General features: G+C 34.4%; 1 protein-coding gene across 1 annotated transcript; it reads right to left on the reverse strand.

Annotated features, from left to right (window-relative positions):
• Positions 1–66,979: 66,979 nt before the first annotated feature.
• On the reverse strand, positions 66,980–115,942 carry LOC134853509 (uncharacterized). Its single transcript, XM_063869508.1, has 2 exons — positions 113,638–115,942; positions 66,980–67,851 (listed from the first exon to the last, which is right to left on the reverse strand). Exons 1-2 carry the CDS (start codon positions 115,940–115,942, stop codon positions 66,980–66,982), a joined length of 3,177 nt encoding a protein of 1,058 aa, XP_063725578.1.
• Between the last annotated feature and the right edge of the window lie 28,237 nt (positions 115,943–144,179).

The following is a 144,179-nucleotide window of genomic DNA, read 5'->3' on the forward strand; positions in this document are numbered from 1 at the left end:
CAGAAAAAAATCAGAGGTTTTGATCTGATATATTCTCTGGTCAGATTAATACCAGAGGTTTGGTTCTGATACTTCTGATCATAATAGAATCAAAAGTTGTAAATCCTTGTCACTTTGATCCTTTTTCTGACATGACATCAACAAGCAGTAGTACTTGCAAAAAAATAAAAACATATTTTCATACGAACAATTAAAAATTTTTAAAACGTTAAGTATCAAAAAAATTTATTAAATTTATCAGTAATTTAGAGCTACAAACTTTACACAACGAGGAAGCGCAGCTTTGCATTACTTAGGATACAGCACCAGCGTAGCTTTGCAGACTGCCGAACAAAAAAGTAGACTGAAAAACTGAACAAAAAGCATTCAAAAAATTGACAAAAAACACATGGCCTTAAAACTCTTTCAATAATATCTGGAACAATTTATAATTGAAATTTTACTTTTTTGATACAGAGACGAAACTGAGCTTTGCACCACTTACAATTAAAAAAAATGAATATCACTATTTGCAGATGAAGCGACAAATCGGAAACTTAAAAGCTCAAAAAAGTTTCCGTTGATAAAAAAATAAAAGTTTCTTAAAAAAACCCTATCGATGAAACATTTCGAGCCATTTCATTTGCCTAGCACGGTTTCTAAGCGAATATTCTTCACTTTGTTGCAATAACTGTTCATTATTGTGGGTATTTTTTTCACTTTCAGCCCCTTCTGGTTGGTTTGTCTGAACTGCAAAGGCAAATTGGTCCACTTGAATTGGCATCCTGTTCAGCCTGCTTTTTCCGGTGGACGCTAAGTTATTTTCAGCTCATGTTTAGCTGTGGAGGGTGCATCAATTTAAAAAAAAAAGAGTTCTTTCCACCTTTCATCCAAAATTTGGCGTGTTTGCAGGTACATTGAGTTTCTCAAGCCTTTCAATTACCAACGCCTACACATTTTTATTTTTTTTTGCGATTAAATTGCGTTTTTAGTTTGTTTTCAATTGATTTCTAGCTGTGAAGAGATGAATCATTTTAGATATATAAATAATTTTTTCCATAATTTTACCAAAAATTGTCGTGTTTCCAGGCAACTTTAGCTGCTCGATCCTCATTACCACTAACGCTAACCAATTCTATTTTTGTGGTTATTTCTAGCACAATTGTTACATTTGAGTTTTTTTAAATGAATTTTTCCCTTTTGTAACGACACGTAAAAAAATATCGACATCGAATCGAACCTTTGTAAAAAAAAAGTTTCCAGTCATGTTTAAAAATAAAAACAGGATAAAACAGTACTGTAACAGTAATGTTGCAGTTATAGAACAGTATTGGCAAACTTTTACTGTTCAATTTCTTGGTCAGCTGAAAATCAGATTGAAATACTGGTTTTACTCTCATACATGACTGAATTTTGTTTTACAACTGTTGTTTTACTTGAACAGTACTGGGATTCTTTCCTCTCACATTGCTGAGACACATTTTCTTTTTGTTTAAAAAACCTCTTGTTACGAACACACTGAGTGTTAATAAATTGTTCTAAGGTTTTCAAGTGCAAAAATAATGAAAAAACAATGCATTAAGCTGTTGCAAGGAAAAAGCTATGGTTTTACAACATGTTCTTCCAACTTGTTTTTTTTTCCAACGAAAATTTTTGAAAAATTTCATCACGGTTATCTCGAAGTGTGTCGAACATAGTACCATATCGAAGCCCTATCTTGAATGCAAAACGTCAAAAGCTTCGTTTTTTTCTCCCATGTTTCTTTTAACCCGCCAACAAAACTTCATGAAAGAAAATATCGAAGGTGGGATTTGAAACTTTTGAAAATCTGTTTTCATAAAACGCTAGAAACGTAACTAAACTATAACATTCTAAAAACGATAAAATGGAATTTTCAGCGTGACTGATTTGTTTTTGTCATTAATCTTTTTACCTTGTGTTTTATCAAAAAGAAAAAGTTTGAAACCCCTTTTTCTTGAAACTTGTTTTTTTTTTCTTCTAAAAGTGGGTATTCCTTGCTGTTGTGTCTGTTAAGGTGTCAGGAAACAAAATAAAGCCATTAAAACTTTGATGAAAACTTTATGAACGGAGTACCCAAAGCATAAGCCCCAAAATAAATTTCAACCTGTAGTTAAGGTTATAAACTTTTGGGACTTGAATAAAAAAGCGTTAAAGAGTAGATTGGAGTTTATTCCAGTTCTTGTCAGGAGTTATTCCAGCTCTTGTTCCAAACCTGCTATTCTTGTATCTTCCAATCCCCTCATAACGAAACTTTGATAAAGTCATAGCAAATGAAATGTGTGCAAAACGAAAATTTAATCTTCTTTCTTCTTTTTGTTTAATTCTTTTTGCAAATATTTCAAATGAAAATTTCTTTTAGTACTTCTGGTTGGCTTCCCTAGTACTAAGTTCCAATTGTTTTCGAGCAATTCGATGATTCAATTCACAAAATTTAAAATGACTTAAATATTTTTAGTCGGATTTTCAATAAAAGGTTATCAAATTTTTCAGGATTTTGTTCTGATTAGGGCAGTGGATTGATCTTCAAATAAATTCTGGCATTATCCAAAAAACGCGCGCAACAATTCTTTACTAAAAATTACGTAACAAATCATGCGCAACAACAAAGTCTGCCCATAAGCCTAAAAATTGGACTAATTAACCTCCAAGTGTTTGATTTTTCTTTGGAAAAAAATTGAATTACATTTTGAGCCAAAATTAAGTTAGAAAAACATAAATTTGGTCAAAGTAAATCAGGTTTTGAGCACAAAAAAATCAATAAAACCTCAGTGCGTCATCAATCAAAAAGAATCAGATTTTGGGCCCAATTCATGAAAAAAAAGATAATTTGTTCAAACTATATCTAATTTTGAGCAAAAAAGTATGCAATAAACCATAGAACATCATGAAACTGAATCGGATTTTGGATCAAAATGAGGTGTTAAAAAAACAAGAATTTGGTCGATTTAAATAAGACTTTGAGCACAAAAAAATGACATACAACCATATAATGCCATCAATATGTATCAGATTTCAGGCCAAAACTAAGAAGAATATTATGAATTTTGTCAAAAGAAATCAGACCGTGAGCACAAAAATGCAATAAAAACGCAGAACGCCATCATTATGAATCAGATTTTGGGCCGAAACTATGAAACAAAATCATTATTTTGATCAAAATAATTCAAGTTTTGAGCACAAAAATATGCAAAAAAAAACCCAGAAAGTCATCAATATGAATCAGATTTTCGGTCGAATTTATTTTGAAAACTCTAAAATTGGTCCAGTTAAGTCAGAAGTTGAATACAGAAAATGCAATGAAACCACAGAACGTATTCAATTTGAATCAAACTTTGGGCCAATTCTATGTTGAAAAATCATGATTTTGGTCAAAAAATATCAATTTTTGAGCTCAAAAACATGCAACAAAAAAAAACCATAGAAAACAATCGAAAGGAATCAGATTTTGGGCCAAAACGACGTTAAAAATTTATAAATTTGGTCAAAATAAAAAAAAATTGAGCTCAAAAATATGACATACAGCTATAAAACGCTATCAATATGAATCAGATTTCAGGCCAAAACTAAGATGAATAATATGAATTTTGTCAAAAGAAATCAGACTTGAGCCCAAAAAATGCAATAAAACCGCAGAAAGTTATCATTATGAATCAGATTTCGGGCCAAAACTATGAAACCAAATCATTAATTTGATAAATATAAATCAAGTTTTGAGCACAAAAGTATGCAATAAAACCACAGAAAGTCATCAATATAAATCAGGTTTTGGGTCGAATTTAGGTTAAAAAATCAAGAATTTGATCTAAGCAAATCTAATTTTGAGCTTAAAATTAGCAATAAAACCATAGAACAAAATTATATGAATCAGTTTTGAATCATGACCAAAAAACTATGAGTTTGGTCGACATAAAAAAGATTTGAGCACAAAAATATGATAAACAACCATAAAACCGCTTCAATTCGAATCAGAATTGAGGCCAAAACTAAGTTGAAATCCATAAAATTTTTCGTCATAAATCAGACTTTGAGCATGAAAATTTGCAATTGAACCACAGAAAGACATCAGTATGCATCAGATTTTGGGGAATTAATATGGTCAAATTATAAATCAAAAAGACAATAGAACATCATCAGTATTAATCAGATTTTGGGCCGAACTTACGTTGAAAAATAATGAATTTGGTCAAATCAAATCTAATTTTGAGCACACAAAAAACGCAACAGAATCATGAAACACCATCAAAATGAACCAATTTTTGGGCCAAAGCGAATTCAAAAAAATCATTAATTTGGTCGAAATAAATCAGATTTTGAGCAAAAAAAATCCGCCAATTTAATGTAAAAAATTCATGAACTTGGTCAATCTAAACCTAATTTTGAGCACAAAAATATGCAATAAAACCATCGAACGCCATCATATTGAACCAAATTTTTGGTCAAAACCGTATTGAAAAAACTTGAGTTTGGTCGAAAAAATCAGACTTTGAAAACAAAATTAAGATGCACAACCGTAGAACGCCATCAATTTGAATCAAATTTGAGGCCAAAACTATGTTGAATTCTATGAATCTTTTCAAATTAAATCAACTTTTTAGCACACAAAATTGCAATAAGACGTCAGAACGTCGTCAAAATGAATCAGATTTTGGGCCAAAATTTTGTAACAAAATCATTAACTTAGTCAAAATAAAATAAATTTTGAGCACAAAACTTTGCAATAAAACCCCAGAACGTCTTCAATATGAAACAGGATTTTGGCCAAGTTTTTGTTAAAAAATCATGAGTTTGGTCAAAATAAATCTAAATTGCAAAAATATGCAAAAGCGCAAAAATATGCAAAAAAATTATTGAACACAATCAAAATGAATCAGACTTTCGGCCATTAGGAAGTTAAAAATCATGATTTTTGTCAAAATAGTTCAGATTTTGAACACAAATATGTTATACAACCGTAGAAAACCATCAAGTGAATTATATTTGAGGAGAAAACTAAGTTGAACACTATGAATTTTGCCAAAAATAGGTTTTGAGCACAAAAAAACTCAATAAAACCTCAGTTCGTCATCAATATGCATCAGATTTGGGGCCCAAACTATGAAACAAGATCATTAATTTGGTCGAAATTAATCAAACTATGAGCACAAAATAATGCAAGAAAACCTCAGAATGTCATCAAAATGAATCAGATTTTGGGTCAAACTTATGTTGAAAAATCATGAATTTGGTCAAAACAAATCTAATTTTGAGCACAAAAAGCTGCAACAAAACCATAGAACACAATCAAAATGAATCAGACTTACGGCCATAAAAAAGCTTAAAAAATCCTGATTTTTGTGGAAATAGTTCAGATTTCGAGCACAAAAATATGTTAAACATTCGTAGAAGGTCATCAATCTGAATCAGATTTGGCGCCCTAAAAATGTAACAAAATCGTTAGTTTGGTAAAACTAAATCTAATTATAAGCCCAAAAATATGCAATGAAACCCAGAATGTTATCTATATGAATCAATTTTAGGGCCGCATTATGTTGAAAAATCATTATATTGGTCTCAATAAATCAAACTTTGAGCTCAAAAATAAAATAGACAACCGTAGAACGCCATCATTTTGAATCAAAATTGAGACCAAAAATAAAATTGATTACCATGAATTTCTTAAATTAAAATCAGGCTTTGAGCACAAAAATTTGCAATAAAACGTCAGAACGTCATCAATATGAACCAGACTTTGGGCCAGAACTATGTTAAAAAATCGTTAACATGGTTAAAAAAAGTTCAATTTTGAGCACAGAAGTATGCAAAAAACCACAGAATGTCATCATTATCAATCAAAATTTGGGCCAAATTATGTTGAAAAATCATAAATTTGAAATGAAGTTGATCAAAATAAACCTAATTTTGAGCACGAAAAAATGCAATAAAACCATTGAACACAATCAAATACAATCAGATTTTCTGCCACAAGGAAGTTCAAAAATCATGAAATTGGTCGAAATAAATTAGATTTTGAGCACAAAAATATGTTATAAAACCGTAGAACACCGTCATGTGAATCATATTTCAGGTCAAAATTAAGTTGAATACAATAAATTTTTCTTAAAAAAATTAGGCTTTGAGCAAAAAAAATCGATAAAACCTCAGTTCGTCACCAATATGCATTTAATTCGGGGCCCAAACTATATAAGAAGATCATTAATTTGATCAAATAAAATCAAACTATGAGCACAAAAATTTGCAATATAACGTCAGAATGTCAACAAAATGATTCAGATTTTGGGTTAGATTTATGTTAAAAAATCATTAAATTGGTCAATACAAACCTAATTTTGAGCACAAAAATATGCAACAAATCCATAGAGCACAATCAAAATGAATCAGACTTACGGCCATAAGGAAATTTAAAAAATCATGATTTTTTTCAAAATAGTTCAGGTTTTGAGCAAAAAATATAATAAGCAACCGTAGAAAGTCATCAATCTGAATCAGATTTGGGGCCCTAAATATGTAACAAAATCTTTAGTTTGGTCGAACTAAATCAAGTTATGAGCACAAAAGTATGCAGAGAAACCCAGATGTTATCTATATGAATCAATTTTAGGGCCGCATTATGTTGAAAAATCATTAATTTGGTCTCAGTAAAGCTAAATTTGAGCACAAAAAAAAATGCAAAAAAAAACCATCGAACGCCAACAAAATGAACCCAATTTTTGGCCGAAATGATGTCAAAATAACATGAGATTGGTTGATCGAAATCAAACTTTGAGCGCAAAAATAAAATGCACAACCGTAGAACGCCATCAATTTGAATCAAAATTGAGACGAAAAACAAATCGATTACCATGAATTTTTTAAATTAAAACCAGGCTTTGAGCACAAAAGTTTGCGATAAAACGTCAGAACGTCGAACGTCATCGAAATGAACCAGATTTTGGACAGAGAAATGTAACAAAATCATTGACATGGTTAAAATAAGTTCAATTTTGAGCATGAAAGTTTGCAAGAACACCACAGAAGGTCAATAAATTCAATCAAAATTTGGGCCAATTTTTTGTTGAAAATCATGAATTTGAAATGAAGTTGGTCAAAACAAATCTAATTTTGAGCACGAAAATATGCAATGAAATCCTTGAACACAATCGAATAGAATCAAATTTTCTGCCACAAGGAGTTTCAAATATCATGATTATTGTCGAATTAGTTCAAATTTTGAAAACAAATGTTAAACAACCGTAGAAAGTCGTCAATCTGAATCAGATTTGGGGCCCTAAATATGTAACAAAATCATTAGTTTGGTCGAAGTAAATCAAATTATGAGCACAAAAATATGCAATGAAACTCAGAATATTATCTAAATGAATCACTTTTAGGGCCGAATTTATGTTGAAAAATCATAAGTTTGGTCAAAATAAAGCTAATTTTGAGCACAAAAAAAATGCAATAAAACCATCGAACGCCAACAAAATGAACCCAATTTCTGGCCGAAACGATTTTGAAATAACATGAGTTTGATCGATCGAATTCAAACTTTGAGCACGAAAATAAGATACACAACCGTAGAACGCCATCAATTTGAATCAAAATTGAGACCAAAAACAAATTGATTACTATGAATTTTTTTAAATGAAATCAGGCTTTGAGCACAAAAAATTACAATAAAAAGTCAGAACGTCATCAATATGAACCAGATTTTGGGCCGGAAGAATATAACAAAATCTTTAATATGGTTAAAATAAGTTCAATTTTGAGCACAAAAATTTGCAAGAAAACCACAGAAGGTCATCAATATGAATCAAAATTTGGGCCGAACTTTTGTTGAAAAATCCTGAATTTGAAATGAAATTGGTCAAAATAAATCTATTTTTTGAGAACGAAAATAAGCAACAAAACCATAGAACTCAATCAAAATGAATCAGACTTTCGGCCATAAGGAAGTTCAAAAATCATAAAATTGGTCAAAGTAAATTGGATTTTCAGCACAAAAGTAGGTTATACAACCGAAAAAATCCATCATGTGAATCAGATTTGAGGTCAAAACTGAGTTGAATATTATGAATTTTGCCAAAAAAAAATAGGCTTTGAGCACAAAAAAATTCAATGAAAACTCAGTTCGTCATCAATATGCATCAAATTCGGGGCCCAAACCATGTAACAAGATCATTAATTTGGTCGAAATAAATCAAACTATAAGCAAAAAAGTATGCAAGAAAACCTCAGAATCTCATCAAATAGAATCAGATTTTGGGTCAAATTTATGTTGACAAATTTTGAACTTGGTCAAAACAAATATAATTTTGAGCACTAAATTTTGCAAGAAAACCATAGAACACAATCAAAATGAATCAGACTTTCGAAAATAAGGAAGTTGAAAAATCATGATTTTTGTCGAAATAGTTCAGATTTTGAGCACAAAAAAAATGTTAAACGACCGCAGAAAGTCATCAATTTGAATCAGATTTGGGGCCCTAAATATGTAACAAAATCATTAGTTTGATCGAACATAATCGGATTTAGAACACAAAAGTATGCAATGAAACCCAGAATGTTATCTATATGATTCAATTTTAGGGCCAAATTTATGTTAAAAAATCTTAATTTGGTCAAAATAAAGCTAATTTTGAGCACAAAAAAATGCAATAAAACCATCGAACGCCAACAAAAGGAACCCAATTTTCGGCCAAAACGATGTTGAAATAACATAAATTTGGTCGTTCGAAATCAAATTTTGAGCGCAAAAATAATATACATAACCGTAGAACTCCATCAATTTGAATCAAAATTGAGACCAAAAACAAATTGATTACTATGATTTTTTCAAATTAAAGTCAGGCTTTGAGCACAAAAACTTGCAAAAAAACATCAGAACGTCATCAATATGAACCAGATGATGGGCCAGAACTATGTAACAAAATCATTAACTTGGTTAAAATAAGTTCAATTTTGTGCACAAAAGTGTGCAAAAAAACCACAGAAAATCATCAAAATGAAGCAAAAATTGAGCCAAATTTTTGTTGAGAAATCATGAAATTGAAATAAAGTTGGTCAAAATAAATCTAATTCTGAGCACGAAAATATACAATGAAATCTTTGAACACAATCGAATAGAATCAAATTTTTTGCCACAAGGAAGTTAAAAAATCATGATTATTGTCAAAATAGTTCAGATTTTGTGCACAAAAAATATGTTAAACAACCGTAGAACGCCATGAAAATGAATCGTATTTGAGGTCAAAATTAAGTTGATTACTATGAATTTTGCCAAAAAAATTACGCTTTGAGAATAAAAAAAATCAATAAAACCGCAGTTCGTCATCAATATGCATCAGATTTGGGGCTTAAACCATGTAACATGATCATTTTTGTGGTCGAAATAAATCAAACTATGAGCACAAAAGTATGCAGGAAATCCTCAGAATGTCATCAAAATGAATCAGATTTTGTGTCAAACTTATGTTGACAAATCATGAATTTGGTCAAAACAAACCTAATTTTGAGCACAAAAAGCTGCAACAAAACCATAAAACACAATTAAAATGAATCAGACTTTCGGCAACAAGGAAGTTCAACAATCATGATTTTGTCGCAATAGTTCAGATTTTGAGCACAAAATTATGTTAAAAAACAGTAGAAAGTCATCAATCTGAATCAGATTTGGAGCCCTAAACATGTAACAAAATCATTAGTTTGGTCAAACTAAATAAAATTATGAGCAGGAAAGTATGCAATGAAACCCAGAAATTTATCTACATGAATCAATTTTAGGGCCAAACTTATGTTGAAAAATTATAATTTGGTCAAAAAAAATCTGATTTTGAGCATAAAAACTTGCAATAAAACCATTGAACACCATCAAAAAGAATTCAAACTTTGGCCGCCAAACTGATGTTAGAAAAACATGAATTCGGTCGAAATAAATCAAAATTTAAGAACAAAAATAAGACACACAACCGTAGAACGCCATCAATTTGAATAAAATTTGAGACCAAAAATAAATTGATTTCTATGAATTTTTTAAATTAAGTCAGGCTTTGAGCACAAAAATTTGCAATGAAAGGTAAGAATGTCATCAATATGAACAAAACTTTGGGCCAGAATTATGTAACAAAATCAATAATTTGGTTAAAATAAGTTCAACTTTGAGCACAAAATAATGCAAAATAACGAAAGAATGTCATCAAAATGAATTAAAATTTCGGCCGGATTTTTGTTTAAAAATCATGATTTGAAATGAATTGGGTCAAAATAAAGCTTATTTTGAGTACAAAAATATGCAATAAAACCATTGAACACAATCAAAATGAATCAGACTTTCGGCCATAAGGAAGTTCCAAAATCATAAAATTGGTCGAAATAAATTGGATTTTCAGCACAAAAGTAGGTTATACAACCGTAAAAATCCATCATGTGAATCACATTTGAGGTCCAAACTAAGTTGAATAATATGAAATTTGCCAAAAAAATAGGCTTTGAGCACAAAAAAATTCAATGAAAGCTCAGTTCGTCATCAATATGCATCAAATTCGGGGCCCAAACTATGTAACAAGATCATTAATTTGGTCGAAACAAATCAAACTATGAGCAAAAAAGTATGCAAGAAAACCTCAGAATCTCATCAAAGTGAATCAGATTTTGGGTCAAATTTATGTTGACAAATTTTGAACTTGGTCAAAACAAATATATTTTTGAGCACAAAATTTTGCAGTAAAACCATAGAACACAATCAAAATGAATCAGACTTTCGGCCATAAGGAAGTTTAAAAATCATGATTTTTGTCAAAATAGTTCAGATTTTGAGAACAAAAAAAAATTGTCAAACAACCGTAGAACGCCATGAAAATGAATCGTATTTGAGGTCAAAATTAAGTTGATTACTATGAATTCTGCAAAAAATTTACGCTTTGAGCACAAAAAAAAATCAATAAAACCTCAGTTCGTCATCAATATGCATCAGATTTGGGGCTTAAACCAGGTAACATGATCATTTTTGTGGTCGAAAAAAATCAGAATATGAGCACTTAATTATGCAAGAAAACCATAGATTGTCATAAAATGTCATCAGAATGTCATCAAAAGATGCAATATAACCATCAAACACACTCAAATAGAATCAGGTTTTCTGCCAAAACGAAGTTAAAAAGTCAGATAATTGGTTGAAATAAATTGGATTTTGAGCAAAAAAAATGTGTTATCAACCGTAGAACGCCATCAAGTGAATCATATTTGAGGTCAAAACTAAATTTATTACAATGAATTTTGCCAAAAAGATAGGTTTTGATCACAAAAAAATTCAATAAATGCTCAGTTCGTCATCAATAAGCGTCAGATTTGGGGCCCAAACCATGTAACAAGATCATTTATTTGGTCGAAATGAATCAAGCTATGAGCACAAAAATATGCTGGGAATCCTCAGAGTGTCATCAAAGTGAATCAGATTTTGGGTCAAATTTATGTTGACAAATCATGAATTTGGTCAAAACAAAAATAATTTTGATCAGAAAAACTTATAACAAAACCATACAACACAATCAAAATCAAACAGACTTTCGGCAATAAGGAAGTTCAAAACTCATGATTTTGTCGCAATTGTTCAGATTTTGAGCACAAAATTATGTTAAACAACAGAAGAAAGTCATCAATCTGAATCAGATTTGGAGCCCAAAACATGTAACAAAATCATTAGTTTGGTCGAACTAAATCAAATTATGAGCAGGAAAGTATGCAATGAAACCCAGAAATTTATCTACATGAATCAATTTTAGGGCCAAATTTATGTTGAAAAATTATAATTTGGTCAAAAAAATCTAATTTTGAGCACAAAAACTTGCAATAAAACCATCGAACGCCATCAAAAAGAATCCAAATTTTGGCCAAACTGATGTTAGAAAAACACGAATTCGGTCGAAATAAATCCAAATTTGAGCACAAAAATAAGATACACAACCGTAGAACGCCATCAATTTGAATAAAAATTGAGACCAAAAATAAATTGATTTCTATGAATTTTTTAAATTATGTCAGGCTTTGAGCACAAAAATTTGCACTAAAACGTAAGAATTTCATCATTATGAACAACACTTTGGGCCAGAATTATGTAACAAAATCAATAATTTGGTTAAAACAAGTTCAATTTTGAGCACAAAATAATGCGAAATAACGTAAGAATGTCATCAAAATGAATCAATATTTGGGCCGGATTTTTGTTTAAAAATCATGATTTGAAATGAATTGGGTCAAAATAAACTTTATTTTAAGTACAAAAATATGCAATGAAACCATTGAACACAATCAAAATGAATCAGACTTTCGGCCATAAGGAAGTTCAAAAATCATAAAATTGGTCGAAATAAATTGGATGTTCAGCACAAAAGTAGGTTATACAACCGTAAATATCCATCATGTGAATCACATTTGAGGTCAAAACTAAATTGAATTTTATGAATTTTGCCAAAAAAACATAGGCTTTGAGCACAAAAAAATTCAATGAAAGCTCAGTTTGTCATCAATATGCATCAAATTCGGGGCCCAAACTATGTAACAAGATCATTAATTTGGTCGAAATAAATCAAACTATGAGCAAAAAAGTATGCAAGAAAACCTCAGAATCTCATCAAAGTGAATCAGATTTTGGGTCAAATTTATGTTGACAAATTTTGAACTTGGTCAAAACAATTATAATTTTGAGCACAAAATTTTCCAATAAAACCATAGAACACAATCAAAATGAATCAGACTTTCGGCCGTTTAAAAATCATGATTTTTGTCAAAAAAGTTCTGATTTTGAGCACAAAAAATATGTTAAACAACCGTAGAACGCCATGAAAATGAATCGTATTTGAGGTCAAAATTAAGTTGATTATTATGAATTTTGCCAAAAAAAATTACGCTTTGAGCACAAAAAAAATCAATAAAACCTCAGTTTGTCATCAATATGCATCAGATTTGGGGCTTAAACCATGTAACATGATCATTTTTGTGGTAAAAAAAAATCAACATTATGCAAGAAAACCTTAAATTGTCATCAAAATGTCATCAGAGAGTCATCAAAATATGCAATAAAACCATCGAACACACTCAAATAGAATCAGATTTTTTGTCAAAACGAAGTTAAAAAATCAGATAATTGGTTGAAATAAATTGGATTTTGAGCAAAAAAAATGTGTTATCAACCGTAGAACGCCATCAAGTGAATCATATTTGAGGTCAAAACTAAATTTAATACAATGATCTTTGCCAAAAAGAATAGGTTTTGAGCACAAAAAAAAATTCAATAAATGCTCAGTTCGTCATCAATATGCATCAGATTTGGGGCCCAAACCATGTAACAAGATCATTTATTTGGTCGAAATGAATCAAACTATGAGCCCAAAAGTATGCAGGAAATCCTCAGAATGTCATCAGAGTGAATCAGATTTTGGGTCAAATTTATGTTGACAAATCATGAATTTGGTCAAAATAAATATTATTTTGAGCACAAAAATTTGCAACAAAACCATACAACACAATCAAAATGAATCAGACTTTTGGCAATAAGGAAGTTCAAAACTCATGATTTTGTCGCAATAGTTCAGATTTTGACCACAAAATTATGTTAAGCAACAGTAGAAAGTCATCAATCTGAATCAGATTTGGAGCCCTAAACATGTAACAAAATCATTAGTTTGGTCGAACTAAATCAAATTATGAGCAGGAAATTATGCAATGAAACCCAAAAAATTAGCTACATGATTCAATTTCAGGGCCAAATTTATGTTGAAAAATTATAATTTGGTCAAAAAAAACTGATTTTGAGCACAAAAACTTGCAATAAAACCATCGAACGCCATCAAAAAGAATCCAAATTTTGGCCAAACTGATGCTAGAAAAACATGAATTCGGTCGAAATAAATCAAAATTTGAGCACAAAAATAAGATACACAACCGAAGAAAGCCATCACTTTGAATAAAATTTGAAACCAAAAACAAATTGATTTCTATGAATTTTTTAAATTAAGTCAGGCTTTGAGCGCAAAAATTTGCAATAAAACGTAAGAATTTCATCATTATGAACAACACTTTGGGCCAGAATTTTGTAACAAAATCAATAATTTGGTTAAAATATGTTCAATTTTGAGCACAAAGTAATGCAACATAACGAAAGAATGTCATCAATATGAATCAAAGTTTGGGCCGGACTTTTGTTGAAAAATCATGATTTGAAATGAATTGGGTCAAAATAAACCTTAATTTGAGTACAAAAAAATGCAATAAAACCATTGAACACAATCAAACAGAATCAGATTTTCTGCCATAAGATAATTATAGAATTATGTAATTGGTCGAAATAAATTGACTTTCGAGCACAAAAAAATGTTATACAACCATAGAACGCCATGAAAATGAAACAGATTTGAGGAAAAACGAAGTTGAATACTTTGAATTTTGCCAAAAAAATCAGGCTTTGAGCACAAATATATTCAATGAAATCTCAAATCGTCATCTTTATAAAACAGATTCAAGGACCAAACTATGTAGCAAGATCATTAATTTCGTCAACATAAATAAAATTATGAGCACAAAAGTTTGCAATAAAACCCCAGAAAAAAAACATCAAAATAAAACATCAGTTTTACGTTGAAAAAGCATGAATTTGGTCAAAATAAAACCTTATTTTGAGCACAAAAATATGAAATAAAACCATAGAATACAATCAAATTGAATCAGACTCCCGGCAATAAGGAAGTTTAAAAATCATAAATTTTGTCGAAATATTTCAGACTTTGAGCTTAAGAATATGTTAAACAACCATAGAAAGTCATCAATGTGAATCTAACAAAATCATTAGTTTGGTCAAAATAAAGCAGATTTCGAGCAAAAAGTATGCAATACAACCCCAGAATGTTATCATTATCAATCACACTTTGGGCCAATTTTATGTTGGAAAATTATAAAATTGGTCAAAATAAATGTAATTTTGAGCAGAAAAATATTTAAAAAGCCATAGAAAACAATCAAAATGAATCAGATTTTTGGCCATAAGATAGTTGAAAATCATGAGTTTGGTCAAAATTAATCAGGTTTTGAGCACAAACATGTTCAAATAACCCTCAAAACGTCATCAATATGAATCAGTTTTGGGGCCTACGCTATGCCAAAATATATCAAACTGCGAGCTCAAACGTCTGCAATAAAACCTCAGAACATCATCAAAATTAATCAGAAATTGGGTCGAAGTTATGTTAACGAATCATAAATTTGGTCAAAACAAATCAGACTTTCAGCACAAAAACTTGATAAACAAGCATAGAACGCCATCAAAATGAATCTGATTTGAGAACAAAGCTCAGTTGAAAACTTCGAATTTTCGCAATATAAACCAGATTTTGAGCTCAAAAAATGATAAACAACCGTGGAACGTCATCAACATGAATCAGATTTGACGCCAAAAATAAGTTGAATACTATGAATTTGGCCAAGATCACTTATGCTTTAGCCCAAAGGTATGTTCTACAACCGTAGAACGCCATGAAAAAGAATCAGATTTGAGGCAAAACGAAGTTGAATACCATGAATTTTGCAAAAAAAAATATAAGGCTTTGAGCACAAAATTTTTCAATAAAATCTCAAATCGTCATCATTATAAATCAAATTCAAGGACCAAACTATGCAACAATATCATTAATTTGGTCAACATAAATCAAAATATGAGCACAAAATTTGCAATAAAACCACAGAATGTCATCAAGATGAAACATCAATTTTATGTTGAAAAAGCATGAATTTTGCCAAAAAAAATCAGGCTTTGAGCACAAATATATTCAATGAAATCTCAAATCGTCATCTTTATAAAACAGATTCAAGGACCAAACTATGTAGCAAGATCATTAATTTCGTCAACATAAATAAAATTATGAGCACAAAAGTTTGCAATAAAACCCCAGAAAAAAAACATCAAAATAAAACATCAGTTTTACGTTGAAAAAGCATGAATTTGGTCAAAATAAAACCTTATTTTGAGCACAAAAATATGAAATAAAACCATAGAATACAATCAAATTTAGTCAAACTTTCGTCCATAAAGAAGTTTAAAAATCATGAACTTTGTCGAAAGAATTCAGATTTTGAGCTTAAGAAAATGTTAAGCAACCGTAGAAAGTCATCAAAATGAATCTAACAAAATCATTAGTTTGGTCAAAATAAAGCAGATTTTGGGCAAAAAGAATGCAATAAAACCCCAGAATGTTATCATTATGAATCAAACTTTGGACCAAAATTATGTTGAAAAATCATGAATTTGGTCAAAAAAATCTAATTTCGAGCAGAAAAATATTCAAAAAACCATAGAGCACAATCAAAATGAATCAGATTTTTGGCCAGAAGGTGGTTGAAAGTCATGAATTTGGTCGAAAAAAAAAATCAGGTTTTGAGCACGCAAAAATATGATATACAACCGTAGAACTCCATCAACATGAATCAGATTTGAGGCTAAAAGTAAGTGAACACTATGAGTTTTGCCAAAATCAATCAAGCTTCTAGCACAAATTTATGCAAAAAAACGTCAGAAATTCATCAATATGAATCAGATTTTGCGCTAAAACTGTGAAGCAAAATCATTAACTTGGGCAATATAAATCAAGTTCTGAGCACAAAACTATGCAAAAAAACCCCTGATTTTCAACAAATGAATTATTTTTTGGGCCAATTTTATGTTAAAAAATCGCAGATTTGGTCAAAATAAATCAGATTTTGAGCACAAAAACTTTGATAAACAAACGTAGAACGCCATCAATATGAATCTGATTTGAGAACAAAGCTCAATTGATAACTTCGAATTTTGTCAAAATAAACCAGACTTTGAGCACAAAAATATATTATACAACCGTGGAACGCCACAAACATGAATCCAATTTGGGATCAAAACTAAGTTGAATACAATGTTTTTTGTCAAAAAAATCAGAAATTGAGCATAAAAATTTGATAAACAACCGTGGAACGCCATCAATATGAATCAGATTTGAGGCCAAAACTAAGTCGAATAATTTTAAATTTGCTAAAATTAATCAGGCTTCGAACGCGAAACTATGCAATAAAACCTCAGAACGTCATCAATATGAATCAATTGATGGGTCAAGTTTGTTTTTAAAAAATTATAAATAAGGTCAAAATAAACCTACTTTGATAATAAGTTTTGCAATGAAACCATAGAACATCAACAATATGAATCAGATATGAGGCTAAAACTAAGTTGAAAAATCATGAACTTTGTCAAAATAAAGCAATCTTTGAGCACAAAAACACGAACGTCATCAGTATAAATCAGATTTGGGGTCAAATTTATGTTGAAAAAAAAAATAAATTTAGTCAAAATGAATTTAAATTTTTGAGCACAAAAACACGCAACAGAAAACTATAGAACAACATCAAAATGAATCCGATTTAGGCCGAAACGAGGTTAAAAATCATGAATTTGGTCGAAATAAATTAGACTTTGAGCACAAAATTTTGATATACAACCATAGAACTGCATCACTGTGCATTATATTTTGGGCCAAAACTAAATTTAAAACTCATTAGTTTGGTCTAATTAATTCACATTTCGAGCACAAAATATGCAATAAAACCGCAGAACGTCATCAAAATGAATAAGATATTGGGTCAATTTTATGTTAAAAAATCATGAATTTGGTCAGAACAAATTTTATTCTGAGCGCAAAATATGCAAGGAAACCATAGAACATCATCAAAATGAATCAGATTTGGGCCAAAACGATATCGAAAAATCATGAATTTGGTCGAAATAAACCAGACTTTGAGAACAACAATATGATATACAACCATAGAACTGCATCAATATGAATCAGATTATGGGCCGAAACTATCTAGAAAAAATATTAACTTGGTCAAAATAAACTAAATTAGAGCACAAAAGTATCCAATAAAGCGCCAGAACTTCATCAATATGAATCAGATTTTGGGCCAAACTTATGTTGAAAAATCATGAGTTCGGTCAAAACACATCTAATTTTGAGCACAAAAATTTGCAGTAAAACCATAGACCACCATCAAAAGGAATCAGATTTTCGCCGTAACGATATCAAAATTTCATGAATTTGGTCGAATAAAATTAGACTTTGAGCTCAAAAATTGATAAACAACCATAAAACGCCATCATAATGAATCAGATTTGAGCCCAAAACTAACTTAGATACTATGAATTTTGTCGAAATAAATCAAACTTTGACAACAAAAATATGCAGACGACTTAGCAAAATAATCAGATTTTGCTACTTTTCTTTGATCTTCTATGCTGTTTTGGATTCCACAGACAAATACCTAAATCCTTGTACCGCTGAAAATCGCTCGAAAAATAGGCAAATTTGCGGAATCCGCTACTGTACTTGCCGAAACCAGAACAGTTTGTGGAATCCACAAACATTTGTATCGTTAAATTGAGCTGTTGCAGAATCCGCAACTGTAAGTGGAACCCGCAAATTGAAGGTGCAAATTTTTTTGCGAATTCACTTTACATATATTTATATGTGTAGTAGCTTTTAAAACTAAATCTTTTAAATACATGATTTGATTTCACTAGAAAAGAAACTTATAGAAAAGAAATTTACTAGAATTGATCAGTGTTTGGGATTAATGGAATCCCAATTACTGACCAGTATTTTAGATCGATGAAATCCTAAACACTGAACTAATTTGACGATTGGCTATGGGTTGGGTTTCTAATCACTCTCAACCTAATGACTCCAAATAAAAGATAAATTCCATTTTTATTCCACAATATTCCAGTTTTTGGTGTTTCATAAATCCCAAATACTGACCAATATTGGGGATCGATGGAATCCCAAATACTGACCTAATTTGGCGTTATGCTGTGTGTAGTGTTTCCATACACTCTCAACCCAATGAAAAATTACTGCATTGATTCGGCTTTATGCTTCCAAATCAGTATTTGGGATTGACGCAATCCCAAATACTGACCCAATTTATCGATATGTTGTGTGTTCCATACACTCTCAACTCAGTGACTCCAAATATTGAAATATTTCGGTGTTGTGTTTCCAAAATACTAAATGATGACATCCACCGATTTAGGTAACCAATGTTTTAAGACTTGTTCGTGGATTCCGCTGACAATGGTTAAGTCTTTGCTTTTAAATTCCGCATTGCTAGAGGTATTTGCGCTAGTAGGTGAACGTGTCCCCGGCCCTCAAGCAAAGTTACAAGTTGATCGCACGGCTAAACTCCAAGGGGATGTGAATTTATGTTAGTTCCTCAGAGACCTAATTTCGATATAAACACAAAAATACACATAACTTGGGAATAAAACTTATAATAGAAAAAATGGTATTTGCGCTAGTAGGTCAACATGTCTCCAGCCCTCAAGCAAAGGTACAACTTGATCGCACGGCTAAACTTCAAGGAGATGTAATTTTATTTTTGTTCCTAAGAGACCTTTTTTCGATATAAACACAAAAATACAAATAACTTGGGATCAAAACTTATAATTGAAAAAATGGTATTTGCGCTAGTAGGTGAACATATCCCGAGCACTTAAGCAAAGTTACAACTTGATCGTACCGCTAAACTCTAAGGGGATGTAAATTTGTTTTCCTTCCTCAGAGACCTATACTTGATATAAACACAAAAATACAATTAATTTGGGAACAAAAGTAGTAGTAGTAGTAGTAGTAGTAGTAGTAGTAGTAGAAGTAGTAGTAGTAGTAGTAGTAGTAGTAGTAGTAGTAGTAGTAGTAGTAGTAGTAATAGTAGTAGTAGTAGTAGTAGTAGTAGTAGTAGTAGTAGTAGTAGTAGTAGTAGTAGTAGTAGTAGTAGTAGTAGTAGTAGTACTAGTAGTAGTAGTAGTAGTAGTAAAAGTCTCAATTGACCAATTTGCTTCCAATGTCATATCCGACAAGCTTAAAGCTCCGTTTTGTCCAAACTACCAACATAAAAGTGGAAAAGCTTAGAGCCCAGTTTGATAAAAGCAACGCATATAGCAAAATTTCAAATTGTACAAAATTGCTAACCCTGCTCTTTTATGGACATCGCCAACAAATCAGTGGTAAACGAGGACGAGGCGATTATAAGGTCTGTTGTTCCTTTAACAAACGAGAGAGCAGAAACAGACTCCGTGGAAGAATTGTGGGTATCTGTTGGGACGTCAGAAGTGTTGTCCACAGGAGCGTCTATGCAGTCTTCTGAACACCCGATTGCTTCGCTTCGGGCTACCTTCCACTCCAGACTTGTGACGCAGTCTCTAATATCTAGGGATATATTCTTTTCGAAGATTTATAGATAAAAAATCATTAACAGTCATGTGTCATTGTATTTAATATAATGGGAGAAAACGCCAAGGCATGCTTGTTATGCCAAAGCAACGATGGAATCCCAAATACTGAACTAAATTGACGATTTGCTATGGGTTGCGTTTCTAATCACTCTCAACCTAATGACTCCAAATTATGGTTATATTCCATGTTTATCCTACATTATTCCACTATTTGGGATTTCATAAATCCCAAATACTGACCAGTATTGGAGATCGATGGAATCCCAAATACTGACCTAATTTGGCGTTATGCTGTGTGTTGTGTTTCCATACACTCTCAACCCAATGAAAAATTACTGCATTGATTCGGCGTTTGCTTCCAAATCAGTATTTGGGATTGACGCAATCCCAAATAATGACCCAATTTGTCGATATGCTGTGTGTTCCATGCACTCTCAACTCAATGACTCCTAATATTGAAATTGTTCGGTGTTTTGTTTCCAAAAAACTAAAAGATGACATCACCGATTTAGGTAACCAATGTTTTAAGACTTGTTGGTGGATTCCGCTGGCAATGGTTAAGTCTTTGCTTTTAAATTCCGCATCGCTAGAGATAAGAACTTCAGCTCAGCTTTTAATTGTTCATATGCAAGTTCAGTATTGAAAAAATTTCGGAATCCATTTACAGTTTGGGGAATCCACTTTCATTTGCGGATTCCGCTTACATTTTGCAGAATCCACTTACAGTTGCGGAATTCAGAACAACTAGCTATATTTGCTTATTGCGGAATCCGCAACAAAACAATTTTGTCGACAAATTTTACGTTACTGGTATATGTCAGCGGAATCTACTGAAATTCTGTTTGTTGAATCCACTTACGTTTCGGAACATATTTTAAGACTTGTCTCTGGAATCCAGGAACACAGGCACAAAATTGTGTCCCTATCCACTGCACAGTTTGGCCTCGTAATGTAATTTCATTCTTTTTGTGTATTTTTGACAAAAACCAATCGGAAAAAAATAGCGAGAGAGGATGATTCTGTAAACAATTTTGCTAATAATTAAATTGCGTTTTTTTGTTTTTACTTGTGGCCAAAAAATCTCAAGTTGTCTTCTAATTTTTGTTGTTCTGTGGAAGCAAAAAAAGTCATGTTTGGAGTATTGTTTAAGATGTGGGGTCAAATTTATGTTGAAAAATAATAAACTTCGTCAAAATGATATTAAATTTTTGAGCACAAAAACACGCAACAGAAACCCATAGAACACCATCAAAATGAATCAGATTTGGGCCAAAACGATGTTAAAAATCATGAATTTGGTCAAAATAAATTAGACTTTGAGGCATGCTTGTTATGCCAAAGAAACGATGGAATCCCAAATATTGAACTAAATCGACGATTTGCTTTGGGTTGCGTTTCTAATCACTCTCAACCTAATGACTCCAAATTATGGTTATTTTCCATATTTATCCCACATTATTCCACACTTTTTGGGATTTCATAAATCCCAAATACTGACCAGTATTGGAGATCGATGGAATCCCAAATACTGACCTAATTTGGCGTTATGCTGTGTGTTGTGTTTCCATACACTCTCAACCCAATGAAAAATTACTGCATTGATTCGGCGTTTGCTTCCAAATCAGTATTTGGGATTGACGCAATCCCAAATAATGACCCAATTTGTCGATATGCTGTGCGTTCCATGCACTCTCAACTCAATGACTCCTAATATTGAAATTGTTCGGTGTTTTGTTTCCAAAAAACTAAAAGATGACATCACCGATTTAGGTAACCAATGTTTTAAGACTTGTTGGTGGATTCCGCTGGCAATGGTTAAGTCTTTGCTTTTAAATTCCGCATCGCTAGAGATAAGAACTTCAGCTCAGCTTTTAATTGTTCATATGCAAGTTCAGTATTGAAAAAATTTCGGAATCCATTTACAGTTTGGGGAATCCACTTTCATTTGCGGATTCCGCTTACATTTTGCAGAATCCACTTACAGTTGCGGAATTCAGAACAACTAGCTATATTTGCTTATTGCGGAATCCGCAACAAAACAATTTTGTCGACAAATTTTACGTTACTGGTATATGTCAGCGGAATCTACTGAAATTCTGTTTGTTGAATCCACTTACGTTTCGGAACATATTTTAAGACTTGTCTCTGGAATCCAGGAACACAGGCACAAAATTGTGTCCCTATCCACTGCACAGTTTGGCCTCGTAATGTAATTTCATTCTTTTTGTGTATTTTTGACAAAAACCAATCGGAAAAAAATAGCGAGAGAGGATGATTCTGTAAACAATTTTGCTAATAATTAAATTGCGTTTTTTTGTTTTTACTTGTGGCCAAAAAATCTCAAGTTGTCTTCTAATTTTTGTTGTTCTGTGGAAACAAAAAAAGTCATGTTTGGAGTATTGTTTAAGATGTGGGGTCAAATTTATGTTGAAAAATAATAAACTTCGTCAAAATGATATTAAATTTTTGAGCACAAAAACACGCAACAGAAACCCATAGAACACCATCAAAATGAATCAGATTTGGGCCAAAACGATGTTAAAAGTCATGAATTTGGTCAAAATAAATTAGACTTTGAGGCATGCTTGTTATGCCAAAGAAACGATGGAATCCCAAATATTGAACTAAATCGACGATTTGCTTTGGGTTGCGTTTCTAATCACTCTCAACCTAATGACTCCAAATTATGGCTATTTTCCATATTTATCCCACATTATTCCACACTTTTTGGGATTTCATAAATCCCAAATACTGACCAGTATTGGAGATCGATGGAATCCCAAATACTGACCTAATTTGGCGTTATGCTGTGTGTTGTGTTTCCATACACTCTCAACCCAATGAAAAATTACTGCATTGATTCGGCGTTTGCTTCCAAATCAGTATTTGGGATTGACGCAATCCCAAATACTGACCCAATTTGTCGATATGCTGTGTGTTCCATGCACTCTCAACTCAATGACTCCTAATATTGAAATTTTTCGGTGTTGTGTTTCCAAAAAACTAAAAGATGACATCACCGATTTAGGTAACCAATGTTTTAAGACTTGTTCGTGGATTCCGCTGGCAATGTTTAAGTCTTTGCTTTTAAATTCCGCATCGCTAGAGATAAGAACTTCAGCTCAGCGTTTAATTGTTCATATGCAAGTTCAGTATTGAAAAAAATTGGTAATCCATTTACAGTTTGGGGAATCTACCTAGGTTTGCGGATTCCGCTTACATTTTGCGGAATCCACTTTCAGTTGCGGAATTCAGAACAACTAGCTATATTTGCTTATTGCGGAATCCGCAACAGAACAATATTGCCGACAAATTTTACGTTACTGGTATATGTCAGCGGAATCTACTGAAATTCTGTTTGTTGATTCCACTTACGTTTTGGAACATATTTTAAGACTTGTCTCTGGAATCCAGGAACACAGGCACAAAATTGTGTCCCTATCCACTGCACACTTTGGCCTCGTACTGTAATTTCATTCTTTTTGTGTATTTTTGACAAAACCAATCGGAAAAAAAATAGCGAGAGAGGATGATTCTGTAAACAATTTTGCTAATAATTAAATTGCGTTTTTTTGTTTTTACTTGTGGCCAAAAAATCTCAAGTTGTCTTCTAATTTTTGTTGTTCAGTGGAAGCAAAAAAAGTCATGTTTGGAGTATTGTTTAAGATGTGGGGTCAAATTTATGTTGAAAAATAATAAACTTCGTCAAAATGATATTAAATTTTTGAGCACCAAAACACGCAACAGAAACCCATAGAACACCATCAAAATGAATCAGATTTGGGCCAAAACGATGTTAAAAATCATGAATTTGGTCAAAATAAATTAGACTTTGAGGCATGCTTGTTATGCCAAAGAAACGATGGAATCCCAAATACTGAACTAAATCGACGATTTGCTTTGGGTTGCGTTTCTAATCACTCTCAACCTAATGACTCCAAATTATGGTTATTTTCCATATTTATCCCACATTATTCCACTTTTTGGGATTTCATAAATCCCAAATACTGACCAGTATTGGAGATCGATGGAATCCCAAATACTGACCTAATTTGGCGTTATGCTGTGTGTAGTGTTTCCATACACTCTCAACCCAATGAAAAATTACTGCATTGACTCGGCGTTTGCTTCCAAATCAGTATTTGGGATTGACGCAATCCCAAATACTGACCCAATTTGTCGATATGCTGTGTGTTCCGTGCACTCTCAACTCAATGACTCCTAATATTGAAATTTTTCGGTGTTGTGTTTCCAAAAAACTAAAAGATGACATCACCGATTTAGGTAACCAATGTTTTAAGACTTGTTCGTGGATTCCGCTGGCAATGTTTAAGTCTTTGCTTTTAAATTCCGCATCGCTAGAGATAAGAACTTCAGCTCAGCGTTTAATTGTTCATATGCAAGTTCAGTATTGAAAAAAATTGGTAATCCATTTACAGTTTGGGGAATCTACCTAGGTTTGCGGATTCCGCTTACATTTTGCGGAATCCAATTTCAGTTGCGGAATTCAGAACAACTAGCTATATTTGCTTATTGCGGAATCCGCAACAGAACAATATTGCCGACAAATTTTACGTTACTGGTATATGTCAGCGGAATCTACTGAAATTCTGTTTGTTGATTCCACTTACGTTTTGGAACATATTTTAAGACTTGTCTCTGGAATCCAGGAACACAGGCACAAAATTGTGTCCCTATCCACTGCACACTTTGGCCTCGTAATGTAATTTCATTCTTTTTGTGTATTTTTGACAAAACCAATCGGAAAAAAAATAGCGAGAGAGGATGATTCTGTAAACAATTTTGCTAATAATTAAATTGCGTTTTTTTGTTTTTACTTGTGGCCAAAAAATCTCAAGTTGTCTTCTAATTTTTGTTGTTCTGTGGAAGCAAAAAAAGTCATGTTTGGAGTATTGTTTAAGATGTGGGGTCAAATTTATGTTGAAAAATAATAAACTTCGTCAAAATGATATTAAATTTTTGAGCACCAAAACACGCAACAGAAACCCATAGAACACCATCAAAATGAATCAGATTTGGGCCAAAACGATGTTAAAAATCATGAATTTGGTCAAAATAAATTAGACTTTGAGGCATGCTTGTTATGCCAAAGAAACGATGGAATCCCAAATACTGAACTAAATCGACGATTTGCTTTGGGTTGCGTTTCTAATCACTCTCAACCTAATGACTCCAAATTATGGTTATTTTCCATATTTATCCCACATTATTCCACTTTTTGGGATTTCATAAATCCCAAATACTGACCAGTATTGGAGATCGATGGAATCCCAAATACTGACCTAATTTGGCGTTATGCTGTGTGTAATGTTTCCATACACTCTCAACCCAATGAAAAATTACTCTATTGATTCCGCGTTTGCTTCCAAATCAGTATTTGGGATTGACGCAATCCCAAATACTGACCCAATTTGTCGATATGCTGTGTGTTCCATGCACTCTCAACTCAATGACTCCTAATATTGAAATTTTTCGGTGTTGTGTTTCCAAAAAACTAAAAGATAACATCACCGATTTAGGTAACCAATGTTTTAAGACTTGTTCGTGGATTCCGCTGGCAATGGTTAAGTCTTTGCTTTTAAATTCCGCATCGCTAGAGATAAGAACTTCAGCTCAGCGTTTAATTGTTCATATGCAAGTTCAGTATTGAAAAAAATTGGTAATCCATTTACAGTTTGGGGAATCTACCTAGATTTGCGGATTCCGCTTACATTTTGCGGAATCCACTTTCAGTTGCGGAATTCAGAACAACTAGCTATATTTGCTTATTGCGGACTCCGCAACAGAACAATATTGCCGACAAATTTTACGTTACTGGTATATGTCAGCGGAATCTACTGAAATTCTGTTTGTTGATTCCACTTACGTTTTGGAACATATTTTAAGACTTGTCTCTGGAATCCAGGAACACAGGCACAAAATTGTGTCCCTATCCACTGCACACTTTGGCCTCGTAATGTAATTTCATTCTTTTTGTGTATTTTTGACAAAACCAATCGGAAAAAAAATAGCGAGAGAGGATGATTCTGTAAACAATTTTGCTAATAATTAAATTGCGTTTTTTTGTTTTTACTTGTGGCCAAAAAATCTCAAGTTGTCTTATAATTTTTGTTGTTCTGTGGTAGCAAAAAAAGTCATGTTTGGAGTATTGTTTAAGATGTGGGGTCAAATTTAAGTTGAAAAATCATAAACTTCGTCAAAATGATATTAAATTTTTGAGCACAAAAACACGCAACAGAAACCCATAGAACACCATCAAAATGAATCAGATTTGGGCCAAAACGATGTTAAAAATCATGAATTTGGTCAAAATAAATTAGACTTTGAGGCATGCTTGTTATGCCAAAGCAACGATGGAATCCCAAATACTGAACTAAATCGACGATTTGCTATGGGTTGCGTTTCTAATCACTCTCAACCTAATGACTCCAAATTATGGTTATTTTCCTTATTTATCCCACATTATTCCACTTTTTAGGATTTCATAAATCCCAAATACTGACCAGTATTGGGGATCGATGGAATCCCAAATAATGACCTAATTTGGCGTTATGCTGTGTGTAGTGTTTCCATACACTCTCAACCCAATGAAAAATTACTGCATTGATTCGGCGTTTGCTTCCAAATCAGTATTTGGGATTGACGCAATCCCAAATACTGACCCAATTTGTGGATATGCTGTGTGTTCCATGCACTCTCAACTCAATGACTCCTAATATTGAAATTTTTCGGTGTTGTGTTTCCAAAAAACTAAAAGATGACATCACCGATTTAGGTAACCAATGTTTTAAGACTTGTTCGTGGATTCCGCTGGCAATTGTTAAGTCTTTGCTTTTAATTTCCGCATTGCTAGAGGTATTTGCGCTAGTAGGTGAACATGTCTCCAGCCCTCAAGCAAAATTACAACTTGATAGCACGGCTAAACTTCAAGGAGATGTAATTTTATTTTTGTTCCTAAGAGACCTTTTTGATAACTTCGAATTTTGTCAAAATAAACCAGAGTTTGAGCACAAAAATATATTATACAACCGTGGAACGCCACAAACATTAATCTAATTTGGGATCAAAACTAAGTTGAATACAATGTATTTTGTCAAAAAAATCAGAAATTAAGCATAAAAATTTGATAAACAACCGTGGAACGCCATCAATATGAATCAGATTTGAGGCCAAAACTAAGTCGAATAATTATAAATTTGCTAAAATTAATCAGGCTTCGAACGCGAAACTATGCAATAAAACCTCAGAACGTCATCAATATGAATCAATTGATGGGTTAAGTTTGTTTTTAAAAAATTATAAATAAGGTCAAAATAAACCTACTTTGATAATAAGTTTTGCAATGAAACCATAGAACACCGACAATATGAATCAGATATGAGGCTAAAACTAAGTTGAAAAATCGTGAACTTTGTCAAAATAAATCAATCTTTGAGCACAAAAACACGAACGTCATCAGTATAAATGAGATGTGGGGTCAAATTTATGTTGAAAAATAATAAACTTCGTCAAAATGATATTAAATTTTTGAGCACAAAAACACGCAACAGAAACCCATAGAACACCATCAAAATGAATCAGATTTGGGCCAAAACGATGTTAAAAATCATAGATTTGGTCGAAATAAATTAAACTTTGAGGCATGCTTGTTATGCCAAAGCAACGATGGAATCCCAAATACTGAACTAAATCGACTATTTGCTTTGGGTTGCGTTTCTAATCACTCTCAGCCTAATGACTCCAAATTATGGTTATTTTCCATATTTATCCCACATTATTCCACTTTTTGGGATTTCATAAATCCCAAATACTGACCAGTATTGGAGATCGATGGAATCCCAAATACTGACCTAATTTGGCGTTATGCTGTGTGTAGTGTTTCCATACACTCTCAACCCAATGAAAAATTACTGCATTGATTCGGCGTTTGCTTCCAAATCAGTATTTGGGATTGACGCAATCCCAAATACTGACCCAATTTGTCGATATGCTGTGTGTTCCATGCACATCTCAACTCAATGACTCCTAATATTGAAATTTTTCGGTGTTGTGTTTCCAAAAAACTAAAAGATGACATCACCGATTTAGGTAACCAATGTTTTAAGACTTGTTCGTGGATTCCGCTGGCAATGGTTAAGTCTTTGCTTTTAAGTTCCGCATCGCTAGAGATAAGAACTTCAGCTCAGCTTTTAATTGTTCATATGCAAGTTCAGTATTGAAAAAAATTCGGAATCCATTTACAGTTTGGGGAATCTACCTAGATTTGCGGATTCCGCTTACATTTTGCGGAATCCACTTTCAGCTGCGGAATTCAGAACAACTAGCTATATTTGCTTGTTGCGGAATCCGCAACAAAACAATTTTGCCGACAAATTTTACGTTACTGGTATATGTCAGCGGAATCTACTGAAATTCTGTTTGTTGATTCCACTTACGTTTTGGAACATATTTTAAGACTTGTCTCTGGAATCCAGGAACACAGGCACAAAATTGTGTCCCTATCCACTGCACAGTTTGGCCTCGTAATGTAATTTCATTCTTTTTGTGTATTTTTGACAAAACCAATCGGAAAAAAAATAGCGAGAGAGGATGATTCTGTAAACAATTTTGCTAATAATTAAATTGCGTTTTTTTGTTTTTACTTGTGGCCAAAAAATCTCAAGTTGTCTTATAATTTTTGTTGTTCTGTGGTAGCAAAAAAAGTCATGTTTGGAATATTGTTTAAGATTTGGGGTCAAATTTAAGTTGAAAAATCATAAACTTCGTCAAAATGATATTAAATTTTTGAGCACAAAAACACGCAACAGAAACCCATAGAACACCATCAAAATGAATCAGATTTTGGCCAAAACGATGTTAAAAATCATGAATTTGGTCAAAATAAATTAGACTTTGAGGCATGCTTGTTATGCCAAAGCAACGATGGAATCCCAAATACTGAACTAAATCGACGATTTGCTATGGGTTGCGTTTCTAATCACTCTCAACCTAATGACTCCAAATTATGGTTATTTTCCATATTTATCCCACATTATTCCACTTTTTGGGATTTCATAAATCCCAAATACTGACCAGTATTGGGGATCGATGGAATCCCAAATACTGACCTAATTTGGCGTTATGCTGTGTGTAGTGTTTCCATACACTCTCAACCCAATGAAAAATTACTGCATTGATTCGGCGTTTGCTTCCAAATCAGTATTTGGGATTGACGCAATCCCAAATACTGACCCAATTTGTGGATATGCTGTGTGTTCCATGCACTCTCAACTCAATGACTCCTAATATTGAAATTGTTCGGTGTTGTGTTTCCAAAAAACTAAAAGATGACATCACCGATTTAGGTAACCAATGTTTTAAGACTTGTTCGTGGATTCCGCTGGCAATTGTTAAGTCTTTGCTTTTAATTTCCGCATTGCTAGAGGTATTTGCGCTAGTAGGTGAACATGTCTCCAGCCCTCAAGCAAAGGTACAACTTGATAGCACGGCTAAACTTCAAGGAGATGTAATTTTATTTTTGTTCCTAAGAGACCTTTTTGATAACTTCGAATTTTGTCAAAATAAACCAGAGTTTGAGCACAAAAATATATTATACAACCGTGGAACGCCACAAACATGAATCTAATTTGGGATCAAAACTAAGTTGAATACAAGGTATTTTGTCAAAAAAATCAGAAATTAAGCATAAAAATTTGATAAACAACCGTGGAACGCCATCAATATGAATCAGATTTGAGGCCAAAACTAAGTCGAATAATTATAAATTTGCTAAAATTAATCAGGCTTCGAACGCAAAACTATGCAATAAAACCTCAGAACGTCATCAATATTAATCAATTGATGGGTTAAGTTTGTTTTTAAAAAATTATAAATAAGGTCAAAATAAACCTACTTTGATAATAAGTTTTGCAATGAAACCATAGAACACCAACAATATGAATCAGATATGAGGCTAAAACTAAGTTGAAAAATCGTGAACTTTGTCAAAATAAATCAATCTTTGAGCACAAAAACACGAACGTCATCAGTATAAATGAGATGTGGGGTCAAATTTTTGTTGAAAAATAATAAACTTCGTCAAAATGATATTAAATTTTTGAGCACAAAAACACGCAACAGAAAACTATAGAACAACATCAAAATGAATCCGATTTAGGCCGAAACGAGGTTAAAAATCATGAATTTGGTCGAAATAAATCAGACTGTGAGCACAAAATTTTGATATACAACCATAGAACTGCATCACTGTGCATTACATTTTGGGCCAAAACTAAATATAAAACTCATTAGTTTGGTCTAATTAAATCACATTTCGAGCACAAAAATATGCAATAAAACCGCAGAACGTCATCAAAATGAATAAGATATTGGGTCAATTTTATGTTAAAAAATCATGAATTTGGTCAGAACAAATTTTATTCTGAGCGCAAAATATGCAAGGAAACCATAGAACATCATCAAAATGAATCAGATTTGGGCCGAAACTATATTGAAAAATCATGAATTTGGTCAAAATAAACCAGACTTATAGAACAAAAATATGATATACAACCATAGAGCATCATCAATATGAATCAGATTTTGGGCCGAATATATGTTGAAAAATCGTGAGCTCGGTCAAAGCACATCTAATTTTGAGCACAAAATTTTGCAAAAAACCATATACAACCATCAAAAGGAATCAGATTTGGGCCATAACGGTATCAAAAAATCATGAATTTGATCGAATAAAATTTGATTTTGAGCACAAAAAAATGATAAGCAAACATTGAACTCCATCAATATGAATCAGACTTGAAGACAAAACTTATTTGACTAATATGAATTTAGTCAAAATAAGCCAGACTTTGAGCTCAAAAAAATGATAAACAACCATAGAACGCCATCAGTATGAATCAGATTTGAGGCCAAAACTAACTTAGATACTATGAATTTTGTCAAAATAAATCAAACTTTGAGCACAAAAATATGCAGAAGACTTAGCAAAATAATCAGATTTCAATTCTACTGAACTGGGGGATCAATTAAGGCGTGAAATCAAATGCATTATTCAGTTTGATTGCAATAAAAATGTCTATTTGCAAGAACTTAAATTTACTGCATTAGGTTAGCGCCATTTGAGTGACTGAAAAAAAATTATTTTCTATTTTTTTATTTTACGTTTTAGAAGCTATTGAAAAAATGTAGCAGAAAATTGATGCAACATTTGAATATAAAATGAAGACAATTTTTTTTAATTAGTTAATTTGTAAAGTGGTTAATTGCGAGGCCAAACTGTGCATTCTCAGCATTGTAAGCGAACTCCGCAACAGGCCAAAATCAGATTTGTTGCGGAATCCGCAACATTGCTACTTTTCTTTGATCTTCTATGCTGTTTTTTTGGATTCCACAGACAAATACCTAAATCATTGTACCGCTGAAAATCGCTCGAAAAATAGGCAAACTTGCGGAATCCGCAACTGTACTTGCGGAAACCAGAACAGTTTGTGGAATCCACAAACAAATGATAAAACATTTGTATCGTTAAATTGAGCTGTTGCAGAATCCGCAACTGTAAGTGGAATCCGCAAATTGTAAGTGGAATCCGCAAATTGTAAGTGGAATCCGCATTTTTTGCGGATTCATTTTACATATATTTATATGTGTAATAGCCTTTAAAATTATATCTTTTAAATACATGATTTGATTTCACTAGAAAAGAAACTGATAGAAAAGAAATTTACTAGAATTGATCAGTGTTTGGGATTAATCGAATCCCAGTTACTGACCAGTAATTTAGATCGATGAAATCCTAAACACTGAACTAATTTGACGATTTACTATGGGTTGGGTTTCTAATCACTCTCAACCTAATGACTCCAAATAAAAGATATATTCCACATTTATCCCACATTATTCCACTTTTTGGGATTTCATAAATCCCAAATACTGACTAATATTGGGGATCGATGGAATCCCAAATACTGACCTAATTTGGCGTTATGCTGTGTGTAGTGTTTCCATACACTCTCAACCCAATGAAAAATTACTGCATTGATTCGGCCTTATGCTTCCAAATCAGTATTTGGGATTGACGCAATCCCAAATACTGACCCAATTTATCGATATGTTGTGTGTTCCATACACTCTCAACTCAGTGACTCCAAATATTGAAATATTTCGGTGTTGTGTTTCCAAAATACTAAATGATGACATCCACCGATTTAGGTAACCAATATTTTAAGACTTGTTCGTGGATTCCGCTGACAATGGTTAAGTCTTTGCTTTTAAATTCCGCATTGCTAGAGGTATTTGCGCTAGTAGGTGAACGCGTCCCCGGCCCTCAAGCAAAGTTACAAGTTGATCGCACGGCTAAACTCCAAGGGGATGTGAATTTATGTTAGTTCCTCAGAGACCTATTTTCGATATAAACACAAAAATACACATAACTTGGGAATAAAACTTATAATAGAAAACATGGTATTTGCGCTAGTAGGTCACCATGTCTCCAGCCCTCAAGCAAAGGTACAACTTGATCGCACGGCTAAACTCTTAGGGGATGTAAATTTGTTTTCCTTCTTCAGAGACCTATTCTTGATTTAAACACAAAAAAAAACAATTAATTTGGGAACAAAAGTAGCGGTAGTAGAAGTAGTAGTACTTGTAGTAGTAGTAGTAGTAAATGTCTCAATTCACCAATTTGCTTCCAATGTCATATCCGACAAGCTTAAAGCTCCATTTCGTCCAAACTACCAACATAATAGTGGAAAAGTTTAGAGCCCATCTTGATGAAAGCAACGCATATAGCAAAATTTGAAATTGTACAGAACTGCTAACCCTGCTCTTTTATTGACTTCGTCAACAAATCAGTGGTAAATGAGGACGAGGCGATTATTAGGTCCGTTGTCCCTTTAACAAATGAGAGAGCAGAAACAGACTCCGTGGAAAAAATGTGGGTATCTGTTGGGTCGTCAGAAGTGCTGTCAACAGAAGCGTCTATGGAGTCTTCTGAACACCCGATTGCTTCGTTTCGGGCTACCTTCCGCTCCAGACATCTGACGCAGTCTCTAACATCTAGGGATATAATCTTTTCGAAGATTTATAGATAACAAATCAATAACAGTCATGTGTCATTGTATTTAATATAATGGGAGAAAACGCCAAGGCATGCTTGTTATGCTAAGGCATCGATGGAATCCCAAATACTGAACTAACTCGACGATTTGCTATTGGTTGGGTTTCTAATCACTCGCAACCTAATGACTCCAAATAATGTTTATATTCCATATTTATACCACATTATTCCTTTTTTTGGAATTTCATAAATCCCAAATACTGACCAGTATTGGGGATCGATGGAATCCCAAATACTGACCTAATTTGGCGTTATGCTGTGTGTAGTGTTTCCATACACTCTCAACCCAATGAACATTTACTGCATTGATTCTGCGTTATGCTTCCAAATCAGTACTTGGGATTGACGCAATCCCAAATACTGACCCAATTTGTCGATATGCTGTGTGTTCCATACACTCTCAACTCAATGACTCCTAATATTGAAATTGTTCGGTGTTGTGTTTCCAAAATACTAAAAGATGACATCACCGCTTTAGGTAACCAATGTTTTAAGACTTGTTCGTGGATTCCGCTGGCAATGGTTAAGTCTTTCCTTTTAAACTCCGCATCGCTAGAGATAAGAATTCCAGCTCAGCTTTTAATTGTTCATATGCAAGTTCAGTATTGAAAAAAATTCGGAATCCACCTTCAGTTTGTGGAATCCACTTACATTTGCGGATTCCGCTTACATTTTGCGGAATCCACTCACAGTTGTGGAATCCAGAACAATTAGCTATAATCGCTTAATGCGGAATCCACGGACAACAAATGTGCCGACGATATTAACGTTACATGTATTTGTACGCGAAATCCGCGGAAGTTTTGTAAGTAATAAGCAAAATGCGGAATCCACTTACAATTTGCCAAATCTACTTACAATTTGCGGAGTCCGCTTATATTTGCGGATTCCGCGTACAAATTCTGCGGCTTCCACTTACATTTGCGAATTCCACTTACAGTTTGCGGAATCCACTTACAGTTGCGGAATCCAGAACAACTAGCTATAATTGCTTATTGTGGAATCTGCAACAAAACAATTTTGCCGACAAATTTTCAAATTTTACGTTACTGGTATATGTAAGCGGAATCTACTGAAATTTTGTTTGTGGAATCCACTTACGTTTTGGAACATATTTTAAGACTTGTCTCTGGAATCCAGGAACACACAGGCACAAAATTGTGTCCCTATCCACTGCACAGTTTGGCCTCGTAATGTAATTTTATTTTTACTGTGTATCTTTGACAAAACCAATCGGAAAAAAATAGCGAGAGAGGATGATTCTGTAAGCAATTTTGCTAATAATTAAATTGCGTTTTTTTGTGTTTACTTTTGGCCAAAAAACCTCAAGTGGTCTTATAATTTTTGTTGTTCTGTGGAAGCAAAAAAAGTCATGTTTGGAGTATTGCTTAAGATTATATAATTTATGATCGAATTTTTTTGCCACGAATAAGTTCTAAGAGTGCAATTTCTATAGGTTTGAATAATTGTTGTGGGATGATCAATGGTCGCGATTTGTTGGGCTGAAATTTGTAGAAGGGGCTGAAAATTTTTATTTGGCCACATAAACATTTTCTATAGGTTCGATTAATTCGTGTGGGATGATTAATGATCGGGACTCGTTGGGCTGAAGTTTGTAGAAAAGGCTAATAAAGTTTACCGATGAATTAATTTTCAATAATTTATGTGTTCTGATCGGCTATTATTTAAGTTTTGGAGATTGGAGCGAGCATAAACTCTAAATTTGAAAACATAAGTGGGAACCAATTTCAATTCTTAATGAGGTTAAAGACCCCAAGGAAACCACAAAAAAGAGTGAAAAGATACAAAAAATTGCTGAAAGGAGCATATCGTATTTTTCTTGAAGAGTTGCAGAAAAAAGACAATTTTGAGCGTAAGTGGGTGTGATTACTATGTTTCAAGTTCAACAACCTGTTGAAGCACCCGTCATTGTTATTTTCACCCAAAATCACTTACTTTCAGGTTTCGAAAACTATAACTGTTTAGAGAAGAGCTTAATGTCGTCGACTCTGGAACCCAAATATCAAGCATGAAAATCAAAAAACTTGAATTGTTCCTTCAACTGAAAACTATGCTAGACATCAAATCCAAAAAGCTAAGCTTGAGGTGTGACAACTACGCTAATGTATATCGCTTGTCATTGTTCCACGGATTAGAACATGTTAAGGGAAAATTGATGCGCTGGTACTGTTTTTATTGAAATCCAATTATATCTAAGAGAGGAATTCAGAGTCGTGAAAACAAAATCAAGCACTTAGTTCTAAAAGCAAGCTAGGCAACTTATTACGGATTTGATATGACTGGTTGATTAATGAGCACGAATAAATAGGTAGCATGCTTTTCAAGTCATCTGTTGTTTTCTCGCCAATATTAAGTTATGAAGAAAGAATTGATTTTTTTTCAGTTCATCATCTATAGTCATCGGGCAACTTTCCCAATCTTTTCTCTAACTGTTCTTACCATGCATGCTTCCGTTAAAAGTTTTCTTCAAGAATCGATTTTGCCAACTGTAATTTTTCTCGTGCTTCATTTGAAGGCAAGCAATCGGTCCACTCTTTCAAAAGAATGACTTGCTGAATTTCTATTTCTGGGCCAAACAATTGGTACATCTTGAAAGCTCTGGAATAGTAATCTATAGCGTCATCAGGTCTACCGTTAAACTTCAATTGATCAGCCGTCTTTTTCACAGCAAAGGCAACTTCTTCGTGGTTTCCCAGAGCCCCGTGTAACTTATTAAAGCAAATATCGAGGAATTGAAAAGGTTTGTCCTTTTCCAACTCATTTTCTATTTTCGGAAGAATGTCCCTATACTGGTACAAAATCACATGAATTTGCTCTGATATATACATTGTAGAAAAAACTGACTGCCCGGGTTGACCAAAACTTCTAATCATACAATTTCCATATATGAGAAACTTCTTGTCATACAATTCCATACAATTCCATACGTACAGAAAATTGTATGAAATCTCTATGATAAACATTTTCCCATATATGGAAATTGTAAAATTAGAAGTTTCCCATATATGAAAATTGTATGACTAAAAGTTTGTCATTTATGAAAATTGTATGATTACCACTTTTTTAAAATGAAGTCAGGCAAAAATTACGTCAAAGCCCATCCCATAAAACGTGCAATCTCTGAACAGAGAAGAAAACTTGAGAAAAATTGCAGTACTTTAGAGGTTTGAAGCTCAAATTGTACATTTTCTGCAAGAAAATCTTCTCAACTCTTGAGAGAGCAACAAGTTCCTTAACCTTATCCTATGGGAACCAGTAACTGGGCGAGGGGCTCAAACAAAAAACAAACCTGTACGTGAGCTGGACGACCCAAAACACAGAAACTTACAAAAAATGATGTTTCAGCCATTCCAGTGATCTGCATCAAACTGTCATCTAACACCAGTTCTTTCATTTGCATCCAGTTGACGTATTTATATTCAATCATAACTAACACCTACAAAGACATTTTTATCGTGCATGAAATTTAAAAAAATTAGAAAGATGAAAAAATTTTAGCTAAGGAAAAAAATTCCAATAAATTAAGGATTTAAAATATTTCGCACCACCTGCTATAGATCACAAACGAAACACGGCAAGCTAGTGGGCAAAAACTAAGCCAGAAGCCACAAGGCATCGAATCGAATTTGAATCGGAAAAAACTAAATAAAAAGAAACAGATTTTTGAAAACTGAAATAACAGGCAGAGCGAAGTTTTGCAGCACTTTCGGTACAACGGAGAAAAGCATAAATAGCTTATTTCTTCAACTTATTTCTTATTTTAATTAGAGACATTGGGGGAAGGGGCGTTGAAAGATGGAGGTGGACCACGTTTTTTTGTCTAAGTAAATATGCGTGTATTTACTAATTTGAGAAAGGACACGTGATGAAAAATCGTCTTATCTTGTTAACTTAAATGATTCGGGCATTCAAAATTGGAGGCCAACTTTGCAACCGCTAATTCGATATTGGGCTGCTTAATTTAAACTCGGTAAAATAACCACTAAAATCAAATTGGAAAATCGAAAAAAAAAATTCTTAACCATTGCAATATACGATAGCTTAAACATGCAAAAATAATACGTTGAAAAAGCTTAAACATGGAGAGATAGTGAAGCCCGCATTTAAATATATAATAGATTTGAAATTTTTTGTAAAAACTATACTCCACGCGCCATATAATGTACAAAGGGATGGAGTGCGTTCCTAGTAACAAATCAATTATGGTAAATAAGCTTTCTTCAACCAATTTGGAATCATTTATAAGACGGGTTAAATGGTTTTAAGCTTTCGGTTTTCAGAAAAAAATAGAATAGATGATCTTTAATCTCTTTGAATTTCTAGAACAATTTATGATTGGCATTACTTCGACAGCAAGAAACCAACTAGAGAAAACTAGATCAAGAGATAAAGTTTTTATTCCGCAAAATTAAATTCCATTTTCGAAACAAGGAATCGTTCACGTTTTTTGCCCCAATTCCACGTTCGTATTTGGAGGTGGTTATGTACGTCACTTGCAGCAGATTAATTTCAATTGAAGTGCATAAACACTTAAGTGCATTCATAAATGTATCAATATGTACGAAAGCGCATTTGTATTTATTAGAGGCTTTTAAAACTTTTCCTGAAAAAACACAAAAAATTAGCGAGACTTATATAAGAGTCTTCACTACGTTCATTACTCTTCATCAAACAAAAATTCTCAGTGTTTCAAAAACATGAAAAATGTTTACACAAAAGGATACGCTTCTGAACACATTGGCCACATAATGCAAAAACTTTCAGGTAAAACATTGGCAAATGAGTCGAAGCATTTCTGAAAAGTAGAGGAAGACATTGCCAAACAGTTCACACATTATCAAAATAAAAGAGGGCTCTCTGCAATTACACCAGCAAAAATCCAGTGGGAAAATTTAGGAAGACTTTAAAAAATGAAATTCAAAAATGGTTCGACTAAATAAACTATTCCAGAACAATATAATCTTTTTCCTTATATTCATTTTCATTAATATGAATAAAACCGAGAACAACTCGAGGTCTATTGTGACACAACTGTTCGAAATCTGTGCTAAATTAATGGTGTGGACAAAGAAAAACTTAACTACGCGGCATGCCCGATTGGCTCACTTATCTCAGATACCACTGTAACAGCATTCACGCCTAGTTGATTTATCATTTCCAATAAACACTGAAGTTTTAGAAACTAACTTCGTTCGAAGTTGAGTCAGAATCCCCACAACACTTAAATAATCCAGTTTATCGTTCTCTGTTATATCGGAGAGGTGACAAAAAAGATTCTCTGAACGAAGTTAGTTACGTGAAAAAAAACCGAAACAGAAAACAATTGCAATTTTTTCGAAAAAACCTGAACCGTCGAAGTTCGGAGAAAATGAGATGGCGTTTTTAAATACTGGAACAATTTATTATTGATAACTCTTTCGCGAAATTGATCGAATTTCAGGAAACTGGATCAATGGGTAAACATTTTATTTCGCTGGGAAAACTGATTGTTATTTTCCTTTTTCGAAACCAGAGGTTGATCACGTTTTTCGTGACTTTTGCAATTTTGCTGTTCGATAATGGAGTTTGCCTTCCTTTTAACAATAGAAATGCACTGAACTTTAAAAGAAGTCACAAGTCAGACCGCGAAAAATCAAAAATGAGCTCGAACAAAACTGCAACAACAATAACAACACAAAAAACAATCAGCAAAACCTAAATAAGAATACTCACTACGTTCATTACTCTTAATAAACTAACCTTCGAAATAAAAAAAATGAGGTAGAACGTTTTCAATATCTTTTCGTCAAACAAAAAACAGGTGACCAAGATAATGTCTTTACCGTGTTCACACTATAATAGTTCCTCACAGTATTTATGTAGATGAAACGGATGTTTTCAATAAAATGCTGAGAGAAGTTTCATAGAACTCGGATCTACTTAACAATTACCTCCGATCAATCAAAATTTTCGACCATTAAGCTCTTTGAATTTGTAGAACAATTTATGAAAGAAACTTTTTGTTAAAATTAACCCTAGTTAAGAAAACTGAATAACAGGCAAAACTTTCATTTTGCTGGGAAATCTGATAATTATTTTCCATTTTCAAAATTAGAAGTCGATCACGTTTTTCGTGACCTTTACAATCTTGATGATCAATAATGGAGTTTGCCTTCCTTTTAACAATAGAAATGCACTGAATTTTAAAAGAAATCACAAGTCAAACCGCGAAAAATCAAAATTGAGCGTGGACAAATTTTAAGACTTTTTCCTGAAACAAAAAAAAATCAGCAAGACCTAAGAGTCTTTCTTCACTACGTTCATTTCTCTTAATTAGGCAGCTTCGGAGAAATTGCTGTTTTTGATACGAAAGGTTCCTTGATTATTCTATTATTGCTCCTGCTACATATATTTGTTTTTAGATAAATGAGCAGCTGTCGCCTGTTATTAAGCGTTGCTTTGTTGCGAACTTTCGCAACACCGAGAATCGTTTTAATTGATGGAAACGGAGAGCAGTTTTTTATCAACGACCATAACTATTGAAATGAACACTCTACTCTCACTTCAGAAGTTGACATCGAAAGTCAACATAGGTAACAAGAAACCGAGTCACGTATAGATAGAAAATGTTGAGATAGTTAAATTTAGTAGTGGTATTTGCAAATTTCAAGATCTTAAGCCCCACCTTAACTTCATGCACTAAAAATTACATGGGCGCGGTATCATATTAAAGCGGTAATAAAAATCTTTGCATCGCAAATGATCCTGAGCAAATCTAGGGAGTAGTCGACCCATCGTGGCCCCCTGCGCTTTAACTCAGAAGCATTCACAGGGTGGGTAATATCTTTACATTACATCATCAGAGCAAATTACTCCGCAAAACTCACCCTTGAAGGTAGCATTCTTGACAGCTGTCAATTATCAAATTTTATTCTAAGGCTAAAGGCCAACATTTGTATCTGACCAATGGATATATGTAACAGCTCTGGAATAGCATAGGGGAGAGCATAAAATGTTTTCAATAAGAATTATTATTAGGGAAGCTATATGATTGGATGTTGTTGGAATGAATTTGGGATAAAATAAATAATTTTACTGAGGCACAGCACAATTCAAAAGGGATCCCATAAAGAAACGTTTGTGGTTTATGAAAAAGATTGATGATTACACTGTCGAAATGACAATTGTGGAAACACTGTAAGCAAATAGTATAGCATGAACTAACCTGAAAAAAAACGAAGGCAACATAAAAAGAAACAGCAAAATATAACTGACTTGCTATTAAGTCCCTGCAATTGCAACAACAAAAAAACTAAGGTTACTAAAAAAACGTAGTATCCTTCATACTTACTAAAAAGTAGTAAAAAAGGTCAGTATCCTTGATCTGCATTATAATTACTACTGAAACAAATCTTCATTTCGTAGAAGAACCTGAATGCAGTACATGAAATGGGCTTTTCAATTCTTGAAATTTTTTGGTTAGGCTTTTCTAAACTGTATCACAGATCTACAAGGTTTCTTGTTGTAGCATTTTTGTATCTCTGATTAGGTTTTTCTAGGCAGTATCATTGATTTACAATACAACTATTGCTAATATAAGCCTTCCTTTTCTGAAAGAACGTGAAGGTAGCACAACAAAAATGGGCTTTTTCTTTCTTGTGTATAGCGATTTTGTATTTTGAAAAAGCAGCGTGTTTTTCTTTTCATAAGACAGGGGATCTTTTGAAAGAAATCTTAATTCACACAGAGGGGAAGCTGAGCTTCGCACCATTTGCGATACAAAACAAGGAAGCGGCTACGTCCGAAAAAATTCAAAAATTTCGAACTAGATCTATCGATAAAACTAGGTTTGAAACAACAACGGGCCAAGACAAAAAAAAAACAATTAGAAACTGGAATAAAAAAATCATGCGGTAACAATGCCGAAAAAACATAAGCAGTTACTAAAAAGTAGTAAAAAAGGTCAGTATCCTTGATCTGCATTATAATTACTACTGAAACAAATCTTCATTTCGTAGAAGAACCTGAATGCAGTACATGAAATGGGCTTTTCAATTCTTGAAATTTTTTGGTTAGGCTTTTCTAAACTGTATCACAGATCTACAAGGTTTCTTGTTGTAGCATTTTTGTATCTCTGATTAGGTTTTTCTAGGCAGTATCATTGATTTACAATACAACTATTGCTAATATAAGCCTTCCTTTTCTGAAAGAACGTGAAGGTAGCACAACAAAAATGGGCTTTTTCTTTCTTGTGTATAGCGATTTTGTATTTTGAAAAAGCAGCGTGTTTTTCTTTTCATAAGACAGGGGATCTTTTGAAAGAAATCTTAATTCACACAGAGGGGAAGCTGAGCTTCGCACCATTTGCGATAAAAAACAAGGAAGCGGCTACGTCCGAAAAAATTCAAAAATTTCGAACTAGATCTATCGATAAAACTAGGTTTGAAACAACAACGGGCCAAGACAAAAAAAACAATTAGAAACTGGAATAAAAAAATCATGCGGTAACAATGCCGAAAAAACATAAGCAGAAACTCTCAAGACCGAAAAAAAATTTTAAAAAATTTCAAAACCACCACACCCTCAAACAAATAAAGGCACACAAAAGCTTTATTCGCGCGTCAAATGGAGCAAAATTCGGCATTATGCTGATATAAATTTGACCTATTGATATAAACCTATAAGGCCAAAAAGGAAAACAAAAAAAGCCAAGAAAAAAAAACAAAAAAACTTCGGACTAGTAAAAAACTTTTAAGTCCCCCACACATTCGAACTTCACGCACAAACAAAATTATTCGCTCGTCGAATGGTGCAAAATGAGGCCAATATGTCGAAGAAACATAGGCCAAAACAAAATGAGCAAATAAAAAAATTCAAACTAATTCAAGACTCCAAAAAATTCATCAAGTCCCCTCACACTCAAAACACATACAAACACAAGGAAATTTCTCGTCGATTGATATAGCATGATATCAGGCCACAAAGCCGATTTAATATACGCCGTAACTCAACAAGCCGAAAAATAAACAAAAAAGGAAACTTTAACATGAAGCAGAGACATCGCGAATTACAGACCAATAAGTATTTTGCTTAATCTATCACTTCGATTTGAGCGTGTTTTATTTGATTTCATATAGCATAAAATTATTTTATTGATGAAGGAAGAATAACAGGGCTTCGTGGAAATCAGAAGCACGACTACTCAATTACTGGCTTATTTAGATGCAAAATACAACTGTAGAGATGAAAACATTCCCTATTTATCTGTTTTTTTTTTATATTCAAAAGATATTCGATTATGTTCCCTGCTATGTATTTCCGTTCCTTACCAATTTTTTACCGTCTACTCAATTTTGATACCAAATTAATTTACATGTCGGATACAGTAGATTCAAATCAATTCAGCAAAAGTAAAGGAACAAGTGATGCGATTGTTTTGAAGATAGAAAGAGACATCAATAAGGAGTTGTTGGCTATGAGGAAAAAAAGATGAAATAAGTGAGAGTCTCTACACAAGGATGAGGTCTACTGGGGGCAGCCCGCCAGGCTTTATGGGTTGGCGAAAGAGCATAATGTGAATACCCCATTAAGACCGGTCCTCTCCTTGCCTGGTAGCTCTTATTATAACTTGAACAAGGTTCTTGCAAAATTTTTTGAGAAAATTGAGGGCGCAAACGTCGAGACCAACTCACTAGATGCGAGAGAAATCTTAGGGAGCACTAATTTTGAGCCCAATGAAAACTTATTATCTCTAGATGTGAAGAGTTTGTACACAAATGTTCCACTGAAAAAAACGATAGACATAGCTCTGAGAAAACTGTATGAGCAAGATGAACCACCATCAATTGCTAGGAAAACCATGAAGAGAGTGTTGAACATGGCAGTTAGTCAAGTCCATTTCAAGTGCAATGAAACATGGTACGTTAAGAAAGATGGTTTGGCAATGGGGGCATCTCTTGCCGTTATTTTAGCAAATCTTTGGCTGAAGCAGTACGAAACTGCACTATCGAGGGATATTCCCGAAATGTTTTTGCCCGAGAAAGATCTTCACGGAATTTGTCCCGAGTGCAAAATGAAAGTCACGTACAGGTCAAAAGGTGTAGAATGTGAATGCTGTTTGAACTGGTATCAGGTAAAATGCTGTGATATATCAGATGATGAGTATCGAAATATAAGTGAAACCGTCTGGTACTGCAGAAAATGCATCGCAATAAGAGAGAAAAACAAGTCAGGGCAACTAGCTAAGTTGTTTCTCCGTTATGTTGATAATATAGTGAGAACAGTGAAGGGTGATCCCGAAAAAATGCTACGGGCTGCAAACTTACTACATCCAAATTTACAGTTACCAATAGAGACACCAAACACAAACGAAGTTTTGGCATTTTTGGATTTACAAATTAGAATTCACAAAAACAGGAAAATTAGCTGTGGGTGGTATCAAAAACCTGCGGCCCCCTTCAGTGCAAGAGAAGTGTGACTGAAGGAACTGTTCACCGTGTTTTTAGAAGCTGCGCCCCCTTCAGTACAAGAGAAGTGTGACTGAAGGAACTGTTCACCGGGTTTTTGGGTTTTCCGCTGTGACTCAACATGGGAAGAATATGATAAAGCCATGAAAATCAACCGTGAGCAGTGGTTGGATAACCAATATCCGGAAAGTTGGTCGTCGCGGGTGGCATCCCATGTCCTTGAAAAAATCATCAGCGAGGGCAAAAACAAAAAGAACATGGCTGAGAAAAAGAAGCCCTGTGATTATAGCAGTGATTCACCACCCATCTTGATGGTCTCTAAAATCCTCCTGTTCCAGTGAACTGAAATCAAAAGTGGTGTACAGATTTGAATGTTGTGGGTGCAAATCCATCTAGGTTGGCCAGACGGTCCGACATCTCACCACAAGGATTGAGGAACACCGAAAAGAGGATACCCCAGTTGGACAGCATATAAGGCAGTGTGGTAGTGAGAGTGGTAAGTCTGAGTTTAATTGGAAAATAATCGACCAGGCGTCCAGCAGCATCAGCATTAAAATTAGCCACAAAACGAAAATGTGAAAATAAAAATGAAGAAAACTCTCAAAAATTTGTGACAAAATGTTTTAAAATGTTACATAATAGTTGTTACATAATTTCAGTGATATTTGTAAAGTTTTGATTGGTTGAATTTTTACAATTTTGAAATAATGATGTGTGTGACACTTTTTATGATCTTTGATCATTTTGTACAGATAGTTTAGAATTTTTAAAACCTGAAGATGCACAAATTGTAGGAAAACGTTTGTTTGAATTTACAATTTTAACGCATTCTCAAATTAATTATGTTAATATCCGATTAATACCTTTATTATCTCTCATACCATTATCAATTTGTTAGAAGGAACTATGATTTTTTGAGCACTATCAAGGTAAATTCAGGTGTTCCTGAAGGAAGTGTTTTCGGGCCTCTTTTTTCATATTATTTATAAATGATTTTCCCGACTGCGTGATTAACGGTATAATTTTTGCATACAGCGACGAAAGAAAATTTTTACCAAAAACTACAAATTCCATTTTAATCCAGAACGACATTGATAGTCTTTTAACTTTTACACAATTAATTGGTCTTAAATTTCACCCTTCAAAGTCGAAGATGCTATGTTTGAATCAATTCAAGATACATCATTTCATTTGATTGAATCAGTTCTTGAGCAAATTAATGATATCAAAGATCTTGGTAAGTTAATATCCATTAACTTGAACTGGTCAAATCACATTGATAGAACAAGTTGCGAAATGTTCATAATTATTTAATTTCATTCACAGAACTGTACCAACATTCTGTTAGTCGCAAAAAACTTCGACAATCATTGATTTTTTCTGTTTTACTTTACTGTTCCCATGTTTAGTTGCCTCTTATTTCTAGTTTACGCAAAATGGAAAGTTTTCAGATGAAGTAGTCCGTTGGATTTACCATTGTGATGATTACAACACCACTTTACATATACTATTTTGCTACCAATTTGTTTTCAAGTTGCTCGAGCAGATCTCGATTTCCTATGGAAAATTGTAAATAAGAAAAGAGAAACATCCAAAAATTCTCAACCCAAATCCTGGTCTCTTACAACACGATCAAGTGGAAACAATTTTTTCGACAACCAAAATTTTCACAAATTCAAGTCAGACATTAATTTTTTTGTTCGCGCACCAAGACTAACCAACTACTTTGTTATCTCTTAATGTGATCAGCTTTGAACGCCCTCTTTCCTTATTTATATATTCATTGGACTTTTTCGAAAAAACTCAATTTTTTACTTTATAAACTCATGCTCTTTTTTTTGCAAATTGTGAGTGTTCTATCTGCCGATCCTAAGTCATTCTTTATATTGTAAGAAAATTTATAATTATTTTTCTATTTCAATTATTCAAACCAAGTGTTATGCTTAATGTTGTTTTTACTCTTTTTAAAGAAGTCGTTTTTTGAGTTTTTTACTTCAAGGGTTACTTATATTACCAAATCAAGTTGGTAAAATTACAACCAACAAAAAAAATTGCATAATGAGCTAAGATGAAAAAAAATAAGTGGTAATTCTCTTGCTAACAGAGCCTTGCCGGGAATGAGACGAGATGAAATAAAGTGTCCTGTGCCTAATTTTTTTTGACTGGAAAAGCCCTAGTTTCCGATTACAATACACTAGCTTACCGCAAGGGTAACAAAAAAATCTTGTTGTTAATCACGTTTACGTCGGAGGGGGACTTGACAACTTTTTAATAGTCTTGATTTTTTGTATCTTTTTTTGGCTTTTTTAATTTAATTTTTGTTTAGTATTATTGGTTTCGGTCTGAATTTCATCGGTATAAGAAATTGATTTTGCTCCGTTTATGAAACCGAATTTTTTTATTTGAGTGTAATTTATGCGTGAGACGGATTTAATATTTTTTTTAGTTGTCTTAGTTTCTTTTTGTTTTTATTTCGGCTTTTTCTTTTGTCTTGTTTTTTTTCGACTGAATAGGTTTTCGGCCAATAATCTATTGCGTTAGATGCATCATGTGTTTTTTTTCACCTATGGATGAAAAGTGCATCTGTGTTGAGGTCCATTAAGCCAAAAATTATGGTTGATCCGAAAACAAAAGTTGACGTCAATTGATCCGAAAACAAAAGTACCAAAAAAATTGGTTGTCAAAAAAAATCAGCTTTTTCCTTTAAATGCCAAAATTTCAATTTTGAAAACAAACGAGAAATAAAATCACTACAAAAAACACGCTTTTAGCATTTTAAAGCATTCACCAAAACGACATCACATGGTTAGGTTTAAATTAATATGATCAAAATCTGAAATTGTGGCATAAAAGTTTTGAGCGGTTAAAAAATTTGAACTTTTAACTTTTATACTACTAGCCGACCTTATTTAAATAAAATAAATTGTATCCTTATGCTAAAGCAGAATAATTTTGGTGAGCAGACAAAGTAAGAGCCCGAATCATTTAGGCCGAATAAAAAAAAACGAAAAAAAGAACGGAAAGTATACAAGTCAGTTTGGTAATTTAAAAAACTACAGGAATTAATCAGCGACGCCTGAGAATACCTTGAAAAGTGGATACGCCGCAAAACAATTTCGGGTGCCAGTTAAGTCGACAAAACATAGGCCGTCAAACTAAAAGCCGACTAACCAATTTTTCCCCCGAAAAAAATTTCAATGTCAGACACCAAAAAAAAGAAAGGACAGGCCGGGAATCGACCGCTGACCAAAATTATTAAAGACAACTGCCTTACGTCCAGCCTAAAGATGCAGTTGTTTCATAAATTTTTTTAGGAAGCTTTAAAAAAAGTTTGCTCTTATGGAAAAAATGATTATCATACAAATTTCATATATGAGAATTGTATTATGAGCATTTTTTTCATTCCAAAATGACATCTTATTTTTGACGTCCAAAGCACTTCTATTGAACAATGAACGCTATTATTTCATTTGAACATTGTTTTCAGAGCATTTCCGAATTTTTTTTGAATAGAAAAATTGTTAACATTCAATTTTACAATTTCCATATTGCATGATAAGTATTTTTTTCATTCCAAATTGAATTGCTGTTTTCGACGAAAAAAAAACTTACATTGAGAAAAAAACGCTTTTGACACATATACAGCTTCTTAGCAAACCTTTTCAAAAGATTTCTGTAAACTTTATCAATGATGAAAAAATTGCTTATCATACAATTTTCATATATGGGAATTGTATGATAAGCGTTTTTTTCATTCCAAACTGAAATGCTGTTTTCGCTGAAAGAAAAACTTACATTGAGCCAAAAACGCTTTTGACACATATACAGTCACTCAATAAACCTTTTAAAAAGATTTCTGAAAACTTTATCAATGATGAAAAAAATGCTTATCATACAATTTCCATATATGGGAATTGTATGATAAGCATTTTTTTCATTCCAAACTGAAATGCTGTTTTCGCAGAAAAAACAACCTACCTTGAGCCAAAGCCGCTTTTCTATTTTATACAGCTTCTTAAAAAACCTTTTCAAAAGATTTCTGAAAACTTTATCAATAATGAAAAAAATGCTTATCATACAATTTCCATATATGGGAATTGTATGATAAAGGTTTTTTTCAAAAAACAAAAACCTCAATTTTTTCATCACACGACTGTTTTATTAGAATCAAACAGCCGCAGAAATTAGTTTAAACCTTTCTTCTATCATTTTTCAAAATTGTATGAAAATTGTATGACAAGCATTTTTTCCATACACTTGATGTATGGAATTGTATGATAAGCATTTTCGGTGTATGGAGGTCAACCCGGGTGTTCCAAGTTGTCCGGAATAACTTTTGACCATTTTTCGTAACAAAGCAACGATATATCGAACAAATTTTGATCTCTCTCCGAAGGAGGAATTTGCTCAAAGTTGCGGTATTTTACCAAATTTGACACATGTTGATTGAAACGAGCCTTTGTAAAGGCTAGATAATCCTGGCAGAAGGACCCACTGATGCGGGTTCTTGTTCAGCTAATTTATCAGCTTCGTCTATTTTGGCTCTAGAATCGTGCACATTGGTTATCCCAGGTAAAAAACGCATTCAATGGGAAATGTAGCATTTACAAGCTATAGCAAGAGCGTTGCATTTTCTTCCAATGAAAATTCTTTCAAGTTTCGTTGCCAGCTCAAAACTCATTTTTTTAAATCGTCCGATTTTGTTGAGTAACTAGAAAGAATTAAACAACCAATAGGAGGATGTGTCATCATCGGAAACAAGCATGGGTGCTCCAACAACAGATAGCATTTCGTTGAACTTTAAAATATTGTGAGAATCTGCTGCCAAATAAACTATCACATAGTAGAAAGAGTCTCTTTTTTCTAAAAGCTGGCGGGCTTTTAAAATTATTTTTTCAAAATAAAGCTGCACAAAAAGCGAATCAACTGCTTTTTCTCTTACGTGCATCTTGTATGTGTCGCGAATGCATTATTTTATATAAGGGTGCGAAAAATATTTGCCATTATCCGTGTCATATTCGCACAAACTTAAATCTCTGCATTCGCGTATCAAAAGTTTCTTTTTTTCTGATATCTGATGGATTTATTTTGATGTACAATTCAGCCATGGTATCGCTGCAAAGTTGCCATTGAAAACGCTGGCACAGATCATTGTCAATAACTGTTCATTTTCAAGCCTATTGAAAGAAAGCTTGAGGCTGGATCTCAGCTTGTCCCACACCTGGCTATTTTTAATTTCATCAAACTCTTCTATTGTGAAGTCTTCATGTAATTTCACGTAGTTGAACAATAAATTGAGAATTAGAGGGATTCCTCCGCTACATGTTGAAATTTCTTTCAGAAACTCTATTTTCATTTCTGATTGTTTTTCAGAAATCCAAAATTGAAGATCTTTTTCCGATAAAGGATCAAGTTTAATTACTTCGCAATCGTACGGATCCGCAAGAAAAAGGGTCTTATATCTCGCAGTGTATATTATTTGCAATCCTTTTCCTGTTTTCAAAAGCTCGCCTGTAACTGTTTGCAAGTCTCTGTTTCCTTCTTCTGAAATGAGAAGTAAATCTATGTTGTCGAAAATCAGAAGCAGGTGTTTGCTTTTTAAAACATATCTAACATGGTGTGCTAAAAGCGACAATGGATCTTCCGTTTCCTCTAAGCCTCCGGGGATTCCCGGGATTCCGCGTCCAATTTTTCTAGCAATATGCTGATCAAAATAACCAACGCTGGGAATCACGAAGTTTTCAAACCTTATCTCTATACAAACTTGATTCTCTGACTTGTTGGTTTGTCCATAGTAGTTTGCGAGAGCTGTTTTACCAATTCCTGGAGGTCCGTGAATTAGGGCGAGCTGTGAGTTAGCTAACGAGGTTTTTAAAGCCTCCAGCTCTAACTCGCGACCCGAAATGCAGTAAGGTCTAAGACTGCTTGAGCAAAGCTGCAAACTCTCTTTCGGATTCAACGTCAATTTATCCAACTTGGCTTCTAAAACATCATGTCCCTTTTCTACGGAGTCGAGTCTATCGCCAAATGAATTCCTGGAGCTCTCAAAACCAGTCTGCAATTCTTCTACCTCTGTGGTCAGCTGATTCAGTTGTTTTTCGTGTTCGCTAACTAATCTTGTCAGGCTTGGAATGTTTTCAGCAATTTTTTTCAAATTTGGTTCCAGAGATTGAACGAAAGCTGTAATTTCGCTTGGATAAAAGGCACAGAATTGTTCAAAAGACATGTTCTTGTTTTGGCTCAAAAATTCAAGACACGATTGAAGACTGGGAAAAATTGGCCGACTTAGGGATTCATTTAATAATTGGAGCATAAACTTGTTGAGTTTTTCCAACTCTTTTTGAAATTCGCATGGAAATACACCTATTTCTAAGTTATTGTGGCTGAATTTGTTTCGAAACATTCTCAGATTTTCGATATACGGATTAAACATTTCGACTCCCCCATGAATAATCTCATTGGAAAGCAAGTCTGCAAGTAGGGTTGTGTCGCACTCTTCTATCGGCGGAACTTTTTCCTCAAAATGTTTTTTGAAGTACTTTTTCTTGTATTTTTTCAGATCGTCCGGGTCTTCGGTTAACCAGTCATTCCAGTTTGAGTCGTACAACTTGTCGATAACGTATTTGGTGAGGTCTCGAGATAACTGATCACATGTACGACGAGTGAGATAAATAAGACGCATATGAAGATCGTCCTCCTTCCTCATAATTTCGCTGCCAGAACTGCTACTATGAGCAGGATCGCTTAAGGCAAGAAAACCGCCTGTTGCCATTTTAGTTTAATCAAAAGGAGGTAACGACACAAAAGTTGAAGAAATATTAACACTAAACAGAGACAAGACTGCTCATAACAGGGCAATGCCTTGATTATTCCGACTGCCTTTTAAGATTTTTGGAGAAGTAATAACATAAAAAACATAAAAAAATGAAATGAAATGAAATAAAATGAACAATTTTTTTTCTAAAGTTTGAAATTTTTTTGAAAATCATCCCCCCACACGCCATATAAAGCACAAAAGAATAGATTCCGCTCCTTGTAACAAATAAATTGTGGCAAATAAGCTTCTTTCCACCAATTTGGAACGATTTCTAAATTGGAACTAAATATGTCGCGCGTTAATTGTCACAAATTGGCCATAATGGCAATCTTTAAACCCTCATAAATTTACGAAAAATGATCACAGTGAAACATTTTTTTGAAATTTAAGCTCAGAACAACAATATCTTTCGAATGATTTTTTTTAAAAAATGGTCAAAACTGGCTAGTTAAAAAGTCGAGGTCTGTCTGACGAAAAAAAACCACCCCGAGCACAAATATTCCGTTACTTGCGTGTCGAAAGTCGGAACAAAAAGGAATTATTAACAAATATTGCTTTATAAACTAATGTCAGTCAGTTTTAAACACAACTCAGTTGAAGGCAACACGTGTTAAATAAGGTCAAAAAAATTTCTAATAAAACACAATCTTTTATTTTTTTAATAAAATAGAAATCTTTATTTCTATTTTACATACATATTGCCATCAAGCTGTGAAACGATGGATTTTAAATAGGTTCCGCCATATACCTCATTCATCAAAAAGTACAAAACGCGTACCATGTGGACGTCCAAATATACCTACTTTTGCTCTGTTTGCAAATAAAATGAAACAAACATAGCTGTAGTCTCATGGTTTGATGTTGTGTATGGTTTATTCTAGCTTGAAGTTTTCGTGTTGTCAATTTTGTCGCTTCCGTAAAAAATTAGCTAAAGTTTGCCATTGATAAATAAATTGACTGATCTAGCGAACTGCATATTAAAACACATTTTAACTTGACTTCTTTTCCTTGCAGGTTATAGTCTTGCACGCAACTAAAATACGATAAAACGTTTTCCTTTTTTTTTTGTTAATTCGGCTCATGTTTCGACCCCTTTTGACAAATGATTTGACTGTTCGACCAACAATTGGACGCATTCGATCTATGAATCCATCACGTTCGACACAAAACAGATCCTTAATCGACCCATAATTCGACACGATTCGATCCACAAATTGACCCTCGTCGACTCATGATTCGACCCTGTGAGACCCATAAATCGACTCTGTTTGACCAAAAATTCGACTCTGCTAATTTTTATTGACCCCGTTCTGCTCATCAATTGACACTAGATGACCCTGTGTTCGAGTCTGTTTGAACCATGATTCAATTTTTTTTGGCCCCTAAATCGATCATGTTTGACTCCATCGACCCTATTCGAATCCTGGTTGGACCCTGTTTGTACCCTGATTCGACTGTGTCTGATTGAATATTTCGTTTGAAAGATTCGACAAATATCGGACAAAAGTTGCGCCAAATATTGAACATCGATCGTCAGCCCGGGCAATGTATCTGTCAAATTTCTAAATTTTGGTTTTAGTTTTAGTTTAAAATTGCCCGACAAGCAACTTTTTTTTCCAACTGTTTGGAAAAAAAAACTCGGGATCTGATAGCACCAAAAATCTTGTTTTTGTTGATTCATGTTTTATCTTGTTGAATTTTGAATTAAGTGACTGATCATTTAGCTTTTAGTGTCTAAGAGTGCTAATTTTTAGTCATGTTTTCTGAACATTTGCTCATTAGCTTAAATGAGAATTAATGTTTAAATTCGATATCTCTAAATCTGCAAGAGCAGCATTTGATTTTTCAAATCTTAATAAAAAAAAACGTTGAATTGTCAAAATATCAACAATTAACTTTTGTATGAACAACTTTGAGATTGCTCTATGGGATGGAAATTACAGATCGTCGCAAAAAATGACTCAAACTAAAACTACGCTTTAACTATCTAATAACAAAATTCATCAAAATTGAATCACATGTTTATTAGCCCTCCTAGATACAACAAAAAAGCAGCTTACAATTAACCATCGAATCTTTATTGTTCAGACTTTCGATACGAAAGTAACGGAATATTTGTGCTCGGGGTGGGTTTTTTTCTTCAGACAAATTTCGACTTCTTAACTAGGAATTTTTTTTATCATTCGAAAGCTATTGTTATCCTGAGCTCATATTTGAAAAGATTTTTTACCTGTGATCATTGTTGAAAAGTAATGGGGGTTTAATGGTTGTCATTTTGGCCAATTTGGGACAATTATCGCGCAATATATTTTGCGCTATTAACCCGTAAGCGGAGAGTGAATCCGTCTTAAAATCGTTCCCAATTGGTTGAAAGAAGCTTAATTGCCATAATTAATTTGTTACAAGGAGCGAAATTTATCTTTTTGTACTTAATATGGCGTGTGGGGATTAATGTTTAAATTCGATATCTCTGAAAATTTTCATTAAAAATTTCAAATTTTAGAATTTTTTTTCATTTATTTTATTATATTTATTTTTTTGATGTTATTACTGCTCCATAAAACCTTAAAAGGCAGTCGGAACATTCAGGACTTCGCCTTAATACGAGCAGTCTTGTTGTCTTAATGATTGCGAAACCAAACAATTGAGACTATTTGCTTTCAAGTTTCCCAGTCGACCCCTTCCCCAAACAGATCTCGATTGAATAACATTAACAAAAAGTGTCAAGATAAAAGCACCAGTCAAAACCTGAAAAGAGGCAGCTCTGATAGAAGAAAAACGAATAGAACTTTTGCAAACATTCTTGTCGTTCGAAAAGCTGCTGACTTTTACGCAGATATCTTTGCGAGGAAAAATTTTCTGTAAAATTCTTCTTTGTTGAGTAAAAAAACGCGAAAGTTCTTTCAGAAGTTGGACAAAAGTTCAGAGGATACTTCACAACGTGTGTCTTAAGTTCCTACCCGCACCGAGCGCCCATATATCATAATCGATTTTAATGTCATTATATGGTCAGCATCTATAAAATGGATTATAATCCCAATGTTTTTAGGCCAATAAAATCCATTATAATAGATTATTATCGACTAAAATGGAATTTTTTGGGGGATTATTCATGAGTTTTACAATTTTTTTGTTCAAAATTATCTCTTTTTCTGTTTAGTGCAGTTGCTACGCATTGCATTTCATAAAATGTTATATTTCGAAACAAAACTTATATTTCTTTGTCTCTACTTCTTCAATTCATCGCAGTTTAACGCTTCATTTTACTGCTTTTTCTTACCACAACGGCCCACCCCAGTTTAAACCATATATTTTGCACCATACAAAAACATGGCATACATTTCGCAAATTTCTCGCATCAAATTTAGTTTTAAAAATGAAATGTATTATAATCAATTATAGTTGAATATTATGGAGTTTATTTCAAAAACAATGGATTATAATGGATTTTTTTTTTTCAAAAATAATCGATTATAATGGCAGTATAATCAATTTTTTGGTCTAAATTTTACATCTGTAATGGATTATAATGGATTATTTCTGTCTCGGTAACCCATTACAATTGATTAGAGTCCATGGGCGCTCGGCGCTCGGAGCGCGTAGGTATGTGCGCAACAGTTTAGGAGAATCGACCAAGTAGTCCTGCAAAACGATTCATTTCATTACCAAATTTGCCAGTGCGTATTTTGACAGACCATTCATTCATGTTTCATATAATTTGTGCTAATTGTAACTGCAAAAATTGAAAAGTTGTTTTGATGGCATCGCTTGAGCTTTGAGTCTGGGATTGCTGGTGTTCGATTGCAGCAGTATGGAGTCGTCAAAACTTGTGAAATCTTAAATTGGGAACTCACTCCGATTTATAACACGTCCAATGTTTGCAGGGTATAAAAAAACTAGTACACCATGTGGTTCGAAACATTTCTGCTGCAAAACGTGTTCACTGTAACCATCCGTTGCGCATCTTCAAGAGCAATGTTTTGTTGTGAATTTTGCTCTATCTGGAATTTTTATTCCGACTTTCGATGCGAAAGTAACGGAATATTTGTGCTCGGGGTGGGTTTTTTTCTTTTCTTCTTCAGACAAATTTCGACTTTTTAACTAGCCATTTTGACGGAATTTTTTAAAATATCATTTGAAAGCTATTGTTGTCCTGAGCTTGAATTTGGAAAAATATTTCACCTTGAGCATTTTTCGTAAAGTAATGAGGGTTTGAAAATTGCCATTTTGGCCATTTTGACCAACTTGGGACCAATTTGACCAGCTACAATTAACGCGCGATATAATTCGCGCTATTAACGCTTTAGCGGAGTTTTAATCCGTCTTAGAAATCGTTCCAAACTGGTTGAAAGAAGCTTATTTGCCATAATTGATTTGTTACAAGGAGCAAATTCTATTGTTTTGTACTTTATATGGCGTGTGGGGGATGATTTTCATAGAAAAGTTTTCAAATTTCAGAAAAAAAGTTCATTACGAGGCGAAACTGCGCATTTTGTGCGCTGTAAACGGATTCCACAACAAGGGCACTGCCTGTGTTCTTCTTTTGTTCTTTCATTTACTTTGATCGTTTAGACAAAATTTTAACATGTTTAAAGACTTGTCTCTGGAATCCAGGAAGATACAGACACAAAATTGTGCGCCTATCCAGTGCACAGTTTGGCCTCGTAATGTTTTTCATTTTATTTTATTTCATCTAATTTTTTATGTTGTTTATGTTTTTACTGCTCCATAAGCGTTAAAAGGCAGTCGGACAAAATTTTATTAGTTTTTGTTCCGACTATCGATACGAAAGTAACGGAATATTTGTGCTCGGGGTGGGTTTTTTTTTCTTCAGACAAATTTCGACTTTTTAACTAGCAATTTTGACGGATTTTTTTTATACCATTCGAAAGGTATTGTTGTCCTGAGCTCAAATTTGAAAAGATATTTCACCTGTGATCTTTTTTCGTAAAGTTATGGGGGTTTAAAAAGTGCCATTTTGGCCAATTTGGGACAATTAACGCGGGATATATTTCGCGCAATTAACGCGTAAGCGAAGAGTTAATCCGCCTTAGAAATTGTTCCAAATTGGTTGAAAGAAGCTTGATCACCATAATTGATTTGTTACAAGGAGCAAAATCTTTTCTTTTGTACTTTATATGGCGTGTGGGGGGATAATTTTCATATTAATTTTTTTTGTTATTACTGCTCCATAAACCTTAAAATGCAGTCGGAACATTCAGGGCTTCGACCTGATACGAGCAGTCTTGTATTATTTTAAATTTTATTCACACAAAATTTCGATGTTCATTAAATTTTCACTGCATTTTGAACTAAACAAGCTTGTTTAGATATAAACTAACCTAACATATAAATCTTAAAAAATTTTCACGCCCGATTCTCTTAATTTGGTTAAGTTTGAACTAAATTTTTATGGTGCAAAAACGTTGCAAATTTTTGAGTCAAACCGTACTTTTAAAACAGGTCAATTCGATTGGTTTATAACCCATGGGCATATTGTGGTCAATTGTTACTTTTCTTACAGTTGATAAAACTTTGAAAAAAGATTTGTCCTGAATATTTTTAGTTGAAAGTTGATCGAAATTGAGAGAAATGAGTTTGAAAAATTTGTTTTAGATTTCTATTTTCGGTTATTTTAAATCAGCGCAAAAGATGCTAGTTCAACTCATCTTTAAAATGCAGTGAAAACCCAATAGGCATCGAAAATATGCGTGAAAAAAAATTTCATTGAATAATGGAAACCATCATCAGAATTTGATACAATTTTGCTGCCTACTTCAAAAAGAATCACTTCGTTAACTATGAGACAAACGAATGAAAAAAAAATAGTCAGAGATCAAATTTTTTGTTTTTCATGGACGTTTTATTTTGTCTTAAAAAATTTGAGACTTGTCCTAAAAACTTTGTTTTGGATGGAGCGGATTTTCAAAAATTTTGTCGATCTTTTTTTGAGGTCATCCGAATTGATTTTCCGAGCTCTCCTAACGCACGAAAAAGACCCTGTTTTGGGTCGTTGTCGATGATTTTTTTGAGTTAACGTCTTCCTCGGTTGCCTCCAGTAGCTACGATTTGGTTCAGCTCGTCCCATCTCCATACCATCCCCGGTCACAAAATCGTTTTGATGTAACGCTTATACCCGCTGACCGATAGAAGGTACTCTTTGGATTGTAGATTACCATCATACTTAAACACAGACAAGTCATTATTCAAAAATTGCCTTCACCTGACAATTTATTTTCTCTCAAATCATGGTCGAACAATTTTGATCAGCAAATCCACATTGCCACTTCATGAACTGTTAAATTCATTAGCTTTTATGAACCACACTAGCACTCCTGTTAAACTAATGGCTCGGTTTTGTTTGAAGGAATAAGAGTATTTTGAGATTTTTCTTTCTGATCTTGTGGTATAACTTGATTTTGTAATTTCCTAAAGAGTAAAGAAAAACGTTTAAAAGGAATCCACTCTTTATCAAAATACTCTCGTTCGATTTTTGAACCTTGAGTGATTTTCGACCGAATTTTTCAAACACATTTTGAACTCAACTCTATTGCTGCTTAGTTTCGTCATTTTTTTTGTCAAAAAAAAAACATTTCACAAAGTGGGCGGAAGGAACGTAACGGTTTAGTGTCGCAATGATAAGATTAAAATCTGCTGTTCACGAGAGCAGGGCATCTTTCCTCGAATACATTTGTTTTCTAATGTATTTTGGCTGATCTAGACCCCACAAACTTCTAGTGATTGTATGTGAAAAGCTGAAGCGGGCAGACGACAGATATTCCTTAGAGTATACTGATTGCAGGTATACCAGCCGCACATACGCTAATAAGTCAAGACTAAAACTATACGGAAGCTTGTTCACAATTGTTGGTTTGGTCGCATACTTCCCACCACCCAATTTCAATTTTGAACAACTGTTAAAATAGTGTCATATTTCAATGAACCTTGGCAAACTATCTACGGTGGGTGAACTATCATCGTAACATCACACGAGTGGCCATAAAAACATGTAAAATGTATTTAAAAACGGAGATAAGTGTAGACAGACTTAGTTTTTCCCCCGGCATGCCAAGCTTCATTGCGGTGTGGCTACGTTAAAAAAAAGTTTTTCGAAATTGAAATTGATATGTAGGGCTGAAAATGGAAAAGATTTTTCGTTCAAACCCTTGAAAGTGGGAAAGAATGTTCTGAAAAACCTCTCTTCTTTATCGTCTTGATCAATGAAATTTACGTGATGAACTTTTGAATTACACTAAATACATTTGTTTTTCAGGCTCTTTTCCTTTCCCCTACCTATCAATTTCAATTTTTGAAATGTATTTTAACGTCAAAATATTGCTATGAAACTTGCGTGGCGAACGTACTAATAATCCTAAAAAGATTCGCTCAGAAGCACTTACATCGTAACTTCATGCATTAAGGCATAAAAACACGCAAAACAATTGAAAACAAAAAACCGAAAAATGCGGTGGAAAGTGAAAAAGGCTTATTTTCATTTCATGCACTTAAAAATGCTGCATTTAGCCATAAAAGTACACAAAAAAGTTTGGAAAACGGAAAAATTACCATAGTTTGGGGAGATGATGGTCAGATTTTTGAAAAAGAAAAGTAGTTTTGGGGATCAAAAAGCTCTTCTAACGTTTCTTCTTAAACGCACTATTTGGTATATATAACTTTACAAAATTGAGAAGATTCCATCTTTTTATGTACTATTTTCACTACCATCGGAATAGTATATGTGGGTGGATAGACATAGATTAAATCAATTACTACCAGGGTGAAGTTTGATTGGGGATTCAAAAACCTCAAATTGTAGACCACACGAACACTGAAAAAAATATGTTAGACCTATGAGGAAGCCAAAACAGCTAGATATGGCTTACAGGATCTGAAGTAGCCAAAAAAAATGAAAAAACGGATCTAATCAAATGTCTTCAGTTTTTATTCAAAAGGCGGTAGCTCGACATTCATCACGATATGCGCTGATTACCTGCGGATGAGACAATAATTCTCAACGCAGTGCATTAACAAAAAGTTTTCGAAAGACACAATTTGAAAAAACACACAACCCACTTATAGCTCTCCTTCTTTCTCGCCTTCAAAATTTGTTAGGATTTTAGTGGCGAACATGCTTACAGAGTGGAACCAGCTGAACATAAATTTAAAGCTTTATTTAATTTAAAAGTTTATTTTCTTTCTCAACATCAGACTCCATCCCCTTAAAATGTGAGAGATTTTGGAGCTTCGAGGAATTGGAGATGACAATCGAGTTGAGGAAGAAGAGCTGGGGAGACTGGTTGTTTTTTGGGATAAAAAACGAGGGTTGGTAAAAACTGGGGTTTGGTTATCCGGTTCTTCTCTGGTCGTAAAAGAAAATTTGGTGAAAGAAAATTGCATGCTGATTTTGAGCGCCATATAAATTTTGGTTTTGCTTTTAATTTTTTTAGTTTTAATTCCTAATTTAATTTTAAAAAAAAACATGTAATACTTCAAAAAATTCTTCTATCTAAACAGAAAAACAACAATAATCATCATGCGTTTATGCATCATAAAACAAGTTATCTGGAACGAAAAAATAATAAAATATTACGACGTCCAGAACAATGACATCCTACTGGAGTTTGCGATCTCCTCTGAGAAAATCGCCATCTAAAAACAGAAAAATATGCACGACAGTCTCTTCAGCTTGGCGCAAAAATCGACCTAAGAGTTCCTCAGACGCCTTTCTATTGCAATGGCTGCAGCTGTTTTGTTTTCAGCAACAGCAACAGCGATTCCAATAAGCACTGCTTTCACTATACTACATATTCAAGTTTCGATAACAATTACACTTTGACAATGACGACACAACAAACTTTCAACAAACTTTAATTGATTAAGACCCTCAAGCAATAACTATGTGAGCGCGATTAGTTGAAAGAATCAAACTTAAAAAAACCCATCGAGTTGAAGTTTACTGAATTGGAATCTTTTAAATCACACTCACTAGGGTTACATTTATCAGAAAAACTCAACCCAGCCATTGGCAGAGCACGAAGAATAACCTTCTGGGAATGCCTATACAAGTTGAGAACGTTAACATGGCCGGAACTATTAGTTTAAATGAAGAGCCGTTTTCCACTATTATAACCATTTCAACCTAATCAATAGAGAGCAGAAGGGCACTTATGAGCATCACCTTAAAATATTGTAAAAAAAAAACACCAAAAAAACGCAATCGGTGTTTCAACTACTGATGGCAGCAACTCACGAGTAATAACGTCAAAAAGTCTACACAAAAGTCATCTTAACGAAATCGACTCGAGAATCAAAGACCAAACATGATTTGTTTATTACCATTTTTTAATGCATTCGAATGACCGAATGACCATTTTTATCGTAGATTGTAGATTTGCATTGTAGATTTGTCGAGCTGCAGCATGATACAAAAACATAGATTCATCTACTGCTTCTGACAATTGGTAGATTTTAAGTGAACAATTTTATAAATAAAACTAAGATCAGCCAATTCACTCTAAGCTGGGGTTACTTTTTTAAAATTTCCAAAGGTCAGTCGGTCGATTGAAAACTAAAATTTCTACAATATGAGATGTAGGTTGTCATTGTACGATTTTTCTGCTATGCTTAAGTAGAACCAACTGTAGGCAATTTTTTTGAAAAATGTTTTGTTTTTGTTATATTTGTTAATTTTATGGCTAGCGAAAAGATTGCCTTCAAAAAAACTTTAATTAGGACCTCAAAAACTGATATCAGAGAACACGTTTTAAAGTTCACCGAGAGATTAATTAGTATTCATACCCGGGTTAACCACAAATGCTAATCATACAATTTTCATGATTGGAACAAAAGCTAATCATTGACTTTTCATGCAACTGCAGAGGAACAAAAAATGATGAAAGGTCCATGATTAGTGATTTTTCATATATGAAAATTGTATTACTAGAAGTTTTTCATGAATCAAAAAGTGTTCTTTTTTTATGTTCAATTTCTCAAACAACCCTCCTCTGTATCCTTACACTCTATCAGCATATGGCGACAATTCAATCCTTTTCTACGGGGACACAATCATCCTCTCCGAAGAAGGTGCCCAGCAAGGAGACCCGGAAGGTCCTCCTCTATTCTATCACTCCATCAACGAACTAATCCACTCCTTGGTGTCAAAGCTGAATTTCTGGTACTTAGATGATGGTAACATCGGGGATCACTATCAGAAAGTGCTGTGCGACCTCCTCGGTCTCAAAGTCCACCCATCCAAGTGCGAGTTGATCTTCCTTGGAAATCCAGACCAAGAAACACGAGGGAAGATTCATGCGGCTTTCGACGACATTTGCCCCGGCATCGAGATTATCCCGAAATCCGAGTTGTGTATCCTCAGTGCGGGCATCGGCGAGGACGCGATTCGGACTACCCTGACACAAAAGTCTGAAAATCTACAGAAGCTGCAAGGGACTCTCTAATCTCTAGACTCACATGTAGCTCTGTTCCTCCTCAGAAACTGCTTCAGTATCCCTAAACTCACATATTTCCTCAGGTGTTCACCTACTTTCACTCAGCCCGATCTCTTGAAGAGCTATGAGGATTTTATCGCAAGCATGTTGGGCGACATTTCCAATCTACAGTTTAACGAGTTATTATTACATCAGGCCAGTCTTCCAGCCCACCTCGGAGGCATCGGCATCTCAAAACCAACTACCTTGGCATTCCCCGCGTTTCTCGCTTCGGCTAGTAGTTGCCAAAATCTGTCTTCTCAGATTCTTTGGGACACCGACATCGACGAGGAGCCCTTCAACGTGGCGTTTGCATTGTGGTCTGAATCAACTGCTATCGTGGCTGCCCCAGAAAACCCCTGCTACCAGAAAAGCTGGTCGTTGCCCCTCTACGAAGCATCACGCGACGCGCTCATCAGCAAACTCGACGACCCCGGGAAGCAAACAATACCATCGTTCCAGGGAAAAACAGCGGCTGCATGGCTATCCGCTCTCCCTTCTATGAACCTCGGCCTCAAGTTGACAGACGCCCAACTTAAAAACTCAATCGGCAGTAGACTGGGTCTGCAACTCTGCGAACCCCACACTTGTGTGTGCGGATCCCTCGTGGACAAATCCGGACAACACGGCCTCTCCTGCCGCAGAAGCGCAGGCAGGTTCTCGCGACATACAGCACTCAACGAAATAGTCAAGTGTGCCCTAGGCTCCGTCCACATTCCAGCAATCCTGGAGCTCCCCGGCCTCCTAAGATCCGACAACAAACGCCCAGATGGCATGTCACTTCTCAGCTGGACCCGAGGTCAGTCAGTTGTATGGGACGTAACCGTCGTGGACGCCTTGGCAAACAGCAGAATATCCAATTTTGCACCCGGAAAAGCCGCCGAAGAAGCCGAATCGAGAAAACGATCAAAATACACCGAGGTAATCCAGGCAGGGTACAATTTCATTCCCCTCGCTTTCGAAGCTCAAGGTCAACCAGGGCCCGACTGTAATAATTTCATCAAAGACCTGGGAAAACGGCTCATCGTTGCCACAAAAGAGCCACGCGCGGCTATGTTTTTAAAACAACGGATAGCTAATGCTATTCAAACTGCCAATTCCGCCTGTATTCTGGGCACAATCCGAGAAGTTGACTCCCAAGAAGAACTTTTCTATACTATATAACTCCTTCATTTACATGACTTTATATGACCGCGTATTTAATTTACATTTTTGTAGATTTCACTGATTTCAGGAATGGGATCTGAAACTGAAGCAGACAGACAAAAGTGTCCAAAAGTGGAGAATGGAACTGGAAAAACTCAATAAAGAACGAGTGGCAATCGCTGGCAAATTGAACAAACTGGAACTAGAACATTCTAGAATGCGCGAGCAGTTCAACTCAGATTTCTCCCAGAAAATGGAAGGGCTAGATTTCTCAAAAAATTTTGTGTTTTGTTCGTAACCGATCACATGCGGCAAATACCCTTGTTACTCAATATTTGAGTCTGTTTTGAAATGTTTCACGGTTTTGCATGAACTTTTGTTAGCCACAACCTGAATATTGATGTCTTAAACAAACATATTATCAAAACATTTGGCAAAAGTTTTCACAGATGCTAATTTTTTGAAGTTAAAAAATTACTTGATCATGCATTGCCCAAAGCATGCAAAAATATGCAATGTGAAATAGATAGACTCATTGGTTGCTTTGAAAAACGTTATCTAGAGAAACCGAAAAATCGTCCAATTTTTTGCATTCAGGACTACTTTATGCACACGTAAAGTTAGAAATTGCAAGCAAAACTATTTTTTTTTCTGAAATGCTTCAGTTTAAAATTCGTGTTGTAGTTGAAAATAATTGTTTATGGCAATTGCGAAACTTATTTATAAAGTTGTTGGTAACGCCTTAAACAATTTTATGGAAATTGTATGAAATTGTATTATGGAAATTGTACTTTTTTTGAAAATGAACTTTTTAAATTTATTTTTGATGATGCGCCAAATTTTATGTCAAAACAGGAAAAAATTTCTTTTGAATTTCAATTACACCATTTCAGCAGAAATCTATGAAATATTTCCGACTAGTAATTTTTCATAGACTCACTGTATGGAAATGTATGACAAGCAATTTTTGTTGTATTTAGGGTCAACCGGGTCTATGTTTCGGCAACCGTGTGCAGCTACAACGTTATTTTGTGTGTATTACGAGGTGTATTTTTCCCGAAACTGGACCCCCCCCCCCCTCAAGGATTCGACCCCTCACCAACCAGCTGGTCCCCCTTTGGTAATATGTTATGACATCCGTTTTTGACGACCAACCGTACAATTTTTCAGAAAGAGCTTTCGGCTGCAATATATACTAATTTTGAAGGGTAGCGAGCGCCGATGACATGCAATTTCTCAATCAAAAGTTCCAAAAACTGCACAAACACGGCGTTTTGACCTGTTTTCTTATAAACTTGTTTGCGGCGCAGAAAACTGTGTTAAAATAGAGATCTTTTAAGTGTTCTGGGAGCGCTCAGAAAATCAATTTAGCCGACCTAGAAGAAGGTCGACAAATTTTTCGAAGTGTCTTCTTAAATCCAACCTCCCCGAGAAAATCCTAGATTCCTCACTGACTGTAATGTAGTGTAGCTTTTTCAATAGCAGAACAAATTGGTGTTCCGCTCTGTATGGTGTAAAAAACAAAATCTTGAATGATTATTTAAATTCTATACAGTACAGGATAGATATATGGGAATGAGAGTATTAATCTCTTCAATTGTTAAAATGTTTTCATGTGCATCAACTTCTGTTCCCTCTTCAATCACTGAATTTTAAATGTATGGCCAAAAGATTTAGGTCTGATAAACTTATGGCCTGCAATGAGAAGAGCAAATGAAGATAGCATAAATTGTACAGCAAAAATGATTTGCGTTTCTTGTTGTCCTCACTTATCACAAAACCAATGCTTCAAAAAGTACATAAAGAACTATCGCTTGACGGACAACAATATTTCACTAGTTATTGGAAATTTTTATTTGAAAAAATCATTAATTATTGTTACTAAATCACATTGGTATGAGTTATAAGAATATTATCCATGTAATTTTTAGGTCAAGCAGGATGTTAAACGTGGCCGTTTGGTGCAGAATGTTTTGCAAACATCTGAAACAGTTACAAACGCATATTCATTTTACCCAGCCGTATCCCAACACACTTCCGTAAATTTTTTGGCAATTTCAGATTAACCGGCTGAATCCAATGGAACTTTTGGTGAATGACGGTTAGCCCGGGTTGACTATTAATTCAGTGGATTAATCAAGATATTTAGAGAAACATGACGCAAAAGCAAGTTTTTTAATTTTCATTATAGATTACGTTGAATAATATAAAGCGATTGTTCACTTGGTTTGGTTATGGGTAAAACTTTTCAGTTAATCAAATTTGAGCATAGTAGATCTCAGGGCTTACGGCTTGAATTTGCCATTTAATTTCAGGGTGGGAGATTGTTCACTTAATCTTATAAAGGGAAGATTGTGAGATTGTTCACTTGGCCAACCATTTTTTCTCGTTACATCAAGATTTCTTTTGCCTTTAAGTTGAAATTATTTTAACCCATTTCACAACTTTTTTCTAGAATCAAAAGCAAGAGATCACAACCAACCAATGGGTTTTACTCACAGCAACTAACTTATTTGATAGAACATTAGCAATCAAACTGTTATGTCGAAATTGTCAATTGCAACGACAGAAAGCAACGTGATTCAGGCAACGATATCAGCGGAGACGTCTCAAATAGTATAAAAAGTTTTATGCTTATTCTATTTAAAAACATCTTTGGTAATGGAACTAACAAAAAATATATGCCTAATGAGATGTATACTATGTGATACGCCACCCAGTAGAGCCTTTGAAAATTATTTTAAAACATTATGTGAAATTATGGGGTTAAATTATTCAAATGTTTTATTAACAAAAAAAATCAATCGATAAAAGTTATTTAGTTAATCAATATAATTTGGAAGCAAACATAGCAAAAAATAAGATGAATTCTGGATAAGAGAAAGGAATGGATTTATGTTTTTTTTGTGATTTATCGTAGCAATTTAGATCACCATCAACAAATCGGCGTTTTTTTTAATCAAAAGTGGATATTTTTGACATGACATCAATTACAGTAATCAAGACTTCTTTTGCATTTGCAGCACTTGACTTCAATCACAATTAGGTTGAAATTATTTTAATCTTTTTCAGGACTTTTTTGGAAATCAAAAGCAAAATATCACAACCAATGGATGAGCTTTACTCAAAACAACTAATTTAATCGACGATAAATTTTCAACAATTATATTGCTATGTCAAAATTATCAATTTAAAAGGCAACGACAGAAAGCAACGTGATTTAGGCAAATATATAAGCGGACACGTCTCAAATAGTAAACAAATCTTGGTCACGTAGCAGTATTTAGACAACCGCGTATTCAGACACGTCAGTATTTAGACAAATACTGTTTTAACCAATCAGAGTCGAGACAAGACAGAACATAATAAATAACAATTATTAATTTTGGATCATTTATGTCTTATCTCGATTCTGATTGGTTCATACAGTAGTTGTCTAAATACTGACGAGTATGAATACGCGGTTGTCTGAATACAGACAGCACTCCACAAATCTGTATGCTTACTCTCTTTAGATACAGTTTCGGTGGAGTGCGGTGAAAAAGTAGACATGTCATAGAGTAGATAAATTGTAAGCCAATCACAATCTAGTGTCGTCAAATAGACAAATCGTTTGCCAATCACAATCGAGGTAAGTAAAAGTACAAAATTTTTGCGTTTCTCTATTCTGATTGGCTTACGACGTATCTACTTTATGAGATATACACTTTTTGCTACCTAACCAGTTTTGGTGATTAAAATGAAAAAATGAAAACTATTTTTAGTGAGATTGTAAACATTGTGATACGCCACCGAGCAGAGCTTTGAATTAGATAGAAATACAGCATGTGTAATTAAAAGGGTTAAATTATCCAAAACATTTGTTAATAAGTCTATCATTCAATAGGATTATTTATTAAATCAGTATATTTTGCAAACGAATTTAGCAAATATAGAAAAGATGAATTCTGATTAAGAGAAAGAAATGATTTTTTTTTTGGTTTTTTAAAATTTGTTTTAGCAGGTTAGATCACCATCAACAAAAAAGATTATTGTTTCCATTTTAAGTGCAGTGTTTTGACATCACATCAAGGAGAGAATCATGATAAGCTTGGATAGCAGAGCTTTGAAAGTTATAAAAATAGAGCACTTGTAAATATAGGGTTCAAGCGTCCAACAGTTTTTGTAATACATTTATCATTCAATTGGGTTATCTAATTTATCATAAATCATTTTTTTTGGAAGCAAACTTATCAAATATTTAAAAAATGAATTCAGTGTAAGGGAAAGAAATGATTGTTTTTTGGTTTTTATGCAATATATTGTAGCAAGTTCGATCATCATCAACAAAATGGATTATTTTTTTCGTCTTAAGTGGAGTGATTTGAGATCACATTAAGCAAAGAATCATAATGTCAAATCAAACAATGAATGAAACAAGCGAGTAGTATTGACATTTTATCATCTTTGGCGAGGCAAGTTTTTTCATGATTTCAAATCAACAGAAGCCAACATGATAGGGAGTTATCTGATTAAATTTTTTTTAGGCGAATGAAAGTTTCAGCGATTTGTTTTTCATATGAATTTAGGCAAAAAAAATGTACATGTCAACTAATCGGGAAATTGAATGAATGATGTCAGCGAAAGGAAGTCGACGAACTGAAAGCGACAGAATTAGCTAATGATTTTTTTCTCCATCATTTTTCCATACAACCAAAACAAGCTCTCGGCGTATGGGCACATGTACTCGTCGCTCGTCAGTTTGGCTTGTGGTTTCCATGGAAACAGTGAGCGGTAGAGAATCAGGGGACGCAAGGATATGTCGCCAAGTGTTTGCGGGGAGAGGTTCAATCCCAGCAGTCGACTCTTCTTTGGGTCCATCTGTGCATAACAACTGAACAGTACTCCGTCGACGAACAGATTCCCACAACGAGTCAGCGGTGCAGCAAACCCCTCCTTTGTAACTTCTGCAGTGTCGGTTACCTTCACAGAGTGTCCGGAATCCGAGAGAAGGCTCAATCCGGCATTTAGACTACTGACTAGTTCAATGCTCATGGCTCCCCCTGTCATAATCAAGTGGTCATTGGATGCAAATGCTTCAGAGCCATCACTGCATACGATATGCTTAAAATCACAGGGTCCAGTCCCATAATGAAGCCAGGTCACAAAATCAGAATACTGAAATCTCTGTTTTTTAACATTGTAGCCCAGTATTTTATCGCCCTGCTTAAGTTCACGAATTGGCAACCGGAATTCAGCGCGATTCCTCTGAACACTGACGTAAGAATCTAGAGGAAAGCATTTCCTGTTCGGTTTTGGAGGGTCCTTTGCAGTTAGCTCACGAGTATTTTCTTCGACTTCTGCTTGTATATCTGAGTTTGCTCCTCTCCAGCTGACTTCTTGTTCTCTCCGATCTATATCTTCTTGTTCTTTTTGTCTTTGCATCGAGCTTATTTCCATTTCCAGCATCGCTTTACTTGCCGCTAACTGTCTAAGACCTTCTTCTTCGGCCGCTCGTCTTCTCTGTTTCTCTTGATTTTCCCTCTCTGTAATATATGGTTCATATTTTGATTTCTTAATTCATATTAAGTGAATCAAATATTGATTTGTCCGAGCAGAGCGGGTTTGACCAAGTTAAAATTGTCGTTGAGCTTAGCTGAAAATATTTAAAAAACACCCAATCTGAACGTATTCAATCTGAACATGATCCAAAATGAAAACTAATTTTTATGCGCCTTTGACCGCACTCCACCGAAACTGTATCTAAAAATAGTAAGCATAAAAAATTGTATATTACTTGAGACGTGTCAGCTGATTTGTTAGCATGAATTTGACAAATAGAACGGCAATTGGTTTGCGAAGAAGATGATTTTAAAAAAATTGTCAAAAATCAAACAACGGAACAGTTTTGGCATAATTATTTTTGATTAATTCGAAAACTATTGGCTGTCCAGTCTGTTTTGTACTTTGAGCTTGAAATTGAAAGCCCAGGAATGAGCGAGGTCATTTATGTTCAAGTTTTGCAGTAACAGTTTACTGTTTGTTTATTTTCAATTGACGCTTTCTTATAGATTTTATCAGTTGATCGCTTTTTATTTCAATTCCTTTAGTCCTTTTTCTTATTGAATTAAAAAGCATTTTATTTTCTATTGAATCTTATGTCTGGGGTGAGTTTGGCAAGAGTTATGTTTATTTGTAAAGTAAAGTTGCTCGTCTCGGTTGACTTCATGTATGTTTCATCTTTTTCGATCAACTAAAAACAAATGCTCGACTTTAATCGACGCAAACGAGCTTTGTTTGAACTACCTCGACGGAGTTGGGATTTGTTTTTCGTTTAACATGTGGTATCCAAAAGTAAAAACTATATGGCTCAAAATATATATACTAGTGTAAAATTTCAGTTTGATGATTGTAAGATTTTTTCATAAATTGGCTTTGCTTAACCACGGGACGACCATGTTCAAGGTGTGATTAGACATTGCTGGACGTATAGCTCGAGGGTTCTCGCTCGAGGTATATTTCGACCGTTCGCGAGATTTTTTTACTCTAATATGTTCCAAATGTACTCAAATGAGGTATGCTTTGTTTGTGCAGAGCAAAAGCTCGAGATGTTTCCACCCTACACGAAAGATGTAACGACCGTTCTAATTGATATTTTTTCCACCGTCATTACGAGGCCAACCAGTGCACTGGATAGGCGCATGATTTTGTGACTTGATGTTCCTGGATTCCAGAGACAAGCCTTTAAACAGGTTGAAATTTTTTCGGAACGATCCAAGAAATTGGAAGAACAAATAACGAACAAGGGGAGCGTCTTCGTAAAATTTGTAAGCCAATAGTGTTTAGAGCAAATACATCAAAAAATCATTAGGATTTTGGAGACTATTGCAATTTTCAGTATGTTACAACTTATAACCTCGTGCACACGATGACGATCATTTTCAAAAAAATTTTAAAACGGCTTCTGGTACTCCAACTGAATGAATTTTAAACAGAAACAAAAACAAAAAGAAATTGACCAAAAATTAACAAAGAAATTATTACCAAGAAAAAACATCCAATCACAAATCAACTCCCGCTTCACACCAGCTTCCGACTCAAAATATGGAAAGTTGGTACTGATACCGAGTTTCTCAACAGAAAAATTGCAACCATTCGGAAAAAGACCCTACCAAATTATTGTAAAATCAACTGATGTTAGATATAATTTTTTAACAAAAACATAACAACAGAGAAATAGTCGCTTACACCATCATCACAATTAATACAATTATAAGACACACTTATAATACACAATTATACTACTTTACTGGTCTTCCCAACAATGAATCACCAAAGGCAACAAAAAAAAACCTTCTAGAAATCTCCACATTACTAGAACAAAATACAAACTTATCCACACAGAACTATCAAACATTCATCCCACAAACAAAACCTTTGAAAAAATCAGAGTTAACAATACATCTGAATGAAAATGGTAGAAAGTATGTATCATGCAATTGCTTTACTAAACAGAAAATGAAACCTCAGTAAGATTCTATTGGCTCCATACATTTCCTTTTTGATTACATAACACAGTTCATTTTTCTGACTTGATATACCTGAACAAATCCAGTGACAGAAACTGTCCAATCACTGCGTAGCTTTCTTCAAAAATTTTTCATTCGCCACCACCTTTCACGCAAAGAGTTCTATCTTATTTTAATTTAGTACTCTAACTCTAACTTTTGGACCTCTAGGTCAAAAATCAGCACAACTTTCTTTTTTGATAGCGAAAGTTTTATCACGTCGAAACCTAAATCGCTCCCGACAAGCCTCAGTGAAAGTCAGCAAATCAATATAAACTATTAATCCCGATAATCTCAATATATAAATATATATATACATTTAATTTAACATAAAGCAAATTAAAACAGAAGCCATTTAGCCCAAAAAAAATATCACGCAGTAAATCTCTGTTTTAAAAAAAGAAACAAGAAAACAGTTTACTACCGAAACCTAAGGATTACCTGTCATCAATACTTATCAATTTCCAACCCCCTTATAGAGATCAAATAATCAAAATCAACCTTGCGCTAGAGAAAACTAGTGTTGTAAAGATCTCTCGGATAAGTGAAATCATAATCTGAATGATCACTCTGAAACAAGATGCATCCACTCCTGAAAATTTTTTCTTGTTTTCTAGAAGTTTTTCACAGCTTTTCTAGAGTTATTCGTTTTCATTTTTTTTAAACTAAAAAAAAAACATTTCTAAATTATTGTAAGCAATTTTTCAATTTTCAACACCTTTTTAAGTTATATTAACCTTTTCACAAACCCTTGATCACCTTACCAGGTAAGAATGACCCTTATCTTAATACGTTTTATTTTTCTCTGTAATATTAAGAATCCTTTGCAATAAAAAACTTTTTGGTTGTTTCTACAATTTTTCTAATTCTGATAACAGCTCCAATTCTAATTTTTTTTGTCTCAAATGTCTTATCCAAGCAAAAGTTGTAATTTTAATAGCCATCATCATGTTAGTTATAGTTTTCGAAACATTTTTTCTCCGATAAAACGTTAGAAAAAAAAATCAAAAAACAAAATTGTTGATCACACTTCAAACCTAAGCCCCTCTTTCAAATCCAACCTGTAATCCCAATTGAAATCCCCAATTAACAAACAACCATTGTACTCTCGAAGAACCACATAAACTATTTTCAGAGCCGCTAACTCCGCACGTCAAAACGTACCATTAAACCAACAGCAACACGATTCGAACTATAATATATATTCCTCAGTTTCACAGGATTTTTACAAAAAGTAGACAAATATTTCACCCAAGGCGAAACAGAAGTTTTATAACATCAAGAATTCATTTCAATTTAAGTTCACCATCATAACCATCTTCCTCAACATCACATTCAGAGAATTACTAGAAAACTGTACACATTAAAATGAAGGTTATCCAATATATACACCACTTTTAATATCTTATATAGATTCAACTTCAACTTCTTCAGAATTAGAAGACAGTCCATTTTATCGTCCAACACCTTCACAACGTCTTCCATATTGGTTGATCAAACTTATCCGCAAGTGACGCAAATTTAATTATTTACTAAGTTGAAACTCCACAAGAAACATCATCATTTTCTCTACCAACAACATTTCGCTAACTATAAACCTTTTATTTCAAGCATATCTCTTTTTATTAGATTCCCAACTTAATTACAACAACTTTTAAATAATAAAAATCAAGAAAACAATAACACAATCGAACCAACAAGACTGGATTGTAAGTATGACGACACAATTTGGATAGCCGACAACTTAAAAATTGGCTATAAATTGTTCACACTCTACGCACGATATTTATCAAGACATGAAAGACCATAGCTAGCGATTATTGGCACAACAAAAACTAGTTTTCATATTTTAATTTCCTATTAAATTAAAAAACATACGAGAATATTCAATACCACTCTCTCTCTCAGCCAGATACAACCTTCCAAACATTGCCTCCTCCTTTTTTTACGACGAAACAAAATACAAAAACGATAGATACACCAAGAAAAAACAATCGGTTAAGCTTCTTTTTGTAAGACTTTTGTACAAAAGTAACTTTTAGTTGTCATCGTGAAAAAAAACTTTTTTTAAATGACAAAGTCCACGCCAAAAATTAATGACAATTGGTTATCACGAACACTAACACAAGCAAGACATTTTAGTGAAACATAATAATTGCGAAGGCAACCAGCAAGAAACATTGCATATATACGCCATAAACAATTTCAATCTTTTTCAACCAGAAGCAAAAAAAAATGCAAAACTTGAAAGACATATCTTTACTTGAAAGACATTTTAGTTGAAAGACATATCTACAACGTTTGCGGGTTGAAGTTTCACAGGAAAGTGTTCTGCAAAGAATATATATTTATTCAAGTATCAAACGGAAAAAAAAATTGAAATATAATTAAAAATATCAGATTATCAATGCAGTATTGAATGAGTCTAAAACTAATATTTAATGAAAACAAATAGAATTCACAATTTTTGGTAAATTTTTACAATTTTTCCAGATTCATATTGTCAACAAAAACTATTAAATAACAACGTTTAAAACAACTCGATAATAAATATCCCTTCTATGGCAAATGTGGAAGGTTAGTCTATACTTTTCACGATAAAAAAACAAATATCGCACATTAGTATTAAGAAATCTTTAAAATGTGAAGCTAGTGTAAAATAATACTTTTGATTGGAAAATACAATAAGACCGAATTCAATTCAGACAAAAATTAAAAGAAGACTCATTTTTCTATTAAGGAATCATTTTACTATGGTAAAACAATTAAGGACACTGACATTCAACAAATCGCACACTAGCAATCGTGGATGGGTTCTCTAAAGACTCTTACATCAACTTTCAAGTAGCTAATGATAAATTTCCATCCCAAAATTTTTAAAAAAAAATCAATATTAATTGATACTGTAAATCCTCTTGGCAAACGAACAACGCAACTGCAATCCTTATCGAAGCGCTCCCTGACATTGAATACACTGTGACGTTTTCAAAGCCACCCAGAAACAGAATATGCTTGTAAATATGAAATCCTTCATTTATAACACAAAACTCAGAAAGTTTAGTCGAATACGAAACTGGATTTGAGGTGAACACAGGACAACTCATTATTTGCGACACATCAACTAAAATCAGTGACGATGAACATTTTGTTATAACTGTCTCACTATATAAATCAAAGAAAACATAGGTGAACGACATCTACCAGAAAACCTACTTTGCAGACGTCCCCAAGAAATATCACTGATGAATTATACAATTTTTGGAGCAATTCAACATGCTTTTACTTAGATATGAAACTTGGCTACTTAATTAGTAGAACCTTTCAAGAAATGTCATTTCCAGAAATGGAAACGTTTCATCGCTGTTGTGAATCAGAATGAACACAAATCCTTCAATCACTATCAGTAGCAGCAATGCGGGATTCGAGTGTTCAGGCAATCGCTCAAACTTTACTGATTTTATGAGGAAACACCCTTGCAAATAAACGAAGCTACCAATACGATCCAATTTTTTTTAGAAAAGAAAGGTCACTTCCTAAATAGCCTTTCACAGTAAACTTACTTTCGGGATACCGCTTTTTTCTATGGATCGGAATATAGCCACAATGTACTAAAATCCAACCCCGAAGAAGATTAACTGTTTTTACTTACAGCATACCCTACACGATGGCCACCGCTACGCTAATTTTCACCCGAAAGCGTTCGCGCAATAACTCAATAAACCTAGCGAAATACAATCAGTAGGTTAATACTCAAACAGACCTCGCATATCACTTTCGAACACAATAATTTTTAAAACAGTTTACAAAAAAGGATACAATCCGACGCCAATTCATAGATCAAATTTTCTAATTTATTAGAAAAAGTAGGATTTTCAGACATCTATACTAAAGACTACAGCTACTTTTTAAGTAAATCAAAGATTATAAATGTCTAGTACGGTCTAAGTACATTTTTAAAGAATAACTATCACATATGCAATGCTTAACTCCTTCTGATAAAAACAGAAGCCGAACTAATCAGATCAATTGTCTAGCGCGAAATATGGATGATTTTACGAGTAACTATTTGAGCAAGCTCATAGCATTAAATTTCGTTCCCACAATGACAATGGGATCGCCGAGATGGTCAGAGTCAACAATGTTTATCAATTCATGATACAAGTCGCTTTCTTAAAAATTTATTTAATGTTGAAGGCACTAGCCTGCACGGCACACTCAGCAATTATGATCCCGTTTGCCAGTACTTCACTCCATTTACCCTATCACATCCCAACTCCCGGTCATTAATCTTTCTTCAAACACTAGTTCCAATACAGATGCTACCCTACTTCTCTCACAACTATCCGACAACCTAGAAGATACTCTCAGCCCTATTACGAATGGCCAACTCGAGCATGACTTAGATTTTTTTGTCCAACCGCAACGATTATTTCCATAATGAATGTTAAGAAACCAATAACAATTTACCGATTAACTCAATCTGCTTATCCATCCGATAACACTTCTAGCAGTGATACTCCAACCAGAGCAGCCTCAACTAACAAACAACCCCATTAAATATCACCAGACAATTACGAAACCGTCAATCTACGTCACGACTCGGACGAAGCAATCAATCAAACCTCACTAACACTAACCATGAGTTTTCCTTCCCTCACGAAGAACTAGAAACCATTAAGGCACTTGGGATATCTTGGCTACTTTTAAAAACAGCTTTCAAATACTAGCTAAACTCCTTTCAGAATCAACTTCCTTCGTTAATTAATGTTCATGTAGTTTCTTCCCAAAACCAACATAAATATAAATTAAGTATTCAAAAAACTCATCAAATTATATTGAATTAATTTCTTCATCAACTCGAAAAATACAAAATCAAATAAAACTTAGAAATAATTTTTTTATCAATAAACCAAATTACACTAGCTAATGCAGTATTAGAAACTATGGATAATAAAAATGGTTAATTAGGCGGTGTTTTACTTTTTTTAGAGCAAAAAAATTGTAATGCAACGCTCTAAAATTTGCGAATGAGCATTATTTACAACGAAAAAACCTTTTACTTACATTTTTTTTGAAAGTTTCCTCAATCATGTACCGAACACGTCAGAACAAAAGAATTGCCCCAGTCTCACTCATGCAGTTAACACAAAAAGTGGTCATAATGATGGAGTGTCCCTGGACTCTGTTGTCAAGTACCCTGTGCTATATCTCAGTTTGGCAGTGCAAGCAGTGCTATACCTCAGTTTGGCAGTGCAAGCAGTTTGGCACTGCAAGCAGTGTAAGCAACAGGCAACTACAACTCCAATCGTCACGAACGTTTAATGTTGTAATGCTGGAAACATTGTTTTCTAATGTGACAATTGTTGTCCTACCATCAGTTAACCATGAACATCCAAAAAACTGAAACTGGTTATCATTCAGTCAACAAAAACTACGCAATGTCTTCTGCCAACCCAAGCAAAGTTGTTCAACAGATCGACCTCTCTCAGCTCGTGAATCGGTGGAACTAATAAAGCACAGCCGTAAAAAATCATCATCCTGAGTGGAATTTAGCCCAGTTCATGGGCTGCCTTTTGAACTGGCACGAAGAGTTTTGTCAGTTTGTTCGATCCACCATTGATTCTGCTGCTCTCACAGAAAATACAAAAATAACATAAAAACAATCGTCATACTGAAAGCAAAACTCGCAGTGACGGAGTGTAGTTACAGTGGCGTTGTATACAAAGAAAGGTGTACAGGCGACCCTGAAACAGAAATTTGGGCTACCACAAATTATAAAACGAAGGTGTTGGTGAAGGAAGGTGAAGGTACAGAGAAACCAAATAAGCCAAAAACAACCGAAATTGTTGCAGCAAACACCAAGGTATCTAGTGAAATATAGTAAAAAATCTTTGTTTTCACCGAGTATTATTTGGAAGCGCACTGATGCATTATGGAGCTGTGCTGTTTTTTAAAAAAAATTTGCTACTTGCTACTCAGCGATCAAAATGCGTAGCTGAACTCAAGCTTTGCTTCGCTTGTCTCAATTGCAATCGTAGTTTCCGGCGATGTACTAGAGCTAAAGAGTTCTATGTACTAAAGCAAAAAAAGTCCAAGGAGAATAACTAATTTTCCACCAAAGAGGCTGTTAGTGACGTTCGTGTCATTGAATCGTCTGAACGTTTTTGTCGGGGGCAACTATGGTATGTCTTTGGACATAAGCAATCTGCTGACGTTGATTCTTTTTGATGGTTCATCGACAAACTCCTGCGTGTCTTCGTCTCTCGTTAACCATCTCAGGTTAGTAGGTGAACCTGTTAATTTGACAATTAGTGGTTTTAAATTGACCGCCCTTGTTGAGACTCAGAGGGTTAAGTATTTTGTTTACTCTAGAAGCCGAAGTATTCACTATGTGTGCGTACGTTAGAGACAATATTCAGATTAGTTCCAAACTGCTCAAGTTTGATGAGCTACAGAAAAAGTTTCTACCACTAAAACCTATTAAGCCCAATCAATGAACCTGTGAGGACGTTGAAGTTGATATTGGACACGACTACTACTGATATTAAGACCCATTGAGTTTGTCTTGGCAGAGGATAACAACTGACCGTGTTTTGCTCGCCTATCTATAGGTTGGGTTGTAAGTGCTCCGCTGCCGCTAACCGCAGGATCTATTTCTTCGTGTTCATTTTTGCTGGCAAAGATTCCTCTTCAACTGAAAAGATAAAATTATGGCACGAGTTGGAATTCCTTGGGGCTTTCAAACAAGTCGATGCCTGTTCCGCCGATGATAAATATGCTTTTTCCATTCCTAATTCTGAGACCGTTACGGTGGCAAGGCAAAAGATACATCGTGCCTATGCTCTGGATTGATTGCAGTATCAGTCTACCACTCGGAATTTTTACTCTTCACTCGCCCAATTTGAAACAAAGGAGCGTTGGTTAAGTAAAGACCCCAAACTGCGCGACAGATACGCAGAATTAATTAGAGCGGACCGTGGTTAAGCCTTCGTAGTTACTGTCCAACCTCATTGTCCGTGTAAGCAATCCGATCGCAAACCCGAACAAGAAAATATGTCTAACGTGCACCGATCACCTAATGGGGCATGTAAGTTCCACGGCATATCATTAAACAAGTCTTTAACTAAATGGTGGGTTCAGACCTGCTCCTAAAATTTATTTTTGTTCTGCAATTTCGTCAACCGAAGTACACCCACTACGCGTGTATAGAGCGTATGTTCCTCCAGGTAGAAGTCCTAGACCACGACCAAAATTTGCTCTATTTCTTATGGCCAGAGAATATCCAGATCGATGTGATAGTTCACCCGTGTACTCGTCATATATTTGGCGCACGGATTTCACCTAGGTGCGCTAATTTTGCGTTGCGATAAACAGCAAATCAAAATGTGTCCACATACCCTGAGGCTGCTTCAGTTATAAAGAAAAAGGTTTTTATGAACATTACCTGGATTAGTTGGGGGACATGAGTTTGAAAAAGTTTGTCAGTAGTGCTGATGGAATTACTTTACAAACGAACCCCGAGGTCCTCTCGATAAGGCAATTTGAGCTTCACTTGTTCGGTGATGGCTCGCAGGACGTTTTTTGCGCTGGTGGTTTTTTGTTTGCGCGACTCACGAATTCGCACAAGACTAAATCATCCTTTATTTCTGCAAGCGCGTACGTTTAAGCTTATTCGCCTCTCTATGCCGACGGATAGTACTTCGGTTTTCCAGCTAAACTCCAATGACGACTTACCCATGTTCGGAGCGGTGATAATCCAGCTGATACCCTTCTAGAAGGTATATTTCGAAAGCCCTCAAAAAAGCAGCTGAGTTTTTAGTCCGAGATTTCTCAGGATACTGATTGATGGTTCATACTCGATCAACGGGCGAACAATAAAATTTGTTTGAAGGGTCCTTCTTGTCATTTGGTAAATTGGTGGGAGACATCATCCTTCTTCAACACCGATTTCATGTCCATCAAACATTTGGAACACGGTTTTATTTTGGAAAACTTTTGTTTATTACGAGGTATACGAGAATCGTCGAGTTTATGTTCAGGGTGCTGCATTCACATGAGCACCTTCGCTGTGCGGATATAAGGTTCAATGACCCTTCTGAACCTCATAAGGCAGAAATTAAACTAACTACTCTTGCTCGGATGCAATCATTTCCCGTTGAGGTGAAAAAAAAACCGCTGGTAAACCCTTTGAGAATACTAGTAAGGTTGCCACATCTCTCCATTTCTCGGTATCATTCGCAGGTATCATTCGCTCCACGGCCGGGTTGTTCGCTGGCTGAGTGAATATCGAGCTTGATAATAAGCAACCAGTGTTACTCAAGGCCCGCAAACTTTAGTACCCTAATGAGCCGAAGCCTGCTGATGCACTGAGACAAAATGGAGATTTCATTTCAGCGCCCCACCTTGAGGTTGTTCCATGTCGGGTTACTGGTTCTTGTGTGATGTGAAATGAACGATTCATGGCAGTTTGTGGTACGCCAATCACAATCTGGTCGGATAACTGCACGAATTGTGTTTGCGCAAAAAAAAATTACTTGCCTGAATCAAAAACTTAAACGAAATGGCTCCGAAAGTTTTTGCACACAAAGGTTTTTGCTTGGAAATTTGTTTCACCACGCACACAACACATTAACGGCTCCTGGGAGCGCCTCGTCGGAAGCGTAAAGTGCGTGCCGTGCTCTACGATATACTAGTGAGTAGCCGAGTTACTGAGGAGATTTTTGGAACAACAAACTGCTTACTAGAACAGGATTTGAGTTGTAGGCCAATCACTCCCGTTAGTAACGAATAATATAAGTTAAAAGCAATGATCCCAAACCAATTCTCACTTGAGCATCATAATACCCCTTAGTTCTAAGTTTATGCTGAAGAAAGATTTTTTAAATAGTTTTTTAAATTGTAGATTCGTAAAGGATTAATAAATCATGTACTGTTTTCTTGATATTATGTCTCCATTTTTACCTTGGAAATGAAAGTAATGCAACGCAGGAAAAGAGTTTTTGTGTCACCTACTTTATTATATTCTGTGATATCACTATAAATAATCATGGAAAATTTTCTTGTAACTTTGTAACAATACTGAGGATAATGTGGTCTTTCTCCTTCCATTATAAGCCCTGTCTGATTTTGTTCTAATTCACAACCAAAAAAGTGGCTCAGACCAGCGCTTTGAAGTATAAACACTGATTGATTCTCAGGTAAACGAATGGCCAAAGTTTATGTAATCTTATCTACTGACACATCAGTTCTGTTATTTTCAAACGTTTGTGCACCTTTACGCATACTAACTTTGTCATTCATGGCCACAACTATACCAACAATACTTGGATACAATCCAGGGTCGAAATGCATCGATTCAATTTTCCGTTTTTCTTCAGCACTTTCTCGCCTATCTAGGAAAGTAATTGTCACCTCAGTATCGTTTTGGTAGAAGGAAGTGTGAAATTTTTCTGAAATAGCCACCTCCCATTCTCCTTTAAGATGTATTTGTTCCTGTAGAAAGTTGGTAAAAGAATTAACACAAGAATTCGGATAACAATTCAAAGAGGCTTAAGAAATTAGCTCAATAGTAAGAGAAAACAGGAAAACTGACCAAAAGAAATTTAATTAAAAAAGCGATGATGTGTGTAGGAGTTTTTTTTGTAGATATTGCCGAAATACCGTTCTTTGATAATGTATGTAGGAAGTTTTCTTGTATTTGCCTGTATTGGCCTGTCTGTATCTGTAAACTGTAGCTTGTATTCTTTTGGGAACCGAATATCCTTTTTCGAATTTCTGACTCCATCCCCACTTTTGATTTTTGGTTCAGTGTATTTCATGAACGATTTGTTATACAAAATTAAAAAAAAAACTTTAATTTTCACAAGTCCTGGAAAATTTTCATTCGATCGATTTTTACGACAGCTCAAGGAAGAAACAAAATTTCCACCATGGTCTTCCTTGTAACAATATATTATATGTTTTAAAGACTAAACTGCTCTCTCTGCAATTGCAGCTTTTGTTTCACTCAATTTTGTTTCACTTCAAACTTTTCTAAAATTTCCCCTTTATCCGGTTTTTTTAGTTCTTAATAAAAAAAACGTTGAATTGTCAAAATATCAACAATTAACTTTTGTATGAACAACTTTGAGATTGCTCTATGGGATGGAAATTACAGATCGTCGCAAAAAATGACTCAAACTAAAACTACGCTTTAACTATCTAATAACAAAATTCATCAAAATTGAATCACATGTTTATTAGCCCTCCTAGATACAACAAAAAAGCAGCTTACAATTAACCATCGAATCTTTATTGTTCAGACTTTCGATACGAAAGTAACGGAATATTTGTGCTCGGGGTGGGTTTTTTTCTTCAGACAAATTTCGACTTCTTAACTAGGAATTTTTTTTATCATTCGAAAGCTATTGTTATCCTGAGCTCATATTTGAAAAGATTTTTTACCTGTGATCATTGTTGAAAAGTAATGGGGGTTTAATGGTTGTCATTTTGGCCAATTTGGGACAATTATCGCGCAATATATTTTGCGCTATTAACCCGTAAGCGGAGAGTGAATCCGTCTTAAAATCGTTCCCAATTGGTTGAAAGAAGCTTAATTGCCATAATTAATTTGTTACAAGGAGCGAAATTTATCTTTTTGTACTTAATGTGGCGTGTGGGGATTAATGTTTAAATTCGATATCTCTGAAAATTTTCATTAAAAATTTCAAATTTTAGAATTTTTTTTCATTTATTTTATTATATTTATTTTTTTGATGTTATTACTGCTCCATAAAACCTTAAAAGGCAGTCGGAACATTCAGGACTTCGCCTTAATACGAGCAGTCTTGTTGTCTTAATGATTGCGAAACCAAACAATTGAGGCTATTTGCTTTCAAGTTTCCCAGTCGACCCCTTCCCCAAACAGATCTCGATTGAATAACATTAACAAAAAGTGTCAAGATAAAAGCACCAGTCAAAACCTGAAAAGAGGCAGCTCTGATAGAAGAAAAACGAATAGAACTTTTGCAAACATTCTTGTCGTTCGAAAAGCTGCTGACTTTTACGCAGATATCTTTGCGAGGAAAAATTTTCTGTAAAATTCTTCTTTGTTGAGTAAAAAAACGCGAAAGTTCTTTCAGAAGTTGGACAAAAGTTCAGAGGATACTTCACAACGTGTGTCTTAAGTTCCTACCCGCACCGAGCGCCCATATATCATAATCGATTTTAATGTCATTATATGGTCAGCATCTATAAAATGGATTATAATCCCAATGTTTTTAGGCCAATAAAATCCATTATAATAGATTATTATCGACTAAAATGGAATTTTTTGGGGGATTATTCATGAGTTTTACAATTTTTTTGTTCAAAATTATCTCTTTTTCTGTTTAGTGCAGTTGCTACGCATTGCATTTCATAAAATGTTATATTTCGAAACAAAACTTATATTTCTTTGTCTCTACTTCTTCAATTCATCGCAGTTTAACGCTTCATTTTACTGCTTTTTCTTACCACAACGGCCCACCCCAGTTTAAACCATATATTTTGCACCATACAAAAACATGGCATACATTTCGCAAATTTCTCGCATCAAATTTAGTTTTAAAAATGAAATGTATTATAATCAATTATAGTTGAATATTATGGAGTTTATTTCAAAAACAATGGATTATAATGGATTTTTTTTTTCAAAAATAATCGATTATAATGGCAGTATAATCAATTTTTTGGTCTAAATTTTACATCTGTAATGGATTATAATGGATTATTTCTGTCTCGGTAACCCATTACAATTGATTAGAGTCCATGGGCGCTCGGCGCTCGGAGCGCGTAGGTATGTGCGCAACAGTTTAGGAGAATCGACCAAGTAGTCCTGCAAAACGATTCATTTCATTACCAAATTTGCCAGTGCGTATTTTGACAGACCATTCATTCATGTTTCATATAATTTGTGCTAATTGTAACTGCAAAAATTGAAAAGTTGTTTTGATGGCATCGCTTGCGCTTTGAGTCTGGGATTGCTGGTGTTCGATTGCAGCAGTATGGAGTCGTCAAAACTTGTGAAATCTTAAATTGGGAACTCACTCCGATTTATAACACGTCCAATGTTTGCAGGGTATAAAAAAACTAGTACACCATGTGGTTCGAAACATTTCTGCTGCAAAACGTGTTCACTGTAACCATCCGTTGCGCATCTTCAAGAGCAATGTTTTGTTGTGAATTTTGCTCTATCTGGAATTTTTATTCCGACTTTCGATGCGAAAGTAACGGAATATTTGTGCTCGGGGTGGGTTTTTTTCTTTTCTTCTTCAGACAAATTTCGACTTTTTAACTAGCCATTTTGACGGAATTTTTTAAAATATCATTTGAAAGCTATTGTTGTCCTGAGCTTGAATTTGGAAAAATATTTCACCTGTGAGCATTTTTTGTAAAGTAATGAGGGTTTGAAAATTGCCATTTTGGCCATTTTGACCAACTTGGGACCAATTTGACCAGCTACAATTAACGCGCGATATAATTCGCGCTATTAACGCTTTAGCTGAGTTTTAATCCGTCTTAGAAATCGTTCCAAACTGGTTGAAAGAAGCTTATTTGCCATAATTGATTTGTTACAAGGAGCAAATTCTATTGTTTTGTACTTTATATGGCGTGTGGGGGATGATTTTCATAGAAAAGTTTTCAAATTTCAGAAAAAAATTCATTACGAGGCGAAACTGCGCATTTTGTGCGCTGTAAACGGATTCCACAATAAGGGCACTGCCTGTGTTCTTCTTTTGTTCTTTCATTTACTTTGATCGTTTAGACAAAATTTTAACATGTTTAAAGACTTGTCTCTGGAATCCAGGAAGATACAGACACAAAATTGTGCGCCCATCCAGTGCACAGTTTGGCCTCGTAATGTTTTTCATTTTATTTTATTTCATCTAATTTTTTATGTTGTTTATGTTTTTACTGCTCCATAAGCGTTAAAAGGCAGTCGGACAAAATTTTATTAGTTTTTGTTCCGACTATCGATACGAAAGTAACGGAATATTTGTGCTCGGGATGGGTTTTTTTTTCTTCAGACAAATTTCGACTTTTTAACTAGCAATTTTGACGAATTTTTTTTATACCATTCGAAAGGTATTGTTGTCCTGAGCTCAAATTTGAAAAGATATTTCACCTGTGATCTTTTTTCGTAAAGTTATGGGGGTTTAAAAAGTGCCATTTTGGCCAATTTGGGACAATTAACGCGGGATATATTTCGCGCAATTAACGCGTAAGCGAAGAGTTAATCCGCCTTAGAAATTGTTCCAAATTGGTTGAAAGAAGCTTGATCACCATAATTGATTTGTTACAAGGAGCAAAATCTTTTCTTTTGTACTTTATATGGCGTGTGGGGGGATAATTTTCATATTAATTTTTTTTGTTATTACTGCTCCATAAACCTTAAAATGCAGTCGGAACATTCAGGGCTTCGACCTGATACGAGCAGTCTTGTATTATTTTAAATTTTATTCACACAAAATTTCGATGTTCATTAAATTTTCACTGCATTTTGAACTAATCAAGCTTGTTTAGATATAAACTAACCTAACATATACTGCTCTCTCTGCAATTGCAGCTTTTGTTTCACTCAATTTTGTTTCACTTCAAACTTTTCTAAAATTTCCCCTTTATCCGGTTTTTTTATATCAACCCAAAATCTTCAGGATTATTTTTTCGAGAAATCAATTTTTTTGAAAGCCTGTAAAATGTCGTTGACAAATTTTGTTTTCATTGTTTGAACTTGGAAAAATCTAGGAAAATTATCTACAGCAATTATCAAAAGCTTGACTTCAATGATTTGACTAATTAACTTATCTAAAAAAGCCAAGTTCATGAACCAGATTTCCTTGATATACTTCGAATAAGCTTGAAGTCTTCGGAAACGCCTGATTAAGGTTGCAAGTTTTGTAATGGACGTCTTGGTTTGTAAGAATTATTTTATCTTCTTTTTTGAAAAACCGCTTGCTTTACTCAAAATGTGAAGAGATCCGTACGCATCTCTACCCCTATAATATAATCTGTTAAGTCCTGAATTTTCAGGTTTTGAAGGGATCAATAATCCTCTGTCTTTAGTTCTTCATTTTTGTTCTGGCATTCTTTTTGATAACAAACTTAAGTGGAGTTTGAGTTGCTTCCAATATGGTAAAGTTAATGTCTGAAAAATCGTATTTTTTGCTTTAGTGCACACACAAGTTCTACAATGGATTCCTTCGTATCTCGATTATCTAATATCATGTTGTCTGGTTGACTCAGTTTAATTCTTGAAGAAATCAAAATTAAATTGAAAATTTGCTTGTTTTTACTTGTTTTCAACCTCGCATTTACCGCACTGTAAAAAAAATGAAAAAATTTTGAGACAATTTCTTCTTTTTTTGCATTTGTTTCATTTTTTTCTTGAAACTAAACTTTGTGATTGATAAACTGAGTATTGAATTAAAACAAACTTTTCCATACTATGGCTATTTTTTAATGACAAAAAGGTCATGATAGATATCACTTGTTACCCTTTGGTTGTACTTCAAATTGTTCTTCTTTTAAGTAAAGGCGTTCTTTTTTGTATTAGTTCTGAATTTCTTTAACGATATTTTACTACGTCTTCTTTCCGAAGGCCTTGATGCTGTATTTTTAATAGTTTGACTAAGCACTCGCTCAAAAACTGAATGAAATTTTTTGGACAATTGAGAACGAACTGTTTTCGAAGTCTTAGGGCAAAATTTTGAAATATTAGGAGATTAGAGACATATTGTTTACTCATCGTGTGACATTCGACCAGAATGCACGAAAATGAAATTTCGAATTCGTGGCCGCTGACCTGGACGATTAACGATTTTAGCAGATTAGCGACGTTATTTGAGCGATTAGACGAATCTTGAAGGTCAGAATGTTCTGTAAATTTTAATTTTCAAAAATTCGAATTGTGACGTCAAATTTCTGAGAAATGATTGAAACGGCCATTTTGGAGAAAAACGAGAAGAGAACAGACCAAAAATAGTTGCAGTAGAAACAACTACGAAAGAAATATTGACAGATAACTGGAAATTGTCAGAAACCGCTCCGAGTTGTAACGATTCTGTCGCTACAATCGTTACAGAGCAATTCACGCGAACGGGGAAAGGTATTGGGACAGCGTGTCTAGCCTTCCGGAAGGAAAAAAGAGCGTTATTTCCCCGGATTCCAGAATCCGGAGGGGTCTCGGGCAGAGAACTCAAACTGCTTTATATAAGCTTTTAGCTTCCTGGATATGTTCTGAATTGAATTTAATTAACATCCAGATTCATTTTCAGATAATGAGAAGCTAGGAGTTGAGGAAAAGGGTTGATCCATCTTCGATGGAGATGATGATTTTTATCTACTGAAGAAAAACAATAGTAGTATAATAAATAGTAGCAGCCCTGTTTTTAGGAGTGACCTCGTGGTCTGGGGATACTGAGACCCAGCCATGAGCTCACTATTGTTGTATATATTTAAGTTAACTTGACTGTTTTGACGAAGCCAGAAGCAGTAACGTTTTTGTCGACCCGATGTAAGAAAGACCACCAAAAGAACTGGCTTTGGCAGAGACGGTGAAAAGCATGTAGAGCTGTGTTTAGACGCTAGCCAGTCGTTTTAGAACCTAGCTTTATTTTCCGTCGATACGTACTTCAGGGCAAAGGTTACATCGTTTAAAAAATTTGTGTGTATTCCAGCTTGTAGGTAAAAATTGTTGGAACTGATTCACTATTAGAGCAATACCTAATTGAATCAACTCTTTTTGGGGTTAAATCAATAAACAAATGACCATAATGAACGGATGTTGCAATTTGATTCCAATCCTTCGATTGAGATCGTAGACCTAGTTGTTGACCTATAGTGTTGATTTTTCAAACATCTCTCGGTGACTTGAACAAGACTAGGTGGGTATGTTGTAACTCTACACCTCTTCCATTTTGCATTGACGAAACAAATTGTGTTCGAAGTATGTTGTATTCAGACATCTGTGTCTTCCGGCAGTGGCAATTTTCAATAACAGTTGCAATTTGAAAATTCTTCACAATAATCAGCAAATAAAAGCAGATACTCAATTCCGTTATTCGAAAATTTTTGATCGTGATAAACACTACTCCTTGGACAACTTTTAGGTGTCTTCTCAGCATTTGATTATAAAAAGTTGATATTGTTAACAAAAATAAAAAAATTTGTCGATTTTTGATTGAAAAGTACCAATTTTCAGCGAATCAAAAATAAAATGAGGTTTTTCAGATCCACTTGGTCCAGCAGGGAGAATAATGATTCGTTCTTTGGTAGTTATTTTTTATTCAAAGCTTTGGAGAATATAGAATATAACCGACTGTACTTGATAAAATTGCCACCCACACTATCTTTTCTTCAAAAATTGTGAATAACATTATTCGAACGATTGCACATACTAGCATCAAATCTATAACAAAAAAAGGCGACAGAAAAATTAAAAGAGATCTATTACATGTACGTCCAAAGAACTTCCTTGATTTTTGTTCAAGATTTATTTTCTCAAATCAATTTTTCCCACTTTTACAGGCTTGTAACATTGACCGACCATCTTAACTCTAGAAAGAAAAAGTTGACAATGAAAATTAAATAAAGGTTCAAAAAATCTAGAATTATTCTTCAATATAGGTACGTTCATTTTCTACAGCGCATTTGTCAATAATGTTACAAAACTTTTGAATGTCTCCATATAACCTAGTAATGAGGGATGTATACCGAGTAGTTTATCATATTCTTCTCTTTGTAGTTGTAGAGATTAATTAGTTTTCCATTGATTTTCATTTCTACGATATTCTGTAGGTTCTGTTTTCTTGGCATCGGTTTGTTCTCTTTTGTAATTTTTTCCTCTACCTTTATGCAGAGTCCACTCAAAATGGGTTAATTGTAATGCTATGTCCAAAATCTGCATTTTGCAATTCTATAACAGTTAGCGAACTTTTTTGGGACTTTTCTTTTAGAGCAATATGAAAAAACCTCAATTTAGCGTGAAGTTGTAAGATTAAATTTCTTGAAAAACCAACTTTTTAACTAATAATGTTTAGCTCGAATACTAATTATAAATGATTATAGAGGAAAACTAATTAAATTACAAGACAATAAAACAAAAACAACGCAATTTATTGCACTTTACCTTTCTCAACAAACGTACCGTCTCCAAAAATTTGGAATAGTCCTTTCAACTCGCTCAAAGCATAGTTCACATAGACAACTTGTTTCATTGCTTCATTCTCTTTTGCTTTGGAGAGTCGAATCTGCGTGAAGGTAGGCTTGTTAACTTTGCATTTCTTGATCGTGGCACAAACTTGTCTTCTATTGTAAGTTGCTATGTCATACACTTTGTTGCAGTTTGCAAGCTCCTGATCCATAGTTGACTCTTCGTCCATTTCTTTCAAACTTATCTCCGGGTCTAAAAGAATACAGGTACACAGAAATAAACAGAAATATGCGTGAAGGGAGGTTTGTTAACTTTGTACTTCTTGATCGTGGCACAAAATTGTCTTCTTTTGTAAGTTGCTATGTCATACACTTTGTTGCTGTTTGCAAGCTCCTGATCCATAGTTGACTCTTCGTCCATTTCTTTCAAACTTATGTCCGGGTCTAAAACAAAACAGGTACACAGAAACAAACAAGAATATGCGTGAAGGGAGGCTTGTTAACTTTGTACTTCTTGATCGTGGCGCAAACTTGTCTTCTATTGTAAGTTGCTATGTCATACGATTTCTTGCAGTTTGCAAGCTCCTGATCCATTATTGACTCTTCGTCCATTTCTTTAAAACTTATCTCAGGGTCTAAAACAATACAGGTACACAGAAATAAACAGAAAAATGCGTGAAGGGAGGCTTGTTAACTTTGTACTTCTTGATCGTGGCTTAAACTTGTCTTCTATTGTAAGTTGCTATGTCATACACTTTGTTGCTGTTTGCGAGCTCCTGATCCATAGTTGACTCTTCGTCCATTTCTTTCAAACTTATGTCCGGGTCTAAAACAAAACATGTACACAGAAATAAACAGAAATATGCGTGAAGGGAGGCGTGTTAACTTTGTACTTCTTGATCGTGGTGCAAACTTGTCTTCTATTGTAAGTTGCTATGTCATACACTTATGACATGTAAGTTGCTATGTCATACACTTTGTTGCTGTTTGCGAGCTCCTGATCCATAGTTGACTCTTCGTCCATTTCTTTCAAACTTTTGTCCGGGTCTAAAACAAAACATGTACACAGAAATAAACAGAAATATGCGTGAAGGGAGGCGTGTTAACTTTGTACTTCTTGATCGTGGTGCAAACTTGTCTTCTATTGTAAGTTGCTATGTCATACACTTTCTTGCAGTTTGCAAGCTTCTGGTCCATGGTTGACTCTTCGTCCATTTCTTTCAAACTTATCTCCGGGTCTAAAACAATACAGGTACAAAGAAATAAACAGAAATATGCGTGAAGGGAGGCTCGTTAAATTTGTACTTCTTGATCGTGGCGCAAACTTGTATTCTATAGTAAGTTGCTATGTCATACTTTTTGTTGCAGTTTGCAAGCTCCTGATCCATAGTTGTTTCTTCGTCAGAAGTGAATTCCAATATAGGAACGAGTTCAGGAGTTTCAGCGTCGTGAATAACAGTAATTCTGTTTCCTGCGATTGCGTCTCCTTCTTTTTCACCAAGGTAGACTTGATGTATTTTTATTTTATTGAAAAGTTGACACCAGGATTCAAAGTTGTTTTTTTTTCCCCTTGTAGGATTTCTGGGACCAAGTAAATCTCTGTCACTCTGTTTGATCATGTTAAATCTAGAAAGAAAAAGATGACAATGACAATCAAGCAATTTTTCTAAAAAAAGTAGTACAAAAAGATAATAAAAGAATTACAATTCGTTAAAAAATTTCAAGTCCCTATTCCGTATGCGAATGGTTTTCATTACGCACAGTGAAAATTTTTTGCATGTCGGAATCGGTAGTTGCTAGACCTTCATTCATATTCGTCATCTTTGAAAATCAAAAAATGTAGTTTTGGGCCAGCGTAGTCATCCAAATTTAAAATTTTTGTTCCCAAAAATTCTAACAGACTTTTAGGTTTTTCATAAGTTTTCGAAAAAAAATTCCGTTTCTGATGCTACAAGCTTTTTCAAAATTTTTTCATGTTCAGTATATTTTCCGTAAACGCTGTTCCAAATGATTCCATGAAGATGCTTTGTACACCAAGAAGATTTTATTTGGGTTTGAATAATTTTCTGGGAGAAAGAAAAGATTATCGTACAGTTTGCGTATCCGTATAAACTCCTAATTCTTTCACAATTTTGTTTTGAAAACTTTCAGTATCGAAAACAAACAGGCTTGTTTTTTTTTAGTTTTTTATTCTGCAGAATGTTGGGTGAAATGATTAACAATCAAATAATGCATACAAGGACGAAGCAAATATTTGAACAATTAAAATTGAAAATTAATCCAGTCACAGGACCAAGAAAACTTGAACTGGGGAGACTAGGCGCAAAGTAACAAAACTCAGGTATTTTTTTGTAGTAGATTTCAAAGATCCAGCAGATTCATGTTGAATTGCATGCAGTGTAAAGATTTTGGAGTTTGCAAAAAAATAAATACTACCAGGGATTTCCGTAATCAAGCAGACATCCAAAAGTAAAAGTTTGGCCCATTTCTTTCAAACTTATGTCCGGGTCTAAAACAATACAGGTACAGGGAAATAACTTTTTTGTATTAGAGAAAAAACCTTGCTTTCTAATCTCAAAAATTCTAAGAATTTCATTCATTTTCTGTACGTTCGTTTTCTACAATGGATTCGTCAATAATCTTACAATTTTTTGGAAGGTCTCTGGATAAACTAGTAGCGAGGGAAGAATTCCGAGCTTTTTTTAATTTTCTTCTCATTCTAATTAAAAAGATCAATTATTTTTCCTTTGGTTTCCGTTTCTACGACATTCTATAAATTCTATTTTTTTGGTATTGGATCGGTATCCTACATAATTTTTTCTTGTATCTTTATATGGAATAATTGTGAGTCTACGTCCATCTTTGGTTATTTTTGCAATTCTATAACGGTTAGAGATTTTGTCTGGGACTTTTCTTTTAGAGCAATGTAAAAAAAATTCCAAAATTTTGTGAAGTTATATTGTTAAATTTCTTTTAAAATCAGTATTCCAATTCATACAGTGTTTGAGTCAGTTTTTTGATTTTGTTCAAAGTATACTTTACATAGGCAACTTGTTTTATTGCTTCATTCTATTATCGGCGAAGAGTCGAAACTGAATTTTGGGAGGCTTGTTAACATTGTACTTCTTGATCGTGACACAAAACTTGCCTTCGTTTTCTATTGTAAGTTGCTATGTCATACACTTTGTTGCAGTTTGCAAGCTCCTGATCCATAATTGACTCTTCGTCAGAAAAGAATTCCGATATAGGGACGAGTCTAAGGTTTTTTTTTTCACCGCTGCAATTTCTTCTTTTTTCACCGAGATAGATGTATTGTCTGTTTTCGAGTTGTTCCAACTCAATTCTCTTGAATAGTTGAAAGCAGGAGCAAAGTAGTTTTCCCCTTGTAGGGTTACTGGGACCAAGCAAATCTCTCGTTCTTGTTTGGTTTCTGAGAAAACAATATAATTGGGACTAGTGAATTTTCTTGAAATAATATTGAGAAGCAAACTGATCAGATGAGGAGAAATGTGAGAAATGATATCGAGATTAATTGAAAAGGGAAGTAGAGAGAATGATTCATTCAATTAACCAAAAAAAATGAACCTGTAAACGTTTCCTAGAGTGGAATTGTGTAGGTGTTAGTGTTCCGATATAATTCTACAGTTCTCAGCTAAAGTCATTGTTCCAGATGGCTGCTGCAATAGGTCAAGCTCTTCCCAGCTTTCAGTTAGGTATTTAGATTATTGTAAAAAATCGCTCTTTATATCTGTTTCCCTTGACTTTTACGAAAAATATAGAGTAACCCATGATTATTGTGTCTCTACCCACATTTTTTACTATTAGTTGAAAAATTGTAAGTTACACATACCTCTGATTGATACATTTTTTAATCAAACTTTAAAAAGATTGGATAAATTTTAATTGAACCACCAAATTATCAATTGTCTTTATACTCTGTATGAAAACAGATTTTATTCGATTATTATTCCATCAATTGCCGAAGTTTTCAAAAAACTTGATTGCGCTGTTCATCACATTTTGAAAATGAAAGAAGCCGAGAAATTGTCAAGTGAAAAGAGTGTTACGCAAAAAATTTAAATATCATGGTTCAACGTTTCTCGAAACAGTTCGTTCAAAATTAAAATTATTAACATCATTCACACTGATTCTCCGTGGTTGGTACTTGCACTATATGATATTCCCTAAAGTCCCTACGCATCACTTCCACCATGTGCCAGACTTAGATTGGGATGGCCATTCGAGCCAAAAAACTTCAGAGACTGTTTTTTCTTAAACTATTACTAGATGAGGCGAGTACATAAGGTTTTGCACTGAGAAGATCATTTTGAACAATAAGTTAAGAAAAAATACAAGAATAAGACGGATGTAGTGCTAAGAGAGGAGGTAGTTGACAGTAGTTGAGATGAAATTAAAATGTTAAGAGCTGAGAGAGGAGGTAATTAAAAGTAGTTGTGTTGAAATTAAATTGCTTAGAGCTGAGAGATGAGGTAGTTGACGGTAGTATGTAGACATAAAGGGGGGTTTGTCGCAATTCTTGAGCAAACTGATAATATTTACGTCAAACTTTCATCCTGAAACTATTGTCGCTAAACATTCTAATTTTAATGCTTTCTATAGAAGAATAACTCTTTTGTTGGAATTCACCGGCGCTATTTACCCAGACATAAAGGAATGTTAATTAACTTGTGTACTTATACAATTTTGTTTACAACTTATTTAGTTAGTGTCTAGTCGAAGATTGAGTAGGCCGCTCTCTTTTGTCTGTCGAATTCACCCCCCGCGGCGTCGGTGCTTCTCTTTTGTAGTTGCATATTCGGTGCATTTAGTACTGTTATCTTGCTGTTAGACGGTTCGTTTATTGGACTCTTCATTTTTACATAACTTGTTACTTTTATATCGTAGAGATCAATTAGATCTTTGGCGCATTCTAGAGCTATCCCGTAGAAGGCCTGACTTGATGAGGTAGGTAACCACCTTGTTTTTGAGATATACATATTTCCGGCGGAATCGTTCCAGTTGAATTTTGGGTAACGGATAATCCACTTTTTATATCCCTTAAGTACAGATTTTCGGCAATCCTGATATTGTTCAATCGAATTAGTTGTAGATAGCGGCCGGTCACAGTAACGGGACCACATATGAGGTAGATCGATCGCCGCACCGGATTCTAGTATTTTTGGGAAGGCCGCCGATTGTCTAGGTAACATCTCGATTTTGTAGCAGGTTAATTTATATTCCATATATCGATTCTTTAAGTTTCCCCATCCACTCCAATCTGATGGTGAGGTAGTGATAACGGTTGGTTTATCCACGTACGCGCTATCCCAAGAGCCGTTACTAATGAATCTTTCGCTGTGATACCTGTACTTAAGCGAACGACGTTTGATACTACGTTTCCTACGGTATATAGTAGGTCGGCGACGATATTGGCGGCGACGAGCGAACCTATGAGTTAAGAGTTAAGGGTATCTTCATATCAAATTTGTGGGTTTAGCCAATTAGAATTGATTTTCCATATTTGATCTTTAGTCGTATCCAATCAGATATCAGCTTCCTTTTACTGAGTTTGTATATAACAGTCGAGTACAATCGGAAAAAATGTCAAATTTAGGATCTTTATACACATTTTTGTTTCCAATCACAATAATATTCATTTATGTTATGATGGTGTATCCAACAAGAGAACCTTTTTAAAAACTGAATTCTTCTAAAAAAGTAAAAATTTACACAAAAGCAATCGCAAAAAAAAACATGACCAAATTTTGTTCGCTGTCAAACTAAAAACCATTGCTGATTTAAATAACAGAAGAAAGAAAGTTATCACAATCAGCTTTTTCCACACTTTTTTTCATCATTTTATTTAAATTTTTTGTGTCTAATGAAAAACAATTTGCTGATTTTTGGGTAGATAGTCAAGTTTTTTGGTTTCAATTTAAATTTGAAAAGATAGCTCAAAGCTGATAAAATTTTCAAAACAAATCTCCGGAAATCTGATTCCAAACCTGATCACGCAGGGTTTCGAACTTTATAAATCTTTAGAGAACTGAAAGAATGAAAAAAAATAGCTGTGGAATTCTTAAAAATTTGGGTATCGGGTAGGGGATAAAATAAGTCTTTGATATTTTACAGTGCGACTTTCTGATTAATTTCAAACTTTCGAGAATAACAAATTTCTTTCCTAGTCAGGTGTAATCAAGCGGTAAAATTAGGGCTTTAATACGCAATACGTGGATCAAAAGTGAACTCTTTGATTCAGTAAGTTTCCCTAAATAAACTTTTACTTAGTCGGAGAAATCCCTGTCGGAGAACCAAATGGAGTTTTTTTTGTAGAGTAACTCAAGACATTTTTCAAATAATGAAAGAAACCAATTTTTAAATCAATTTTAAAATTGGTCAAATCTGATTGGTTGAAATCGAAAATGTTTGGTTACTTTCCTTTAAGCGACTGCAAATAAATTAAATTAATATAAATTTTTGTACGCTAAGAACAATCGTTCTATGCATTGTATAACTACTTGAAAAATATCACTTTTCCCCGAAAAATTCAAAGTAAATATAAATCACTGAATAATTTTTTGGGACATTTCAAATTCTTCACTTTGGTGAGTACAAAATAATATTTTTTTTGGTACCTTGTTATGCTTCCAGATTTAGATGGCGGTGCTTTACAGAAACGAAAAAGTGAAATGTGGGGACTGTGGCAAAGATAGCAGGCAAGCTGATAAAACACGACATGAAAAAAGATGCGCGAAAGGTGTTATTTTTTGTCCCGACTATAATTATTGCACTTACAATCAACAAAAAATGACTTATCACATGGCCAAGAAGCATGCTCCACCAACTTCCAAGCAATCAACGGTTAGCTCGTTTTGCGAAAAAGTGTTTCCGAGTTACTACTTCCTCCGTCAACATCAGAGAACAAGGAGTGAAACAACGGAAACCAAGCGATTTTGTATTGGACTTGGATAATGTTGTGGAGGAGGAAGGGGAAGATGGAGAGAAACTCAAAGAGGAGTTGAGTGCTTTCAACATTTTCTGGTGGATACAGAAGTGGAAAACGGAAGACAGAAGGTAATTAACTCAAATGCTAAAGTTAGATACCAAAATTGTCATCGAGAATGACAAGTTTGCTTCAGCCACAAAAATCAAAATTGATTTTGAATTTAATTTTCGTAATGTCGAAACGCGAGACTATCGGTATTACTACGCACACGAAAACAATACTTTGTATGAAAATTTGAATTTCACTATACAAAAACGGATTTGATTACAATCCAGTGAAAAGACGGAAAAAATGAGCAATGCAGCCAGGAACGCCAGACCACAAAGTGGATATTCAAATTGATCACTAACTTTACAATTTTTGCCGCTTTGCTCAAAAGCAATCCAATGAGATGACCGATTTTGTAGTACCTGAACCTTTACTACAATATTCGCACTTTGTCCCGACTATAATTATTGCACTTACAATCAACAAAAAATGACTTATCACATGGCCAAGAAGCATGCTCCACCAACTTCCAAGCAATCAACGGTTAGCTCGTTTTGCGAAAAAGTGTTTCCGAGTTACTACTTCCTCCGTCAACATCAGAGAACAAGGAGTGAAACAACGGAAACCAAGCGATTTTGTATTGGACTTGGATAATGTTGTGGAGGAGGAAGGGGAAGATGGAGAGAAACTCAAAGAGGAGTTGAGTGCTTTCAACATTTTCTGGTGGATACAGAAGTGGAAAACGGAAGACAGAAGGTAATTAACTCAAATGCTAAAGTTAGATACCAAAATTGTCATCGAGAATGACAAGTTTGCTTCAGCCACAAAAATCAAAATTGATTTTGAATTTAATTTTCGTAATGTCGAAACGCGAGACTATCGGTATTACTACGCACACGAAAACAATACTTTGTATGAAAATTTGAATTTCACTATACAAAAACGGATTTGATTACAATCCAGTGAAAAGACGGAAAAAATGAGCAATGCAGCCAGGAACGCCAGACCACAAAGTGGATATTCAAATTGATCACTAACTTTACAATTTTTGCCGCTTTGCTCAAAAGCAATCCAATGAGATGACCGATTTTGTAGTACCTGAACTTTTACTACAATATTCGCACTTGAACTGACTTTTATATAACAAAGTCAACGAACCATTCAAAGATCATCTGTGTCTTTTCCGAGCCTTGGCCATGTACATGAAGGGACACAGTGATCTCGACTCTCACACCTTCAGATACTTTACGGAATTTATAACATTATAACCTTGCACCTCTTGATTGTGGCAAAAATTTGTCTTCTATTGTAAGTTGCTATGTCATACATTTTGTTGCAGTTTGCAAGCTTCTGATCCATAGTTGACTCTTCGTCCGGAGTGAATATCAATATAGGAACGAGTCTAAAGTTTTCAGCATCGTGATTAGCAGTTTATCTTATTGCTGCGATTGCTTCTTCCTTTTCACCCATAAGACATGCTGTTTTTTTTCGATTTTTTCCAACTCATTTTTCTTGAATATTTGAAAGGAGGATTCAATGATATTTTTCCCCTTGTAGGCTACTGGGACCAAGCAAGTCTCCCAATTGTTGTTAGATTTTTTGAGAATTCAATATTATTGGGACTAGTTTCTTTTCTTGAGTATACTTTTGATAAGCAAACTGATCAGATGAGGAGAAATGAGAGAAATGATTTCGAGATAAATTGAAAATGGAAATAGACAGATTGAGTCACTCAGTTAACCATTAAAAGAATGAACCTGTAAGCGGAATTTTTGTAAGAAGTTTCTCAGTGTGGAATTGTGTAGATGTTGGTGTTCCTATATAAATCCACAATTCTCAGCAAAAACCATTGTTCCAGATGGCTGCTGCGATATGTCAAGCTTTTCCCAGGTTTCATTTCGATTATTGTAAGAAATCGCTTCTGATTTCCGTTCTGTTGTCTTTTATGAAAAATATATATTAACCCATGATTATTATGTCTCTACCCACCTTTTTTACTATTATTTGAAAAATTGTAGATTTCACATACCTCTGATTGGTACATCTTTTGATCAAATTTTACAATGATTGGATAAATTTCAATTGACATACCAAATTATCGATGGTCTTTAGACTCTGAATGAAAACAGATCTTATTCAAATGTTTTTTCATCAACTTGATTGCGCTGTTTATCTCATTTTGAAAAGGAAAGATGTAGAAAATGCATTGTAATGCAAAGAAAATACTACGCAAAAAATTCAAGCGTCATGGTTCAACATTTCTGGAAAGAATTCTTTTAAAACTCGAAATATTAACATGATTTCTTAAAAAACTGACTGTTTCAATAATGGTTACGGTTTAATTTTTTTTGACCAGATGCAAAAAATCAAGTTCCCTAAAATGTGTGCAAATTTGAAGCACTAAATTAATGTATATTCTAAATGTTTTTCAATGGTGTACATTGAACTTCTCATGTCCTCTCCTAATTAAAAGGAAACTGAAGAAATTAATTAAATAAACAATATTTATTTACAAAACATGATCAAATTGCTGTCGAGTAGCAGTAGAGTTCTGGATGTTCTCTATAGAACGCAAAGCTGGACAAGGTTCCATCGCTGGTAGTTGTTGTGGAGCTCGAGGCGTAATTGTTGTGAAGCCCTCATCTTATTCTATTGTGATGGGGTTTTCGGCTGATCCCATCTCCTCCTCCCGAGGAAAGAGGAAATTGTTGACTGGTTGAGCAATATATCTTGAGTCAGGAACATCGTGATAGTCCATCTCATTTTGTTTTGCAATCTGTGACATCATTCACATCATTCACACTGATTCTCCGTGATTGGTACTTGCACTGTCTGATGTTCGTTGAAGTCCCTTCGCATTACTTCCATCATGTGCCAGACTTTGATTGGGATGTCCATTTGAGCCAAAAAACTCCAGATACGGATTCTTGCAACTTAAATCAGGACTAGATCAGTAAGGTTTTGCACTGAGAAGATTGTTTTGAACAATAAAATAAGAAAAAAATACAAGAATAAGACTGATGTAGTGCTAAGAGAGGAGGTAGTTGACGGTAGTTAAGATGAACTCAAAATGTTTAGAGCTGAGAAAGGAGTTAGTTGACAGTAGTTAGGTTGAAATTAAATTGTTTAGAGCTGAGAGAGGAGGTAGTTGACAGTAGTTAAGTTGAAAACAAAATGATTTTGAGTTAGGAGTGAGGAGTACCTTCAAATCAAATGTGTGGACTTAACCAAATAGAATTGATTTTCCATATATGATTCCGTAGTCGTATCCAATCAGATATCCGCTTCCTTTTTTATTGAAATTGTATATAAAAGTCGTGTACAATCAGAAAAAATTCAAATTTAGGATCTTTATACACAATTTTGTTTCCAAACACAATAATATTCATTTAAGTTATGGTAGTGTAACCAACAAAAGAACCTTTTTAATGACTTAAAAGCAAAAATACATGACGAAGTTGTGTTAGCTGTAAAAGTAAAAAATATTGCTGATTAAAAAAACACAAAAAAAATCATGCAATCAGCTTTTCCACAATTTTTTTCTTCGAATTATTTGAATTTTTTGTGTCATATCAATGAGACATTGCTGATTAATGAGTAGACAGTCAAGCTTTTGATTTTGAATTAAATTTGAAAAAATAGCTCAAAGGGGATGAGTTTTTCAAAACAAATCTCTGAAAAGCTGATTCCAAACCTGATCATGCAGGGTTTTGAACTTTATAAATCTTTGAAGAACTGAAAGAATTAAAAACTTTGCTGTAAAATTTTTATTTTTTTTTGCGTATCGGGTAGGGGATAGAAAGAAACTTTGATATTTTATCGTGCGACTTTCTCAATAATTTCAAACTTTCTAGAATATAAAAATTCTTTCCTAGTCAGCTGCAATCCAGCGGTAAGTAAGTTTAAGGCTTTAACAAACAATATGTTGATCAAAAGTAAACATTTTTTTTAATTCAGTAAGTTTCTCTAAAAAACTTTTCTTAGTCGAAGAACTCTCTTTCGGACAGGGTAAATTTCCAAAAAACTGTGAAAAAATTAACAGTCAATGTCTATTTCATCAATTAGAAGATCAAATGTATTTTTTTCTTTGTCGTTGTAGAGTAACTCAAGGAAATTCAAGTGTTTTTTATAGACATTTTTCAAACAATGAAAGAAACCAAATATTAAATCAATTGTAAATTTGGTCATTTTTGAATAATTGAAATTGAAATTGTTTGGTTACTTTCCTTAGGGACTGCAAATAAATTAAACGTATACTGATTTTTTATGCTAACAAAAATTGTTCTACTCATTGTATAACTACTTGAAAAAAATCACTTTTTCCCCAAAAATTCAAAGTAATTATAAATCACTGGTAAATTTTTTGGGACATTTCAAATTCTTCACTTTGGTAAGTACAAAATAATATATTTTTTTGGTACCTTTGTTATGCTTCCAGATTTAGATGCCGGTGCTTCACAGAAACGAAAAAGTGAATTGTGGGGACTGTGGCAAAAATAGCAGGCAAGCTGATAAAGCACGACATGAAAAAAGATGCGCGAAAGGTGTTATTTCTTGTCCCGACTATAATTAATTCACTTACAATCAACAAAAAATGTTTTATCACATGGCCAAGAAGCATGCTCCACCAACTTCCAAGCAATCAACGGTTTGCTCGTTTTGCGAAAAAGTGTTTCCGAGTTACTACTTCCTCCGTCAACATCAGAAAAAAGAACAAGGAGTGAAACAACGGAAACCAAGCGATCTTGTATTGGACTTGGATAATGTTGTGGAGGAGGAAGGAGAAGATGGAGAGAAACTCAAAGAGAAGTTGAGTGCTTGTCATAATTTTCTGGTGAAAACAGAAATGGAAAATGGGAGACATAAGGTAATTATTTTTCAAATGTCAAAGTTAGATAACAAAATTGTCATGGAAAAGCTTGCAGAAGTCTTCAACAAGTTCGCTTCAGCCGCAAAAATCAATATTGCTCTTGGATTTGTTTTTTGTAATGTCGAAACGAATGATTATTGGTATTACTACGCACACGAAATCAATATTTTGTATGAAAAAAATGAATTTACTGTGTACGAAAACGGATTCGATTACAATCCAGGGAAAAGACAAAAAAATTGACCTTATGGAGCAATGCAGCCAGGAACGCCAGAATACAAAGTGGATTATCAAGTTGATCACTAACGTTACAGTTTTTGCTGCTTTGCTCAAAAGCATTCCATTGAGATGACCGACTCTAATGTACCTGAACCTTTTCTACGACATTTGCAATTGAGTTGTCTTCTATCTAACAAAGACAACGAACCATTCAAAGATCATCTTTGTCTTTTCAACGCATTGGTCATGTACATGAACGGACACAGTGATCTCGACTTTCACACCTTTAGATATTTTACAGAATTTATAATAAAGTTTGGTTATAATCCTAAAAACTTCTATGGAGCTTCCAATGAAGACGAACCTGTTGTCGAAAAAAGTGTTCAAAGAAACCATTTTAGTTACGTTTTTGATGTACAAGAGGGAGATTACGTGGTAGAATTGGCTCGTCGACTTATTTGAAGTTTTGACAAAACAGTCAAAACTTTGCGATTCAACAATTATGTCATTCATACGAATGATATAAATAGTTTTTTCGATGCCCTAGCTGTCATGGCTTTTTCAACAGGTTGATCAATTTCGATTGACAGATATCTTATGATTTGTAAAGATCGAGTGCAACACACTTATCTGAAGAAAGTATATACACTTCGAAAAACGCTATTTGAAAAGTTGGAAGGTTTCAAAATCATAGGTTCGAAAGATAACTTTTTATTCAACAACCTAGCCATTTTCGATCTTGACTCGATAAGAATTCCAACAGATGAACTAAAAGCTACCCAAACCTCATCCTGTATTGGAAAATACGTTATAATTTCAGTATCAAAATCGTCGAATCTGGTCATTGAACCGATTTTTCTTTATACCAAGGATCCGCAAGGTTTTATTAATGACTTTGTAAACAATCTTGATATTTTGGCTGAAGAAAAAATAAACCTCGAAATGAGAACTAAGTTGAATGGAAGATGTCGAAATCATCTAACTGAAATTTTTGAACAATGAGAAGAAAAAATAGATGACACAGAGGAGCTAATATGTCAACCCAGTTTTCAAGAATGCTAAAAAGTCAGGTGATTGATTTGAAAGAAATTCTAGAGAGGTATGTTAACACATTACCTGTATTTGGGTTTAACTGTGGAAGATATGATCTGAACTTGATCCAACGCTATCTTAATCAAGGATAAAGAAGTTGAACCAAAGAATCAATTTTATATCCTTCAAGTATGGAGACATACAGATTATAGATATCATAAAGTTTTTGGGTGGAGCAACATCTTTAGACTCCATTCTAAAAGCCTATAAAGCAAGTGATTCAAAAAATTTTTTTTCCCTATGAAAGGCTTGACAGTGCCGACAAACTCGAGAATGAAGAATTACCTCAAAACTAAGCATTTTTTCACTAAACTAAGAAGCAACAACCTTCTTGATAAAGACTTTAAGGATTATCAGAACTTGAGATGAAGTGGACTTGATGAGCAACGAGCACTGGAAAAAAATCAAATCAAGACAGTACCAGCATCCGAATGGGACCTGTACAAATATTTACAAGAGATATGACAGAACAAGGGAATGATACATGTAAAAGTTTATTGCATTGGTACAACTACAAAGGTGTTGTTCCAACCCTTGAAGCAGCGCAAAAAATTGTTCAGTTTACCATCAGAAAGAAACTGATGTGTTAAAACTTGGATGTACTCTTCCAAATCTGGCAGATATTTGTCTGCACAAATCAACAAATGAAATTTTCTAGCCATTTCGTGAAAGTGATAGATATTTGTTCGAGAAAATTTCATTTACCCGAAAAGCTGCAGTGAGCAAAATCATTATCAGAGATTTCTATGATATCTGCAAATTAATCGTTGGAATTGATGCGAGCCAGTTTTAACCCTGGTCAGTTTGTCAAGATATGCCATCAGGATTGTAAGCATGATGGGAATTTGATTTCGATAAGCAAAAATCAAGGCTAGACATAAGCGATCTTTCACTTTTGAGACTATGGTCATGTCGTGTTATCAAGAAACAAGACCAGAATGCAGAACTGAGAGCTTCAACACATCCGGAAACCGAAAACAAATTGACTATCTTATTGTAGATGGACATTCCGATCACTGCAAAAAAGTGTTTGAAGCTATGGGTCATTTTTACCAATTCTGTCTCGGCAGGAGACTCGTCTCTTTGTGAGGGATGAGGATTTTGAGCGAGGAAACAAAAGGAGACAGATGGATGACTTGAGATGGAGTAAATTCTCGCAAAAAAGAGGTGCAAAATCAGAGAGATGTGGTATATTGAGTGGTGGCAAAACTTCAAATCGATCGAAAAAATTAAGAATCATTTCCGACCCAATTTTCCCTAAAAATGACCTCTCTCTCCTAAATCTTCATAGAAAAAAAAAGGAGGGATTCCTTTATGGCTATATTCATTGTGAAATTGTTGTTCTAGACAAGCTGAAAGCAAAATTTTCCTTATGAGTGGCTCGACGGTGCCGACAAACTCGAGAACAAAGAATTACCTCAAAACGAAACTTTTTTTCACTAAACTTTGAGGATTATCAGAACTTGAAATGAAGTGGACTTGAGGAGCAACGAGCACTGAAAAAAAATCAAATCAAGACAGTACCAGCATCCGAATGGGACATGTACAAATATTTACAAGAGATATGGCAGAAAAATGGAATGATATGTGTAAAAGTTTTTTGCATTGGTACAACTACAAAGGTGTTGTTCCAACCCTTGAAGCAGCGCAAAAAATGTTCAGTTTAACATCAGAAAGAAATTGATATGTTAAAACTTGAATGTACTCTTCCAAATCTGGCAAATATTTGTCTGCACAAATCAGCAAATGAAATTTTCTAGCCATTTTGTGAAAGTGATAGATATTTGTTCGAGAAAATTTCATTTACCCGAAAAGCTGCAGTGAGCAAAATCATTATCAGAGGTTTCTATGATATCTGCAAATTAATCGTTGGAATTGATGCGAGCCAGCTTTAACCCTGGTCAATTTGTCAAGATATGCCATCAGGATTGTAAGCATGATGGTAATTTGATTACGATAAGCAAAAATCAAGGCTAGACATAAGCGATCTGTCTCGGCAGGAGACTCGTCTCTATGTGAGGGATGAGGATTTTGAGCGAGAAAACAAAAGAAGACAGATGGATGACTTGAGATGGAGTAAATTCTCGCAAAAAAGAGGTGCAAAATCAGAGAGATGTGGTATATTGAGTGGTGGCAAAACTTCAAATCGATCGAAAAAATTAAGAATCATTTCCGACCCAATTTTCCCTAAAAATGACCTCTCTCTCCTAAATCTTCATAGGAAAAAAGAAAGGAGGGATTCCTTTATGGCTATATTCATTGTGAAATTGTTGTTCCAGACGAGCTGAAAGCAAAATTTTCCTTATGAGTGGCTTGACGGTGCCGACAAACTCGAGAACAAAGAATTACCTCAAAACGAAACTTTTTTTCACTAAACTTTAAGGATTATCAGAACTTGAAATGAAGTGGACTTGAGGAGCAACGAGCACTGAAAAAAAATCAAATCAAGACAGTACCAGCATCCGAATGGGACATGTACAAATATTTACAAGAGATATGGCAGAAAAATGGAATGATATGTGTAAAAGTTTTTTGCATTGGTACAACTACAAAGTTGTTGTTCCAACCCTTGAAGCAGCGCAAAAAAATGTTCAGTTTAACATCAGAAAGAAATTGATATGTTAAAACTTGAATGTACTCTTCCAAATCTGGCAAATATTTGTCTGCACAAATCAGCAAATGAAATTTTCTAGCCATTTTGTGAAAGTGATAGATATTTGTTCGAGAAAATTTCATTTACCCGAAAAGCTGCAGTGAGCAAAATCATTATCAGAGATTTCTATGATATCTGCAAATTAATCGTTGGAATTGATGCGAGCCAGCTTTAACCCTGGTCAATTTTTCAAGATATGCCATCAGGATTGTAAGCATGATGGTAATTTGATTACGATAAGCAACAATCAAGGCTAGACATAAGCGATCTTGCACTTTTGAGACTATGGTCATGTCGTGTTATCAGGAAACAAGACCAGAATGCAGAATTGAGAGCTTCAACACATCCGGAAACCGAAAACAAATCGACTATCTCATTGTAGATGGACATTCCGATCACTGCAAAAAGTGTTTGAAGCTATGGGTCGTTTTTACCAATTCTGTCTCGGCAGGAGACTCGTCTCTATGTGAGGGATGAGGATTTTGAGCGCGGAAACAAAAGGAGACAGATGGATGAAGAGGTACAAAATCAGAGAGATGTGGGATATTGAGTGGTGGCAAAACTTCAAATCGATCGAAAAAATTAAGAATCATATCCGACCCAACTTTAACTAAAAATGACCTCCCTCTCCTAAATCTTCATTGGAAAAAACAAAGGAGAGATCCCTTTATGGCTATATTCATTGTGAATTTGTTGTTCCAGACGAGCTGAAAGCAAAAATTTCGTTATGAGTGGCTTGACAGTGCCGACAAACTCGAGAACAAAGAATTACCTCAAAACGTAATTTTTTTTCACTAAACTATGAAGCAAAAACCTTCTTGATAAAGACTTTAAGGATTATCAGAACTTGAGATGAAGTGGACTTGATGAGCAACGAGCACTGAAATAAAATCAAATCAAGACAGTACCAGCATCTGGATGGGACATGTACAAATATTTACAAGAGATATGGCAGAAAAATGGAATGATACCTGTAAAAGTTTTTTGCATTGGTACAACTACAACGGTGTTCTTCCAAACCTTGAAGCAACGCAAAAAGTTGTTTAGTTTACCATCAGAAAGAAACTGATATGTTAAAACTTGGATGTACTCTTCCAAATCTGGCAAGTATTTGTCTGCACAAATCAACAAATGAAAGCTTCTAAACATTTTGTGAAAGTGATAGATATTTGTGCGAGAAAATTTTTTTTACCTGAAAAGCTGCAGTGGACAAAATCATTATCAGGGATTTATATTATATCTGCAATTTAATCGTTGGAATTGATGCGAGCCAGATTTATCCCTTGTCAACGTGTCAAGATGTGCCATCAGGATTGTAAGCAAGATGGGAATTTGATTCCGATAAGCAAAAATCAAGGCTAGACATAACCGAACTTGCAATTTTGAGAACATGGTCAAGTCGTGTTACCAAGAAACAAGACCAGAATGCAGAAATGAGAGCTTCAACACATCCGGAAACCAAAAACAAATTGACTATTTCAATGTATATGGACGTTCCAATCCTTGCAATAAAGTGTTTCAAGCTATGGGTCTTTTTTACCAACTCTGTCGCGGCAGGAGACTTGTCTCTATGTGAGGGATGAAGATTTTGAGCGAGGAAACAAAAGGAGTTAGATGGATGACTTGAGACGGAGTGTATTCGCGCAAAAAAGAGGTACAAAATCAGAAAGATATGGGATATTGAGTGGTGGCAAAACTTCAAATCGATCGAAAAAACTAAGAATCATATCCAACCCAACTTTTCCTCCAAATGACTTCTCTCTTCTGAATCTTCATTGGAAAAAATAAAGGAGGGATCTGTTTATGGCCATATTCATTGTGAATTAGTTGTTCCAGACGAACTGAAAGCAAACTTTGCTACTTTTCCTCCAATTTTGAAAAAAACACTGAAAATGGAAGAAATAATATAGGGGAAGGTTTGCAAAATTAAGCCATTGAAAAGGAATATTTAGGTATCCCGAGCGAAAATTAATATCTATTTGCAAACTCAAAAATGATTCTATCATTACTCCTCTCTTCAGTTTATAGATCGAAGTTGGCTTACAGTTTACAAAAGCTTACCGCTTTGTACAATATTCCCCTCGAAAACGCCTCAACAAGTTTGTCCAGTCAGTTGTTGATGCTCAAAGGGAAGGAGATGAGAAACTTTTATCATGAGTTGTTGCAGATACTCTGAAACTTTTAGGTAATTCATCCTACGGTTGTCAGATTATAAAGAGAGCGAAACATACGATAACAAAGTATTTAAATGATGAGAAACACACAAAAAAACTAATGAACACTATACAAACGATTGGACAACGATCAGAAAGATTTGCAAGAGATTGAGTTACTAAAGTCAACAATTGAGCACAGAGAACCGATAATTGTCGGTTTTTTCTTTCTGCAGTATGCACAGCTGAGAATGCTTGAGCTTTTTTTCAAATTTTTGACAAGTTTTTATGATGTTATTAAGTTTGAGGAATTAGAACTGGACACGGATTCGTTGTATTTAGCTCTTGCTGAGAAAAACTTGTGTGATTGTGTTTGTCCGGAGAAACAAGATCACTGGGTAAAATTGAGAGAAAATGATTGCAAGATTCAGTTAGAGCAGATTGAAAACAAACTTTAATCACGAAGATCTTGTAGCGTTCGCAAAAAACACAATAAACGGGAGCCTGGACTGTTTAAAGAAGAGTTTAGGTGTTCAGAGAAGCTATGTTTGTATAGCAAGACTTAATGTTGCTACGGTAACATATCAGACAAGATGAAATTTAGCAGCAAAATATCAAATAAAAGAGTTCTAGAGGAATGCGGCGATGGATCTATGGCAAAACACAGGAAAGTATTCGGCGAAACATTAAATTTTTTATCCAAAAACAAAGGATTTACACTCATACGAGCAAACAAAGAAGGGATTAGGTTACTTTTTCCCTAACCGGACGACGGAATTTACGACGACGGAATACACGACGACGGAATACACATAGAACCTCTAAACTTGTCATAAAATGATAGTGTAGCTGCTTTTAATTCGCTATTTATTGATTAACTGTTATTTTGTGGTAAAATGATTATAGCAAGCAGTAATTTATATACTCCATCTTTTGAAATTAATTATTTTTCTCAAAAAAGATTTTTTTTCTTGAAGTTTCACTAGGTTTCAGCAAAGTTCCAGGTAGATAGAGCACTGTTTTAAAAATTAACATCATCAAACATAGTAGATAATAAGTCCCATTACATCAAATCTTATCGTGCTTCGAATTTTTCGAAAAAATTTCATTCTTTTTCCTAAAAAAAATCTAACTTTTTGCGCATCTTACCAGTTAACATGATGCCAAAAAACCACCTTTTTTCATAATCTAAATGTAATACACCAATCATACTCACCAATTACAGATGTTTGCGAAAAAAACTTAAAACCAACAAATACCCTTTCTCTTACCTTTCTCTTATCATCACACTGAAACCTTATCATTCCCTATCTTAACAGACTGGGAAATCTATAGCCTATCCTAATACACTAGATAACCATTTCACTATCCTAATACATAGGCGGCTGTATTATGTGAGTAATTCCTATTGTGATTGTTTGAACAATTTTTTTTGCAGTTGTTTCATGAGTGTCTTGAGCGATCGATTGAGCAATATCAATTTCAGTTATTGGAATATGATCGTTTTCTTTATTACTTCTGTAAGAGTTATATCTTGATTAATTGTTTTTGCAGTGGTCGTTTTGACTATTTGATCAACTATATTTATTTTGTCAAAAAAGTTGTGAGTTTTGGCTATCTGAGGATCTTCCGCAAAAATTGTTCGAGAATGGTGATTTCAACCTGCTGTTACTGTAGCCCGGTGGGAGTGGTCGTTCTGAACTGTTGTTGCATTGAATTTTTTCGTTTGGTAAAATTTGATCCATCCTTTTTATTTTTAAAAAGACTTTTTGTTTTGGTTCGTTTTGTTTTGATGGCTGATTTGATTTTTTTTGTCTGCACTCAGCAAAACTGTCCGTATTTGTTTTTAATTGAGGGTTTTTCTGAAATCTGGGATTTTTCATATATATTTAGAGTTTGTGCGATAATTTCTGCTTATTCATTTTCGAAGTCTTGATTGTTTTTTATGTGTGACGTAGTTGTCTACATGTTTTTGATAGTTTTTTTTTAGTTTTTCCAGTATCATAGTGATTTATATTTGTTGTAAATTGTCTACGAGTTTGTGGAAACCTATGTACTATTCGCAAAATGGTGATTCACATCTGATGCTCTCTTTTTTATTGCTATTCTCCTAATTGTGGGGCTAAAATCATCATTAGAATTTCTGTCAATTTTGTTTAATTTCATCATAGTGTTTGCTTAGAGAATATGCCTTTCCCACCAAAGTTTCTAGTCTTACAGCGAGTTATTTTTAGTTTCATTTGGAAGTCTGCAAATTTCATTGCATAGAACTCTTTGATGTTGTTTGTTTTTTCCAGCGGCAAAAATGTTTGAAAAATCTCGTGTTTCCAATCGGATATATTTTGTTTGAGTAAAAATGAAAAAATTTTGGCTGAACCGTCGAGTGTGGTTTGCATCAGTGATGTACGTCTATGAATCCAATTTTTGTGAAGTGGTTTGTTTATAGGTTTGGGCCTATATTTATTATAAGGTTAGCTGTGGCAGCTTTTAATTAAATTTCTACTGAATATTCAGGATCTCGTTCTGCGAAAATCTTATAGATGATCCACCCATGAGGTATGTATTCATTGTCATTTTAAGAAACTCTGCTGTGTTTGGTGTTTGTTTAAAGTGTGTTAGTTTAATTTTGGTACTTTCACTATTGAATGTCGAGATGTTTCTGGTTGAGATACATAAATTTGTCCATTCGTTTCTAGTATTGAAATTTAATTGTATACGATGAAGAAGAACATCATTTGTAAAGATTGAGTTTGCTCTTTGCGGTTTTAGACTTTTCGGGATGTTGGACATTTTGAATTCATTCCGTAAATTTGTTGGAGAAATCTAACTAAAAATCATCATCTGCCTGTATTCTATTTGGTGGTTGATTACTCTGATTTCTTGGTCTAAAAACATAGATTGTTGGTTATAGTGAATATGCCACAATGTGAGGTTATTTTGCTTTTATCAGGTAAATAGTGATCCAGTACTTGTCTTTTTATTTTAATTTCAAGAAACTCTTTTTTGCATGGAGTGTTTTTTGAAACAATTTACAACCAACTTGTGGAGAAAATGAACCTGTCCTCTTGACGGGTCTCTTGTTGGTCCGATGAATATTGGGAACATAGAGTCATCGTAGATGTTTTCGTCTCATCGAATCTTTTTCATGTGGTATTGTGGCTATTGCTTAAGTTTGAATGTTTCTTTTTGGTTGATTCCAGTTATATAATCGTATGTTTTGTGTTTTGAAAACTTTTTATTTGATAACTTGTTTTTTGTTTAGAAATTATAATTGTTTTTTTAATGTTTAATTCATCTGATGTTGCCTACTTTTTGTTTGTGTGGCGTATTAACGAGATCAAACCTTCAATCTTTAAATTTTTGTTCGTTTGTTTCCCAAGTTATCTCTTGATATAAGTGTTAGAATAATTGGTGCAAAGTCCAGGTGGCAGTTTCTAATTACTAAACAGCTAGTTCCTACAATTTTTGTGAGGTTATTTTAACCATCGAGGTACATTGTCGCGGCACGACGGGTTTTGGGGAGAGAGTACATTATTTTGTAGAAGGATTTTTTCCTGCTCGCAAAACTGTGCCATTTTAAAGATCTAAGTAAACTCGATCTTTCTTAATTTGTGTTTGATATGAAATTGAGGGTTTGAGAAAAGTACGTGAGTCTACAAGGTTCAGGTATAATTAGAACTCCAGTCGATCATTAGATACTATTTTTGTTTCTATTAGATCTAAAGTCTGATCTAGGCCTGAATCAATCAAGAATTAGGGTTCAAGTGAAGAATGAGTAATCGAAGTTCTTCACTGTTTAGCTTAATTTAAATGGTTAGTTTTTGGAAAAAATTTAGTTAATCATGGATTGTAAATAAGGGTTGAAAAAGAATCGACGTTCGGAGTCGTTGAAAACTAGTTCAGGAGATGGGGTAATTTTAGAAAAAGAGACAGCAAAGACCATGTTGATCTGGATGTTTCAATTTTAATTACGAGTTGAAAATTAAAGTTTAATTTTAAGGATAATGCACAAAAATCCAAAGATAACCTTATTGATCTGAATTTTTAAAAATTAATTACGATTTGTAGACTTGATGATCCGGTTTTAATTAATAATATTTAAAACGTTTGCTAAGTTGAGCAAGACTATGCCTTGATAAAATTAAAGTAGAAGGTTTAAGGATTTAAATCGGTTGATTATCCAAGAAAAACTTTGATAATTCTGATTTTAAACAAGGTTAGTTGTTTTAAATAATGTTTTGTTCGTTTAGAAGACTAACAACAACGACAGAAAGAATTCTCTGAAAGGGCAGTGAACTTTTTTTGTATAACTAATCATAAATGCTTTCAAATAACTAATGTTTTTAATATTTTCTTTGTTCAAAAAATAGAAACCTTTAAAGGTTTTAACAAAATTACTGCAGATTTTATAATTTTGAGGTAGATCGAGATTTTATAGTCGACTAGGTATTTGTAGTGAACTGGTTTCAGCGTTAATTTTGAATTGATTGTCAATTTGGTTTATCTTTTGTTGAGCGTTTCTTATCTAATTTGTCAAATTTTTTCAGTTTTTTTCTTTCTGTCTGTTTTTGTCAGTTTTTGTTTAGCTAAGTCTAAATTCGTAGAGGTCCTCTTCGAAATGGAGTTGTTCCCACCGGGTTGGCTTTTTCATAAGGTAATTTTAGATAAGCATCACCGACTACTCGTCACTTTTTTCGGCCGAATTGATTTAGTAGTAGTAGTAGTAGAATAGGCTTCAGAGCATTAGATCTAGGGAATTTCACCCCTTTTACAGTCCATGTTTTATCTCAGCTTGTTGTAAACATTGCAGTTTCCACATCTGCATAAGAGTTTCCATGTACATTTGTTGACTTCACTGTACATTTTTTTGAAGTGTTTCTGGTATATGTAGGTCAGAGTCGCTTTGCTTGGTCTAAGGCTGAAAGTTGGGCAGGCTCGGATAAGACAGTTGTATAGATGTTTCACTCGTCTGAAAAAGTTGTCGTCCGTTTTTTGCAAGCGGCTTTTTGGGATTTGGAATTCGCCTCTTGATGACTGTCGGGTGATTTCGCATGATTCAGATGGTTTTTGTTCTATTTCTACATCGTAACGATTTTCAAGCAGGGCTATTAGTATTAAAATGTCGTGCATTTCCATGTATAGGTTCAAAGGAAGAAGTTTCAGGTCCTTCAGTCTTTCAGTATAAGTTTTGCTTGTCACCAAAATCCATTTTGTTGCTAACTTTTGAACTCGTTCGAGTTGTTCCATGTTCGATCTGCTAGGAGTCCATGCTTGGGATGCGTATGTTACTATGGGTACTACATACCCAGTACATGCGTTAAGCCTGGTGGTCACACTGTTTTTCATAGTCAGACTTCGTTTAATCTGGAAGAGAGCACTTATTGCTTTGGATGTCCGACGAGAGTAATTTTCGTTCCATGTGAGCTTGTTGGACACAATCAGTCCTAGGTCACGCTGTGAGTTTACTGAGGAAAGATTTTGGTTCAGGAGACTAGCTTTTAACTCACCTTTGATGCTGAGGAGCGTTGATTTTTCGATGTTGGGTTGCATTTTGTTTTCATGTAGCCATTTCTCTATTTTCAGAGTTGCAGTGTCAAGGGAAGTTTGATTTAGTAGAATGGCCTTAAAGTCATCTGCGTACCCAAAACTGTTTGTGTCATTCATGGTTTCAGGTAGATCGTTTATGAAAAGTAAGAACAGCAGCGGTCCCAGAATTGAACCTTGCGGAACTCCACTGGTGACTTCTTTTAGGGTTGAGCTACAGTCTTCAATCTTAACGCATTGCTTTCTGTTGTTGAGGTATGAATATATCAGTGACAGCAATTTCCCGCCAATTCCAAAAATTTTGATCTTCGTAAGCAGAATATCATGAGGTACAGTGTCGAATGCCTTGGCAAAATCCAAGTACAGAACTGCAAGTTCTTGTACATCCTGTTGATCGTTCAATTCGGATATTCGGTCAAAAAATAGAAGAAGTTGAATTGTGGCGGATCTACGCTACCGAAATCCATGTTGACTTTCATGTAATCTGTATTTCACTTTAGTATAGAGTTTGTCAAATATTATTTTTTCAAGCAATTTTGAGCAGCAGCAGAGTAGGCTGATTGGTCTATAGCAACTGACATCGGTTTTACTTCCTTCCTTGGAAACAGGGTTTACTTCACTAATTTTCCATATTTCAGGAAAAATTCCTTTGTTAAGGCAGGTTTGAAATATAAGGGTAAGTGATTTGCTTAGAGTTTTGTGACATGATTTTAAAATGAGATTGCCAATGTTGTCGTGTCCCATTGATTTATTGACATTAAGTTGCCTCATTATTTCACTAACTTGACTTTGGTCAACAATAAATCTATTCAGCTCACTTTTTGGAAAGAGGATACCGGTTGATGTTCTTTTGTGCCAAACACGCTAACGAAATAGTCATTGAATAATTCACATTTTTCTCTTTCATTTGATGATTCAGTGTTTCCGTATTTGACCATCGAAGGAATTGTTGGGGTCCTGCGTATGCATTTAAGGTATTTTTGAATTTTGCTGAAAGTTCTTCCTTCTAGGACGGTTTTTTCATATTCCGCTAGGTCATCTTCGGAAGACCTTTGAATATCTTTTTCAAGTTTTTTGATCTTTAATAGTCTTTCGAGACCTTGTTTTGGTTTTCTTTTCATTGTTTGAAGTTTTTTGATGAGGTGGGAGGTGGCTGGCGTGATCCAGGGTTGTGACCTTGATCGATGCTCAGTTATTCTAGGTACAAACTTTTCTATTTTTTCCCACAGCCATTCGTACCATTGTCGGATAATTTCGTTCACGTTACTGTAGCAGTACGGGATAAACGGTTCAGTTTCTATTGAAGAATTTAAGCTGTCCCAGTCTGCTCGTATGAAAGCGTATCGATGATTTGTTATTTTTGGAAGGTTAATTCAGCTAAAGGCGGCAATTGTGGTGTAGAGTGGTTTGTGGTCAGAGAACTGACTAGTTAGTTTATCTCGAATATTCCTGTCGATTTGACATTGTGAAATTAATTCTGGATTGTCGCAAAGCAGCACGTCTAGTTGAGTTGGTGCATGTTGTGAAAGATTTAGTTCAACTAATTTGTCCAGTAGTTGTTTCTCGTATATGTCAGATGAGGAGAGTGCTTCCCAGTATGTTTGTCAGAAGTTGATGTCACCGGTGAGTATTAAGTCACAGAGGTCATTTTTGTTGGCTAGTTTGAGATTTGCCATTTCATTCATCAAAGTTAAGAAACTTTCAGTCGACCATTGGTATGTGCTAGGAGTGGGTGCTTTATAAACACAGCTTTTTGATTTGTCTTACCCAGATTTGACTTGTCTTACCCAGATTTGTCTTTTGATTTTGTCTTACACAGCTTTCAATTGTCTTACCCTCATTGGAGTTCAATGAACAAAAGTCGATTAAACTTGGGTTTTACTGTCAATGTCCACAAAAGTCTACAAAATTGGATTAAAAGTAATTAAAAATGGTTTATGATATAAGTATTTTTTGAGGAAACAAAATCCATTCTTATTCCACTATAGTCTTTTTTCTATTTTGTGGACACTAAACTGATTTAAAATCGATTTTTCTCACTTTGTTTAGATGCGAATTTCAACGCCCAATAAGTCTTTTCTTCGTTTTAAGCTAAAGTTGATTAGTTTCAATTATTCAAAAAAGTTTGATAGCTTCGTTTCTTTTTTATGTTACTCAAAAGCTGAAATTTGGTAATTGCATCAATTGCCCGCTTCTATTCCCTCCAATGTTTGCCCCTTTGTACCCTTACACCCGCCATCCCCCACCCGAACCAATCCCAACCCTACCCCCACCTGAACCAACCCCTCCTCCACCAAATGAATCCCAACTGAACCAACCCCCTCCCACACACATACATACACACGCTCACCTGAACCAGATCAGAGGGTGGGGTGATGCTCAAGTGGATGGGGGGACTGTTGGTATAAGTGCGGGGATAGGGTGATTCAGGTGTGGGCAAAGAGGCAAACGTTGGAATGGGAGTTGTAAGGGAGTAAAGGGCCAAATATTAGGAGGGAGAGGTCAGCAAAATCTTTTTGCAGTTTGAATTTAGGTTTAGAAAAGGAGTAGGATGTGTACTCACTTTGCAAAAGTTTTGCATTACTCATTTCAAATTGACTTTGTACTTGTTTTATAATCCACTAGAATGCATTTCAAATGAATTATGATGCATTTTGTTTTTGCCAGAAAAATTGGATTTATACTCGTTTGTCAATCCAATTTTGTTGTTGAAACCTAACATGGGAGTCGATTGTTGTGACAATGTTCAGACCACAAAATCCATTATGATCAATTTTTTTTTTTCATTTTTCTTAGATGCGGGTAGTCTAATACTGATCCTAATCTTACTCTAGTCACAATATATCTATTATTTGGTATTCTTGCTATTTTAGAAGCGAGGAAGGGCAATGGTTTGCTAAGTTAATTTTATTCTTCTCTGGCTGGAACTACTAATAGTTTCAGCCTTACAAACTATTATAAGTTTTAGTCAAGGATCATGTTGTTTAATTCTAAGCGTTTTACAGTGATAGTTATCAAGAAAGTAATTGGATATATTAAATTTGTGTTGTTAACTGGTTCCAATACTAACCTAATCTGTCTGCAGTGTCTCTTTTCTCTGCCTCCTTTCTTCTCTGTCTCTCTCTTTCTGCAGTTTCTTCTGCCGCCTTTTCTTGTCTTATTTGCCTCTCATTTTCGGCAGCTTCTCTTCTTCTCTGCCTCTCTTCATCTTCTACCTCTTTTCTCTCTCGAGCTTCTTTATGTGCGACAACCGTAAAGACCCCCCCTAGGAAGTTGGTCAGAGCGTCGTAAGTGCAATCGCGTTTGCGCGCATCTGCGATGTCGACAAGGGTTGAAATGGGTTCCAGGTGCATTTCTGTGGTCAGCATGCAAGGCTTAATCGTGAGGGAGTTGCGCCATTGGTCCATAGCATGACCATCCTTTACAGTGTCCTTTTTGTGAAGTTCACGAGCTCCACCGTTCCAGATTACAGTGCTAGATGCCAAGACTGAAGTTGCGCTGAAGTTTGTGAAGTTATCATCTCCGACCTCTATGGAAGAATTTACGTCAAAAAAACCAGGGCTGAAGAATGCCACTAGGGCTGCTTGAATGGAGCTGATATCCGTGGTCTGACCAGCCACAGCTGTGGACCTAACTTTCATTTCCAATGAACCTCCACCGTACGCTTTGCTTACCACAAAGTGGCCCCATCGATTGAAAAATCGCTCAAACTTGCTGCGACAGACTTCATTGTTTATATCAAATACACTGGGAAGTTTTTGTACTTCTTCTTTGAAGGCTGCCGTTAGTTTTACATCAGGGTGTCGGAAGTTTCCTATACTCGCTTCAAAAAGACGCTCCTCGATCAAGTATGACATTTCGTGACTAGAACTCAGACTAAACCCTGCTTTACTCGCGAACGAGAAAACATTAAAGTCAACGTCCAAAGAAATGTTCAGATGAGACAAGCGATTCTGGACTAATTCGATCTTAGATCTGTATTGGTCCATGTACGTCTCTGTTGCGCTCAGTGCTTTTACTTCGACTATTTTTGGAACAGTCAGTCCAAACTTGTTGGACTTGGATCCCGAATCAAAGATTTTAGCGGGAACGCACGAGTCGGTCAAAATGTTGTAACCTTGTCCCACAATAAGTGTCGAATCTGCTGTTAGGTCGAAGCAGTCGTTCTTGACACCTAGCTCCGTCAGAAATTGTTCACCAGTCGGAGTAACATCGGTATCTATTTTGAGGTTCAGTCCCTTTATGGACAAGAACTTCAAGTCATCCAGCCTTTCAACTCCTAATTTTTTAATCTGACCGGCAATATTTTGCACTTCAACGGCGGCTTCCGCGCTTGGAGCCTTACCGTCAGTGATGAAATCCTGCGCTCTTTGTATGATGGGATCCGCAATACCACCTTCTTGAGCATTTGTGAAGAACTCAAGAAAACTTTGTTCATCTTTAGAAAGTGTCTCTGCGCTTGAATTTTTTGCTAAAACTTCATTTCCAATTTTGACCTCTTTGTTGCCTTGTCGAAAGGCTGCGTTGAATATGATGAGACCGTATTCGTCTCCGTTTTTCTTGAACACTTCTTCGCAAGCTTTGTACAAGTTGCGCACTTGTCGCGTTCCATCAGGGAGCACCGTGTAATCTCCATTAATCTTGAGGTCTTCAAGGTCATTCTCAATTGCAACCACGGGTGCGTTTACCTCAAGAAACTGAAAAATTGTTTCTCTGACGACCTGTTTTTTGCTCTCGATGTTTCTAGAAAACTTATGTTCGCTCTCTCCCAGTGCAGTACACCAAGTGATGATCGCCACAACATTTGGTTGCTTGGTGTCAATCAGTTTGAGTTCCCTCAAACATCTTAGGGATTTAGCGAGATTACTATTTGGGCCCTGTATGCGAGGGTCTGTTGCCTGGATCAAAACAAAAACCAGGTTAGGTTTTTTCATTTGCATATGTGTCTCGTAGAACTTCTTGATGGAGTAGAAATTACATGCATCCTGTTTGCTACCGTCAGTATCATTGAATCCAGGAGTATCAACCAATCCTAGACGTAGTCTAGTGACATCATAGTTCTGGGAATCCGCTTCCAATATGTACTCAGTTGTAGTTCGTGTTTCAGACGCGCATGCGCTTGTTTTCGCAAATGCTACTGACTGCGATTCTTTCAAGTTGAACAAATGATTCAAGGTACTCGATTTACCAACCCCAGAAGTCCCGACTAGAAGAATTGAGGCCCTGTCGATGTTTCGATTTATCTTGAAGCTTTTATATATGTGTTTGATAAGATCAGCTCTGGGCGATGAGTTATCTTGTTGACCCGGAGATAAGAGGCCTAGTTTGAGTGCCTCTTGTTTCAACTCGCCCTGGGTCCTCGGCGGAGGAGTCATGGACTTTGCTTTGCTTCAAAAAGGAAAAAAATTAGAACCAAATGAGCAGAAAGTTTTAGAGTACGAAGTGTGGTATAATACTGAAACTGATTCAGTCTTTTTGAAATCTATAAAAATGTTTTAGAAAAAGCTTATGGCGTCGAAATAAATTGGTACTGTTTTTGCTATTCACATCCAAAAGAGCAAACAAATAATTTTAAAGGATTGTTTCAATATAATTTCCTTGCGAATCAGTATGAATTTTTTACTGAATACTTGCAAGGCAGTATAATAAATCTTACAATATTTTTGAAGCTACAAGCTCGAAACATTGCTCTGTGCCTTATGATCTTTACCATCGGGTATGAAAGGTGCAGAAACATGTCTTTTAATACAATAGATGTATTTTTAAAATAAAACAAACAAATTTAATTCCACTTTAAAATGTGAAGATTGGTATTGAAGTCCGCTTAACTTGAAATATATATTTTTTGAAATGTAAAAGAAAGCTCAAAATAGTCAAAATTGTAAAAATTAATTTTGATTGTAGTGTAATTTGTTTCACTCCCGTCACATGCCTCGTAGAATAAAAACAAGAAACGCTAAAGTGGGTTAATTATCCTCTAAAGTGAGAAGTCCAGAGTGTCCTACTCATAGAGTATTTTCGAATGAGTTATACCGCCTTTTAGTCACGCTATCTTATTTTTGGCCGGGTAGATTCGATCAACCTCTTAGTCTTATACCGATCCTTATATTACTCTTATTTTTCCTGGTCTCAAGAGATCTAGTTTATACTGATATTTTTACGAGGTTAGAGGAGAAAAAGAGGCAACTGATTTGTAAGTTAAATTGTATTTTCTCTGACTTAAACTATGAATAGTTTCAGCTTTACATTTTATCACAAGTTTTAGCAAGGGATCATGATTGGTTACTTCTAATCAATTTACAGTGATAAATATCAATGTATATGAAAACAATTTAAATACTTGTTTCAAAAGTGAGGGATATATGGAGTATCTTCTATTTTCTTCTAGGAGAGAGTTTTGGATGCTTAGGTCAATGAAGAACTTAGTATTCATCGTGAAGAACTTGCTGTTGAGAGAAATGGAGACTAAGAGATTTGTTGTGAACAAAAAGATCGTATTGAATTTGCAGATTTGTGTCAATGCGGTGTCGGTTTAATAAGTTAGAGTAAGACTATTTGCATTCTCAAATATTCGTTCGTATTTAGTGATCGAGTAGCGGGACAAGTATTGACTTCTCTGAGTAAAGCGCCAAGTGACAAGGATCAATACGTGTGAGTTCAATACCGATTTGGCCAATGTTCTTTTTCAATGAATAACTTTGCTGCGATATTGATTTCATAATTTATATCGTGCAATTGTTGTGAATGTTATTCCATAGTCGGATTTTTCTTGAGTTTTTATCTCCCTTTTGCTGCTCGTTTTTGCTCTGTGATGTTTTTTTCAGTATAAATCTGCACTTTTAGAGATTCAATTTTAGTTATCATTCTGACTTGTTATTTTCGCTGAAGCATTTTTAGCTGGTGATTTTAAAGAGTTGCTCACACATGAGGTTTGGCAAAAGAAATAGTGAGCTGTGTGTCATAAGCTTAGTTGTAGCGCGGTGGGTACAACTAAATATTGTCAAAAACCTTAATCGGAGAGAGATATGTAGGGCGATATTTTTCTCCATTGAGTTGAATGTAACACTTGATGTCTTTTAAATGACCACTACAAGCCTGTGCGTAAAAAACGGGAAAAAAATTGATGTTTTGCTGAGTTTTCTGAGAATTTTCTTTGATGAGTTTCGTTGGGTCGTGTCCTTTACAGAGAGTATTTCTTGAGTTTGTTTTGTTCTGAAGTGATGTTGTGTTTCAGATATAGAGTATGTTTCTATAGGTTGTAAATGAATTTGGAGTTTATGGCTAATGCGCGTATGCTTTCTGATAAAAACTTTTTCAGAGATGGCATCAGTGCGGGATGTGGTGTGAGGAGACATAATTTGTGGCAATAATTTGATTCAAATGGGACTGCGGTATTTCAACCGTATTAAAGGAAAGTTTGAATTGAGTGAAAGCTGTTCAAAGATTTGTTATCAGTTAGTCAGCCAAGCTTGAAACTCAATTAGTCACTATCATCATCTTGCAAAGCTTGCTCAAAAGTATAAAAGCGTGCTTGAAACCCGGGCAATTCAGGGGGCGAGTAGGATATTTTACAAATTTAAGCACACACAAGAAGGTTAGTTCAACTTTTAATCTAATACCCATTTTTACATTCAAAACATTGTATGGCAATTTTACTGCAAGAATACGATTTTTTTTCTTTATTAAAAAAAAAAATTATTTTACAAAAACAAATAGCTGCAATTGATTAGCATCATTGATTAAAAAACTTTTACAGACTTCTTTTCCTTTTGATATTTTGATTTTAAATTTATTGTTGAATTCTGAAAGAAAGGTTGTAATGTAAACTTATATAAACGGTTTGAAAAAATTAATATAATAATTAGTAAATATTAAAGTCGCAGTTACCTAGAATCTTGATCGGAGAAAAATCCATTTGGAAAAGTAAGTTCTAGAATAGCTGATTGCTTTATCAGTTCATAAGCGTTGCCAACATGTTGTTTTTTTTTCTAGTGCGTAAAAATAGTCAAAGAATATATAATTTCTTGAAAGTCTGAACTTGCTCTGGCAAAACAGAGATTTCATGTGAGAGTTTTTAACTAATTTTTTAAGTCTTTGTGCCGTAGACAACTTCTATGAGTGGTCATTGATTAGGTGTATAATATCATGCGTAATGGGGCGAAAATCTTCAGTGAGGAAAGTGTTGGCGAGGTTGGAAAAAAAAACATCTGTCTGACAGTATCGTAGTTACGAAGGTTTCCGTGCATGTTAGCACTTTTTATGCAATATGAGAAGCGTAAGAAATAGGGTGATATGTGTTCAGAGTTTATAAACAACTATCGTTGCAATAGGCTATCTGAAGGTAAGCAATGTAGGAATTGTCTTTGTAAAAAATCATAATTAGTGTGCAAGCGGGTTCTTTTTGTTTTTAACATGAATTTACATGAGCAGATAAAATCACGATAATTTGGGGTGAGGAAGCTGAATGTTAATTGAAAACTATCAAATCGACTAAATTAAGATTCATAGGTTTTTATCTTTTAACCGAATGCTCAATGACATGGTAAAGATCTTTGTTAGTTATGTGCAAACAAAAAATCTTGTCAGTTTTATTTTTAAAAAGTTTCCAGTGAGCTGTGAATTGAATGCAGGATTTATGTCGTAAGTTGAGTCTTCCATGTAGCGGATGACAGTGTAATCGTAGTGTGTGATTGGTAAAACATTAGTGCCATGATTTGAAACTCTTGGGAACTTTAATTCTTAAAAAAATGTTATGATTGTATAGCGTTAGTGCGTTAGATAAAGCTCATCGTCTTCCAATTCTCGGAGTAGTACATCTAGTGGGTTAGTAGAACAGTGGAAACAAAAACAAGAGAGTGCAGGGATAAAAGAGTGTTAGCCAACGTAAGAATTGCGTTGACTTTGAGGTCGGTATTATTATAGCAGTATTAGAGGGGAAATGGGAGGTTGGCAATTAGGAGATCGGGAAGGATAGTATGTTGAGTGTGATTAGTGTGGAAGAGCCGTGATGATGAAGGTCAATTGGTTTACAATCGGGGTGTGTTTTTGGAATTTTTCTTTTCATGGGTATAGGCTGTGCAGGGTGGGGATGTTGCAAATGGGTGTTGTTGAGGCTTCTTATGGTGAGGTGTAATTAGTTAATTGATGGATTGTAACTGGTCGATTAGTGTTAATGATTCGACGTTCGTGATAAAAAAATCTCTGAATCATGCTCTAATTGGTTATCGGTCATTGAGCCTGAGTGTCGGGAAGAGTGCTGGAAAGAGGTAAAGAACATGGCTAGCGTAGAACCTGAGTTAGGAGGAACCTGAACTCGGACGACAGGGTGATTAGGGGAACTGAGGGAATTATTGGATTGAAGTTTGGTTGTGAGAATTTGGTAGCGGGACTCAGTTCAAGCTCTTTAAATTTTTCAAGAGTGTCATTACCGAGTTATCGAAAACTTCTAGTGTATTAAATTTGTCTGGGTAGAATCATCAGAGTATGTGTAGAATGAGTTGCGTGAAAACCTGGAGAAAATGGAAGTGAAAAGGTAGAGAAATTGTAAGTGAAATCAGGCAAGGGAGAGAAGGTGAGGTCAGAGATGAAATGAGAAAGTTTTTTACGTTGCAGATTAGAAAGATAAGAGAGATAGAGAGAGAGAGAGAGAGAGAGAGAGAGAGAGAGAGAGAGGGTGAGAGAGGGAGTGATATAGAGGTCCGGGATAGCGGTTCATTGTGGGATAAAATCAGTGTTGTTTTGATAACGAAAGTTAATTGTACTCGTTGTTCGATAAATGTTTGTGTAATCGGAATTTTGTAGTTGATAGGAACTATGAGATTTTGGGCTCTGTGTGTTTAATTGTTTTGGTGGAGACTTGATGCTAATGGAAAGGCTGTTTTTATTTCTGTGAAGAATATGATTTATTTGAAAATGTTTTGTAAATGGGGAATTGATATTTTATGTGAAAATGATGGTGCGTATGTTATGGCTTGCGTATGTTTTGACCATGTGTTGTATTTGAAAAAAAACCCTATAGTTTTAATCATTGCGCATAAAACATCCAATCTCTTTAGGATGTGATGGGGCAGTCCTAAAAGGCTAAGATTTAATTTTTTTTATGTGTAAATAACTAAATATTGTCAAAAACCTTAATCGGAGAGAGATATGTAGGGCGATATTTTTCTCCATTGAGTTGAATGTAACACTTGATGTCTTTTAAATGACCACTACAAGCCTGTGCGTAAAAAACGGGAAAAAAATTGATGTTTTGCTGAGTTTTCTGAGAATTTTCTTTGATGAGTTTCGTTGGGTCGTGTCCTTTACAGAGAGTATTTCTTGAGTTTGTTTTGTTCTGAAGTGATGTTGTGTTTCAGATATAGAGTATGTTTCTATAGGTTGTAAATGAATTTGGAGTTTATGGCTAATGCGCGTATGCTTTCTGATAAAAACTTTTTCAGAGATGGCATCAGTGCGGGATGTGGTGTGAGGAGACATAATTTGTGGCAATAATTTGATTCAAATGGGACTGCGGTATTTCAACCGTATTAAAGGAAAGTTTGAATTGAGTGAAAGCTGTTCAAAGATTTGTTATCAGTTAGTCAGCCAAGCTTGAAACTCAATTAGTCACTATCATCATCTTGCAAAGCTTGCTCAAAAGTATAAAAGCGTGCTTGAAACCCGGGCAATTCAGGGGGCGAGTAGGATATTTTACAAATTTAAGCACACACAAGAAGGTTAGTTCAACTTTTAATCTAATACCCATTTTTACATTCAAAACATTGTATGGCAATTTTACTGCAAGAATACGATTTTTTTTCTTTATTAAAAAAAAAAATTATTTTACAAAAACAAATAGCTGCAATTGATTAGCATCATTGATTAAAAAACTTTTACAGACTTCTTTTCCTTTTGATATTTTGATTTTAAATTTATTGTTGAATTCTGAAAGAAAGGTTGTAATGTAAACTTATATAAACGGTTTGAAAAAATTAATATAATAATTAGTAAATATTAAAGTCGCAGTTACCTAGAATCTTGATCGGAGAAAAATCCATTTGGAAAAGTAAGTTCTAGAATAGCTGATTGCTTTATCAGTTCATAAGCGTTGCCAACATGTTGTTTTTTTTTCTAGTGCGTAAAAATAGTCAAAGAATATATAATTTCTTGAAAGTCTGAACTTGCTCAGGCAAAACAGAGATTTCATGTGAGAGTTTTCAACTAATTTTTTAAGTCTTTGTGCCGTAGACAACTTCTATGAGTGGTCATTGATTAGGTGTATAATATCATGCGTAATGGGGCGAAAATCTTCAGTGAGGAAAGTGTTGGCGAGGTTGGAAAAAAAAACATCTGTCTGACAGTATCGTAGTTACGAAGGTTTCCGTGCATGTTAGCACTTTTTATGCAATATGAGAAGCGTAAGAAATAGGGTGATATGTGTTCAGAGTTTATAAACAACTATCGTTGCAATAGGCTATCTGAAGGTAATCAATGTAGGAATTGTCTTTGTAAAAAATCATAATTAGTGTGCAAGCGGGTTCTTTTTGTTTTTAACATGAATTTACATGAGCACATAAAATCACGATAATTTGGGGTGAGGAAGCTGAATGTTAATTGAAAACTATCAAATCGACAAAATTAAGATTCATAAGTTTTGATTTTTTAAGCGAGTGCTCAATGACATGGTAAAGATCTTTGTTAGTTATGTGCAAACAAAAAATCTTGTCAGTTTTATTTTTAAAAAGTTTTCAGTGAGCTGTGAATTGAATGCAGGATTTATGTCGTAAGTTGAGTCTTCCATGTAGCGGGTGACAGTGTAATCGTAGTGTGTGATCGGTAAAACATTAGTGCCATGATTTGAAACTCTTGGGAACTTTAATTCTTAAAAAACTGTTATGATTGTATAGCGTTAGTGCGTTAGATAAAGATCATCGTCTTCCAATTTTCGGAGTAGTACATCTAGTGGGTTAGTAGAACAGTGGAAACAAAAACAAGAGAGTGCAGGGATAAAAGAGTGTTAGCCAACGTAAGAATTGCGTTGATTTTGAGGTCGGTATTATTATAGCAGTATTAGAGGGGAAATGGGAGGTTGGCAATTAGGAGATCGGGAAGGATAGTATGTTGAGTGTGATTAGTGTGGAAGAGCCGTGATGATGAAGGTCAATTGGTTTACAATCGGGGCGTGTTTTTGGAATTTTTCTTTTCATGGGTATAGGCTGTGCAGGGTGGGGATGTTGCAAATGGGTGTTGTTGAGGCTTCTTATGGTGAGGTGTAATTAGTTAATTGGTGGATTGTATCTGGTCGATTAGTGTTAATGATTCGACGTTCGTGATAAAAAAAATCTCTGAATCATGCTCTAATTGGTTATCGGTCATTGAGCCTGAGTGTCGGCAAGAGTGCTGGAAAGAGGTAAAAAACATGGCTAGCGTAGAACCTGAGTTAGGAGGAACCTGAACTCGGACGACAGGGTGATTAGGGGATCTGAGGGAATTATTGGATTGAAGTTTGGTTGTGAGAATTTGGTAGCGGGACTCAGTTCAAGCTCTATAAATTTTTCAAGAGTTTCATTACGGAGTTATCAAAAACTTCTAGTGTATTAAATTTGTCTGGGTAGAATCATCAGAGTATGTGTGGAATGAGTTGCGTGAAAACCTGGAGAAAATGGAAGTGAAAAGGTAGAGAAATTGTAAGTGAAATCAGGCAAGGGAGAAAAGGTGAGGTCAGGGATGAAATGAGAAAGTTTTTTACGTTGCAGATTAGAAAGATAAGAGAGATAGAGACAGAGAGAGAGAGAGAGAGAGTGAGAGAGGGAGTGATATGGAGGTCCGGGATAGCGGTTCATTGTGGGATAAAATCAGTGTTGTTTTGATAACGAAAGTTAATTGTGCTCGTTGTTCGATAAATGTTTGTGTAATCGGAATTTTGTAGTTGATAGGAAAAATGAGATTTTAGGCTATGTGTGTTTAATTGTTTTGGTGGAGATTTGATGCTAATGGAAAGGTTGTTTTTATTTCGGTGAATAATATTATTTATTTGAACATTTTTGTAAATGGGGAATTTATATTTTATGTGAAAATGATGGTGCGTATGTTATGGCTTGCGTATGTTTTGACCATGTGTTGTATTTGAAAAAAAAACCCTATAGTTTTAATCATTGCGCATAAAATATCCAGTCTCTTTAGGATGTGATGGGGCAGTCCTAAAAGGCTAAGATTTAATTTTTTTTATGTGTAAATAATTAAATATTGTCAAAAACCTTAATCAGAGAGAAAAATGGAGGGGGATATTTTTCTCCACTGAGTTGAATGTATTACTTGATGTCTTTTAAGTGACCACTACAAGCCTGTGCGTAAAAAATGGGAAAAAAATTGATTTTTTGCTGGTTTTCTGAGAATTTTCTTTGATGAGTTTCGTTGTGTCGTGTCCTTTACAGAGAGTATTTCTTGAGTTTGTTTTGTTCCGAAGTGATGTTGTGTTTCAGATATAGAGTATGTTCCTATAGGTTGTAAATGAATTTGGGGTTTATGGCTATTGCGCGTATGCTTTCTGATAAAAACTTTTTCAGAGATGGCATCAGTGCGGGATGTGGTGTGAGCAGACATAATTTGTAGCAATAATTTGATTCAGATGGGACTGCGGTATCCTAAAAATATGAGCGTTTTAAGAGTGAATCTATAAAACACTTTTTAATTTTTATGGAAAATTGGTGTTCGCTGAAATAATCGTTTGACAGCAACGACATTTATGGTTAAAACTTTTTTAGAATATGTACAGTAACGATGGACATTTTAATCGTAGACAAGGTAAATTGAGCTGTTACCTGAGAATAGAAATCCTGCATAGGGTTTTTTTTTACTGCTAGTGATAACGATTGTAATAACTGTTTTATTTCTAACTCACATAGATGGTGTAGTGAAGTAGTGTTTAGTTCTGAGAGTCACATTTTCGAAAAAAGTCTGCTAATGGTGTAATCAAATTTCATATCTAGGTGTATGTCATAATGGATTGCCCCAAAATTGGTATGGTTCATGAATGAAAGTTTTTGAAGACGTGTACTATTACGTATATGACCATTGTTTTTATGGAGTGAACATGGTACGTAACATTTTGCATCGTCTCGTTTCTGATTTGTGTCGTATTCATGAACTATGAGTTATTTGTTTTCAAATCAAACCCTTTTTCGCATTCAACTAGGATTTTAGAATATTGGATTTTAAATAAGAGTTTTGCAATATTTGCTTGCTAAATCTGTTTCTGGGTACAATTGGAGGCGTGTTAATTTAGTTTCACTTCCTGCTTCGTTTTGATGGGGAGTCATTGCTTGTTCTGTTCTATAAGAATGTAGTGGATCAAAAAATATAGATTCTATAAATTGTGCTTGAATGTTAGCAACTGGGAAGGTAGTGCAGTTGTTTTCAGAAGAACCAAGCAGTGGTTTCTTGTGTACGTGTTTTGCAATCATAGTATTCTTGATACTTCTTACAAGCTAAGCGATTTCCTTGTTCAATTCATTGTTCAAAACTCGTTCAAACTTGTTCAAAAAAATTCAGTGCCAAGGAGTGGAATAGGTAGAAACTGTACTGTAAAGTCTGGCTGAGATCTTGGTTGTAAATGATTGGTTTATTTGATGTCTAGATATTGGGTTGTTGATTCGACGTTCGTGATTAAAAAAAATCTCTGAATCATGCTCTAATTGGTTATCGGTCAATGAGCCTGAGTGTCGGGAAGAGTGCTAGAAAGAGGTAAAGAACAGGGCTAGCGTAGAACCTGAGTTAGGAGGAACCTGAACTCGGACGACAGTTTCATTAGGGGAACTAAGGGAATTATTGGATTGAAGTTTGGTTGTGAAAATTTGGTAGCGGGACTCAGTTCAAGCTCTATAAATTTTTCAAGAGTGTCAGTTACGGAGTTATCAAAAACATTTAGTGAATTAATAATTGTCTGGGTAGAATCAACAGAGTGCGTGTGGAATCAGTTGCGTGAAAACCTGGAGAAATAGTAAGTGAAAATGTAGAGAAATTGTAAGTGAAATCGGGAAAGGGAGAGAAGGTGAGGTTAGAGATGAAATGAGAAAGTTTTTTACGTTGCAGATTAGAAAGATAAGAGAGATAGATAGAGAGAGAGAGAGAGAGAGAGAGAGAGAGAGAGAGAGTGAGTGATATAGAGGTCCGGGATAGTGGTTCATTGTGAGCTAAAATCAGTGTTGTTTTGATAACGAAAGTTAATTGTGCTCGTTGTTCGATAAAGGTTTATGTATCATCGGAATTTTGTAGTCGATAGGAACTATGAGATTTTGGGCTCTGTGTGTTTAATTGTTTTGGTGGAGACTTGATGCTAATGGAAAGGCTGTTTTTATTTCTGTGAAGAATATGATTTATTTGAAAATGTTTTGTAGATGGGGAATTGATATTTTATGTGAAAATAATGGTGCGTATGTTATGGCTTGCGTATGTTTTGACCAAGTGTTGTATTTGAAAAAAAACTCTATAATTTTAATCATTGCGCATAAAACATCCAATCTTTTTAGGATGTGATGGGGCAGTCCGAAAAAGCTAAGATTTTATTTGTTTTGTGTAAATAATTAAATATGGTCAAAAACTTTAGTTGGAGATAAATATGCGGGGCGATATTTTTCTCCATTGAGTTAAATGTAATATTTGATGTCTTTCAAATAACCACTACAATCCTGTGTGTAAAAATTGGAAAAAAATGATGTTTTGCTGAGTTTTCTGAGAATTTTCTTAGATGAGTTTCGTTGTGTCGTGTCCTTTACAGAGATTACTTCTTGAGTTTGTTTTGTTTTGAAGTGATGTTGTGTGTAGAGTATATTCCTATAGGTTGTAAATGAATTTGAGATTTATGGCTATTGCGCGTATGCTTTCTGATGAAAACTTTTTCAGAGATGGCATCAGTGCGGGATGTGGTGTGAGGAGACATAATTTATGACAATATCTGATTCAGATGGGACTGCGGTGTTCTACAATATGAGCGTTTTAAGAGTGAATCTATAAAACACTTTTTCTTTTTTTTATGGAAAATTGGTGTTCGCTGAAATAATCGTTTGACAGCAACGACATTTAAGGTTAAAACTTTTTTAGAATATATACAGTAACGATGGACATTTTAATTGTAGACAAAGAAATTTGAGCTGCTACTTGAGAAGAGAAACTCTGCATGGGGTTTTTTTATACTGCTAGTGCTTATGATTGTAATAACTGTTTTATTTCTAATTCACATAGATGGTGTAGTGATGTAGTGTTTAGAGTTCTGAGAGTCACATTTTCGGAAAAAGTCTGCTAATGGTGTAATCAAATTTCATATCTAGTTGTATGTCATAATGGATTGCTCCAAAATTGGTATGGTTCATGAATGAAAATTTTTGAAGACGTGTACTATTACGTATATGACCATTGTTTTTTATGGAGTGAACATGGTACGTAACGTTTTGCATCGTCTCGTTTCTGATTTTTGTCCTATTCAAATTTAACTATGAGTTATCTGTTTTCAAATCAAACCCTTTTTCGCATTCAACTAGGATTTCGGAAAATTAGATTTTAAATAAGGGTTTTGCAACATTTGCTTGCGAAAACTGTTTCTGGGTACAATTGCAGGCGTGTTAATTTAGTTTCACTTCCTGCTTCGTTTTGATGGGGATTTATTGCTTGTTCTGTTCTATAAGAATGAAGTTGATCAAAAATATAGATTCTATAAATTGTGCTTGAATGTTAGCAACTGGGAAGGCGATGCAGTTGTTTTCAGAAAAACCAAGCAGTGGTTTCCTGTGTACGTGTTTTGTAATCACAAAATTCTTGATACTTCTTGATACTTCTTACAAGCTAAGCGATTTCTTTGTTCAATTCATTGTTCAAATCTCGTATGAAATGAATGTCAAGTTGTAATTTCCAATCAACGAAAACTGTTTCTTGGTAACCTGTGTTTAGTTTCGTGCTTTTTTTACAATTAGATGGGTCCTTCATGAAAGTGAGAGCTATCCAAACATTATTTTCGGAGGTAATAAGTTAATCGTCCATGTGCGCCATGATATTTATGGTGAAGTCGTACCCTTCCTGCAAATTTTATTCTTGAGCTTTCCAACCTACAAAGGTTGTAGCGCGGGTTTTAAATTGTGTTGTATTGAGATATATTTTACATTGCTGTTTCAGTGTATTTGTGGTATTTGTGAAAAAAGTTCAGTGCCAAGGAGTGGAATACGTAAAAACTGTACCGTAAAGTCTGGCTGAGACATTGGTAGTAAATGATTTGTTTATTTGATGTCTAGATAATTTGGTGTTTTTTGTTCCGAATTTTAAAACTGGATTTTGTTAGGATATTATTTTGGTTTTGTAGACTTGCTTATCTTTGTGAATGTCGTGTGCTTTTTGTCTTCAATGTAGTGCCCGGCTGTGAAGTCGTGTACTCTCTAATTGTTAACCAAGTATGGGAGCTGGTGCCACAAAATAATACAATCAGATCGTAATTGCTTACTGTGTTTTCTGAGTCTGGATATCTACTACTCAAGTGTTATTGTAAATTTATTGTGACGGTGTTTGATAGACATGTTACCACTGGTGTTGGTCGTACGAAAAATACTTTTGCCACAGTCGACGATTTTCTACCGGAAGAATTGTCTTTTTAGTCTTTGGGAAGATATTGGGGATATGAACGGTTTTTCTCCTTTTGGATGAAGTTGAAGTTTTGTCGAACTTTCATTTCGCTGTGGCTGAATTATTTGTCTTTCGATTGAGATCATTTGGGATTGGTTTTGAATATAATGTTTTGTTCTGTTTTTATCTTGTGACAATAATCGGTGGATGTTATAGGTTGCTTCGATGTTATAGGTGCTTGTCGGTCTTCAAAGGAATAGGAGTTTTTGACAAAAGAAATCGGAGTAGATGGTTGAGAGTGCATTTTTTGTATAGTTGAACTCACAGTTGTGCACGGACTTTGGTTAAAACTTTGGGATAGATTGGTAGATGGGGAATCTGTTGTTGGGGTTCAATCAGGAATTTTCGTCTTATTTTGACTCATGGTCTTCTTGTTCTCGACAAAATGATTATCAGTTTCATAGCTTGTACAAATGTGATTTTGGCTCCTATAAGACATATATAAAGTGCCAAAATTAGGGAAGATATGGAAAGCATCAGAAATTTTGTTTGGTTGAAAAGGTTTTAGTCATAGAAAAGAAAGCATATTGGGTGTTATTGCACAAGATTAGATGGTAGATGCTATGGGAAAATGAGTATAGGTTTGAAAGACGACATAGAAAATGGCAAATTGAACGCAAAAAATTACGAAATTTATATGATTTTGAATTCTAAAATGTCAGTTAATTGAGGAAGCAAGAAATTAGAAATGTTGGGGAAAAATGAGTGAAAATTGAAATAAGTTTCGGGAAATTCTTAGGAATTGGTTGAAAAATGGGCATTCAGGAAAATATTTCAATCAACTGAGAGGTTGTTTGTTTTTTGAGTTCTTGTCGGGTCAGATTGGATTTGTTTATTGGTTTTTCCCAAGTGTGTTGGATGTGAAGAGGTATTAATGAAGTTACCCTGAAGATATTCAAATTAATTTGCTCATTCATGTTTTTTCTTATTTGATTAAACAGATGTTTTTGTGAGGTACATTAGCTTTACGCTCTGTTACTTTGTAATTTTTTCTCCTTTAGGCTAACTTTATTTTTTTTGGGATTTTGGAGGTATCATTTTCAAACTTGTTCTTGTTCTCAATGATTCAGAGGGATTGAAAATGTGACATGGCATTTATTTGAGTTGTCAAATTCAAGGTGTTGCTTATTTTCGAGCTAATGTTTCTGAGAAAAAAAATGGACAGGGGCTTCAGTTCATTAAAGTGTTGATGAGACTTAGGTATTGGTACTGAAGAATTATCGAGTCAAATTGATGTGTTAAGATATGTTTTTAATTCTTTCAGATGTTTCATGAAATTTTACCTTTTTCAATATTTTAGAATGTGAGATAAAATCTTTAAGTCTTTTCTTGATTGGCTTTAGAGCCATGAAGATTAACGTTTTTGCGGTTTTTGAGTTTCTCTTCAGTGATTAATGTTTTTTTTTTGTAAATTACGATTTGTTATTGGTAATAGATTTCATCTCAGGATGTTTCTCTTCAGTTTTTTTTGTGTAGTTTTATTTGTTGGTTGTCTTATGAATTTGAGCTGATTAATGATCTTCTAAATTGTATATGATGTGATGATTCAACAGTATGGTTTCCAGTGAAAAAAAAAATGTTTTTGTAACTTCGTGAAGAGCGTAACATTTTGGGTTATATGGCAAGAGGTTTTTTCGATGTTGCTTAAAAATTTTTTTCGTTTAAATCAGTTTTTATGTTTTTTCTGTGCGTTTTTCAAAGATTTGGGAAAATTTTTTTCTATGTCGTTGAATTCTTTGATTTTCTTTCGTGTATTGCAAAACTTGGGATAAGAACAATTGTTCCAGTTTTTATATCTGGAGCTGGTGTAAAACGTGAATTGATTTGAGATTGAAACTTTTGCCTTTGCAGTAGTTTCTTTGCTACATTTTTCTTGTATCTTTTGAAGATCCCTTCGGTGTGAGCACCGGAAGCTAAAATTATGATTTTTGGGCCATTAAAGTGATCTCCTTTGTGAGCTTAAAAAGTCAGATTATAACAGAGTTGAATATTTTGATGGTTTAAAATGGCCCTGAAACTTTTTTGATGCGTTGCTGTAAATATTTTTGTTTTCCCTGATTTGTGGTTAAAATTTTTTTCATAGCCAAAAGTTGTGGTTTTTTAAACATCATTTCCGTTAATTATACATCTTAAGTATTGTTGTAATGAACGGTTAGTGTCATCGACTAGTCGAATAATTCATGGGGCATATGAAGCTCTCGGTTTGTGTTTTACATTATACAAAAGACCAAAAATGATGATTTCTTTTTATTATTATTTTCAGTGCCCTTATCGGTGTCCGATTTTTGATATCCAGTGTTCAGAAAAAATACTAAACAAGGAATAAGCACTTTAGTGTGGACTCTGGGCTCAGCGCTATACAATCTAATGCGTCTTCTTTTACCAATAATTTTGAACTTCCTTCGGAAGAGGATGATATGGGGTCTTTGGTGTCAAATGGCTTTGACCTGGAAAAAGCCTCTGGCCTCTTTGGGGTCTTTGGCCTGGAAAAAGTTTTTTTTTTGTTGACATGTGAAACGGATTGAACAAAAACAAACTACGGGATGAAAAAAGTTCAGATTGAAAAGAAAACTTTTGAACAAAATTATCAAAGGTTTTCCGAAACCAAGGTGTACTTTTGATGTTTGAGGAGTCTACTGTATAAAATGCTACTAAATTTAAGATTAGTGGTAAACAGGGTACTCTAGTATCTGTAGATAGATATTCCATGATGTCTTCGTTTTCATTTTTGAGGAATTGGTCGTTTCTCGAAAATTTCGAAGTAGGGTTTCGTTTTCTAGAATGGTGATATCTGCTTTTGCAGGTTAGTTTTGTTTTTCTTCCATGACTTCATTTGGCGAAATACGGGATCCAAACTTTGATATTTTTGAAGTATTTCGATTGTGAGTTGCGCTGTGTATGGTAAAAATGTTTTTTTTTTTTTGGAATATTATCAACAATGTCTTTTAGATTAAAGACTTTTTCATTGCGTTTTTCTTGTTTGTATCCAGTGTTCTTGCATAAAATTTTGTGTCCAATAAAAATTGTTTTTTTTTCACGTGGGAAGGTCTTATCTCTTTGTGGATTCTGCTTCTTTGTTTTCGAATGTCTTTTGTTTCATGAAACTTTATGAAAGAGTCTAAAATTTTTTTTTTGGTTTCCAAATACAAATTGAACTAAATGTTGTGATTTTTTTACATCCATGGGCTGGACATTTGATTGTATGCGCTATTCAAATCTGCCGTTGTGTAATATATTCTATTTTGTGAGTTTTACTTGTATTAGTTCTGTTGGTCCTTTGCATTTTGGTTCATCTATTAGAGATGTGAAGTATCTTGAGTCGAGTACTGCTTTTAAAGATTCTCGTCTCCTAAGATGATAACTGGGTTTATGAAATGTTCTTTTTTGTTATTGTTCTTCACTTACTGGTGAGATAATTTCATTTTGTTCAAATGTGTCTGATAGTCTATTTACTGTGTCCTGTATGTGTATTGGTACTTTACGTGCTCGTTGTTTTTTTTTTAAAAAAACGTCTGGATTTCAATGGAAGATATAATGGTGAATGAAAAAGTTTTTGATGAAGCGTTTAAACTTGGGAGTTTCACTTTTTCTTGATTTTTGAGAGTTTCGAAAATTGAACATGGTTAAAAAATTTTTGGTGTGTAATTTGATTGTTGAAAATTAGGTTGAAAATATGGTGTTTTATGAAATTTTCTATTTCTTGTTTTGGTTCTTTAACAGTAATACTTTGAGACAATTCTTCATTGAGAAGAGTAGAATAATAAATTTGTGATTGCTTAAGTATTATTTTTACTCAAATGCTTTTTCCTGAACTGAGTGTATTGTTACTTCTAGTTTGAAATCTCATAGTAATCCTAAGACAAGGCTTATTTGTAACGGTGAGTTATTGCGAATGTGTTGTTCAACATTATCTGTGTTTGGTTTTTAAGCATATTAGAGTGACGATGTTGTTACTCAAGTGATATTGTTACTCCGTTTTGTAACTTAGGGTAAGGTAAGATTAAGGTAAGATTTGTATAACTTTTGCATGTTTTAATTAAAGTTGTGTTGATTAAGTTAAGCAACGGGGAAGTTAAATGCATAACCAATTATTGCTTTTTAGATTTTCTTGGTCGTTGTAAAACTGATAATTTTTTGGAAACAGCGGGGATTGTTTGTTTGATAATTGAAAGTAATTTAATGTGCAATTAGTTTTTCAGGTGTACGTATTTTTAGCTCTTTGCGTAGTTTTTGAGATATTAAATGTTGTTATTTATTTTTTAAGAAATGTTTGTTTATCATATTATGTTTAATATATGTGATATGCAACACTTGTTTGAAAAAATTTATTAACAGTTTTGTTTGTTCCATATTTTCTGTTGGTTGGAGATTTTATTGAAGTTTTCATATTTTTTTTCTTGTACTGTAGCCAACTTACTTAATGTACTTTGGAGTATGATCTTTGGATGTAGTGGGTAAGTTTTACTCAAAATGATGTTTGATTCTTCGCCTAAGTCGATTAAAACCTCTATGTCTATGCCTATGGGTTAAAATTTTTGATTTTCTGGACTTTCTAGAAGAAATGGTATTGTCCAAAATTTTCTGTCGGTAGAGACTTTTCTAGAATAGTTTTTTGATAAAAATGGCTTGTATTTCCTTTGTTTTTCAGGCTAGTTTTAAAGGGATATTACTTAAATCTGTTAATTGATTTGTGATCGATTCATTGAGGTTACCATCGGGATTTTTGTTTTGATTGTGGTTGAAAAGAGCGGGATTTCAGATTCTTGCTCAATTCCTAACTTCTTAATCATTATTGTGCTTTCGGTTGCACTTTTGTCGGCTGAGCTTTCCCAACGTATATGGTTTAATTTAGGTCATGTGGTTAAGTTGTTTTGATAAGTCATGTGGTTAAGTTGTTCTGTTGGGTCAAGGGTTGTTTCTGTGTAGAATTTCCCCGTTTTATCTGATTTTGTTGTTTCAGTGTTTTACGTTTACGAATTTGAGGCTCTCTATTTGAGTTTTGTGATTTTTTTATATGTCGTGATTGAATGATAAAATTTTCCTTATGATGTATTTCGATAGTTATTGTTTCCATTTGTATAATTATTAGAACTTTCACGCGATCTGTAAATATAATTTCTAATAATCAAAATTAATATTTGAGTTTTTTATTGATCTTTTATATGAACAGTTCATGTTGAAGTTGTTCGAATAATCTCTAGAATGGTCGTGATTCCTGTTGCGGTTGCTTGAATTTGATCGATTCCTGTTATAGTTAGAGTAAACAAATCTGTTTGAGTTTGATCTTGGATAATTGATTCCATTTTGACTACTGTGGCTATTAGAACGGCAATATCTATTTTTGTCTTTTAGAAGAATATTTTGATGTGAAGATCTTCCTCGAGAGTTAAATTTGTATGCTGATTAAGATCTCTTGTGATGATAGCAGGTCGGAAGTGGTTTTCCTAAAATGTTTTTATTTGTTTTGATAGATAAATTTACTTAGTGCTCTGTGTTTTGGTGGTAATTTGAGTTTATCCTGTTGTTTTTGTCAGCATTCGGTAATGCTGTGTCAGTATCTTTTACAGTAGTTACATCATTTTTTAATTGGGGGTTTTTCCTTAAAAATTGCGTTCTTTTTGTATATATTAATTAATTGTGTTAGCTTTTCTGCTAATTGAGTATCTCTGTCTTCTATGTTATTTCTATATGAGTTGGTTTCTGGAATTATGGAAACCTGTTTTAGCAACAAACTTTCTGTTTTTTCTATGTTCATGGCAGTTTTGGCTTGTTCTATATTGTCTACGAGTTTGCGAAAATCTTTATCGGGTTCACGAATCGATGATGTATGTAATGATCTAATATGTTTCCTTCTTTCTTTAATTGTGGTGATAAGTACGTAATAAAACTTCGGTCATCTTCGTGTTTTGAAATCATGAGTATTCACGGAATATGTTTTTCCCATTAGTGTTTCTATTCTTACAGCGAGTTGTTTTTTGTTTCCTATAGAAATCTGCGAATTTCATTGCATATTTCTGTTGTTAAAACTGAAGAGTTTTAATAGATTGGGTCTAAACTACAGCTGCTCCGTCGAGTATGGTTTGTATCAAAGCTGTTCGTCTGTGAACCCAAGTTTGATGAAGAGGTGTACTTATAGATTCTGCGTATTTTTATTTGAAATTTAATTTGCGCTGTAACAATGTTTAATTATTCTTTGACTGCGTATTCCGGATTTGTTTGTATGGAAACCTCTAGTGATTAGTTTGATAGGATAAAAATCCACCCATAAGAGAAAAAATCATTGTAATTTGGACTGATTCTGCAGTGTTGAAAATTGGGGTAGTATTTGATTGGTGGTGTTGAAAAATTTCTTGTAAAAATATGGCAAGAGTACTTCTTTTTTCATTGTCTCTGGTTGATAACGTTGAGCATGTAAGGGCATTTGTAGTTGTAAAAGTGTTATAATTTGTAGGTGTAAAAAATTTTTTCCATCAGAAATTTTGTCTTTGTTATTTTCTTTTTGATAGTCTTACATATGGTTCAAAAAGTTGGTACAAAAAATATCATCTGGTTGGTCAGTGTTGATCCATTGATACTCTCATTGTTGAGGAAAATATGATGTTTTAGTTGAATTTGATGAATTTAAATTTCTTCTTCTGAGAAGTGTGATTGGTTTTTGTATCTGATTTGTGCGTGGTTCGGGTAGTGCTTATGATGTTGTAAATTTGGTTAAGTTTCAGTTTAGTCTGATTGGGTGTTTCGTTTGTCAGGGAAGCTAATTGATTAGATATTCGAACTTTAATTAGTTGCTGGTTGTAGGTACGGCAAAGCGATTAGGATTGCTCTGTTTGAATTGGGTTTGTTATGGTGTGACTGATTTTACCCATTGCAAAAAAAAATGTTTTTATGGTCTGCAAAACCCATTTTTTTAGCCTTGTAAAAAAAACTTTTTGGTTTATAGGTTTGTGTGTTGGATAATCAATTTGTGAGTATTTAGCTGTTGTTTGTAATCTTGTTTGCGTTAACCGGGTGCAATATTTGTTGATGGTCTTGTGATTGTTGGGTGAATAGTTGGGATAATTTGTTGTGTTGCTACTGGTATTTTTGTAATTATTTAATCATTTGTAAAATGTGATGGTTTTTGAATATCTAGTTGGTATAGCGTTGTGCGTTGAGGTTCCATTCAGGTTTTTTTGTGTTTTCGGAGTCTTGAGCTTAAGCTTTTATCAAATGTCCTATCGTGAAATATTGTATTAAAAATCAAAGGCGTTGTGCCTGATGTTAATGGAAATATTTTTAGTTAACTTTTATTTTGGAAACAGTTTGAATTGCCCACTTTGGAATAATGTCTGCTATATCAAGAAACATATCATGATACCAATCAGGATCCCAGACATAGTCTGTTTCATCTGACAAAATTGTGTCTTCATCACAGTTTGTACGAAAATATATTCTAGGTTAATCAATTTGATCTAGATTCTGTTGAAAATAGTCTACTATAAACCTTGCTAGTATTGTTGTAGATCGATTTTTATTATCCGTAAATTTTTTATGTCACAAATTTTTTCGCGTTTTGCATTTAATGGTTTATTTCTGTTCTTACTGCTGAAAGTCGGGTAGTTTGTGATGGAGATACATAGAATGTTTCAACTGTATCTACTATGGAGATGAACCTATAGACGATTGAGCTTAGTTTCTGGTTGGTTTTCTCTTAAAGTAAATCGGATATGGTGTACCGTCTTTTATACACGCTATCCTGTTTTCGGCCAAACAGATTCGTGCAACTTCTTAATCTAATACAGGTCCTAATCTATTCTTATTCTTCCTAGTCTGAATAGATCTTGTATATACTGGTATTCTTGCTAGGTTACAGGAGAGAAAGAGGCACCTTAATTCTAAGTTAAATTATTTATTCTCTGGCTGAAACTATGAATAATTTCAGCTTTACATGTTATCGTAAGTTTTAGTAATGGATCATGATTGGTTACTTCTAAAAAATTTTAGTGATCAAGGTATTCAGTAAAGAAGTTAAAAATTTGTTTTGAAGTGGTTCAAAAAGTCGTCAGTTGTTGTTTGATCATTTTTTGAACACTTTATCAAATCCAAAAGCTTTTCAAAGTTGCTGGATTTGCAGGAAAAAGTTTTTTATGCTTAATGTTGTGACATGTCTGCTATATTCAAGCTTTCAAAGTTTTTCGCGGGAATAGAAAGAAAAAACATTAAACTTAGTTTTTTAAGCAGTAACCGGAATATCAAAATTGTTCAATCGATCTATACGTTTACTCGGGGAATCCAAGACTCCTTGCTTTCCTGACCAGATATCAATTTTCACTGCACTGGGTTATGAATACTTAATAAAGAGGAACAAAAACAAGAAACCAAAATGCTTCGGTTAGTTTGCTTACTTAATAAACCAATAACACACAAACTGGGCACTCACGATTTATGACCGAATTGAAACATGACTGGAAAGTTTTTCTTTTGCGATAGTTTCCGTTTCTGCTTTGAAAAATTGTTGTAATAATTTTGTTTATAAAAACGATTGATTGTGACGTGTTTTCATTTGAACAGAAAACTAAAGATATGGTATTGATTATTAGGCATCCGCAAATTAAAAACAACTGTTGTATAAAAACTAAATCGAATCAAATGCAATTTCATCAGATCAATTAGTTTCTCTGCACGTGCCTTGTTTTTAAAACTTACCTATTTTTCAAAAAAAAAACGGTATTCTATCATAAAGACTCTGCGTCTAAATTAGAAAACGATATTTACCTCTTGCAACACTGCTTCGAAAACATGTGAGATTACAAAACTGCTTGCAACACTGCTTGCAACACACTGCTTCGAAAACATATGTGAGATTGATTTGCAAATACAGGTAAGATTATTAAAAAGAAAAAATAACTGACGAAATGAGTCATGAAATGATAAACTTTTTACTTCAAAAATAACAACATCTTGTAATGAAAAATATCATCTGTCATACGAAAAAAATGAATCATTATAATTTCGTTTCCTCAGTACTTTTTGTCTCAGTTACAAAAGCTAACAATTGAATGTTCATGAAACTCACGATGCAATCGAAAAAAAAACACATTTTTTTGATGAGTTTAATTGGGATAAAATTTTCTTATCGGAACTATCAGCCTTGCTTATAGCGAAGAGAAACAGTGACCCTTCTAAGTGAGTTAAAGTCCGGGCTGGCCTTCTCATCAAGTAGTTTCGGATAAGCGTACTTCGTCTGTCAGTTACGCTATCTGTTTCCGGCCGAACAGATTCGTGCAACTTCTTAGTCGAATACCAATCCGAATTTTACTCCTTCATCCTAAATTTCGTATTCTCAAAAAATCTAGAGTAAACTGTTTTATCGCGAAGTTAAAGGAGATAAAAAAAGTAACTGATTTCAATCTTTATCAAAATTTCTCTGACTAAAACTAATAACAGTTTCAGCTTAACAAGTTTTATTCATGGATCATGATCGGTAAGTTATTGAAATTTTACAGCGCGAATCATCTAAGTAAAAAATCATTTTTTTAAAAACTGGTTACACCCATCAAGGGTTAAGGAAGTTTTATAATGCAAACTTTTTCTTGCGAGGGATGGATGTAGTGTATCTTCTAAATTCTTTGTGAAGAATTTAGGTTGAATGTGCTTGCGAAGTACATGTGATAAGGTTGAGGGGTTGTGGTGCATCCGGAAAGATTGTATTGATATGCATATTCGTGTTTTGTGGAGTGTCGATTTCGTGAGTAAGAGCGAGACTACTTGCATTCTCACTATTTGTTCCTAATCAATCCAGTAGCGAGATAAAAGATTCTTTTGTCCAGGTGAAACGCCAAGTGGCAAGGATACGTCTGCTTGAGTGTTGACATCGAGTTGGCCATGGTTTGGTTTCAAACGATTCCTTTGCTGTGATGTCGGCTCCATGCATCATATCCAGTGAGGGGTGTGAATGCGGCAAACAAAACCCGAAGATTCGCCATTCCAAAGAATGAATATTGTCTGGTCATCTCCCTTCTGCTGCTAGTGTATCATGTTCTGTGAAGTATTTTACAATTTATCTCTGCACTTCAGTAATTCAGTTTTAACTTTGATCTCATTAGCCATTTTGGCAAAAGTTTGTTTTAGCTAGTTCGGCAATTTTGAAGAGTTAGTCACCCTAGAGCCATTCTTAAGAAAAATTGAGTGCAGTGGTTCTAAACGTCGTATAGCACGGGTGGTGAAGCCGGTTATATAGCAAGCTCAGGACGTCCTTTATTGGTGGGTTGCGCCAATTGAAGTATACTTGTCAGCATCTCTTCAGTAGAGTCTTTTCTAGTTTCGAACTTTCCTTGCTTTTGTATCAGGTGTTTTTTCATTCATTCCTTTGGTTTTGTCTTTTTCTTGAAAGAACTGTGTCTTCAATTAGTGCTGAGTTTGAATTTGTAAGGTTTCAAGTGGTCTTAACAAAAAGTAGTTTTATGTTTAAAAAGAGTTTTTTATCCAGTTTTTCTTCTGGAATGAGTATGGTGAATTTTTCCTGAGAATGTGGTGGTGTTAGTGAGCTGCGTTGGTTATTTAAGCTGATTATCTTATTCAGGTTAGAGGAAAATTGGAACAAATGAAGTTGTTTTTTTAAGGGAGGTTAACAGTTATTTTGTGAAAGTGGAAATCATTTTTTCCACTACAGTTATCATGCAAAATTATTAGGAATCATAAACAATTTAGGTGAAAGTGAGTTCAGGGGGCGAGTTGGAAATATTTACAAATTATGTGATCAAAAATGATTAATTTAAGGTTTTATTTTCACGCATTTAATAAATTGTTGCTTTGTATGGCAATTTCATGGCAGTTAAGTTTTTATGTTTTTTGCTGGGTTAAACTTTTTTTTAGTATATTGATTTAACTGCAAGTCGTTAGCACTTTTTTGAATAGATTTTTGAAATTTTATTCTGATTTCTTTCTGAGTTGATTTTGTTCCAGAATCTATTGAAAGAACTTATAAGCAAATTGGTTATTGATATCCTTAAAAAACTTAAAAATTAAAAATTGAAGTTGGTTAGTTTTAAAAAACAATTGAATAATTACCTGAAGTCGAGGTCGGATAAAATCCACTGGGAGAAAAAGTAACAAAAGTGGCTGATTGCATTAGAAGCTTTAATAAAATGCTAATTAAGTTTCTTGTGAATAGTAGTCGCCAAAGAAGTTCACGTGCCTTGATGATCTTGAAATCTTCTGGAGGAACAATAAAATCGTATTAAGTATTTCGGAACAAATTATGAAATCTATGATTAAATTATGTGCTACGAATCAATTCTAAGAGTAGCATCTTGACAGGTTGGATGTGTTCATGTAGATGATGAGGGATGGGGTTCTACAGTTGGGAAAATATTAGTGTTTTTGATCGATGTTATTTTCGAGTTTTTGTAGTGCTGCAGTGTAAATAGGAATTGTACACTTTTTTAATAAAAATTTATTCTGTTTTTTTTTCTGCGACATTACTGCAGTGTCTGGCTTTTTTCGTCAATCTTGAATATACTCATGGACATAATTTGTAGTCGTAGTATGCTAAGGCGAACTGATTGAACTTTCGTTCAATGTAGCGCCCTAGTATCTGACACAGGCCAATGATAGTAAAATTTTTAAATTGAATTGCATCAGTAAGGTGGTGAATAGCTGCGGTTTGAACTCCGTCATGATCCAACTTTCCGAGTGGTAAAAAAGGCGGGTTAGCGACATAAAAAAGGCAAAAACAGGGTAGTGTAGGGATTAGTGGTGTTCCTCAACTTAAACATGTCGTCAGCTTTGGGGTCCATCAATGGCGAAAAAAAGATGCGGAAAAAATAATAATGATTATAAGGAGATTTTCATGCGTGCGTGTTAGTTTTTTTTGGAATGACGGGTTTGGTGGAGCCGGAAAATGAAAGCGCGGCTCACCAGACACTTGGGAAGGTTGGTTGGGGATTTTCGTTTCATTATACGCGTTCTGCTCGGCATGGAGTGATACTAATGGATAGTGTTTCTGAGTGAGTTGATATTTTTATACTGAATGCTGTATTATTACTGTGTATTAGCTGTTGCTGTTGAATGAAATGATCTAAGTCCTATTCAAATTGATTGACGGCTATTGGGGCTAGGTGTGTCATCAATGGCGCTAGAAAATGTTGAAAGAATGGTGGTAGCGGATGAAGCGGAGTTAGATGAGAGGTTAATCACGGGAATTTGGGAGTGGTCGGTCATAAAGTGTTCGAGTTTTTTGTTAGTGCAAAGTAAATAGAAAAGAAAAGTTTTTCAACTAGAGAATTTATCTGTTACTTATGACATAACTGAGTGTGTGTTTTATAGTGGATCTTCCATATACTTATGGATTTTGTGGTCGTAGTATTCTAAGGCTATCTGACTGGATTGCAAAACAAAACGGATCAGTATCTGTGACAGAACAATATTAGTAAAATCTTTCAATTGAACTGTCTTAGTAAGCTAGTTAAGAGCTGCGATTTAAAATCCGTCATCAGTGAAGTTTCTAAGTGGTAAGATAAGGGGGTTGGTGAATTTACAAAAGCAAAACCAAGGGAGTGTATGGATTATTGGGTATTCATCAACATAAATATCACGTCGGCTTTGGGGTTCTCCATTGTCGAAACAAAACTACGGAAAAAGAAAACAATGATTACAAGGAGCTTTTCATGCGTGCTAGTCTGTTTGAGATGACGAATTTCGTGGAGCCGACAAATGAAAAGGCGGCTTACCAGACACTTGGGAGGAATAGCTGGGTACTTTCTTTTCATTTTACGCGTTCTGCTCGACATGGAGTGTTACGAATGGATAGTGTTTCTGAGTGGGTTGATATTTCTATACTGAATGATGTATTATTACTGTGTATTAGCTGTTGCTGTTGAATGAAATGATCTAAGTCCTATTGAAATTGATTGACGGCTATTGGGGCTAGATGTGTCATCAATGGCGCTAGAAAATGTTGAAAGAATGGTGGTAGCGGATGAAGCGGAGTTAGATGAGAGGTGAATCACGGGAATTAGGGAGTGGTCGGTCCTAAAGTGTTCGCGGAACGTTAGTAGTGGGGCTAGGCTTGGAGTCTAAAAATTCTTCAGAAGTTTCAACTGCGGGTCTTCTTAAGAAATACGGTTCTTCGAAACGATTTGCAAGGAGTCGCCAGAGTTCATGTGGCATGAAACTGATGATAAATTTGAAAAATTGGAATGTAGTAAGATAGTAGAGAGGAGAGAAAACCATTGACAGATATGACGAGGTAAAACAGAGGAGTGCTGATGGGTAAGAAAAAGATCTTTCGAGGGATCCTATTTTACGGCTCAATGCAGGCTAAAACCATTAATGTTATGAGAACAAAAATTTATTATTTGAGAATATTCTATTGTTTTTTTTGTGCATAATACTTTGATTTTGTGGTTGATAAGCAAAATGAGAAACTAGACTTGGTTGTGTTTTATTTTTATTTTTAAAGTAATCTTATAGAAAAACTTTCTCTATAGCTTGTGTGTGGAGTAATTTGTGATTGATTTTTGATTGTGGCTCGACGTATGTGTCTATTGATTTGCAATTTGTATTATGTATTTAATTTTGTGCATCAAATGCATTTTTGCGTCACACTTATTGAATTTTTTGGATCTTTATACTAAATTGGTTGTCAAATTGTTTTTTATATTTTGATGAGAGTTTTTTTTTGGGTCAACAGATTTTTTGTTCATGATATCCTTTTTCTGGTTAAAAATCTTTGAAATCAACAATAGGTTGACGTGTTTTTGAATTAATAAAGTTGTAGCGGTTGTGATTTAAATGAAAATGAATATTTACAAGTTGCTACAATTTTGATCAATGACATGATCGAGTTTTTTGTTAGTGCAAAGTAAATAGAAAACAAAAGTTTTTCAACTAGAGAATTTATCTGTTACTTATGACATAACTGCAGAGTGTGTGTTTTATAGTGGCTCTTCCATATACTTATGGATTTTGTGGTCGTAGTATTCTAAGGCTATCTGACTGGATTGCAAAAAAAAAACGGCTCAGTATCTGTGACAGAACAATGTTAGTAAAATCTTTCAATTGAACTGCCTTAGTAAGCTAGTGAAGAGCTGCGATTTAAAATCCGTCATCAGTGAAGTTTCTAAGTGGTAAGATAAGGGGGTTGGTGAATTTACAAAAGCAAAACCAAGGGAGTGTATGGATTATTGGGTATTCATCAACATAAATATCACGTCGGCTTTGGGGTTCTCCATTGTCGAAAGAAAACTACGGAAAAAGAAAACAATGATTACAAGGAGCTTTTCATGCGTGTTAGTCTGTTTGAGATGACGAATTTTGTGGAGCCGACATATGAAAAGGCGGCTTACCAGACACTTGGGAGGAATAGCTGGGTACTTTTGTTTCATTTTACGCGTTCTGCTCGACATGGAGTGTTACGAATGGATAAGGTTTGCGAGTGAGAAATTTTTGTATAGTGAGTGGTGTGTTATTACTGTAATTAGCTGTTGGTGCTGAATAAAATTATCTAAATCCTGTTCAAACTGGTTGTCGGTTATTGGGCTAGGTGTGTCGTCAATGGACATAATTTGTAGTCGTAGTATGCTAAGGCGAACTGATTGAACTTTCGTTCAATGTAGCGGCCTAGTATCTGACACAGGCCAAGGATAGTAAAATTTTTAAATTGAATTGCATCAGTACGGTGGTGAATAGCTGCGGTTTGAACTCCGTCATGATCCAACTTTCTGAGTGGTAAAAAAGGCGGGTTAGCGAAATAAAAAAGCAAAAACAGGGTAGTGTAGGGATTAGTGGTGTTCCTCAACTTAAACATGTCGTCAGCTTTGGGGTCCATCAATGGCGAAAAAAAGATGCGGAAAAAATAATAATGATTATAAGGAGATTTTCATGCGTGCGTGTTAGTTTTTTTTGGAATGACGGGTTTGGTGGAGCCGGAAAGTAAAAGCGCGGCTCACCAGACACTTGGGAAGGTTGGTTGGGGATTTTCGTTTCATTATACGCGTTCTGCTCGGCATGGAGTGATACTAATGGCTAGTGTTTCTGAGTGGGTTGATATTTCTATACTGAATGATGTATTATTACTGTGTATTAGCTGTTGCTGTTGAATGAAATGATCTAAGTCCTATTGAAATTGATTGACGGCTATTGGGGCTAGATGTGTCATCAATGGCGCTAGAAAATGTTGAAAGAATGGTGGTAGCGGATGAAGCGGAGTTAGATGAGAGGTGAATCACGGGAATTAGGGAGTGGTCGGTCCTAAAGTGTTCGCGGAACGTTAGTAGTGGGGCTAGGCTTGGAGTCTAAAAATTCTTCAGAAGTTTCAACTGCGGATTTTCTAAAGAAATACGGTTCTTCGAAACAATTTGCAAGGAGTCGCCAGAGTTCATGTGGCTTGAAACTGATGATAAATTTGAAAAATTGGAATGTAGTAGGATAGTAGAGAGGAGAGAAAACCATTGACAGATATGACAAGGTAAAACAGAGGAGTGCTGATGGGTAAGAAAAAGATCTTTTGAGGGATCCTGTTTTACGGCTCAATGCAGGCTAAAACCATTAATGTTATGAGAACAAAAATTTATTATTTGAGAATATTCTATTGTTTTTTTGTACATAATACTTTGATTTTGTGGTTGATAAGCAAAATGAGAAACTAGACTTGGTTGTGTTTTATTTATATTTTTAAAATAATCTTATAGAAAAACTTTCTCTATAGCTTGTGTGTGGAGTAATTTGTGATTGATTTTGATTGTGGCTCGACGTATGTGTCTATTGGTTTGCGATTCGTATTATGTATTTAGTTTTGTGCATCAAATGCATTTTTGCGTCACACTTATTGAATTTTCTGGATCTTTATACTAAATTGTTTGTCAAATTATTTTTTATTTTTTGATGAGAATTTTTTTTGGGTCAACAGATTTTTTGTTCATGATATCCTTTTTCTGGTTAAAAATCTTGAAATTCAACAATAGGTTGACGTGTTTTTGAATTAATAAA

This window comes from Symsagittifera roscoffensis, chromosome 8 (genome assembly GCF_963678635.1).
Source record: "Symsagittifera roscoffensis chromosome 8, txSymRosc1.1, whole genome shotgun sequence".
Classification (NCBI taxonomy): domain Eukaryota; kingdom Metazoa; phylum Xenacoelomorpha; order Acoela; family Convolutidae; genus Symsagittifera; species Symsagittifera roscoffensis.

Coding starts and splice junctions, on each gene's coding strand:
- LOC134853509 (XM_063869508.1), bottom strand. CDS start 115,942: ATGACTCCTCCGCCGAGGACCCAGGGCGAGTTGAAACAAGAGGCACTC. Junction 67,852..113,637: donor AGACACTGCAGACAGATTAG/GTTAGTATTGGA, acceptor CATATATTACAG/AGAGGGAAAATCAAGAGAAA.